The 144,179-nt window shown below is 39.4% G+C and overlaps 1 protein-coding gene across 1 annotated transcript; it reads right to left on the reverse strand.

Annotated features, from left to right (window-relative positions):
• Positions 1-4,050: 4,050 nt before the first annotated feature.
• Positions 4,051-83,796, reverse strand: ATG10 (autophagy related 10). The gene is made up of 7 exons (XM_050913329.1): positions 83,671-83,796; positions 78,593-78,712; positions 33,619-33,745; positions 25,643-25,740; positions 5,618-5,715; positions 5,221-5,340; positions 4,051-4,833 (listed from the first exon to the last, which is right to left on the reverse strand). The coding sequence occupies exons 1-7, from the start codon at positions 83,794-83,796 to the stop codon at positions 4,821-4,823; spliced, it is 702 nt and encodes a 233-aa protein (XP_050769286.1). The 3' UTR covers positions 4,051-4,820.
• Positions 83,797-144,179: the final 60,383 nt, after the last annotated feature.

Consider the following 144,179-nt stretch of genomic DNA (forward strand, 5'->3'; position numbering starts at 1 on the left):
GCAGCACTTGCTCAGCAGAAGCAAAAATCATTAAGACCGGCCTCTGCATTTTAAGGTGATGTATTCCAAAAGAGACAGACCCAACATCAGGGATTGTTTCTGGTGATGCAGATGACTGCTGGTGAAAATCTGCTTACTGGGATTCTTCTCTATCTATAGCCTAATCCTGGGCAGCCACAAAGGTGGGGAAGGGAAGCACCTGAATAGTATCTCCCTCCATCTGGCCTCTGCTGATGAGGCTAATAGTACACGGCTGCTGAACCCAGCAGGGCACAGAGCAGCAGGCAGCCTAATCTCTTTACACAGGGCTACCTCTTCCAGCGTGCTGTACTAACAACATTACTGAAAAATAATACTATAGGAAAACATGTTGTTTTATAACAGGCTTGAGGAAAAAGAAGGTGTTCAAGGCAAGGCTCTGTACATCCATTGTGTTTTCAAATACAGCAGTAAACTCCTCTCTTGCCTTAAGTTGAAATTCATCTTCAGGAGGTGACAGTTACAACAAGCTCTCAAGTGGTGAAGTGAAAGCTTCCTTGTGGTGCAGGGTTTTTTAAGACTCTAATGAAATCTAGGACATAAAGATAACAAGTGTGACACCTTCCTAATTCTTCCTGAGCAGTCAATACACGGTTAGTATTGCAGCTATGAACTTCAGGTATACATTTTTTTTATTCTAGATGGTAAGAACTTATTGCTAAGAAATGCTCTAAACTCTTTGAAACACTTTTAAAAGCCTACATGTTACTAAAAATATGCACAGATAATCATACATACACTGTTCTCTAGAAGAGAGTATTTTGGAGGAAATAATTCTGACTTCACAGTTCAGAGGAAAGAGCAATCGTTTTTCCTTTGTGCTGGAACTGAAACGCTATGCAATATAAATATAGATGTCCAAACAAACTCATTAAACCATTGTCATAGCAAATGGGGAAAAAAAAAAAAGTTATTGAAAAGTTTTGCTGAAATTCATGGAGTTGCAACAAGAATTGATATTGATTACTTCACTATATTCAGCTCTAATTAACTAGCTCAACATTTACTGTTGTGAAAACAAGCATGCAATTTGACCGAAGGAATGTTTCTTGTAGTAACCAAACCCAACCAACTACAAACCTTCTGGCAGACCAGATGGGCGTTAAACTCTAACCTGATCATGCTGACACAAATGAGGGATTATGTAGGTAGCAATTGCATTCCAAAGAAAAGCATATTTTGGGCTTATCTGAACACATAAAATTCATTTTTCTTGCTGATTCTTGTAACCAAGGGCAAGTATGAGTCAGTTCTCTTAAAAAGAAGTCCCCAGAAGCAATGGCCCTCAATATGTCTTCCCGGATTAGCAAGGATGAACGACTGAGCAAATTTACAAAGCTGTTTGGAACTGGAAATTTTGGTTTTGGTAAGCTGTAAGATTTCAGATAATGTATGTAGCCAAAACCTAAGTTCAGATCTAAGAATCTTCAATAGATTCGCTAAATAAAATTACGAAATAGTGCTGCAATTAATTTGATTTTGAAATAAAATAGGGTTTTTGTACATAAACATTCTGTATAAAATATCCTATAAGTCATTAAGGCACAGATGTAAATGGGAAATTAGATGCCTACCTCCCACTTAAGCCATTAGAAAGTAGATATCTAAACAGGATTATATCCCTCCTTGATCCCAAATATTTATGTTACCCTGTATTTGTTTCTCAACCTAAGCTTAGTGTATTTGTACTAACTGAGCTGAATTTTTGGTATTCTGGATGAATTTCAGGGAAACTTTGATACTTACGATGACGCTGCTCTGTTACTTCATTGTTTATGGTGTTAAATGGTTAAGAATTGTAGCAGGGCAAGGGAACTGTCAGTTTGCTTATCCATTTCATGCTCCTCATTATCATCATCATGTCTCAGTAACTGTGGGAACAGGGTCAAGGCACTGAAGAGGAATTTGGAGGGGCGTTATCAGCAGGAAGGAGGCAAGACAGAGACAGCTTCAGAAACTAGGAACGACTTGTGTGCCCAGCCAAGTGAACGTATGGTTATAAGATATCCAGGAGGTAGAGTGATCACTGGGAGAGGATGTCTAGGAGTTGAGTGTGACTGTCAGGACACTGACAAAGCAGTGTACCACTGCGTGCAGCCATCCATTAGACAAGTGCCTAGGATTGCCTCTGACAGAGGAAATCTTAAGTCTAGTACAATGTGCAATGCCCTGTCCAAATAATACTTGATTTTGTTTAAAAATGATAAATTAAGGTAGAAAGTAATGGGTGTTGAGACTTCCTCCATGTAAAAGAAAAATATTTATTTCTGTCTACATAGAAATTCCACTTTTCTTCTAATTCTTGAAAAAAAGAAGAGAAGATTAAGGTGCAATGGAAGGCTGATGGAGTGGAGAAAGTGACTAGAGTATATTCTCCCAGACTTATTTCATGTTTGTTTTCTCTTGTCTGTAATTACAATCTGTAAGTTACACTGTCCAATGTACAGTGTCACATGGATGAGTTGCTGCCATTCAGAGTAGAGCAATGACACTTCACAGACTTGCAATAAGAAGTCTTGCCTATACTGAAGAAACCCAACTGGCCAAATCCCATTATGAATAATACTGTTGTACCGCAGTTTTTGCTTCCAAGACAGAAACAGGAAGAGCTGGTCTCCAAGAAATGCCTATGAAACTATGCTTATAAATTTTGCACAGTAGCAGCTTAGCAGTTGAATCTTCTCAAGGTCTAACAACTAGCACTGACAATAATACTCAAAGTTGTTCCAGGCTCTTTTCTTCTCCTTTATCAAGGAACAGCTCTTGTCCAGTATATGAGAACACTAAAACTAGCATTTCAGCTGTAAGTTATTCCAAAGCCACTCTGTATTCAGGATTGCATTCTATTATTTATATTGTTTAAAAGTGGAATTTCTTCTGTATATTTGATCCTCAGTGCAGTACCAAGTAACATCTGTGATGCTTTGGGAAAATGAGCGTAACTGATCCTCAGATACGCTGATGCAGCATTCAGTGCTGATGGTTTATAGCAAACAACTCCATCAATCCTTTCCACTTCCCTGATCCTAACGTCAGGAGGAGCTAATTCAGACCTTGCTTTAAATAAAGCTACCTGAGGCCAGTGCTAAGTTATACCAGGAATAAAAGTCCCAAGGGCTAGCCAGCACAGTGTGAGTGTGCCAGTGTGCTGGAGTGAGGCAGGAGAAGCTGACAGAGAGCTGCTTAGCAATGCTGGGCAGCTGAGAAGGGCTGATTGCTTTTACCCTCCTGTTCCAGTGTATCACAAGTGAAGATCACAGAGCAGGGATGAACATTTAACAGCTCTTAAAACTGCTGTTATCTGTTTTTTCGTTTTTCCTCCTGTGTAAGTCTCCCTTAAATTTGAAAATGGGCTATGGATGCAATTATCAAGCATATGTTACCGAAAGTGTTAAAAAAGGCAATGTAGCTGCTGGCATGGTACATGAACGGAAGGTTGTATTTTATAAATCTTACATGGAAAAATGGCTTTTCAGGTTGTTATGATCCAGACTGAGATAAATGATGTGCTTTCATTATTAATTCCAAATGGCTAGCCGAAGAATTCTGCACCAATGGAATTTTAAAGACTGCACTGTATTTCAATCCACCAATAACATATGATGTAAGTTAAAAATACGCAACCAATCAAAATATCTGAAAACCCAGAATCTGAAACCCGATGCATTTCACATTTCCAGCTCTGATGTGGCATACATTGGACTCCGTATGCAAGTGACATATTGCTGAACATATAAAGTAAAATCTGTAGTTCCATCTCAACTGCTCAGGACTTGTGGTCTGTTTTATACTACAAATAAAATGTGATTGGGAAAGAATCCAAGATGACTTGTATGGAAGTTACTTCTAATCTGGTTTTCACTGATTACACTACCATACAATTCCTACTTGCCCAAAAATCAACAGCTGTCAGGGGAGGCTTGCATAAAGACTGCAGGATAGGGACTAAACCTGTGAACAACTACTAGTACAATGAGAAATACTAATTGACTACAACAGTAACTCCCACAGGGTACGGCAAAGCTTCCTTTGGAGGCAGTGAAGCACAGAAAAGCCAAATGTTCTCATACGATAGCATTAGGCACCTTGAACTCTAGAACTGTACATGCTTAGTCAGATGTAGCCTGTAAGCACTCTGTTTGTCTACAATCCTGATCCTGTTTGTTCCCTGAAGCATGACGTACACAAAATATTCTCAGAGAAGTATTATTCAGTCCTGGGATTAGGATATTCTGTGTGTGGTGTGGAACACGAGGGTGGTCCATGCATCAGGCTGTGGTGGAGAAGGTGGTCCCTAGGCGAAGTAGTCTCAGCCCATGCACTGATTGCCACAAGCTTAAACCACATCCTACAAGTATTTTGCTGTACTTATCCTCACAGATGGTGCAGATTTTCTGGAGACGTGATTTTTAGTAGATAAGTTTAGTAGATCCAAACGCAGCATCTCAAGTCTGTATCAAGGAACCACAGGCTTGTGCATTTGTGTGCAGTCTTACTAAGGCCATAACCACAGCAAAACAGAGGTAGGAGATAAGTGACTTCAAGGGGTCAATGCAATCGCAAGGGAGTTCAGGTCTTGGTGGTGCTTGAGAGCTGTTGTCACAACTGCAGCCAGCTCTTAGCTCTTCCACTGTAACCAGGCAAGTTCTTGCCAGAGAAAGAGCCATGAACAGTCATCTTCCCACATTGCATTGCTCTATCGGTCGGGAAGGATTCCTTTGTTTGATTTCATCCCTAGGAAATCTGCAGTAGCTTTACTACAGCTAACCATCACCTGTCCTTCAGCTCAGAGGCCTGAAGTGGCGACATCAAACAGAACAAAAAGAGACAAAATTAAAATCATTGTAGCAGAGTTATACTAGATCACACCACCAACCATGTGCTGGAGGGACCATCACAAAATGCTTTTACACACCTGAGAAAGACCCCAGGACATCAGGGACCTTCTGACTGTCATGAAGGGTGTCAGCAATGTGCCAAGCACATCTCTGTCAGTGCAAATTTTCATTGCAAAGCAAGGCAATAAGGCAGCCATGTAAGCAAAATATCGAAAGGTGAGTCCTAAACGAACTGAACCAAGAGCTCCAAAGGAGAAGATAATGGCTTTGCCAGGTATCCAACTGATCCTTTTAATTTCATGGGAGGATGGGAGAGAAAAAAGGTGATTTCATTTTCTCTTACCTTTCAACTGAATCAGCATTTGTATTCTGCTCAGGTGCTAGTTTTGCATAACTCAGGGGCAGATTTAGACCCACAGCTGGGCCTACAGTACTGAGCCACAATATAATGTAATTTGTGTGTCTAGGGAAAAAAAAAAAAACACAAAAAAGCACCATAAACATATTACCTCAACCTTTTCTGAATTGCAGACAGGTGACAGTCATGAAATAACTTCAGATGGGGCTATTCCTTCACTTTTTATCTATAGCAAATATATTTTAACTTTCAGCCCTTAGGTGGCAATACAGAATCTTACTCTATTTGGACCAAGGAAGTTGTTTTGACCATTTCCACTTCCCAGCTGATTTACTTTATCCGCATTGCATAAAGCCTTGCAAGGCACAGTAGTGTTTCTCACCTGTTGTGTTTCCGTGAACCAGTCAGTATAGAAGACATGAATTCATTAGTCCGGCAGGGATGCAGAACAAAAAATGGCTGCCCAAGTAAGGGGTGCTCCTAAAAGGGAATATCAGTTGTTTTATTACGCAAGAAGAAAACAGAAAAGACACCATGTGCATTTGGAAAAGACAAAGTAGTGTCCAATTAATCCTTGATGCAACTTTTCTCATTTCAGAATCTAACGTACATTGCTCTTCTACTGATAGTCATTGACAAATTAATATTTGAGACCATATTCTCCTATCTTAAAAGGGAAATAAGATCACCAACCAGGCTATGCCACCATTTTAGTTAAAATGTAATGGTTTGCAAAAGTAACTCAAGTGACTGTATCAGCATTACCTGAATGCCAGTAGGCAAAGCTACTGTGTAAACAAGTATCTGATCAAATTTAATACATAAAACAAAGCTGCTCCATGGCAAAGCTCTTTAACAACCTTGACCCCTTATCCTTGCATTTTCTCAAACTGGTGCTGGGAAGTAAACATGGTTTAATTTGGAGCCTGTGAGGGGGGCAAGAAGGAAGAAGGAAGAGCCCTCCAGGTGGCTTTAACTTCCACTAGGTGGCATAACCTCATTTTAGGCTATTGTACAGAAAAATGTCCTAAAACAGTTGCTCTTCAAGAAGCCCAGTCAAAACCGTCCTGAGGAAAAAAAGAAAAATCATTTGGTGACAGTTAAGTCTGCAGTCAGACACACTCCCTACAACATGATAAGACGCTGTCTGTTCCTCTCCACCTTCACACTGCACACGGTGCTGCCGAAAACTCAATCCAAAGCTCCATAAAGCTTTCACTTTCACCTCCAGCCGGCACTTGAACAGAGTACATGCTCTGACTTAATCAAGCTTGCACTCAATGCAAAGCCCTAACAGTGATCTCATCAGCTCTTACATGGGTGATACCATGAGATCAGCATATCTGACTGTCTCACGCACCATGCCCTAGGGAAGTGATTTTCCTTTAATGCTGCTGAGGTCACTGCTAGTACTTCTGCACCAAAATAAACGAATCCTACCTCATCCCCACATGCAATAGGAGGCATAACAGCACAGCAGGCAATGGCTAGAAAGGGATTCCAGACAAGAAAGACGTCAAATATGAAATGCCATGATAGCCTGTTTACAGCCGAGCACAGACTGTGCTTAGATGTCGCTAAGCCCAGGACTCTGCTGGAGCCGAGAAGCACACAACACAAGGCAGCGGGGTGGGGAGAAGCAGGCATAGACCATGACGGAGAAAAAAGCAGGATCACCACCTCTGCATGGCAGTCCCTGCTCAGCTGTGTGAGCCTGGTCCATTGTGCTATGCTGCTCACCAGACCCATGGCAGAGACTGACTATAAGGATTAACGTGATGAGTGTTTTATCCTGGGTAAAGACCCTTTTTCTTAGATGTGCTTCTTGTGGTGGCTCTGTTTCTCGATGGTAAAGAGAAAGAAATACTAAATTTGTGCTCCGACACAGATTTCCCTTGTCCAAGCTGGTACAGTTGTAGCCAGACTCCCCTAGTTCTTTGATGGCATTTTATCTTAGCAGGCAGTAAACTGCCTGTACTGAAGAGAAGATGCTCACAGAGTAAGTCTTCCTGCTACACAGTAAAACTCCCCCCCTTGCCAAGAAACAAAAAACAAATCCTAGCCTGTCATGTTCCGCAAATAGGACATGTTCTATATTATTAAATATTAAACAGGGTCTCTTACAGCTGAAGGACACTTGGTTCTTATGCTGAAAATGGACGCATGAGGATCAATCATTTTGTGTCTAAGACAACTTTAAAAAACTTCCAGAAGCTTCAGAACATTAAAAAAAAATGTTCAGAAAGCTTTGTTTTACATTGCAGTGCAAACAGATAACTTGTGCAAGAATGCTACCATCTGCTGTTGGTAAAAGTGAACTGATGCTGTTTTCCACTGAGAAAAAGTGGTAGTTTGAATTAAAAAATTCTTTCTAATTATCTGCTAGCTTAAATCAGCTTAGGTCTCCAAATAATTCTAAAAAATACATAGATTGTGCCAATGGTATTCCTCAAAGATAGCAAAAAAAGATAGCTAACAATATTTACAAAACTATTAAGCAAATTTTAAAAAAGTAGATTAAGCAGCACTTTCAGTCAATTCCCTTACACAAAGAAAGAGAGTAAAGAGGTAACACACACTCCCAAAAAGAACAGAGAAGATAATCTGGGCTTTAAGTGACTTAGCACTCTGAACAAGGCATAGAGATAATTCCCAAAGCTGAATATTCAGCCTGAAGTCATTCCCAACCATCCTGTCACCTGCTATTTGATTCTATCCTGCACTTCTTGCTTCAGCAAACCACCAGTGAGTGACAAATGGAGGCCAGACTTGATTTTTTAAAACAGCTTATTAACTTTACATTCTACATCTTTCTTCTTTTAGTCCTTCCTCTTCTTACAACATGACAGAGTGACACCGAAAAAATTCCTAAACTCTAACAATTAGATGTCTGTATGAAAAAGCAGAGTGCACTGCTACTCAGTTTTTCAAAAGGGTAACATCCTTGGTCCCACCATCTTTTGCATCAATCTGTGACTTACAAGCATGTGATAGAGGTGAAATCTGTTCACACTCCAAACTCCCTGCAGTCTCTCTTCCATTCTTCTTGAACGAGGGGAAAGGCTCTTTCTTCCCCTCCGAATCCAGCAGATGTAAATGGAGAGGTTTTTGCTACAGGACCCAGCCATCAGCTTCTGGGTTGATATGAAGGCCCTGAGGACACTTGGTCTTGGTTAGTCAAACCCTCTTTCTCGCTTGTCTCTTTGTTCTTCGAAGTATCAAGGGTTGCTTCATACACATCCTGAAGTAACAGCTGTGCCAGGGTGGTGTAAATCTCGCTATAATCCACGGGATTCTGAATGGCAACAATGAAATGACCCAGGGGTTTAGTCAAACTCATGCTGTTCCTTGGCCAGGCTCTGAGAATGACGTGCACTAAAGCTGCATGTCTGCACATTTAGGAAGAGTTGCTTTGGTTTCCATTTAGCAGGGTATTTTTGAAAACTGAGCACTGTCACTTATTTGTTTACCTCTAATCCAGGAAATGGAAGTTCATTATGACACAGATCCTTCAGCACCAAAAGTCCACAGGCATGATGTCATGCAAAACAGCTGTGTCCGAAGTCAGAATTTTTCAATAAACTTGCTGCATGTATCTGTCTTACCCTAAACAAAAGGCATGACACTGCAAGAATGCCATGCTGTTTATTCAAAACCTGAAAGATAGGAATATGTCACACACTGACAGGAAAAACACAAAAGCACAGGAGATTAAAAGAAATCCTGAGCCAAGACCCATTAAGCAGGAGCCTCTAAAAAGGGAAAAGGCTGAGGCAGGGAAGAAGAGCTGTTGAGCATCAGGGAAAACACTCTGAGACCATCAGATCTGATTCAGTCAAATCCTAAATTCCAAATCCTGTACATAATGGCATCCCCACGAGGCTTTAATGTATACTCAAGGTTAAATCACTGACACAGCAGCTCTGAGGAGGAAGTACCAGACAGCTGCCAATAAAAATGCAAGAGTTATCAAAGCCCTGAATGGTTTCAGAATTGGTAATGGGCTACAGAGCCTTTTCATTGCCAGGTCACCAGTTCACATTTGGCCCGGGCTGGCGGTAGCTGGAACTCATTACTGTACAATGGCTGCATATACAATTGTCAGGTTTTGCACAGTCAAAGTGCCATTAATTGGTACCCTTGCGGGTAGTCGCTGCAGACAAGTCCAGAACTGAAGATGGTGGTTTATCTTGTCGCCGTAGGGGGCAGTCCCTGTCGGTCAGCTCAGAAGTCAGGAAAAGCAGGAAACTCGCACTTCGGCTGCTTATAGCACGCCCTGAGAGAAGGCTGTGCGTCTGCAGTACGACAAATCCCAAGTCCTTCTCAAACACTATCAATCAGAAGTGTGAGAATGAATGAAAGTTTGTGCTGCATCAGCTTCATGAGCATATTTACTACCTGCTGCAGTCATCTGGTGGAATGATGATATTCCACATGCAGTGAAATGTATCCTGAGCAAAATACTAGGGCAGCAATACTAGCCTTCAGCTAGCCTGATCCATGAGCCAGTTACATGAAAAATATAAAGTCCTACTGGGACTTCATGCAAAGAAACCCCCCACTTTAAATAGTATAAAAAAGTCTTCCCACTTTTGGTTTACAATTAATCTTTTTCCGACCAGTCATGTAGCAATGCATTTTAGAGAGCAATGTGTGACAGTCTGAAGTAAATTCTCACAATTACTCGCTGGCATTGTACAGCAAGAACCCATTTGTGGGTTGCCCACAACTCTTCTGGACAGTAATACACTGACACACAGTTTATTTGAAATCAACGGCATTATTTTCTTGTATCTATCTATGATCTTGTATCTATCTATCTATGAGGCTGATTCATAACACTGTTCAGCACCGTACACTGGAGTCCATCATACATCTGCATAGCCCTCTGAGTCTGACCCAACTTTCACAGGAAATAAAATTTTTACAGGCAGCAACTAGCTCCATTGAATTTGAAAGCTCAAAATGTTGCTTCATTTATTTTCTGTAGAAAGACCTCTTTACTAGGTGACTTCAAGAAAGATTTGTAAGGATGTTCTGTACCCATTTCTGTAGCTGTTACCTCAACTCCTCCCATACAAAACCATGCAAGAGATAGATGGATGAAAGATGTGAAACGTTTCATTGGGTAGTTTGAAAATGAATGTAGTTTCGTTTAGGAATGCTACACAAGACTGAATGTGACTGAGCGCTGGTAGTGTAACAGCTTACTATTCGTTAGCTGCGCAGCTATAACCATCTGTGCACAGGGGCTGAGCTGCCTCGGTTGTGAGGTTAAGCCTCTTTCATTGAAGTTTATGTTAGATAGTGTGCCTGAGCCCTCGGCAACAACAACAACAAATGAATGCTACAGGCTCCCAGAGGACTGAAAAACATTTCAGTTGAGCAGCAGCTTTTTCTGTGTGGTGTAAGAAGGCCTCTTCCCATAAAGTCCATCAGGGATGTGAAGGCTTCATCAACCATCCTTCACCTGTCCTGTCATCATTTACTAATGAAACCGGACTGTGCCTCACAGGGTTATCAAGAGGTAAGATGTAAAAAACTAACTTCATCCCCTCTCCTGTGCAGTGCCTATAGCACAGTGAAATGTTAAGACATGAATCTGAACAGTGGCAAAGATTGGGTAGTTCCTAAGTACAAGGATAATTAAATCTAAAATTTCCGTCAGATTGGATTGTGTCATTTTATCAAGCAGTGCGTATAGGAAATACTATCCATGTCAGATTTAAACGAAAAATAAACATTACTTCAGGTAACGGGTAATTGCCTGTAGGTATCTGTACCATGCTCTGCTCTTCTCTTCCCCAGCCAGCAAGTATTTTGTTGTCAGTACATCTCTTGTAACAGCACCATTTATTTTCTCTGTCATAACTGGAGCTCTTCCAGTAGTAATGGCTTCAGTGCTACATTAAACTGCCTTCGAGCATCCATCATAACATTTATGGTCTCTCCATTTATGATAGTGCAAGGGATTTGTGCCCGAAACTGCCTCTTCCCTGATCCAGTTTGCATGATGTTGCTTTGCAAAAATAAATTCATGGAGGGGTGTCAAAACTTTCATGCAGGATACTACCACCAAACACCACAGCCAGGACCAATTCTTTTCAGACTTTTTCCCAGCCGTGTTCACAATCCCAGTCATCAGGTCAGAAAAAGAAGGCAGGATTAATAAAACACGTCCCCCATAATCTCTTCCATTTAGGGAAATGGAAACAGTGATGCAATGAATAAAGAAGTTGAATGCTCTTCTCTTTTCACCAATTTTTGACCACATTACTGAAACAAATGCCTGTTTTTAAGTAAAAATCCTTCACTCAAGATTATGATACTATAAATATTTTATGTTCTTGAATTCACAGTCTATCTTCTTTTTCATCCCTTATTTTCATATAGATCAATAATAACTTACTTGTTAATAAAATCTAACTCTATTCATTCAGAAAGAAGGTAATAAAATTTTGCTTTTCAGATTGACTGCGTGTCCCACAACCAGAACGGTAACTGTGCACATGTGGAACTTAAACCGTGTTGAACTTGAGGTCAAAGGGATTACTTTATGCTTAAATTACACATGTGCTCACATTTGGGTGTAAAAATTGAGTAGCATTTTTATGAATGAGGGCTAGGGAGACTTTAAGCCTAAGCACTGAAGCCAGATGAGTATATGCACGTTGTGTTTACAAGGACCAGTAACAGTGCTTGCAAAGGCAACAGGACAGCAACAGCTGCCACAACAAAAATGTTCCAAACTTCCCTCTCCCCTTCTCCTCACAGAAGATTTTCCTCTAATAATGGAGTTACTACACCAGAACCTCTATTACTATGGAATCACTATGTTGCAGACGCAACATTAAGGAACTGTAATTACACAGCGAACTTTTATCATCCTGGTAGAAGGTATAGATCATAGTAATAAAGCTGTTGTTAGGATACTAATTGTATAGGGCTTCTCCATCCTACTGACATAGGTCGCAACATTTCTATCAATGCAGCCATTTCATAAAAATAATGTTTTAGTAATAGGATTGGTATTGGTTACAGAGAAATTAAAATTAAAAAAATTTCCAGAGAGGGCAAAATGGCTGTTGAAAAAAATGTGCTTGCTGCAATAGCCATCAACTCCAAAAAAGCCTAAAAAAAGTCATCAACTGCAAAAAAGCCATTTATCCTAGTGGGCATGGGATACAGTTTATTATCTGGGACAGATGACATATTTATAGTCACCTTGATTTCAATTTACAAGCAGAAGCCAAGTCCTCCTACTGACATAACTGAGGAAAGTTTCTATAACTTTGCCATAAAACCCAAAGAAGCACTCCCACTGCTAAGCCCGTTGAAGATGAAACAACCTACTTCTGTCTGTGACGGGTGCTGAAGAATGACTATGAAAGTGCAACTACCGCTGTCCTCCTGCATTTTCTTAGGCAATCAAAATAAATCTGCAATGGTACTGAGCAAGGGAAAACTTGAAGGGACCCTGATGAGACAAAGAAGTGTGAACTAGACCAAAAAAGCAAATTTCTGTCATTACTGAACCTCTTTTTGGAGGAGAAGGCTGCAGAGGGATTTTGATTTATGCTCAAGTTCTTTGCAGAAAAGCAGTTGCAATTGCCCTTATGATTTAATGTATCTGCTCCCTGTGTATTTCGAAAGACACACCAACTAACTTTAGTGAGAAGTTTTTATTAATACTTTTACTACTACTAACCCCACACAGCCAACTAAGCTGGATCTCATCCTTCTTTCATCAAAGTCCAGGCTGAAGAGGCAACTAATCAAATGGCTAAGTTTTTCTGAGGAAAATGGAGTTGCTTTAGCAGATCCTACAACACAAACATATGAGGACACTTAATGCAGCCAAAAGTTCTTTAAGATGAACCACACCTACCACTTTGTACCTGCTGTTTGAAATCCATCATGGCCACAAAGGTGGAAATGTAGGTCCTGAAGAAACAAACAGTTCATGGCACAAACTGCTCTTTTCATAACGGATGTCTTAAAACCCTGATAATGTCATTAAGCCTGGCTGGTCACAGCCTGAATGCTGCCTCTTGACTACAGCTTGCAATAAAACCGTCTTTTCCTTCGGACAGAGCTCTGGCCCCCATGCTCCATACACACATCACTTCTATATCGCTAATTTATTGCTACTTATGTTGACAGCTGCAACTTCTGCTGAATGTGACAGCTGAATATGTCTACAGTTTGATGCCACAAAAACATCAATCTTGCTTTTCCACTTTTAAAGCTATCAGAACTATCAGGGTGCATCCAAAACAGGAACAATACCTCTATCCACAATCTCTGAAGACAGCTTTACTTCTCTTGCATAATGCACAATGCAAGTTAGAAAGTCACAGACAAAACTGGTTTGCCAGAGTACCATGTTTTCAAGGGTGGCAGATGGAAATGGGTTTAAATCAGAAGTTTTACTTTAGTTTACATCTTTAGGCCCTTCCTATTTCAGGTGTATTCAAAAGATAAATATATTCTCCACATAGTGGTTTCTATAACTAGGAGAATGATAACAACAGAGAAGACTGCCATAAGACCTGATGTGCATATGCGCTTTTTGTGCAGAGCTAACTTATTATTGTAATACTTGATACTACAGAATACAAAATATAGTAACTAGATGAACAAGACCTATTTCATATTTCATCCCCCAAATCTGCCTGATTCTAGAATATTTACAGTTTTGAGGGGGTGGTGATCCTTTTTTACAATTTATAATTTTATTATTTTTTGACAAGCTATTGAATAGCTAACACAGGATCCTTGAAAGGCATCTTTCAAGGTGCCTCTACCTAAGAGGCAATGCAGGACAAGCACAACATTAATCAAGAATAGCCAACACTGCTGATACATACTTATATATTTACATATTTATACATTTTTATATTTTTATATTTTTATATATATAGGATAAGGTTTGAATGATTAATTTTAAGAACAAGAGGAATCAAAGCACTAGGTGACGCTCAGACAAAACTATGGTTTTAGAGCTTAAACTTCTCACAAGCATGTAACTTGCATTTAGGATTCTTTAAGACAACTTCATAGTTAAAAATTGGCAGGTCCATAGTTATATTGTCAAGAAATGGCATCTCAGCCATTTTCCTAAGAAAATAAACAGATGATTCTTCTTCCATGCTTGCCAAAGTAAGATTAATTCAGTTGTCACCACTTTAGTTATGTAGCATATAGTCTTAATTAATTACTATTTGAAATCTGTTCTTAAGTTAAGAGATTCATCTAAGGTGCAAAACTGAACGATCCAACAAGCTGTGGAAGTATGGAAAAGATACTGGAGACAGATTTCCTACCCTGATTAAAAAATGGTAAGTTAAGAAAAATAATCCATGCTGGCATTTGACAAATGTGCCCTGAAAGGGCTCATTTTATAATCCCAGGAATTCCTGGACAAAAAGATATTGGGAAAAGAGATTTCATAAGACTTCTGAGTTTGAAATACTGCAATCAGCAAATGGGATGGCATATATTCCTACCTCCTCTTTACAGTGTATCAAGAAGGTAGTATAACTGATAGCTATACAGTTGGAAGACAATTACCACAAGGTAATGAATGGAAAGCAAATTTCTACTGCAGCAGAGCACGAGAACACTAATTTAACTATATCAAATATAAGGAGGCAATGATGTGTCCATAGAACTGTGACTCAATCCTCATTTTGAGTTCAGGCCAAGGGAAGACTTTCTTTGTTCCTCATCTCCCCCTATAGTGGCAGATGTCTCTCCTCCTCCAGTCAAAGCATCTTACATTACTTACCATTTGAAATAACATTTGTTGGACCAAGTACTCTGAATCACTATTGAAACTGAATATCCAGTGTTCTTGCACAGACACAGTAGGACTGTCAATATTCATGGTAATTCTCCTAATGATAGACTCAATACAATGCTACAAACTTTGTACTACCTAAAAGTCAGTTCTGTCACAAGTTTGCCCAAGGTACTTAGGGATCTCTATACACAGCATGGTAGAGTCAGAGGTTTGAACAGGGATTAGCAACCACCAGAACACCAAATGCTGGCATGACGAAGGTGGGCGACAGAAAATGCCAAAAGGACACTGAAACTGTCTCCTGCAAGGCTAAAGTGCCCGCCTCAGGACTGCTGCTAAATGCTTTGATGAAACTGGTATTCAGAGTTTAGAAAAGATTTTGATCATATCAGTGTCTCGGTCGACACAGGACTGAAGTGCCAAGCTCTCTTCTGAGAGCACAGAAGACCTACAGCTTATAGAAGCTTGAAGCTACCATTTCTATAGGAGCCATAGCTCCCACTCCGCAGGGAGATTTTGGGTGCTCTCTCTCCTTATTCTTGAATCAGGCTGCTATACAGTCAGAAATACAATACACAAAAAGAGGAGCCAAAAAGGGGCTCCGGCTGACTTTCAACTTCAAGGGCTCTCAACTGTTTGTGTGAGCCTTGGAGATTGTATACAGCTTCATATAGAAGTCTGACTATATGGAGTAAATGCATCTCTTTGGATGAGTTCACTTTCTTTTTTGAACCTCAGACTGCCTTAAAAATTTAAGAAGTGCCTGACTGGATTGGACCAATGGTCCATCTAGCAATGCATCCTGTCTCCAACAGCGGCAGTTCCAAAGGCTATTTTGGGAGAACACGAGTCTGGCCTCTTTCTGTGGTTCACTCCCCTTGTACTGCTCCAGCATGTCTGCTGTATTAAGGATGATGGAGGACACATTCCTGCCTGGTAATTTTGCATCCATTTATGGACAAGTGGTCTCATGAATTTGTCTAAATGCTTTTGAATTGCTGACACCATCTGCTTCCACAACTTGAGAGCACAGGTGCTTAGGTATAAATTGCTTTCTGTTAACATGGATACCTAACTTCCATTTAAATGGCACTTATAATGTTTTTTTTATTTAAAAAAAAAAAAATCTGCCAAAGGTCTTGACCAAAAGCCCTCGCTTCAGAAAACAAAAAGGGAAAATGTTATGAAGTTTTCAACGCCTTGTGACCATACCAGTTGCCTTTCAAATGGAGCTGAATGTGTCATATATGATATCCACTTCTTTCATATTGTGCAATCAATGTTGTTGTGTATTTTAGAATTTTTCACAAAAACATTCAACAAGGAGGAATATTCACTGACCAGCTTCATTCCAGTAGTGAATTGTCAGAGGTCATGGCAAGGGGAAGACAAAAGAGCAACCCACCTCAGCCTACAAGGAGAAATGCCAGACCAGGGAGGGAACATGCTATGACAACTTCTTCCACAAAATCTCTGCTTGGGAAGCTCTGTGGAAGCAAAGCCACTGCTAGATAAATTATCTGTAAATGCAATGTGTAGCACTGAAACAGTTTTTCTACAGAAGTAGAAAAGAGTCAAGAGAATCAATACTATTACATTGTAATTCATTCAATTAATTACATGTCTATGTGGAAAATATTATTGACACTTCATTTCAGAATAACTGATCAACTCAAGTAACAATAGTACCAGAATTTGAAAGTCTATCCTGAATTGTGCCCCAGGAATTGACAAGGATCCTCCTACTGCTTTTCATCTCTACACGTAAATTACCTATTAAGTCTCTGTATTTATTCTACATCATTTAGTATTAGTCCACTATTTAGTCTTTTCCTCCTATTATGTTAGTCGGACTAGGTTTATGTCCATAAAGTCTTCCTGGGAAAAGCAAGATTAAGTTGTAGGGCAGCCATACATTATTAATTAGTGCTTAGTTAAATAAAACGTACTTGCTAGCTTGTACAATACTCCCGCTTGGTTTAAACCACAGAAGTTCAATACATCACAGAAAATTTTAGTTGGACATAAATATCCACCCAGCTTTCCCATTCCTAGATTTTTCCCTGTGAAACAGCTTTCCAATCTACACTGGTAAGACTCCCTTTCCCCAGGAAGTTGTACTAATAATTTCCCAAAAATATTAGCAGGGGATCCATAGCAACTGTTAATATGACTCAAAATGATTTAAGAGCGATCTTAGCAACCTTCTGTTAAGGTATACTGTATACAGCCTCCCCCACGTAGCAAAATCCCACAATATGGCAAGAAAGATTTGTATGTCTAAGAATAGCTCCCCACACACATTTTTCAAGATGACTGAGCCATAATGATTTAAATCCTCCCTACCACAGTTTCAGCAAGATGTGCCTCTACAACACTATATCAATGTGTTCTGTTCAGAGTTTTGAATCTTTCTCCTTTTTTAAATCACACCATTAACATCCTTGACATTTTAGAAATAATGTTTATTGATTTTTCTGTTAACACTGCTATAAATTAAGTGATGTAATGGACAGGATTATTGAAGTACTATAAAGAATACATCTTCCAGATTCTTAACTACATATTGAAAAAGAGCAGACTCTGGATTAATATAGAAATAGTGCAGTTTTGTGCTGTTATTTGGGTAGTTCAGGTTTGGTTGACTACTTTTTGTATGACAGAGTGGACATAAAACAGAGATGATATTACAACTACCTGCTAAGTATCAAATGACAGAAGCAAAACACCTAATTCAGATGAAATTGAGAAATAAATGTTGACAAAAAACCAGACACAGAATTCCTTATCACTTACTATTCTGAAACTTAAGGACAGTACTTTGTGGGACAGAGTTGCTAACTCACCCCTTTTTGTAATAGAAGTGCTATTAGTAAATGGGAACAGCTTTACTCATTGTAGATGAGGACTCAAAAAAGGGTTGAATAGTCTGTACCTGAAGATGCACAAACAATGCAGAAGGAAACCAGCAGAATCACCTTCAGTCCTAACTTGACTAGCATTCGTATCAACAGTCCACAGCTTTTTATTTTAAGGGTTATACAAGATGAGCCTTTAAGCTAAGACTTGAAGCACTGTGGAGGATCTTTTAATAGACCACCACATAGACAACCATGATGTCCCATATTTAAGAATTTATTCAACATTATAGAACAGCAGGAACACACCGAAGGAGAAATAAACTTTGAAGAAAGGTGTATTTGCAGAGATCGCTATTCGTAAGTTAGACCATTAGGTTTATCTTTTCTGCAGTGCCATGAAGAAAAGGCTCATGAAAAAGAAGTTTTATGAGAAGACAGAGTGACAGAATAACACAATCAATGTGACCACAGGAAACTTCCCATTCTTAAGAACCGTGAAGGGTTTTGCACCCTTCTGGAAGCAGAATTTCAGACTGGCACAATAGCTGAGTTAATATAATCCTGAGGCTTAGATTTGCACTGTCCTCACAAACTGCCACATTTACAGTTGGTATGAGAATGCTCTGAATGTCTTTCTTCTGGAGAGACAGCAAAGCACTGAACAAGCAGAATGCTGATTTATTGTTGGCAAATCCAGAACCACGGTATCACACATGAAACGTGTCCACTCCCGTGGCTGGGGCGAGTGCCCTGCACACACACCTCTAAGTCACATTTTGGTAACAGAAATAACTGCGTCTGAACAGTTTTGGTTAAAAAGGACAGGAGGGGGAGGGATGTATGGACACACGTGCTCTGTAACTTCCATAATCCTTCAGAGTCCTGACTCACAGATTAGGTTTTTTGACGATTTCTGCAGGACCTTCAAGTCACCAAGCTTTCATTCTTGCTTCATTGGGCAGTTTTTCAACTGTTGAGCCTCCTGTAATAATGCAATTCGATTTCTATCCTTGGATGTTTGATTTTACATTCCAACCTCACTAAGCATTGATTAAGCCTCAGCACATATACTTGATTGTGTTTATGACTTTGTTTTCTCAGGGGAAGGTCAGGCTTTATGACAACCTCACACTGTTAAAAACAAAATTTTTGGTGATACTTGGTACTGACTGTGACCAGGTTCATTCATCAGCTTTTAAAATTCTCTTGCTGGTTTACTTCCACACAGGAAAAAAATAACTAAGACATGGACTTGCACAAGTGACAAGAATCAAAAATGGACTGGGGCACATATGTTCAAGGGCTTGTATCTAAAATTTGTAAAATTATTATTCAGCTTCATTGTAGCCTTAGAAATGCATGTTTCTCAGAGTGTCGTCGCTCCCCACAGGAAAAAAAAACACATTTCTGTCGCTGGGCATGTGCATAAACAACTACATCTTGAAAAGGTGATCAGTTTATGGCCTATGCCCCAATATGAGTCCCTGAGTATGTCTGTGACAGCAATGCAGGTAGCCCATAGGCATTCACGCAGCATGCCTACCAAAGCAGGTCTTGCACAAAACACATCAAAAAGAAAGATGAGTAGGCAGTTATACCTCCCTTTACTCTACAAGCAAGTAGAGAACTCACCTGAGACACAAGAGACCTAGATTCAAATTTCTTTTCTGCTTGATTTAGAGTAAATCTCTTAACTTCCTAGGAGAGCAGTTCACCATTGACCTACATGGTATTCTGAGGTGGGAATGCTCTACTTTCACCTGTTGAAGTTGTTCTACTTTGTATACATTTTTACAAATACCCATCAGGGCAAAGAAAGGATGAAAAACGACTAGTGCCTTCATCCATTTTCCAATCTAGTAAATATTCTACTATTTTTAAACAGCTTTCAGAAGGTGCCTGGGAAATAACTGGGTCTCAGTTTATCTTCTGATAGGTGACTGTATACATCACCAATCCCATACCAGTTCACGCTCTCTGGAGAAACCAATGACTCAATTGGATGTGGAGACTACACTATTATCTTGGTCCTTGATGCAGGTACTTCAAAATAGGTTTGGAGCACCTAGCCACACCAGGATGAAAATTCATGCACTGCCAATGCCTATCCCATACCCATTCTAACAAAAAAGGGCTTCAGGCTTGTAGACTGGCATCTCAGCAACTTTTCACAGACAACCAGTTATCTTACAGCTGGGAAAAAAGTAAACATGGATCACTAAGACAGCTGAGCATCTCTGTTCAGGTTTTTTATTTATATTTTTAAGTAGTTCAATTATTATTTGAAATTTTGGCCACTAGATATACATTAAAATTTTCAAAGCAGCTTTACTGCTGTATGCAATAATGCATATAGCTTATGTGGAAGTGTGTACATAGTATTTGGTGAAGTTATTATGCTCTTAAACCTTCATGATGACCAGGCCATAATTTTGAAAAGCAGGTTTCTAAAAACTAGAGGGCAAAATCTGATATTCTCAGGCACTTATGGCCTCTGTATTTCCAACTTCTACAGCAAGGACCTAATACCACATAGTCTGAAGACAGAAGTTCTGGCTATAACCATGTAGTTACCTTCTGCTGCTTCACATCTCCCATTCATGTTGGGAGAGATTTCCAAAATGATAAGAGGTAAAATGTAGCCTTTACAGATCAACTAAACTTTAGTTATCCTTGTTTTTTAAATTCCTGGTTGTCAAATCACACACTCCCACGTGATAAAATATGTTCACCTTTACAATCAGGAAGATTTCTCCCCCTTTGTTTCATTTCTATCCTCTACTCTCTGTTCTTTGTTTTTGAACCTTTTTCTTATTCTTGTGGTTTTTTCTTTTCAAACTGCCTAATTATTTAGCATTTGACCATGGCACTTGTGGACTGCTGCCAACTTAACTATGCCTCTGGTATATTATACCTGGATATTAATGTGGTGGATCTGCTGTTCAATTACACAAAGAAGGACCATTATGTTTGAGCTGTTCTACACAATGCCACTAAAAAAACTAAAACTGTACTGGACTTCTCTGCTGAATATCAGAGTACATGTGAGAGAAATATGTGTCTCTGTTGCTGCCATCCATTACCACGATGACTTACTTCATCATTCTTTTGCCTAGACTTTTCTTCCCATTTACTGTAACTTTCTTTTAGCTGGATACATTTGCCTGAGTTTTTGGAGAACGTGTCTTGGTTTTGTTTTCCACTATTAATTGAAATCTCCCCAGGACCCGTAGTATTATTTTTACATTCATCCTATTTACAACTTCTCTCAGTCTGACATACCTGTCTTTTTCTCCTCCCGCTCTTTTCCAAACATCTAGATCCCTTATTTGCTCTTAAGGCTGATATATAACTGGCTTAGTAAGTACTTTTAAAAAGCAATGCAGTCAGGAAAAACACCAGGGCTGGCAGCCTGAGGAGCCCAGAAGGTTGCCCAGCATGGTGGTGTGGGGGATGCAGGGCTGGGATTCATCCTAAGTCAAGCTGAATGGGAAAATCCAACTGAGGACAACCGAGGAAAGCTCTGTTTGTCTGCAGTTCAGGAAAGGCTACAAAGACTTGGCAGGGAGCTTCTTGTAAAGAGTACATTTCTAGCATCCATTAATTCGAAAAGGTAAAGAGACATTCTTTTGTGTAGAATGTGTAGAGAGAAATAACTAATACAGGATATCCTCAAAAGCACTCACCAAGTTACAAGTAAACTATTCAGGAGACGGGCATGCAACGTCTGCAATTCCATTTCTGACTCTTTGTAAAAAGAAGCTAAAATCACAGTTGGCAATAGTTCTGAAATGCAACAGTAATCCATAAATACTCCTTAATTTTCCTGTCATTGCAGAATTAAGCTACTTCCAGCTCACACAGATCTTACCAGGTGTGCTAAATTGATGTCATTATAAGCCATCAGGAAATACCCACAGAGACCTGTAGCAACATTTAGAAGTTTTGTTAAACAGCTGTGTGTTATAATTGATTTGTATTATTTAAAACAGCTAAAGCAAGTTATCGCCGGATGTAGAAAAGGGATGACTGAAGACTCCAGGGAGATTTAACTCAGAAGAAAGCCAATCATAGGAACTTCATTTGAGCATTTTAAGATTATTACTAGAGGAAGTGCAATTAAATAATCACCATTTATCAATTATCATTATAAAATACTATGCAACCTTATCATGTTAATTTATTTATGAGAAGGTAACTAGTTGACTTCTGCTTTTTGCAATAAAAAATAATCTAGTCAGTAAAAATATTTGAAGATGCTTTCTCTGAAAATGAGCATGACTTTCCACAACAATCAAAAGTAACTAAAAAAGCTCAAATTTTACCTAAAATTACATTTGGCAATGTAATTGCCAAAACGCTAAATTCTTTGGAGCTTAGGCAATGTCTCAGTTCCTCATCTCAGATATATTTTACCACAGAGAGTATAAGCCAGAATGTAGTTGTATCAAAAACGTGCACAGGTATGGCACCCACATTTCATAAAATATATGGAATATAAGTCCCCAATGACTAGCGTCAGATCCTGGATCTGGGAGAAAAAAAGGCAGTATGACTTTCTTTTCCTAATCTGCCAACTATTGAATCAAAGTGCAAAATCAGCCGTAGTTAAAAGTTAAGTAACATTAGACACGGATAGTGGTAAGCTCAATTTTTCTTCCCAATAGTGGATTGCTTGTAGAATTTAAAATTTGTGTCTGTTTTGGAGCAAAATCCTAAACCTTTTCTCTCTGCTGTTCATGTGTACTTAAGAGGAGTTCAAGCCTGATTCGGTGAGTTTGCCCAGTGACTTGCATTATACGATCTGTGTCCCTGCAGGCAAAGCCTAACCCACATAACAAAATGGGTCAACAGAAAAGCAGAAAGGGAAGAGAAAACTCTGTATTTCATTTCAGAACTCTGATTCGTTTGAGGGGGAAAAATACTCTTTTTCTTGTAGACCTAACTCTTGCTTTGATCTGAGGCTTGCAGGCTAGTGCTCACAGTATGTTTTTATTATCTTTCATAATTCCTTTGAGAATACTCTGATTTTTACTGCTGTTTTATATTTGGACTGGCATATGCACTCTAAGTTTACAAGGGGTCAGTGTCTGTTGCACCAGTGGTTACAGGCACTGAAAACATGATAGTGTTGACACTGCTAATTGTACTGGTGCTTTCCTCCGCTCTGACTCAGCTCCAGAGATGTACAGGTCCACAAACCATGCATTCCTTTGTCTTCTTATCACTTGACTGAATGACCATAAGCAAATGCACCCTCACTGCCTGGTGCCTTTCTGCTTTCATCTAAAATTAAAACTGTAGACCTTTTAAAGCTGCTTTCCCGGAGGCTCTCTCTTGCAGCCATGTGGGAAAGTACATTTCCAATCCAGGAATGCAGCTGGGGCCTTTGGACCACATTCAATACTGATGTAAAGCAGGCTAACCTCATTGAAGTCAGTGGCATTCAATGGCCTTGAGCCACAGGTACACGGTCTTCAGGGAGAAGGCGTACTGAAAAATGGCATAGAAAAAAAAAGTAAAGTAATTCCAAATTATGTAGTGGGATTGCTGGAGGATCTTAACTTCTCTGGCTTCTGCTACCTGCCAGCAGTTCCAGTATTGTGCTGTCAGCCCGAGCTATAGTCTGTATTACTCTAGGATAAACAGTTTAACTTAGTTTGTAATCTCCTTATTTAACGGAAAGTCACCTTGATGTTATGTTCAATAGTATTTTGCTGCTATAACTTTGCTAATTTCTCCAAAATGTTTTTCCTTACACCTTAGTTTGAGTTTGTCACTGGACTCAAATTGGCTGAACCACCTCTGGAGAGGTGTCACAGACACAACAGGTTCAGCACTCCACACATTTTACCACCCATAAAACCTGTTTCTGCAAGCCTTTGTGTGTATGTATCATCTCACACACCTCTACTTATGAAATGCAGGACAGTTTTACTTTACTGTTCCTTAAGAGGCAAAAATAATCTCTGGGTGGGAGTGACCTGGTTTTCCTTTTGGCTTCCACCACTCTGATTTTACACATTCCAAACATATTGTTTATGCTTTATTCTCAGAAGTATTACATTATGATTTATTACCTATACAGAGCTGTAGGTTCCTGCAGTGCTTTGCAGACGAATAGAAAGAGACTGTGCTTTCCACAGAGGAGCTTGAACGTGGCTTCAGGCCACAGTATAATGGGAGCTTACAGACAGCACTCCACCTCTGGAGTGCACATAGCAGGTTCTCCTGTACATTTTTGCAGGTGGGAATATAAACTATCCAACAAGCCAGAACAGCTCAGCTGGGAAATACCAGAGATGTCAGCCCTAAAGGATACCTAGCATCTGACCGCAGGGTTACTGGTCTCTGTCTACTAAGAATGCAAGGTGGATGCAGTGAAGGCAAAGTTAATTGAATCCTCTGCCTCTCTATGCAGAATCAGTCATGATTTCGCTACAAATCTGAAACTTCAGCTATAAACCATAAAGCTTTACTGAAAAATCTCAACTGCAATACTTTCTTGTGCAAAAAATCAGTTATCTGCTACCATATTACATTATTTTATTAAAACCTAAATTTCTCATCTGCATTCTGCAGTAGACAAGTCAGGTAATTAATATGTTATGTAAAAGTGTGTATTACGAGGATCTGCAAACTCACAACTGGAATTCGGATACGCACAGCAAACATCAGAAAACCAATGCTTGTTATGTTCTCAGGGAGCTATTATAATATAAATAATAGTCCATGGCTGCAAAAACATGAATGCTGCTTGTGTTCCCATGATTGAGTACCATCTACAAATAGGCATCCTGTAATTAAATTGTATTAGTTGAATTAAGGAAACACCTGTAGAACTCAGTTGAGATTACATTCTTCTTGTGCCAGCTGCTGTGGTAAGAGACCTGTGTACCTGGAAACAGCTAAAATCAAAAAGTCAAGGAAGGAAAGGGGAGGAAGAAAGGACACATTAGTATCTTTGTCTGGTGACAAAAAAAATCACATCTGGAGAGTTTCCATTCTTTGTCCAAACTTGCACTGGAGGCCTGGGGCTGAGGGAAGAAACCAGAGCTACCAACTCAGCGCTGAACCACATCTTGCTCTTCCTTGAACAACTGTGACTGTTTTCAAGAGAGCCATCATCACAAGTCTGGGAATGGTTGCTGAAATGATCTGGTGACTTTAAAACCACTTTAAATAAAAGTGATTTGAATAGCTCCAAAAGAAGGCAGTGATATCACAGTTTACTAATCTGCTTCCTCTTGTAAAACACGGCATGCATTAACTACTGATTCTTAAGGACATTATTCAGCAATAACTTATTACTTGATTGAGACCAATTTTCTATCCTTCAATCCTAAGGATTGCAAGTCTATTTAAAATTGAAAATTACACAGTCTTTTTTGGTAATTTGATTAATAGACAATCCGTGAAATGTTACACTAATATATTTTACTTACATAAGTAAGTCTACTTTTGTATTTACCCAAATCCATGATGACTGAGAAATTGCCTGAAGTTTTCAGGATTGGCTTTGGAAAAGTATTTTAAATGAGAGATATTGTCACATTAAGTCATGGTGAACACCTATATATCCTTCAAAATCCAGGACTAAAACTATTGTTGGTAACTGGCTCAGCACAACCTCAGTTAGACTTTTATATATTTTACGTGTGTCCAGGAGGGGAACAAGGCCATTGAGGATTCAGGCATATATTGCATTCATCAATTCTGTAAAGGACCAGTGGTTTCTCACCTGCTGTGTAATAGTGTCCCAGGGCCCCTCCAGCAGACGAGCCTGGTAGCATGCATGAACACTTTTCCATATTTCATCCAGAGTTAAAGGTCTTCCATCTGTGAGGGAGGGGGGAACAATCACCCACAGTCAAAGCTCTTAAGTATGCTATATCTTTAACACAGAATAGCAAAAGTAAATGTGAAAATACTGGTTATCTGGAAGCAGATGGAAAAAATAACAGCAAAACATGACTGAGCCCCTTCTGGCCCCATAACTCCAAAAGAGCGTTGCTCAATCCTGACTGAGGGTACATATAAAACTACCCTTAATTCCCGTTCAGCTTTCTTCTCTGTCACCTGAGAGTAACAACTTCCTGTTCTGGTTGTAAGGTGTGAAGTTAAACTAATTTTGTAAAACACTGCTCAGATAAGATAAATTTAAAACCACAAAATAGTATCATGAACAGTTATCTCAGGTAAATACATGCAATTCATAGTGAGAGAGTGGAAAACATAGAAGGAACAAAATGTTGCAGACAAAAGTTTACTGCATTTTCGCAACCTACATGCCCATAATTTTTTCTTGAGCTGCACTTATATAGCATTGTTGCATCAGGTTTTCAGTTGTGATGTTAGAATTATGCCAAGATATTAGCGTCAACCACTTAGAAAATAAGCATGTCAATTTTTCCTGAGTATTTGTTTTTGGCAAACAGCAATAGAATATTTTGATATACTTTCAATAAGTAGCTTCATCTTGGCATTTATTAGCTGTCAGAAACCATTATCCTGTGATAAATAGTTTTATTCTACTGACATTTTCATGTCTGTAAAATGAACAAGATTTATTCACCCAATTAACATTTGAATGCCATGTTTAGATATAAGTTAAAACCAGCTGCCTACAGCCTCTGTTTTATCTTATTTTCTGCGCATATTTATAAAAAAGCACCAAGTTCTGAACTTACATAAGCACCATATAGCGGAAGCATGCGGCAAATAAAGTATCTGAGGGGGGTAACAGCATATTAACTAGCTATACTATGCCATCCGTATGAACGTGAGACTTGTCAGACTGTCATGCCCTCTGTCTTATGATGGCAGATACCAGAGCTGTGCTGGAGATGGTCTAACATTTACTAAGAAATCTGTTACAAGAGCATAAGTTAACTTTAGAAGGATGTATTTATGCTCAGATCATCCGTATGCAGGTAATACAAGATGCCATGCGTACTTGCAATTTTCTGCTTTCTATTCAACCTGAAAAGAGAATCCAGATAAAGTCCAAATGTAAAATCTAGAACAACACACATTCTAATGTAAAATTTGATTTGCCACTCTAGATTTTGTTCTGTACACCTTTCTTTGTATCTGTGAATTTTTATAGTAACACTTGAGCAAATTCAGATTGTACACATGGAATGGATTACTCTGACTCTAACCGTTAATCTCATTTACAGAAATGATCGATTATTATTGAAGCATTAATCATATTATAGTTAAAATTGAGCTTTGTCTTTACCTCATGGATTTTATTACTTCATGTATGAGAAGCAGTGTATCTTCCATCATATTTCAGTATAGAATTATTTTCATTTCAGAGAAAAAAATACATCCAAACTGAAAGTTTCACTTCACATTGGAGTGAAGTCACAGACAGTAAAATACTTCAATAGTTAATATACAGTAATTGCAATGTTTCACATAGGAACAAAAAATAGATCTGGGCATTCTGATTATGCACTTATATATCGACATATGCTTGGACTTAAATTGCCCTACATTATTAATTTTCTGCACTATTTTAATGCATTTCAGTAAGCTTTAAATGAGTTTGAATTAAGTGTGTTTTTTAAATTGAGTAAGCTTTCACACATGCTCACAAGTATTGTGTTCCTGTAAATTCTTATTTAACTTACTAGCTCAGTTTTCTAGAAGATGGGAGGCCAGATGCAGCAGGAAAGACTAAGTTATCAATACTTAAAATGGATGTGAGGTTCAGCTACATAGCTGGGAACTGCAAGACCCTTGCAAAAGGAGATGGAGTGGATGGGCAGTTTCCCCATCCTCTTTTGTGTGATGAAGACCTGAAAGTCTGGCATTTTCTCTCTCAATTAAAAAAACAAAAAAACAAACAAAAAAACTCCTCGAACTACACTAAGATCTTAAAATGACTGATAGAAGGACTGGTTGTTAGAAAGCATCTGGGGAAGAAGAAGAAGAGTTTGCAGTTTTTGCAGTCTGTTTTGGTTCTGTTCCTGTTTCAGTGTCAGAAGACAAGTGTGGACGATAAAACCCATTTCAGGCAATCTGTCTGGAGGTGTGTTTTATATTTTAAAACTCCTCAGTTTGTGTGACTTTGGTCATCTGCTTAGGATAATGTAAGTGAATCAATTTTATTTGCAAGCTCCCAGATTTGCACAAAACACACATCTGTATTCTTCGGGCACTTTTAGACCCCTTTTTCCAGCGCTGCCACCATTCACATGTTTAGCAGCCCTGTTACACATTCTTGCAACCCACTGAGACCTCAAATATCCAGCTGGGCTGACAGAGCAGTTGCTGCTAGCAACAAGGGGCCACTGTGGCACCTGCTGAGCCAAGCAGCCTCTCTGCTTCTTGTCTCATTCTTTCCTGTGATGGACCTGAACTCAAAAAGTTCAGCCAGAAAAAGAAGCCAACAGCACCATCACGCCAAGAGAAGTGGCAGGAGAGGAAGGCATAGGCTTCAGATTCGCCCAGCAATACATTTACTCATCATCCACCCATGATGACACAGCTGCTGAGGTGCTTGCAGCTTGTCCAGAGTCTCATCCCAAGTCTAGCTGGGAGCATGTGCAGACAGAAGTGAAAGTTTGTGGTTATATGTACCTTTCGTATAAGTCAGCTCATTAAACAATTACAGAGTGAAAGGAAAGGTACACCACACAGCAACAGCTGCTTGTGGGTCGTGCCAGATTTACTGTACCTTTGTCTGAAGCTCCATGCCCGTAATGCCACAAATCTGGCACACAACACATCATCAGCTCGTCAGTACCAACCCAGGCTCTGCAAAATGCAGACTCTGATACAATAAACTTGACATCTACCCAGCAAGAAAGGCCAAAAGAGCCTGGGAAGTAACCAACTAAGATTTTTGTTAAGAGAAAGGAGATAAAGGATAGGAGTCAAGAACCCTTTAGTATGGGTTTTGTCTCTGACATTAATTACTATGGGCTCGAATCAACCAGTTCATCTGCCTTAACAGTCAGGCAAGAACAACTACAGCCTTTCTACCACAAACTCAGATTTTTATTATTTAAACTGTCTAGACTATAACAAACTTTTCTGAGAAAAGCTTCTTGATGGTCCACTTGGGGTTAACTTGTTTATGTCACCACAAATAAGAATAAGCAGATGGCTGAGTGCCCCTTAACAGCAGCAAGGTGTGGCATTAAGACTACATACGAGTTGCAGCTCCCAGCTGACTTGGCACCTTAATTTCTGCAAAGAGCAGAAATTCTTTAGGCATACAAATTTCATATACATTTTCAGAGAAAATTTTCAGGCTTCCCAGGTTGCTGTATTCTGTTTTCTTGATGTTTACTGAAGGCTTTTAATAATTACTTAGATTTCCAATTAAAGGTTATTTGACACTTTTGGTGAAATGGTGCACAAATTGTTTTGAGGCTTCATTCTGGCATACTTTCCAAAGAAACACTCTTAAGAAACCATTGCCACAAAAGAAAAAACACCCTTACAGCTTAGGACAATATCTGATTATACACATTATTCAATTTTATTTATGCCCAAAGCCACAATAAAACCAGTTCATATGGGACATGTTCTTAAGAGGAGCTATCTTTCTGAGAAAGGACATAGTGGTTACACGCTTTTGAGTTCAGGGGGTAAGTCTGTATTCTGGAAAGTGCATCAGTCAGGCCCAGTATGGTTACAAATACAGAAAGTCATGCCTTCAGGGTTGGAGGAAGTCACATTATCTTACAAGCTCTCTCTCTCTAACCACTGATTAGCATGTTTTTTATTGGCAAGGATCTATTTATATGTCAGAGAGCTAGACGTATTTTGAGCAGGTCAACTTGAAAATCCCATTCCTTCCCTCTTTTCTAGAGGAATTAGGCTGCAGTCCTTATTGACTCCCATTAGTTCTGCTCTTTCTTTTCAGCGCTTAGCCAGCATTCATGATTCTTCCTCTACCTTTGTATGAAAAGTAAGGCGAGAAGTGTGAGACAAGCCATTATTTTCTTAACATTCAGGGTGATTCCTGAATGATGCCTGTGTCCACCTGTGATTGTGTTGCTGCTACCTCACTGTCAGTACAAGAGGTTTTTGAATGTATGGCTTCAGATGATGACAGTTCAGGAAAAGACAAAGTTCCTTGACATCTTAAAGACTAGGAAAAGGGGAAAATACTCTGCTGATTAAAGAAAGCCTACTGGACCTAGCCCAGCTCATCTGGCTGATGCCAGCATTGAAGGGGAAGGCTAATTGCCTATACCATCTGTCTCTAAGAGGGCTAATTGCTGACATCAGATATCAGCAGGGGTTCATGCATTTCTTCAACTACCTATTTGGTAATCTCAGAAGCCAGAGAAGGAAAGAAGGGCTCTCATTTCTGAAGGGTATGGCATGCATAAGACTGATTTTGGAGAAATGACACCTAGTTCTCTGAGACTCTGAGGTATTCACTGCCTTGAGCTCCTGACACAGACTGGGACTTCAGCAGGTCTGAATTTAGGAATATATGCCACATGGGAAGTATCATGAGGTAGTGAAAAATGCTTCTTACGTATAGATATGTAGCCTAAAAATATCTTCTGGTATCCTATAATGTTCCCAAACATCTTTCCAGACAGAGTCATCACACTTCATCATTACTTCCAGCTGAAGTATTTGTCCTTGCACAGAACAAGATCTTCCCTGTAAATCTATCCCCAGAGACTACCAAAAGTTTAGCTGTCTCTCAAAATGTTTTAGTTCTGTTGCAATTAAAATTTCAAACCCTTACCTTGCACTACCTTACATATCAAACTTCATCGCACCAAAAAAAGAGGTCTAAAGATGTATTCCAGAAAATAAGTTATTTCATCCAATTTAGACAGCAGGAAGGATAAGGATACAACGCAACTTTTGCCTTTCTGCAGGAAGAACTGATCTGTAATGTTTGAGCACAATTGCTAGCAGAGAGGAGTGAAACCTGGATGTCCTCACTGACACAAGCTCCTGAAAATGCCAACCACACTGAAGATGACAGGAAAATCTCCCCAGCAACTCTACTGGAAGCCTTTTTCCTAGGAGGGACTGCAAGAGACCAAGTCAATGAAAACTGGACTCACATACGGTGGGAGAAAGGCAGGATTTAATTGTTCTAGAGAAGTTTTTAAAGTGTCTATTTGGAAGAGTGAAGATTTGGACAGGCTGGCACCAGTTGCTATTATAACATACAAAGTGAGGAAGTGAATATTGCAAAACAAGCAAAACTACTTAGTCAGGTTGAACAGAAGAATTATTATTTCCTAGGTAGGCCTCGAGGTGTAATGGCCACTTAACATACTGCCAGAGAGGAAGCAGTTTTGAATTCAAACTCTGTGCCCTGCTGCTGGGGAAGGCAAGATGGGGCAGAGCTGTGGAAACACTGTAAGGATTATAGCTCACCTTCACCTCCTGCAACAAGCTCTAATTAACATGAGGATCAGTATGGACAGGATTCAAGGGAAACCATGAACAGCTCACAAGAGACTTGTGAGGAACCGATTCTGTTATTTAATCTACAAATAATGGTAGGAATTTAGACTGGGAAATTGATGTAGGTCTCAGAAGATTCTTCCCTGATTATTTCAGATGAGGAATGCAGTGAATATTACTAGTTGTCTGAGAAACAAGGTGAGGAGCCTATCACATGAAGACTATTACCTCAAAGGAAAAAAATCTCAGGGCATTGCCTATAGTTTTCCTCATATCAGGTTCAGGACAAGACAAAAGATACTTTGCTCACATATCTCAAGTGATTGTGACTGACTGTCATCTGTACCTTCCTGAAAACCTTCAGGTCCCTGTTGGGACCTTCAGACAGCACATCACAGGCAGGCAAATAACTTGCAGGGATGACAGAATTTTTCATTTTCAAAAGTAAGCTATCCATAAGTAAAATCAGAGAATACTAGCTGAAAACACCATAGGAAAAGTACTTATTGCCAGCATTTTGTATCCTTCTCTCCTCAAGAGTCAGAGAATGTTAAATGTTAAAAGAGAATGTTAAATGCTGAAGAAAACCCAGGTGACTTTAGGAATTATCTAAAAAAAGTCCTTGTTTTCCATTGTGAAAGGTCCCCAAGAAGTGTTTTAAAACATAATTGTACTTGTAGGAACAATTACAGTTTTGTACTGCAAGGGGAGCTGTTGGCACATAATACTATGATTGTGCATTAGATCATCCACTAGCTTCTGTAATACCCACTTCCAGCTATAAGGAGTCATGTTTCAACACCTCCGATTCCCTGATGCTGACAAGCTAAACAACTTGTTTTGTCTCTGGGAGCTCTTCTCTGGTGATTAACTGCTTATGGTGAATACTAATTATATGAAAGTACAGTACAGCAGAAATAGCGTCCTATTTCCTCTACCTGCAGCGTCTCCATCCCCTTCTGTAGAGACAGTGCACTATTAATTCAGCTAAAACCAAGAAGATGACATTTTTCAGAACCACAAATAGGTTAATCTGTCTCTTACAGCAAAACTTTCTTTATCTTCCTGTCTGCACAATAAGTCTAAATGCAAAACATTGCACATTTGTAAATGCCTGTAATAATTCTAGAAATAAATTTGCAGCAGGATGTGTGCAAATGAGTTCTGTTGGTGGTAAAGGCAATGTCCCAAATTCCCCACATCCCAGTTTGAAAATTTACCCCAAATTATCCATTCCTGAAACTGCACCTCAGACTAAAATCTTTCCACCAGGGAGTCTATGAGAATTTGTTCTTCAATTTTAAATCTAAAATGCCTTTTAAAACGCTAACACTGCAAAATTAGAAACCATTAAACAATATAAGGCAGAGAGTGATTAAATCTACCAAACACATTCAAAGTAGCTTAAGCTACTTTTTAATTAAAAAGGAAAAGATATCACTGGCAACATTCAGACATCTTTATCTAGATAAAGTTAGGAGATTATTCAAAACACAAAAGATGCTGATGCTACCATGCAGGAGACTGAATGAAATGACTTCAAGATTTCAATCCCTCCACCCTAGGTACACAGTCTTCGGGCAGAGAGGAACAGAGCACAGCCAGTGTTGCAGTGTGATCACTCTATGGTTGCTGATTAAATAATACTAACAGTGGCCTTGGAGGGAGGCTGTGTGTTCCTCCTTCCTTCCTGACAGGATGGTGAGTGAAATCACAGTGGCTATAGCAATTGAGTAACGGGTAAGAAGATGTACATATCAGAGAGGAAAGAAGATCAGTTAGTGTTTCAAGAGCCAGTTCTAATAGACAGAAAAAGGCAATACCTTACCGGTATTATTTCATCTTTTTAAGCAGCAAATTTAAATAGAAAACTGCATACACTTTTAAAGGTACATTTAGATCCCAGCCTTGTGGCTCAAATTCAGGTTCCAAAGAAAGAGACACAGTTCTGCTGAAGCACTGCAATTACGTCCACTTGTTTTGTAGCCAAATTCAAACCTGCAGCTTTAAGTTTTTGTATTCATTTAAAGAAAAGAACAAGAAAAATGACCAGCAGTTTTAGTCAACCACAGGCAAGATGCCAGGAGCCAAAGATCAGCCTCCTTCAGGCTGAGATGATATCATCCACTCCAAGGTCCTGAAGCTCTGTGTTGGGAGTATTACAAAATTTACTGGTGAACAGCCTCATCTCTTACTTTCTTATTACATGTGATCATTACTCTGATCCTCATTTTAATACACAATCTGTGCTTTTAACATCTATTGCATCTAACGTATTTTTATTCTTCTCTAATAGAAGACTGGTCTTACCTAAAAAGCATGCTCTAAAATAAAGCACAGGTACTTGGTAGCTGCTGGAGTACAAGACATGATATTCATAGCGAATCACTTCTTCTGTTGCACAAACTCCAGCTACTTGAGAATCATCCAAAGACTCCTAAAACAACAAACATGAACACAGTAATACATCAACTTTTGTATTTGTATCAAGGGAAAAGTAATTACTGCTATTGTAATAAATTCAGTAAATATACAGAACAGAAATAATGGCAATTACCCCTTTCACAGCACTACTCATTTAAATTCCCGAAGGAATTTTTCAATACTAGCAAGAAAATCACAAAAGTCCAAAACCTACAAAGACATCTTACAGACTTACTTCCACAAACTGAACTATGGGTAAGCATTTGCAGAACTGAGGTCTAAGCGCAGGCTGCTTTTGTAAGCAAAAGACAAAAGCTCTCTCAAATCTTTGTGGTACAGTAACTGGTACAAGGTGACTACAGCTGCATCTCTCCTCATTACCTTTAGTATAGACCATTTTAAAAGTGTATCCTTAAATAATCTGGTTTTGCTTGCCAAAAGACAAATCAAATGTATCCACCAAAAATTCTCTGTTCTACTTTCTTTAAAGGCTTTTTGCCAGAGGTTGTTTTTGCTAATAATACTTCTAAAACTGAGACAATTTTTTCCTGTTAATGTATATTTCAGGTGTAAAGTAAATAAAGTTTATTGCAGATTTGAAATAAATCAGACGAGATGAAACTTACTGCATTGAGATATACCTGAGTTGCAGCATAAATTTCCTAACATTTCAAATTAATATGCAAACAGTGCTAAGCACCCAGTTGTTTTGACTTTTCTAAAAATCGTCAATACTTAACATCTCTGAAAATGGAACCATTAAATTAATAATGCCATTTAGATTAAATGTTAGAACAAACTTTCCAAGAAGACACTATGGGTGTGGCCTTGTTCGATTTTCAAACCCCCAAATTCACATGCATGACTAAGCAACCATAATGCCCCACAGGTTGGGTGTGCATTTCACAACTTGACTATTGCCAAGCAACTGTGAATATTGGCTTACCGTCTCTGTCCAAGCAAAATAAAAAAGATTGAACAGAAAGGAAGAACCACCATCCTCTGAACACTATGCTGGTTTAACACACAAGAAATTTAAAGCTATGTTGCATTTTTATCTCACATCCTTAACTCAGCGATGAATCGATCTATGAAGAGATATAAGAACTGATAAACTATAACAGTACTGACACACAAAATACTTTCTATTTTTTTTTATAGCCCACATAAAAGTGATTTTCCCCAAATTTAGTGTATTAGACAACCAGATGCTGCTGAGGCACATGGATAGAAGATCACAAATGGAAAGCCTGGACCTTGGGAAGCTACAGACCAAGGTACTGTAAATACATTTTTGGACATTAAATGAGAAAATCATAGATTCTCACAGAACAGAAGGTTTCTGGGAAATTCTGGACGGCTGCAGGAATGGTTGATTTTAGCATATCAGGAAACAGATATCCAAAGCACTGAAAGGGAATGTTAAAGAAAGTGCTCTCTGTGTCAACCTAGTTTTAAAAACTGTATGTGAAGGGATACTAAAGACAACATGCCAGAAGGGACAATGATGATCACTGTACCCGACTTCATGGGCCAGGTACAGTTAGGTATGCTATGCCCAGTTCCCATGTAAATGTGTAACAGACTAAGAAGGCAAGTTATGTTCCTCCTCGCACATGTCATACCCTCCGATTAGACGTGAAATACAAATTTAAAAAAAACTCTCAAGGAAAATAGAAATTTCTTCTCTATGGTATACTGAACTTTCTTTAAAATTGATCCATTTTCAATGCTTTAGTGAGAATAGTAAAAGAAAGAACAGCAGCAGTCTGTGGTAAAAGAAAGCAAAAACAACTACAGAATGCCTTTCAAGTTTGTAGGGGTGGGAAAGAGTCCATATTCAGAACTGAACCTACATTAAAATTTACAAAACCCTTTCGGATCAACCTCCTGGAATCAAAATCATACTGCTTTACAGACATTAATGTTTCATCAGATATTATGGCCTTGCCTATTGCTTAGTCACTAGCTTACCCTGCCCTAAAAAAATACTTCTGGAAATGGTAAGACTACCTGTTCATGGCAAGACTACCTGTTAGTGTATTACATACTATTGTTAAAAAGCTGTATGTATACACATACTTCTCTCTCCTGCTTTCTGTATATAAGGGTAAAATTACTGTACACCCTCACATAAATACTGCTACCTAATTTGTGACTATATTAGACTGAATGATAAAGAAAGCCATATTCTTTATTACCTCCAAATACTTAGGAAAAGAAGTTAATACTCAAAAATGAAATACTCAAACCTGTATACCCTTAGGGAAAACATGCTTTATAAAAACCCTACTTACTATCTCATAAAGTCATAAATTAAGGAACAACTAGGAACAACTTCATCATTAAGAATTCAACTTACTGGGTTAGCAGAGATTTCAGCTGGTAAGCAACTCCTATCTTCATTTGCCGGATTAGGAAAAGGAAAGCAAAAGAGACTTTCTAATTTCATTGTTCCTTGAGACAGCCACTGGGAAACCTTAAGAATTCCTGCCATTACCAGACACACATTAGAGAGTGAGGTACTTCCCAAAATATCCTATTACTTCTAGAGAAAGGTGATTTTATCCAGAAGCGGCCTTCCCAGAAGATGTACATAGTCTGATGGCAGGAGAGGCAGCAGAGAAGGGAAGAAAGCAGCTTTACTGTTTTACTCTTTTGGAGAGCAGAATTATGTTTGGACACATTTATTTTGCATTATCCTGGATTTTTTTGACTGATAGTTTGGGCAGTTTCTGAAATCAAGCATTCAGCTGAATGCAAAGCTCAAAGAAGCTTTGAAACTGACATTCTGCTCTGTAACAAGATGGACTTCGGTCTACTACAAAGTTTCTACACTTATCAAAATAAGTTTCTGATACTCAGATCTCTTTTTCTGCTGTTTCTAGCGACAAGTGGGCACATTGTATTTGTGATCTGCATACAAAGGTAGATAGCTGAATCCTTCTTAGGGCCACCTCTAATCCCCCTTCCTTTCAGTAAACAGCAGTTTCAAGATTTCTTACATAAAAAGATACAGCATTGATGTGTAATCCTGTACTTTACAGTCTCTGTAAGTACGACACACAGTATTTATGCAGGGAAAGTACATTTTGGAGCCTAAAAGTTTTGATGGTATCTCTCTAGCTGATGAGATGAACTTTGCTGATGAGATGAATAAAATGAGTACAGTCATTTTAGGCGATCTTTGGAACATCTAAAAATCTATGCATGGCTGAATAAAACCGTGGAGCCTCAGAGAGTTTTGTATCAGCCCAAAAGAAGAGATTTATTTTTCACTCTTTAACCAACTACTGATAAAGCCATAAATATAAAACGCAGGTGTAACTTACAAAAAAAAATCCACAGAATTTTATTTTTATAGATGTCATATGATAGCCCAATTAAGTCTTTTCTTCAAGTAATTGTTCTAGTTCTCTTTTTTATGTATACTGTTGTTCTATCTCTTTTTGAGCTAATCCTGAATTTTAATTACTGTAATAGACAATATCGAAATCAATTTTAACTTCGGAAGATTCCATAACTGCTGCAAAACATTCATGCATGTACACACATGACAAAACAAATTCATAATTTTGCTTAGGTCTTGTAAAGACAAAAGAAACACACCTGCATTAAAAAAAAATAAAATTAAACCGTTAACAAAAAAGGGGGTTTGACCAAATTGCAATCATTAAAAATGCTATGAAGTAATTTGATTTCTCAATTTCTTGTTTCTGCTTTGCAAATTTGCTTGCATGCTTACCATGCTTCAAGTTAAAACTGTGAATCCAGGACTCACTGACTGTTTCCTAAACAAATTGGAAAGTTGTCATCAGGAAGCATCTGCTCCTCTATTGCTCTCACGTAAAATCATTCTCATGCTGTCATAATGGACTATTGAGCAGATGTTTAAAAGCAATGTATGTATTAGAAAAAAGATAAGCAGCAACTACCTAATTAATTATATTAGTTCCATCATAAATGAATTATCACTAATTCTAATTGATATAAAATTGTTCTCAACCTTTAAGTATCCCCGAAACAAATTAAGTCGATTTGTTCCTTTTAAAATGCTAAATTATTTAAATCAATAGATAAGAAATGATGCTGCATGTCATTCTGAAGGCAAAATAAAATATTTGTACTATTCTTATTTCTTCTGATGAAGAAGGTAAGTTTAAAACCCCTGGTAACAAGCTAATTTAACAGCAGGAGAGAGTTAATAGCATGTTTTTATACTCTTTAGTAGTAACTGTGCTCTGCAGACTGAAGAGCAGCAGGAAGGTATCGGTTAAGGCAGGTCACCTTTGGAGGGAGGGCTCCAAAGGAAAGGGAAGGGCCAGGGAAGTGACAGACAGGGTAAACTGGGAAGGCGACAGAATTACCTAATAAAAAAGGGATTTTTCTCTGCTGACACCAAGCATTTCCCTCTCCACCTCACCCACAGAGGCTGGCTGAGCCAGCCTTCCTTGCTCAGCCCAAATTCCCTTTGAAATGCAGAAGCAGGCCCTAATGCCCTTTTTTGGGGAAAAGCTAAGTGGTTTAAAGACGAGCAGGCACATTTCTCCTGGATCTCAAGCCACTGTTGCCTTTCTCCCAATTCCCATGTTCCTCATCTCTTTTCTTGCTGTCTTGACCTCCATTTCCTCCTGCTGCAGGCCAGCCTCCTGGGAAATTCTCCTGCAGGAGCATGGCAGGATTGGACTGCAAGCAGGAAAGGGAGGAAGAGGTGACGCAGGCACAGTTACTGGTACTGCTAGTTTCGTTGTGAGGGGGGAAAAAGGAGATGTAATCCAGATTAGTAAGCAAATCCGATTTCATTGCTTGGAATACATTTACATTTAATTTCATTTCAGCCTCTAAAGTTGAAAACAAATGCATCACTGTTTCTCCAGCACGGCTCTTCTCTTTCTTCAGAGATGACTGTGAGCTACCATGTGAAACACAAGAGCTTTCAGGGAGCAGCTCCCCTCCCTGTTCAACACTTTCCTTTTGGCAAATAGGGAGAGCTGAACATGAAAACTCAATGGTAGGACAGTGTTCATCAGATAGAATTAAAACAGAGCTTAATGTGGAGGGTGCGGCAGCATGGTGAGATTGTATCTGCGCTCTTTATTCTTCCTCCTGGGTGTTCTCCACATTTATTTGGACTGTGTCTCACTTTTTTGCCTGCAGCCCCCACGGGTCTAGTCTCTGCAGGCCATTTTGCTGCCGGTTTTTGTCCCTCCTGTGCAGAGTCTCAAGTCATTCCCCACCCTTACACAGACCTCGAATCTCTGGATCTGATCCTCCCTTTTCCCTTCCATGCTGAAAACACAGCATGGAGTCACAGTGGTCAGTGAGCCCTGGTCGGAGAGGAGGAGAGTCAGACCTCTGGGCAGCAGCCCACCTCACGCCCTCATGACAGCTCAGATAGTCCTTGTAAGCTGGAGGATAGCAGGAGATGGAAGCTTGGCTGACTGAGTGAAGGCTGAACTGCCAATATGCCTGGTACCTGGATTCAAGTCTCAAAATGAAGTATTACTTGAAAATTGCAAGGAGGCCTAGAAAATTAAAAAAAAAAAATCTCCTTGCAAAACTAAACATGCCGAGGAAAAAAAAACCCAACAAACCAAGACTCGCAAGAACCTCAAAACCATCCTAGCACATGGGGGGGTTTATTTTAATGTAGTAGAAGAATTTCAGTTTGCATTAAGTGATTGTCAGTATTTTCTGTTCACTATTAAATATTCATACTATGCTAAAATTTATAGGCTCTAATCAAACTTACCCCACTGTATCATGGCCTGCAAAAATGCATAAAAATGTGGACACCTTCCTGAATAATTTAAGTGTAAGATGAATGGTGTACAAATGTCTTTGCCACCAGTTGCAGCATTTTTATGTACATTAATAAATTGCTCTTTTATGTGAAGTATATATGGGGAAACCAACAACCTGCATGTGTTTTCCGGTGCCGCCATCATTAGTGACAGATGAGGCAATATGAGGATAACAAAAGAGCGCTGAAGAATAACAAAGTTATCTTACATATTTATTTTCTGTATGCAGCTACAAAATCCTCCCCACTATCTTGGATTTCTTCAAATTCAGTTAGCCAAGCGAAGAACCTGGTTAAATACTGCCCCTCAATAACAAAGAAAGTGGCCCTTAAATTAGTTGGTGATGTTATTAAATGCCGTGTCCAAAGAGCCTTCTTTTGGAAGACGCAGCTACCTTGAAAAGCCACCATGCCACCAATGGAAAAACTCAGAGGTGAGTTAATGTAAACAGGCAATGGATTCCTATGGGTACACAGATCCCTGAAATACTTCATTTCCCAAAGGAAAACCTTCTGACTGCAAGTCAGCACTGTGACCGTGACACTGTTAAAGCATCCAGTCATTATTAGAATTACTATTTTCCCCCCCAAAATACAGGTTACTAACAAAAAAACCCTACAGCCTTTTGTCATTCAAGGCATACCAAAAGACCAAACCCAAGACTTCCACCCCAAAAAGATGCAGCACATAAAATTGCAGTATTCCTTCATGCATTAACAATTGCTTCTAATGGTTGGAAATTAGATTTGTCCTTTGATTGCTTTAAAACTGCTATCACAAGTGAAAGCAAAATTTAAGCAAAAGAAGCAATGGACCATGAAAACAGTTGTAAATTTTTTCTTCGCATAAAGGTGGGGAATTCTTTCAAAATCACTCTTCACTCTTCCTGGGTCATCACATATAAAATGCAGAATTTGGTGGCTTCCCTCCTCCCCCAGAAGAAATGTTTTATCCTTTTTTATGTAGGAAGTATAAGACTCCATTCTGAACAGGGCTGAAGCACTGAGACACAGTATGTTAGGAAACTTCTTCTGGTGGAAACTACAGTTAACACCCACTGAAGCTAGGAAACAAGGCGAGGTAATCAAAGGAGCAGGAGAGACATGGCCCACCTCCTGAGGGACAATGGACTAACCTAGATTATTTGAAATTCTTAAAAGAAGGGTGCATGCAAAGCTACAGACACACACCTTGCAGAAGAACAGAGCAACCTCATCTGTAAGCTGTAGGGATGCATTTACTTCCACTACCTCCAACCAATATCCTTTGTCAATATTATTCCTTGGAATTAGGCATTTACAGCAGTCCTCCTTTCTAAGCATGGTGAGATATGAAGCAATTAGAGATGGCGGTACCCGTACCTCCTCTTTTTTGCCTCTAGCCTTTCTGTAAGAAAAGTCATAAGATAAGGTACAGAGACCACTCTGCATGTGCCCCTCTGCAGGGACAGAAACTCCAGCCTCTTCTTCTGAGTACTGTAAACATCAGCCCAAAATCCTTTCCTCTGTCTCATCCCACGTACACTCAATTATTCCATATGAAGCAGAACAGCTTCCACAATACCTTAACACCCAATGAGTCAGATGCTTTCAAAGCAGCTTCCAGCCCCTCCGCCAAAGGAGAGAACCAAAATCAGGATCGCCCGTAACTTCTCTCGTACCACAGGGCAATACAGGACAACCAGCATCTCCTCTGGCCCTCTTTTGCAGGGCACTCATGTTCTCAAAAGCCTTGCTAGATCCGGTCCTGAGGGCAAGAGGGGCCGTGGAAGTTCATGGCACGACCAACCTGGGACTGGACCCCCACGGCCCCCAGGCACATCCCAGGTTAAGGGGCAGGTGAGAAGGGATTCTGTCAGACCAAATTTTGGCCAGAGCTGCCAAGTGCATCCACGTCCTTTGGTGGATATGAACTCCAGTGATATAGAGCTGTGAATTTTCCTACTGTAGGATTACAACAAAAAACCTATGTTTAATAGAAAGTTTTGGAATTTCATTCACAAACCTTCATAAAAAATACTTGCAAAACACACCAGCCCTCAACAGTGCTACTGTATGTGAACAAGCTATGCATATACACAGGGGTGCACAGTGTTTTCAAGGCTCATTAAAAACAGATCAAGTATGTATAACTACACATTGTTGCAGTTAGTTTGCAATAATTATTAGAGTAAAAAAATTAAAATTCACACACAAGCAAAGTTTTATATCACTGAATTTCATCCAAACACAAACCATATTGCAGGATTTTCCCATTATTTTTGTCATTATCTTGCATTTGTACAAATTGGAATAAGTTACTACTTTGAGGTTAAGCACTAGTTCACAAGATTATTGCTTTTTTGAACTGAAGTGCTTCCAGGACTGGGCTCTATGCTTTGTAATAGGCAAAAAGAAAAAAAATTGCTACACTAGAAGACGATGGTAGCAGTTCAGCTGTATTTTAGGTCAGTTTTATTTTTTTAGAACAAGGATTATTATTTCTGCTTTGAGAATCTCAGCAGCAACCCAGTTTTGACCATGCTTAATTCAATGGGGAGACTGACAGCAAATGCCTACAAACCTTTACTTTATAGAATACAAACTCAAATCCTCATTAATTTCTCAGATGGGAAACTGTATGAAAATGGTGCCAAGACTGACAGACAGTGTTTAGCAGTAATTCAAGTGAAAAAGTTACAGACAGAAATGCTCAAATTGTCACAGAATCTGGCATTATCAAAACAAGAAATTTGAAGTTAAAGGTTACAATTAAAAGCAGCTGAAGGGGAAGCAGGGAAGGTGCTGTTCTGGAGTCGTTTGCGGTGCTACGGGCTTGGCCACCACGGTGGGGCCAGGCAAGCACTTCAGGGAGGCTTGCCTGCACTGGTGCCCACCCCAGACACCATAAGAGAAAGGCAGTGTCACTGGGACAGTGACTTACTGCAATAAGTATAATAGCTGCATGCTGCCTAGTTGAAAAAGGAAATAGTATCCAATTAAGTTAGCGTCTGTCAAAATGATACAACTTAAAAGTTACCTGCGATGCTAATTTAAGCTTGGCCATAGCCTATATTATATAAGCACATCAATTAGAAACAATAATCATAAACAATGTAGCTTAATTACAACTAGTTTATTTGAATATGAGAGATCCAATTAAATTAACTATACGTTAAGGCTAAAGCATATATATTATTCTTATTAAGATAACAGGAAAAGAAAATTAAAATATATTGATCTATTTCAAATTCAAAATCATCTTAATTCAAAAATTTTAACTATCACTCAAAATAATTACGAATTTCCTTGTAAATTCTCAAAAAAAAAATCTGAATTTGTTGCTACACTTATATAAAACTAGTAGCATATTAGGATCCAGTGACGTTTTCTTTTTGGAAACGTATAGCTATAATAAATATATTTTTTATGGAACAGGGCCAGACTCTACCAAGTCAAATACGTTCTGCTTTTGCTTGCTCTGAAAAACTGTTTATTTTATTAATATATGATGTAATACAGATGTACTTACTTTCTAGTCTCTAACCACTGTTACATAGGAAATGTAAAGCTCTGAATTCAGATTTGGGCAGGTCAAAAGCCCTTCAGTTAATTTTCAAAAATATACTCTGTAAGAATATTCTAAGTATTAATAAATATAATGTTATCAAATGTCATTGATCACAACCAGCCCAAATGTATATTGCAGACATTCATAGTGGCTGGAAAGAAAGTACTGAATTACTTCTTTTATTAGTGTGATCTCAAATGAAAACTGCCATGCTGTACTACATGATACTATTAATTTCCAGGAATGTGGTACATAATAGATCTCAATGCAAATTTAACTGCTAGCAAGCTTTACAAAGAAGTAATTGTAGTTTGACAAAATGCAGCTAAAATTCACAAAATTCTAATGAGAAGACACAATGCAATACATTCTTGCAATTAAAAATTGCCTGTTAAGGCATTATCTAACAATAAAGATAGCTATACTGTATTCCTATGGCTGAATAATATGGCTAGGAGACTTCCATGGAAAAATAAAGAAAATACAGAAGTAGAAAAGGATCTCATCTGTAGTAATACACCACCAAGAGTTTTGTACAACTCAATACAACTGCACCTTGAAGGCAGCTATACTCCAAAACTAAGAATTTGGAATTTGCTTTACAATTCTTTAAAGCCAAGTAGAAAATTTGTATGAATTATTTACAATGTTTCTGTCTGGACTGAATCTTCTAACAGTCTCCATCTTCTCGCAAACTCTGTTTTATTTGACAAGAAAGCCCAGTACAGAATTCACAATACCCAAATATTTCCACCGCAGTATGTGGTGGAAAACACCTGTAATGGTCAACAATACTACATAAATACAATGACCAGACAACACCACTGTAGCAGAAGGTTTACAAAAATCAAGACATGGTACACACTGTACATAGCTACACTTGGCCAAGCTCATGTATAGTGTTACTATAGAAATTTTACACAGATGCAAAATCCATATAATGGGTGAGCTGTTAAATACATTAATTTATCTCAATTTAGGGAATTCTTCTTGCAGTTGAATTGTTCAGTACTAGGTGGAAGGACCTGAAGAGATTGTTCTGTATACAACTGTTCAACAATAATAAATAATAAATAATAAATTTTCCTTCAAACTTTATAAATAAGCTATGTAAAATACTTAGAGCAATTAGCAAATTGTTCCAAAAAAACATTCAAAGTTTTCTTTCCTGGGAGCAGCAGAAAACTTGAGAAGGAAAAGGAGAGCTGGTATGTTTGCCTCCTCCCTCTCAATGCTGTATTCATCTGTTTTGCACAGTTCCTCCTTCTGGGTGGGGAAACTCGAAGGCACATTTCTCCTCCCTCAGAAGAGCACTTCAGACACCGAGCCACAAAGCACTTGAGGTGACGTCTCTCCTGTTCCACTTTGTATGAATCACCGAACGTTCGCTGGAGCAGGGAACAGCCCAGGTTCTCCAGGGCCCCGGTGAACGACACCATGCCGTACTAGCCTCCGCAGGTGATTTTTGTGTTCAGAGGACACAAAGCATGAGAGGCTCCACAGCCCCAACTTCCTTGACCGTATCAGAAAGTTATTCGCTCAGTATCCCACAGGATTGGAAACACAGGATACAAGTAAGGAAAGAGCTAGTAATTGTATACATGTGCAGAGAAAGTGCCAGAACACCGCTTTGACTGTTGCTACATTTTATCTGCTCTCATTTCCCTCAAAAGCTACTCTACAGCTACTGGAGTTAATTATTCCTTCAACTTGATTAAGGTATCTCAGGGACTATTTCATATATTCGTCCCTATTTACAACTAACTGAAATCATAGCTAAGACGATGCAGTATTTAATTGGTTAAATTGCTCTTGCCTTTCAAAACTGAGACATTCCAAGTGTCCCGAAGGCATTTAATTCCAAAACAGGAAGCTGAAGAGGAGAGCACTCAGTAATTCTAATCGTGTGCAGATCTCTTGGAAAGTATTTTCCTAAACATTTGCTGAAAGAACCTTTTATTGTACTGCGTGCTGCTGCATGCACTCCAAATAGGGTCCCACAGAAACAGCAAGATATTTACTACTTAAATTATTCCTGGTTATGTAAAGGACTCAATCTAGAATCAACTACGAGCACACTTTCCTAAATATTAAACTTCAGTCATGTGCAAAACAAAGGAAGTAGGAGAAGAAAAAGCAACTAAACATAGATTAAATATATTTTTAACATCCTATACAATAACTTTATTCATAAGGCAGAGGCTATGAATGGTAGTGCTGCACCAAAATCAAAGACACAACTTAATTGATTTTTTTCTTAACTTCTCTTTATAGGTTTCTGCAACTCAACTGCAATCCCTGAAGGAATAATTTTAGAATAAAGGCCTGGTGTCCATATGATATTTCAAACAGTACTGCTGAGGTCCCTACTCCGTAATGTTTCAGGTAAAACAAGACCTCTGCATTTCTGATTTTGCTGAGTCTGGAAGTAATATGTGAGCAGATCAACAATTTATGGCTGTAGGAATCAGTTCCCAAGTACCAGAATCTTTCATATGTTGAATTCTACAGGATTGTATGCAGTTTATAAAAAAAAGGCAAATGCTGGCTTTTTGTATCAATGCGTATGATTTTACAAACGTTTGCATACCTATGCACAGCATGAGTGTAGATACCTGGAATTTTTTTTTATAGCAGACGGTAATTTTTTCCCAAAGGACTCTTCACCTCATTCAGCACACGGGACAGACCGTCAGCAGCAGTACCATACTTTTTATTCTTGTTACTCAATATGTGACTTCCAAGCCGCGGATGGAGACGAAGCGTGGGAAACTCCACTGCGTGTCCCTCATACCGAGACAAACCATAAATCCACATTTCTACAGAAATGACTCACAGACAACTACATCAGGCAGACGAAAACGCTCAAAGAAACAAAGGTTTCCTGGAACTTTCGGTGGAAATTTTGTGATTCTTTGGGATTCGCCTTTTTAAGGGAAGGAAGGTGGAGGCATAACATCATAGTTTTGATCAGCAGACAACTTACCGATTAACTCTGGAAGGTGTGGCGTTGTTTCATTGTTGGTAGGCATTCACACAAAACTGACTTCTCTCAACAAAAGACATCATTTGAGCACGGGTCACTCATGCTTACAGTCACATCTAGTACAGTCAGTAAGTGTTTTAAAATGGGAAGTTGGCAGAAAAGTGCTGTGAAAGACTTGTCTGTTATCCAAACAGAGAATAAAACCGTAAGTGAATAGTAAAATAAAAATAAATTTTTTTTTTTAAAAAGGAAAAGTGCTGGAAACATCATTAGCGGAAAGCAAGTATGATCCTTGAAACTAGTGTATTTAAGTTATACAGGAGATGGGGAGAGGCCAAAGGGAAGCACTCACAGTGTCGGTATACTGGTTCAAGAACTCTGGCAACATGGGAAGAACCAGAGACTTCTGGTGGATGGCTGGTGCAAGACTTGGAGGAAGATACTACAGTAGGTTCTCCCTCTGAGAGAAAATGCTTTCAGTGCCTATATTCCAGCTGTGAACGCTGCAGAGAAATACAAGTAACGCAGATGAAGGTACCTCAGCTTGGGTCAAAAATCATCTGGGAGAATTATAAAAATAGGGTCTATAAGAGTACAAATAGGACTGATAGGATTTTATTTGGATAGAAATCTCTCAAATACTGTTAGAGAGATTAGTGCTGCCAGGAACTGCAGGAGACGATGTTTCTAATATTGGCAAGACCCACTTTTTCTTAGATGCAATACTGGAATTATTTCTTCACCAAAAAGTTACTGAATTAACAAAAACATTCTTTTATGTGGATTAACAAAGTTTCAAGATGATTACGGGATAGCTGCTTATGTAAAATAAACCTGACTCAAAGATTTTAATTACGTATAAGTACAAACAAATACAGAAAGATAGGTGCATACACGATACTAAGCTTATTTGACTGTTGCGTCTTGCTCAGACTCTCAAAAACAACCAACTGCAAGTCTGCAAATCAGGTGGGAATCTCTCCACCATCTGACTGGCAGAGATCACTGAAATTTTAATGCCTTGGACAGAAGATCAGAGTGTGCTCTGCTTTCTAGGATCAGCTAGGAATTTTACAAATTAAAGAAGTGGCTGTTTGTATTTTACAACAGATCTTCACTCTGTATGATGAACTGAGAAATGTGTTTTGGCCTGCAATATGCAGATGATCACAGAACAGGTATTTTATGGATCCTCCGGTACTGAGTATCTGTTGAGAGAAACTGTCCATGATAAGCCTTTCTAAATCTATTAACATTTTTAAAAATATTTGAGAAATTAAGGGAGATAATAAGTTAAAGCAGCCAAATTAAAAAGGTGAAGGACTGGAATTTGGAAAAGACTTAAATTTATTTAAATCAGAGATACAAAAACTGCCTAAAATTTACACCCTGAACCACTGAAAAAACCTCACCGTAGGATAAAGCTGCAGATTTAAGTGAGTGAATAATCACCTCAGAAAGGATACCAAGAGTATGCAAAAAAACCCTACAGAGAATAGAAAAGAAGAATGGCAAGCAAAAAAATCTACATCTTAAAGTCTAAGTTAGAAGGAGAAAGTAAGAACTGACAAAATTCAAGCTGGATTTACACTTACAAATGGTAAAAGGCTCACCAGACATAAGTAGAAGAAAAACATGGAAAAAAGTGGTGCAAAAACGTAGTAAGACTGAAGTTGAAATTAAAAATAACAAAGGAACAGCCCCAAGCCTAATTTCAGATTTTGTCTCAGCGCCCAGAATGCGCATTCAAAGCACTACGGTAGAAGACGGCAGCACGATATAATGGTTAATGAGGATGAGGGTACATTCATCCCGTGACAGATGACGATGATGTATCTTGGTCACTGGTCGGAGAGCCAAGGAGGGGGACGGGAACAAGCTCCAGTCTAAACGTCTAAAAGTATGGACACATGAAGGTACAGATTCAGCAGCAAGGTTTTTTCCTAACTGAATCATGCTGGAGTGGTAATACCTGAATGAAAAATAACAAATGAAGTATCTGCATTTAAGAAAGGGGAAAAAAAGTTACTTAGGTAATGGTTGTCTGACCTCAGTGTATAGAGGGGTTAGGACCATTTTTTAAGGAAGAATAATTAAACATACAGAGCTATATAGAAACTGGGATAAAACATAACATTGGTTTATCAAAGAAAGAGCATGCCAAACTAAACTGATATTTTCCTCTGATAAGATAACTAAATTAGTGGACAAGGAAATGCAGAAGATTCAATCTGTCTGGACTCAGTAAAACACTTGATACTGTGCCAAATGGGAAATTATTATTTAAACTGGAGAAGATGGGGATTATGTTAAAAATGTAATACCTAAGAAATTGGAAAAGGGGGATAATAATGGAATATGCTAAAAGGAAAATTATTGACCAGGAGACAGTTGACTAACTAAGCACCTCTAAAACTGGTCTGCAACATAATCTTAGTTAAAATATTCCTTAATAACCTGAGCACAAAAGCAAGAGATTGTTGACAAATTTTGCTGACAATACACAGCTGGGAAGCACGGTCAATAGAGCAGGAGATAGAAACTATGACTGGAAATAGAGTTTATAACACTAGTTTTGCCACATCAAGATTACCCACAAGCTGATCTCAGCTCTACTCTCCCTCTTTGTCACAAAAGTATTGACAGTATCAACAAATCAAAAGACGAATGCCCCTCATTCTCCTATTGCAACTAGGGATTCCCCACACATTTCACAGATCTCATTTGCTCAACCATGTTTTGCACAAAGAAAAGAGAACTCAAAATGCTGAGATCTGACCAAATACTTCAATTTCTATTCCACGAGAAATTCTAGTATTTTAACATTTGTCTTTTTCTTTAATCACTATAAAAGTTAAATACGAACATTTTTCACATGACAAAAACATTCTGGTTAGAGACGGTAAATATTAAAAAGGAAAATGTCAGTACTTCCAAATTAAAGCGTGCCATATAAATCTGCTGAACAGATTCACTTAGAATCAGCTGGACATTCGGTTTGATAATCCTAGTAGTGTGCATAACCTAATGCACATCTGATTCTCACCCATAAAACAGGGTTTCTAACCAGCCTATCTCCACCTTGAGGCATTCAGAGACACTTCACTACTCTAATGGCCATATAGTCAAAGGAAATACTATACCACCAAAAGTATAATGCCGTTTTCCCCAAGAGAGCATTGGTGGGGAAAGATCTAAAAAATACAGCTCTGCTGGGCAATGCAGCATATTGTTGAACTGTTGCGAAAAAAACTTTCAGAAAAGTTTAATACGTTGTCACACTTTCAGTAGGAATAAACCGATCCTAGGTAAACTACTTCGTTTTCATTTGTCTAATTAGAAAAATAAATTCCTGAAGAAAATCTGAGCTTGTAGAAAATGAATTTTCCATTAAAAAATTCTCTAACACCTTCACCTCTGCCACAGTATCCATACAGCACTAAGCAAAAGAGAACTGCATGTTTATAAACCTGACTCCAATTATAACTCTGAAAAAAGAAAAATAAAGCCACTTACTAGTCAACGAAAATCCATTTATTTCATATTGATACCAGGGACATTTCAAATCCTTTTATAAGGCTTTTACTATGTAGACATACTGAGCGTACTGAAAAAGTACTTCAAGAGCCAAAGTATGTGTTTACATGACAGAATGCGAAACCAAAATAATTTTATTGCAGCTCACCACGTAGAAAGCTACAGTTATATCAGTTTTGTTCTTTGCCTCTGAAAAAAACTGACAATACACAAATCTGAATTAAAATAAAATCAAAGGTCTAACTTCGAAACAGCCCAGTCCCCAAGGTCTAGAGTTAAAGCATCTACCACCTCTACAGATCTGCCTCATATATCACCTAAAACATCTAAGCTGCTCAATAATGTGAAGAAGTGAGATAGCAGCAGCCTCTATATACTTCCAAATAGTTTCTTACATTTTTCTGAAAGAGCTTTTTAAAATGTCTGTATTTCAATGGAATTAGAAACAATATTCCTGTTTTTCCCTCGAGTATAAACGTTCACACAAACCCGTTCCACTGTTCCCAGCACTTAGAACATATCCAGTAAGAAAAAAAAATTGTATTTTCCTCCCACTCCTGCTAGAGACGCAGACCTCCAACAGGAAGTTGTATTTCAAACTAAATCTGAGAGTAGAGGGGGTTGAGCTAGCCCTCTAGTCCTCCTCTAATGCTGCTTCTTTTTCTTCATTTTGAATTGTCCTCCAATTGCTCAGTGATATGGGTCACCAGAGAAATGCATAACTACTTACAATACAGTATGTTAGTACTCAAATAGAAAACACGGTTGCTACTCAAGCCGAATAAACAACCTGCAGCAGGGGAATCCGTAATGATAAACATGCTCTCATTACCACAGAACATGCAGCAGGAATTCCTCACATCATACGCTGTGTTTCATTTGGGCAGCGTAATGTTTCCCCCTCTCCTCTCCTCAGGGAAAACTGTAAAATTAAAATTGGATGACAATAAAAACAAGAAAAATGGGGTCAAATTTATCCCTTGCTTAATTCTACATGTTTTAATGTGTCACATGGAAGAAAAATGTAGACCACTGCACTAACACTGGTTATATACAGTTCTATTGTGAAATACAGTTTGTTCTAACTTTAAAGTATAGGTTGATCATCTGTAACATAAATACCAAACAGCTCAGTCCTGAGATTTTTATCCTCACAAACAGTCTTCACTTATATCTTTTTTTTTAAGTTGTACCATGTTTGCTTATTCTACAGTTCCAGCTTTAAAAAAAATTAGGCAAAATTTTCAGTAGTAAGCCCAGGAGAACCAAGACACAACAGGGAAAGGCAAGGTCCTAAATACATCTATTGCTTGTTTAAGATGGGAATAGTTGAAAGGAAAGTAAACATTACAATGCAATGATGGATTAATTCAAGGTAAAGTTCTTGCCTTAGTAGTTTTATTGAATATTATAAGGAGGTTTTTCAATACAAAGTGGCATTACAAAGTTCACCGCATATTCTGTATCAAGATTACTCTTTTACAAAGTTACTCTGTTTTGTTAACTTCTACCCCCTACAAACACAAGCTACTCTGTGAAAACTGAGACAGAGAGGTGAAGTGTTTTGCTCGAGCTTATGTGGTTAACTCACAACAGACCTGAGAGTATAATTTAATTTTTCTGATTCCTAGTGCCAAAATGCTGTGTATTTCCAAACACTCAAAACAATAATTAGCTACCCTACAACTCACTATTTTAGCAAAATTAATTTAACACCAGTTCTGAAGCTTTGGTAGGTAAACTGTTTATGAACATTAGCAACCTTTAAAACAAGGGATGGCAGTAAAATACACAAGACATATTAAAGATGTTTTTGTTTTCAAAACCAAACATTCCAAAATGGCGATCAAATATTATCAAGCTGTAATCATTCAGTGGTAAAATACCAACGTGTTTATAAAGTACTTTTCGCAATTGTTTAATTTTAAAACTGAAATCGGTACAAACCATGCTTAATGATTTATCAAAGGTCTGCGCCACCTTTAATCACAGGACAACATTAACATAACCATGTCTCAGGCAACCTTATAATACACCCTGGGACCTTCACAGCTTCAGCCACTGTCAAAATTGTATTTTGAAACAATCTAACAAATAACTTAAAGAAGAATAACAAATCTCTGTACTAAATACCTAAGTTTAAGCATAAAAATAATGCCACATTGTTCTGTGAACCATTAGACAATGTGCTTTTGAAAGCTGGATGCCCCTACATCAGCAAAAATAAAATTTAGTTTTCAGTAACCTTGAAGAACAAAATGCAGTAATACCTGAACCTGGTAACACCATGATTTGTGAATTTCTTGAGCTGGTGCACGACTATTACTAGATATAACCAAGGAAAACCACGACTGTGCCTGTAAAACTACTATTATCATGCTAGTAACTTCCAGTGTAAACCCAGGCACAGAACTTGATGCCAGAGAAGCAACAGTAGATGCAAGGTGTGTTTGTATTTTTAACTTAGAAGTATAATTTAAACACTGAGACAGTTAACTCTTTCACAAATTTGTCTTCCATTCAAACAAGGATTAATCACAGAAGTAGGTGCTGAAAGCATACTTAAAACATAGTTTAACATATTCTGATTTTTTTCCCACGTTTTCCTCTGTTAGCATTCCTGTTAGCTCTTCAATCATACAGTTTTTCCTCATGGTAAAGAATCTTAATTTTTTTATATAAAACAGTAGTAGAAAATCTCAATTTTTAACATAATCTTTGGAGGAAAGATGAAAATGGGAAAGAAAAGAGAAACATTAATTTTATAACAACATATATTTCCATAAAATTTTGAAGGACAACGTGTGTGTAAAATAGGGCTGGTATCAGTTTTCCAAAACAGACTGACCAGATACAGTGTACTTGCTTTGTTTCATTTTGCCATGGTTCATGGTGGTTGTACATGAGCAACCTTCTTGATACATGACACAGTTTTACACGATTCCATTTGATTTGGAAGAAAAAGGAAAAAACGTACAAATAAATGCAGAATACCTGACTCATGTTAGTCTGGCAGATCGCATGTTAGGCTTTACTGAGGTCCAGGTTTTCCAAAATGCATAAATGTTAGATAAAACTCCTGCCCACACATTAACTGAAATGTGAGTTAGATGATCATGAACAAGGAATAGGACGCAGCATCAAGCCTAGTACCGGTCTTGCACAGCAATCATACACTACGTATTCTCTTAGAGGTGCTAGCTCCATCTCGAAACCGTTAAGTCTCCTTGCCCCACTCTTCCTCCTGTCAGTCTTGAAATTTCATAGTGAGAAACAATCTAACTTTCAACAGGATTTCCATAGCTTTCATCCCTTTGATATCAGGTGCTCTCAAATAACTTTTTCTGGCTTCTCTGTTAATCACACTGCTATTGAAGGAACTGTTGACATTGCAGATATTAAGTAACACACAAATAACTGAGCCAAAAGATACATACCATTTGGAACGCACAAAAAAAAAAATCTGATGTTAGACAGAAATATGTAACTTTGCTAACTAAACATAGAAAAGAAGTAGTGATATTTAACTCTTTGTTACAGAGACAAGACTCAAGCAAACAGGAAAAATCATATGTCATGTTGGGAAGTTAAAAAAAATTATTAGAGATTTTATTTTGTGTTTAAGGTTTCAGGTTAAACACTGTTGAGAAATAACAGTTACATAAGTTATATTACTTGCATAAACTCTAAAATCTTTCTTTGCCTAAAAGACCGTGTATGTATGTACCTAACACTGTTCCACTTTCATGTTAACAAGCCTCTCTGAGTTGCCATGTAGAAGCTCCACTCTGTTTCAAATTTCTAAAGGGTATTTATAAAATACCTGTCATTAGCTACTGCTGCAAATGTTTAGCATGACTTTTTAAATGCCCATTCTGTTTTATATTTACGCTTCCCTGTTCTTACATAAGTCTCTGTCTCTGGTACTTTACACATTAATTTCTTCAGCCCCCATGAATTCATTCTTTAGAAAAAAGCGGAGCAATCATGTCTCTATCGGTGCAGAAAAGCAAACAATTATACTGTCTGCTCTAAGGCTTGTCATTTTGATGAAGAAACATGACTTAGTGCTCATATTATTGCTATTGATTGCCAATCACAATTGGGAACTGTCTGAGTCACTCAGACAAAATTAACCTAAAAAGAGCACATTAATATTAGATTTTCTCATATAAAACTATAATTCCATAATCAAGGTTAGCATATTTTTTTTTGCAGTACAAACCTCTACTAAGACACTGACTATACAGATTGTCTATCCTCTTCCCCACTTGTGACTGCGTGGACACACTTTAACAAGCACGCCCGACCAAACGACAGGCTTCCACAAGCCTGTATGGAACATATACAAACCTTATATGCACTACAGCTTTGTCTCCTGGGGATTCTCCTGAGGCTTCGAGGCACATTAGGGGAAGAACACCAATACGGGCCAAGAGATCAGTGCCTACACAAACACAGAACTACTGGCCTTAGTCCTAATATGGAGATAAAGGCTGCTGAGCCGTTGCATATAAAAAATGAAACAGAAGTGAAGATAATATTTCTGAAAAAGAGCAGAATGGTCTTCTGGTTTAGGAAAAAAGAAATGAAAATTCAACACATTTGTAAATGACTTCTACACAGTCTTCATTTTATCATTATCAAAAAAGTATTCACCTCAAACTCTTTACTGTGTATTGGCTCATTTTTCTAACATAAAAGTAAAATAATAAGCTTGAACCAAGTTCATGAAGATGCATGGGGTTGAGAACAAGGGCAAGGGAAGTTAAGAACAACGTTAATATTCAGAACTCATCTCTTTCACTAGGGCAAGCTATCAACACAGATATGTAAAATGGCACTTTCAAAAACATTTGTTCTTTTTCCAAATGACTGCACTTTCAGCCACCATAAGGTAAGTAATACAGACCATTTAATAGCACATATGCTTCACCTCATAGCATGGTTCCCGAATACCAGTCATTTGTAAAAATTGGGTAAAAAGTGCTTTTCTGAAGCTGGAAGTGTGCAGGAGCATGTAACGATCTGGGGGATTGCCCAGGGCTCTGCTTTACTCCACCTGTACCTTGCCTGCCAGGTTGTTTTCCCACCAGTCAGCAGCTGATACCAGGTGCACAAGGACCCCTCCAGTTGGCAGGACTCATGCACAACTCCAGAAAACCCCAACCTTCTTTCAGGTTGTAGATCCTTGGTGCTTGGCAGCTTTACATGCTGCCTTCCTAGGATACATCTTCTCTGGAGAAGCCTGTCTGTCAGTTCTGTTCATTTTTAACACCAGATGACTTAGAAATTAAAACAAATTTCACCTACGAAAGCAAAAGATTATGTTCTTGGTAACAAAGCTGGAAACAAGATTACCAAGAAAAAGGTAAAAATCTAAAGCTGTGGATAATCCAAAATTGTGTTTCATTAAAAACAGCGTTTTTAACCACCAGAGTGTTCTGCTTCAAGGCAAAGCTTGGCTACAAAGGTGAAATAAACGACTAACCTTGCAGCATCCTCCCTCTTTAATCCCTCAGAGCTCAGCTCTAAAGCTAAGTTGCAAGAGCAGGGACCAAGTTTTCACCCTCTGAGGCTGCTCAGAGCAGTGCTCTCTCCACTCACTTTCTCTGCTTTGTGTTCAGGCTAGGACCTCTCATCCCCTCTGTTCCTCGGCTTAATAATGACTTCCTCGTTCTTTTTATCAGATAAGAATGTAGTTTTTAGACTAATATACTATAAATGGTTATGACAACTCACATTTCCAATCCCAGGGGAAAAAAAAAAACAAAAGCAACTGAGGGGATTTAATCATTTGTTGGTCTCATCCCATCACAATTCCTAAATGTCTAATGTTCATTACAAAGCAGACACAGGCTACCCGAAGCCCACGGGCCCTGCCTAGCTTTACTAATAATAATAATTCTGAGTAGCGGCATCAGGTCTGAACCACGGAAGCACAAAAGTTCCCTGTTCAGCCTCTGGGGAAAAAAAATGCGATGTGTACCACCATTAAGCAAGTTTTAGCAGGGAAAAATTTTAGTCCATACCAAAGACCGTCTGCTTATCCCAGACCTTCTCTACATGTTCCTCTTCACAGTCCAATCGTAGCAAACACTCCTGCCCCCTTTCTCACACATACGAAGGGTGACCACGCATGCCATTTCACCCGCAAATTCTCAGTCCACTTCGTCTAACTAAACCAAATTATTTCCTCATTTTCTTTAGAAAGCTTATCCTAAGACAGGCATTCCCCATGGTACACTGGAGTTTCAGTGATGAAGCAGGACTCCAAACAATAAGGGGAAAATGCTATCTAGCACTGTGAATTTTTAGCCTAATTCTTGATAAACTTCCTGTATTTTCTTCCCTCTGTTTCCTCTGCTGGGAAGGTAAAGTATCTCTTCGATTTGTTTTGGGAAGGACATAAAAGAAATTCCCAGCTAAACTTCACATGAAAACAGAACTTGGGAGCCAGGTTTTGAAAGAATAAAATCAGGGATTTTGACAATCGCATTTTCTCAAAATCAGATCCCAGGCTTTTAGGATCCTTTATCTAGGGCAAAAGTGAAAAACTCTCTCACATAGATAATATAAAGATGAGGGTCCTGTTTTACAAGGCAAAATATGCATTCTTGTGCAATCTCTGCTCTAATTTCCTGACCCTCCAAGCAGCCTTGCAAAATCTGATAGATAGATAGATCGATCGATCGACAAAGGCATTAACTCTAAATACTCATCTTTCATCACAGTCATGGATAACAAAATGAATAATAATGATGTATGAAATAAGAAGGCAAGGGACCTTCTGGGTCATTAAGTTCAGTATCTCATTATCACAGGTATCAAACATCATAGAGTGTCTTTTACTAAATTATATAGTTTTATCTGAAAACTAACTGGCTTCAGGATACTATTGTTCCTTTTGGAAAGTCATTTCAGCATCTCACTTCTCCTCTGGTTCTAGTGCCAGTTTATCCAAGTTCAGTTTATAACTTTTAATTCCAGTGCCAATATTTTAGTTTAGTTTAAATAGCTTTTTCATTCCCTGGCATTTCAAACCTTTTTTCCCCAATGTATTAACAGAGATAAATCATATTTCCTTTCAGGCCTTGGTTTTTTTTCTAGGCTAAACAAGATTAATTCTTCTGGTCTTTTCTCGTAAGACAGACTTTTCCCAATCTGATTTTCCCAATTTTTTTTAATCCCCTTTTTTTTTTGAGTGGGAGTAACTGAAATTAAACATACAGCACGACAGATGAGTCCTCAACATCCTTGTTGTATAATACCAATTTCAGCTGAGAGCAACACCCAGACAGAACCTAAACCTGTCTTTATTTCATTCATGCCCATTAGCAGTTCACAGTAATCCTATGATCAACTAAAACACCCATTTATTTCTCCTCCTCAGTCATTTCCAACTAATGAGCCACGAGCTCCTGAAACAGAATTATCTTATCCTTACTCCCCAAGTACATGACCTTATACTTTGCACCACTAAATTTCATCCTGTTCCTGTTTTGCCAGTCCTCAAGGTTCTCTGGTTCTCTCCAGAGGAATTTCTTATCTTCTGCTGTATTGGCAATGCCTCCAGATATTTTGCCATCAGCAAATTTAATTAACCCTCTCCTACTTCCTGTACAATTACTAGTTAAAACGTAAGATTTGTCCAAGGGCAAATTTTTGTGGTATTATTACTCAGCTTTGTCTTCCTCTGTGCTATTAATATAAAAAGTTTTACTAAACTCTAAATGGATTAGAAGCACTGAATTTTCTTTCTCCAACAAATCAGTTATTTTGCCAAATAATAGGTAATGGTTCAATATATCCACTATCTTCTGTAACCCCATCTTGCATTCCATCCTATTTCCATTTTCAACCTTTACTTATTTGTTCTTTAAGAATTTATTCAAACACCTTGAATACCACTGATGTTAGGCTAATACACCTACAGCTTTTTGCCTTTTTAAATAGAAAAAAACAGATTTCTTTTTTTGCATTCCAACACTATCACCCAACAAGACAGATACCTGACAGGAATTCTAGGGTCGAAGTTCTCTCTTCCCTTCTACTTCACGATCTCCTCTCAAATTTTTCTTCCCCCTTGATCGAAGTAATTTCTGTCTACATACACCCCTATTCTCATTAGCCATCCTGCCTTCTCTGAAATCGTCTTTACTGAAAACGGGAATTTATTTCCATTTACGTGGTGGAGAGAGTAAAATATAATTTTGTCTGCAATCTTTTCCCTGGGCTTGCTTCTCTTCCTTTAATCTTCCTATATGCAGGGTTGAAGAACTTTTTGACATTTGCCTTAGCATCTTTTCAGACCTATTTTCAAGATATAATGCAGGTTCTCTTTTTGGCAATTCTTATTTTATATCTAAAACGTCTAAGCTATACCTTTGCTCCATCCCTTAAGGTTGCTTTATTTTGCTAATGATCTTGCTACAATGGTTAGGTTTCAGACTATTCTGCATTTTCGATTGAAAGGAAGTCAAAGCATGCTTCAGCCAAAATCATTCAGTATCTTTAAGAAATTACAATTTGTCCTTTTGAAATTAAGAAATCTAAATACTTAAGTTGGTCATCTGTTTATTTTAAACAGAATCAATTCATGATACATCCATTCAAGCCTGTTTTCTAAGGCCAGCTATTCTGTAATTCTTACTACATGCTAAAACCAAATCTGAAAGTTTCAGGCTTTGCTCATTAAGAAACCCAACTGCTGAAAAAAATCCATCAGCTGTTACATACAGAAGACTCTTACCATTTTTAGAAATATTACCAGAATAATAATTAAATGTAATACTACCATAGTTATCAACAAACCACTTGAAACAGACTAGTGGGGAAAAATAATTCTACAAGTTTGCCTTCAAATGCTGTTATTGACGCAGTAAGAACTTCTTGTTACAACTGTTCTTTTAACCTAAAAAGTTGTAAATCCTCCAGAACTGATTTCTAGTTCCATAACAAAAATTCTTCCTAACCTATTTTTGGAGAGATGTGTTGAGGAAGCTTTCTGTATTCTTCCAAATACTACAGATATGATCGCTATTTATCTACCATTACTAAAAATACTCAAGAAAAACACTACAAAGTGCAGCAAAAGGAAAGATGGAAAATAAGGAGAGAGAAATAATTACATGTATTCCTGTTTATTTTACAGTAAGATTCCGGGACTAACACTAGTTAACTGTGTAACTGTAACTAGTTAACTGAACACAAATACGGAAGGTATGGACAGATGGAAACTATTCAGTGCATCCAGTCATTTTATTATATTGTTTGGTTTCCTGACATTATCAGAATGAATCATCTGTTTCAGCAAAGGCATGTTCACAGCTTCTAGAGAGACGGCTCAGGTATCAGAAAGAATGTAACCATATGAGTATGATACGCTGCTTGGGTTAACATAATATCCTACTTCTCTATGAGGTTAATTATGTCTAACAAAGCAATGCATGAATAATAGCTACTCTGCCTCCAGAAGTAAGCACTTATAACTCCTTCAAAAAGAGAAGAGAAGGTCCCTGAAAAACAGCTTACAACCTAAGTTATTTCCTTGTTATAGGCACGTTTGAAACATCTGAAAAATGTTTTCTCTTTTTATCTCTTCTCTGTTATTTGCAACATACAATACATAACTGCAAACCGTGTGAGTGTAGGGGGACAATCCTTTTGCAAGGGTTCTCCCCACTCTAAGTGGCATCTGCTATTGGCTAATTCAATACACTTCATAAAATTTAATCAATGTTTTGAATTTCTAGCATTTTACTAAATTATTATTTAAGAACAAACATTTTACTTCAGAACCAGCTGAATACAACTGCATTTACCCTACAGTCAGAGATAAGATATTTTTAAATACCTGTTCTTTGATACTGGTAAGGGAAAACTTAAGAGATCAAAAGACGGAAATGAAAAAAAAAAAAAAGGGAGTGAAAACCCACCATTCTGCTCTCCTGATCCTGAAAATGAAACTATTTGTAATCTAACTTCTGGCATTCTGAAACTGCTCTAAAAGTAGTCTCTAACTAGAGACTAGAGACTAGAATCGGCTCATCCCCTTCCTTACCAAAGTATTGCATCAGCTCACTTCCCTCCTACTCTTAACATTTGTTTCTATTCATCCATTCACTCCTTGCAGGTCTACATATTATTAGTAAGTTCAGTTCGAAGTGTTAAGTGTTCAGTTCTTAATAACTATTATTTAAAAATTTTCGAGGCGCTTGATTTTGATTTGATTTGCTTAAGCACTTTGTTGTATTACTCATGTATGATTATTAAATGTTCTTCAATCACTAAAGAAAACCGATTATGCTTTTTAATTACATATTATTTACACCTTTGAAGAGTGCTGTCCTTTATGAAGGACTTCACATGTGTAAGGGAACAATTCATCACAGCAAGATTTCTAGACCTGACTGAAAAGAGATACCACTCACTGGAACACCTACAACATAACCAGCTGTCAGTACAGTAGACTCTTACAAAAATGATGTTTACACATAGTTAGGAGATCTATGATAAAGGGCTGCCTTTGAAAAACAACACGTAGAAGTGAATTCTCAGATATAGTTTAAAATACCAATGGGCAAAATCTGAAAGTACCAGCTAAATAAAATACTGCGAGGACACCTTCCAGAAAAATACGTGTATCAGATTACAACAGGGATTTCAACTGAAGATAACGAAGTGCATTAACTGAAAGACATCAATAACAACCCCACTCATGTTATTTTTCTATTTCTTCCTTTTTACCAATATTTCCGTCACAGTAGTATCTGGGCAGTTTTCAGAAAGACGACTTAAAAAAAAGGACACTAAAGTCTAGCTATTTTGAGAGGTACTTCTAGAGATGGGTTTGAAATAAAATTCTATAATGAGACACTACTGTGGCAGCAGAACGCTCTTTTCATGCAGATAGATACAAAGAAAATACATAACGTTAGTAGAGGAGGTGAAAAACCTAGAGAACTACATGGAGCAGTAAATAAGGTCTAATACAAAAAATCTGATTAGCAGTGGCAAAAAACACCTTGTCTAGATTACTGATGGCCAGATTATTCTGGGTGCCCAAGAAGCTCTATATAAAAAAGTTCAGACTAGCTCCAGTGTTTGAAAACATGACTTAGAAATACCTTTAATTCATCAGTAAGGTATGATTCACTTTGATTCAAAAACTTGGATATTAAACAGCTTTGCATGTCTGGCTACTAAGACTGTTACCTGTAAAGCAGAATCAGATACAGTTCACAGTACAGTGAGTCCTCACATTAACTTCTGTGAAAGCTGGATAGAATTTTAATATATCCTTGCTCTGAAATCTGCTACAGCAACCAATGCCCATGCAATACTATAGTTATAAAATTATGAAATCAACCAGAAAAAAAAAAATCTTTGAATATGCCAAAAGACAGGGAAAGTAAGTATTCCTCATACTGAATTAAAAAAGAGTATTTCCATTACATCTTGCTTTCAAAGATGGCCATCTGCCATAAACACGAGAGATGCCTAGCACTATACAGTGCCTGCACAGTAAGTCCAATGTTTTTCCTGGAACTGTTAAGTATTTTTGCAAACATGAAGAACTGGGTAATAAAGCTTGATGGAATCACTGGGCTTGCTGTATAGATTATGGATTTACTTTAGTACCACACACACATACAGCAGCTTTGGATAGGATAGTGTATGTCCAGAAATTTAGGACAGACTTAGCAAGTCCTGAATATCTATAAAATGTCAGATCAAAAATGCTACCAGAAAGGTTCAGCACAGTTTTACTATTCACAGACATTCAAATCTTCCATTCACAGGGATAGACATTATATCAACTAAAGGTATGCTGGCCTTCACCAAAGACTGCAATGTTTTAATATCCATATACCCAGCGTATTCTGACAGGGCTACAAGGCTGCCCATTGGGAGACTCTACTCACAGTTAGTCAAACACACTGTCTTCCCAAAGCATAGGTACTTGAGGAAAGAGGGGGAAAAAAATCAATAGTAAAAACCCAATCTTTTATTTATGTAAGCATAGTTCTTTAATCAACTCATGTTTGTTTTTTCATGTTGCATCAAATCCACATGACAAAACATTTTGAAATTGCTCATCAAGTTGCTTGTTAAATATTATACACTCAGAATTACCTTGAATTATTTTGAAATGTTTTGTCTGATTGATTTTTCTTTCCTTCAGATTTGCATCTTGTGGTCAACTGAGTTTTAGGTCCAAGGAAGGACAGGGCTTTTCCTTCAGCTGGGAGATTTATAAGGTCTTTCTCATGTGGATTCTCTGGCACATAGTAAGTTATCAGCACATGCTGCAAGTTTTCCCTCAGGCAGAGAACTCTTATGGTCTCTGTCCTCCAGTCAGCAATTTAATTCCATAACACTTACAGGAGCTTAATTATCTTTAAAAACCTCTACCTTGCTCAAATGTGGTTAACATCATTCCACTGATGGAAGAATTTCTGAGTAGAGGTAAGGGCAGAGACAGAAACACACATCACAGAAAATCAGACCAAAAGAGTTTTTCTAATACAATCCAAAGGAGAGTATTATACCTTACTAACTCTTGGTATAGCAGACCTTATGAATTCTCATCTTTCCAATGTTTAACATTTTTCTTAGAATTCAAATTTGTGCAGTTATGGTTTACACAAAAACTATGTCTTTGATGTTAAATGGCAAGTATGTTTCTACACTTTCAAAATGTGGGAAAAAAACCTGGGGAACATGAAAATAAGCATCTAACAACAGAGAGCAAATAAAAATATTTTTAAAATTAGAAACTCATGAGAGTTTCTACCATTACATTTGTATTTAAATGGCTGCAGTTGTAATATTTATTTTCGAAAGTTAAATAATTCTAGCTAATGCCAGACTGTGGGATCAAAATTTTTATTGCATACTCTCTTCAATAGTTCTTTAACTGCATTTCTACATCCTAATCACTGGACTAGTTAAACATACATTAAACATACATTAAAACACATGCTGTGACACTGCTGAGGCATAAGGATCCTACAAATGAGATATTTAAATGTATTCCATGCATCCTACCTGGGATTTAGGGTTTCATACATGTAGCTTTTTCCTGCTCTTGTGTTCATTCTTGCAAACCCGCGTAACTACTCAAGGCAATTAACCTTGCCTTAGCTTCTCAATCTTGGACAAAACCCTCAAAATCAGAAACTTCCATTTAGATGAGCAGGTTTCTATTTAAGTGCCTATGTGGCCTGATTTTCCAAGGCATCATGTACTCAGAAGCTTCCACTAAAGACAGCGAAAGGACTCACCACTGCTAAGTATCAGGTCAGTTCAGAAACCTACACTTAGCTTCTAGAGATTGCTGAAAATCATATGGCCCAGATGCCAAAAATGGGATGATCTTTAGTCATGTTTAACTAATTCTTCTGACACACCTTGCTTCTAACATGATCAGTATTATCTGCTAACATCCCAAAAGTGTGCATTTGACTGAGCAGTGCATAAAGGAGGGAAAACAAAGATTTCACAAGCCGAAGGACTAACAAAGCTGGAAGATGGAATTCAGTTTGCTTAAGCTAGACATTTAACTCAGATTCATTAATTCAGACTCAGGGCTGAAGTTTCAACTTAGTTGGTGAAGAAATAACTGGCTTTGAAAGTCTCCAAAAGCAGACTATGTCTGCATAACTGCTGCCTAAACTCAAGCAGACAAGATCTTTATTTAGAGATACTCAAAAGCACATGCTGCTCTCCACTGACTACACAGGAGCTTAGGTCCTTATTTTAGGAGGATTACTTTACTAGGCACAAGGGACGGTACACTAAGGTACTTAGGGCTACGCCTGCCATCAGCAAGTAATACAGCACTACAGGAACAGATCAAGGGCATCAATAGTTGGTGCAGAGACCCCAAAACCTACAGTGTATGCAGCTCCAAGTTTTTACTGCAGACTGGACTTAGTCTGATTCTCTGAACTGAAAGACCAACTACACGTGGTTCAAAGCTGTACATAAAAATCAGTCATTGGTTTGGACCCTTATACTTCCATTATGAGTTAGTGCCCATGTAGTACATACCTGGAACAGATCTCCTAGTTTAGTTTCCTGCAAAAGTAATCTAGTTCACATGCACCAAACCAACCAACTCATGGGAAGCAGGGACAGCTGGGGGCTTTGCTCCAAAACTACACTATTGCTCTGAACCACAGTACTAATGTAGACACAAGCTAAATAAATCTCAGGATCTCACTATGGCTTCCATCTCTTCCTCCCCTCTTCTTCATCCCTGGGAGGAAATCAGTCATTTGAGTTATTACCAGCGCCTTTCTTCTCCATCTCACTGACTGGTATTGCAAACCTTGTTAGGAACTTAGCATCTTCAGAATATGAATAACCTCTGCCAGATATGACTGATCTTGGCAAACAACTTCAAAAGTACATTGTGGTGGAGTGACAGACAGACAGTATGACCTCTTAAGATCATTTCCGAAGGAAATCAGTCAAAAAACGGTTACTCACAACCACTGGCTTTCCCATATTACTGCCTATAAGAGCTATGCTTTCATCTTAAATGTCCTTGATACTGAAACCCGTAAGAGAAGACCTTAGCATAAACCGCACTTTATACAAAGTTTCACATTTATTTATTTTGAAATCTTGTAACACAGTAGTCGATTGTTTGAACTAGAAATGTGCATGTTACCAGCCTATTACAATAACAAATTGTAAAAAGTGGCCAGTATGTGAACATTTTAAAACTGTGCAGGGAGAACACACAGTGCCATTTTAAAGAAACTTTTATAAGCATATTTACTGTACAGATTGCAATGCTATATATCTGTACATTGTTTATACCTTCCCAAATTTTTTCTGCAGTACTGCCATCCTACCAATTACAGCTCATATCTTCAAACTTCTCTCATTAGCTACAATATCAAAAGGGTTGCACTTAATTGAGCCTTTTCTTTTCCATGAAATACTGATTTTTTTCTCCCACAAGTAACATATCAATAGTAGATGAACATCAGTGATGTTCTAGCTGCTATAAACTGCTCCTTCTTCACAAGGGTTCTCCAGTCCAGTAACTGGCGGTTAGTGTTTCAGTCACTGCACTGGTAGCACATAGGTACACAACACACAGTGACAAATTCCACAAACAACTATAACAGTTACATCAATACAGAGAACACCAAATCCTTCAAGAAAAAGGTGGAAAAGACAAGGTTACATAGTAAAGCACTTAAAAGTTTCCATACGCCAAAACAAACATTTCCAATGTAGTCTCAATTCACCCCCTTGTTGCTCACACTTTCTGAAAGCAAGACAAGATTTACATAAATGCATATTACTCTATGACATTTAACTAAAATGGGAAGAATGCTAGGAATTCCTAGAATACTTTCAGGAAAACTATTAATAAGTTCATTTACCTGCTCACTACTGCGGGACTGAAGAGATTAATTCATATTCTGGGAGAACAGAATGTAAGATAGGTGATGGCTAACCCGGCAAGCCTGTCTTGCTATGAACACATCATCAAAGACTCTTGCCATATGAACATGGTTATTTCAGATATTCAGGGAGGACCAAGAGTAGGACATTTTTAACTGGTTTGTGCTCAGAAATTACATATCCACTCCTTTATCTCCTGGTCTGGTAAGAAGAAATAAGTGTCCTGTCTCTGTCTTCACTTGCTTTCCTCCTAGCAGAACTCTGAAGCTTTTCCTATGAAAGCTGTAAATACTAACCCTACCAGCAAGGTGAGGCCTATGTTTCCTCCAAATATTCCTCATGAGGACCGAAGATGGTCCTTTTTCTGCAGAAAAGTGACAAAACTGGCAACCCTGGTATAGCCCCAACTGGCAATCAATATAAGGAAATGAGGAGGCTCGATCCAAAATAAAGTTGCCTCCTTTTGCTACTGGGAGTGAAAAGTGCCAGCTCCAGCTCTTCCCCATCCTTTAGTTCACAAAACCATTCCTCCCTCTCAGAGTGACACCTTCCAGCCCATAGCTATCTCACAGTCCTGAAAATTAACCAGTCCAGATGTAACAAAGAAAATAACTACAGAGATTCTAAGAAAAGGAGGAAATTTAAGGCTGGGATGTTAGCTAACATAAGCCAGGAAATTTAAAACAGAAATTGAAATTTCAGTCTGAGACAGACATTTTGGCACTGATACTGCATGATTTTCCTTTGAGTATTGTCAGTCAAGATCCTCACTCCTGGGACTATACCTTCACAGTACATTCCAAATATATACAGCATGCGGAGATGCTTTGAAATTTGACGATATTTGCATTTGGACTGACATCTTCTTGTAATATGTTTGACACTGAACACTTCTGTAACAAAGAACTGAGTCGATTTCAACCCAAGTCTTTTCCAAAGAATAATGGGCAACTACACACGAATCAGTAAGTGAATAGTTTGCTACAGCAATGAATGCCTCTGAAAACAGCAAGTTTGCAGGCACCAGATGGAAGAAGAACATTATTGCAATTCCTGCATCCCATTGTGTAACAGCCAACAGAGCCGTTAACGCTTTCTGGTGATTTCTAAGCTTTTTAATGTGCTTTCCTTTGAAGGTGGTTTTTTGTGCCCTGTCAGTCTGCAAGCTAGGTTCAGCTGTCTGGGAAAGAAATTTTATTGGCAAGCTATCAAATAGGGAAAAATACAATATACAGATGGAAATAAATACTAATAATCGTATTACAAAAATCACTAGATGGACACAAAGCTTACGTTATAAAGTATGACCTATTACCTACAGCACAAGTCTTCCACCTCTTACAAGCCACAGCTTTCTCTCTTCTATACTAAAGCCGTCTGCCTTTCTGTATCTTAGTTTATCACTTATCCCACAGAAATGTCTATCTCATGATCCCAAGGAGTTTTTACACTTTATTGTTTTCTTTTTCAGAAAGCAAACTTAAATCTTGTTTAGCATGTGACATTACGTCTTCCTCCAGAATTCAAAGCAAAATGGTAAAAGATGTTTGAGTCAATTCAAATTACTTATGTTCATTGCTACCACCACAGATCACCATGAGAAAGCTACCCACTGCGCAAAATACTCCCGGTCACAGACATCCGTTTATGCTAAGTGGTGTATTTTCCTGTTCCCAAACATATATGAACATTTAAACAATGTTCCCTTTGCTTAGAATGTGCGTTCAGTATCTTGTATACAGTAGAAGCGGTAGTGTCTCATTTAAATTGTCGATAAGCATGTCTAAGCGATGTCTGAACTAGTCCCGGCAACCCAGGGCAGAAAGATCACACAACATTAACAAGCTGAATTCAGGTGAAAAATACCTGCTATGTATTAAAGATATATTGTCTTGCCCATTCAGGAAAACACCTGTATCTCATACAAATTCACAGAACCAAACTCATTTCTGCTGTGAACTAGAATAATAATCTTGAAATTGGGGCGTTCGTAATCACATTAGTACCAAATCTTAACACTCTGCTTTGGTAGTATCATGTTGAGTACCAGTCCAGTGAAAAAAAGTCTTATTTTCATAGCTACATTTTTAAAGGGCATATACTAAGACTTGACTCCTAAAGGGTAAGAAAGCAGTGTCTCCTCACTGTGTGTTTGTCTGTATGAGGAAAGATAAGTTATTATTATTGACAACAAAATATTTCATAACTCTAGAACATATTTTCCTGCAGCAGAAGTTCCTAAATCTCAACTTCAATGCTATTTAGTTATATCTAGGAAGGACTAGACCTCAAAATCACACACTGATTACACAGTATAACTCTATAATGTCCTCGAGGAACACTGCATTCTGACCTCAGGAAGAAAGCCAAATCGTTATCTTTACAATATTACTATAAAACCAGCAGTGGCTGCTTTTTAATTAATAAGGCTAACAAATAAGATTTGCGGTATAGAAAGATTTAGCATGCAGAAAAAAGATATGAGACTACATCTTCTTCCAGAGTAGGAAATAATAACTGTTCTTTGTAATGGAGGGGAGAAAAGAATTGTTTCATGTATCTTAAGAATGACACACACAAACAGTTCAGAGACAATGATGCTGAGATGGTGTTGGGGAGGAAACAAAACGCACAGTTAGACCTCACAGCTAAAAGGACAATAACAACGAATTTTCTACACCACAGCAACATGTGCAGGTTTGGCCATTTTGCCTGGTTCTCAGGAAGCCACTGCTCACCCTAAGGCCCTACATCTTCAGTATTCACTCCAAGTGAACACAACCTGTGTGTTGCAGGCTGAATAATCCAAACACACTGAAAGATGAATCATATAACACTGCTACAAAATATAGGCACTTGGTCAAAATAGAAGTATTGCTCCAATACAGATGTGCATTGTCCCTAGAAAACAGAGCATAATACTGTACCAGTACAATTTAATTTAAAAGAAACAAAGGAAGGCATATATGCGAGACTGGCAACATGAAGTATTTTGAGGTTCACCATAAAAAGTAAAATGTTAACAATTGACTAGACTGTGATTTTGTTTCCTTTGTGGTAAAACAGTATTGACAAATACTATAGTGTCATGTTTCTTGTTTGTGAGCTAAAGTCATAAACATTTGAGAAACACAGTCTGGACAAAAAGACAATGCTCTGCCTGGAGTTAGGGCAGCGCATCATCAGACTGCCCCTGGAGCAGCTAAACACTGAAATTATCATTCGGGTGTTGCAATCTCCCTCGGGACTCCCTCGTCACTCTGGGAGGGAGCAAACTAATCTACACCTGGCACAGCATATACCGCCCAACGTGCTGGTGCAGCAATGCCACCCAGAGTGCTGGGAGCAAGGCTCACGCTTCTTCACTCCATCCACCCCCATTTGCTACCATCACTAACTTACGATATACGTATGGGCATAAAACAGAAGCACGCTTTAAAACCCAGCTTTCCAAAACACTACTCATGATTTGGGTGGCTCTCTTACATCTCCATACCCTACACTGGCCAAACCAAAATATTATTCTGTATCAGTTAATTTCAGAAGTATTTCTATTGCTCCACAATCTCTTCCCTCTATCTTCTTAAGGCCAGATTATTCCAAACACACATGAAGAACTGTTTTTAGGAATGCAAGAATTTTAAATATAATAGAAAGAAGATTAATGTTAATATCACTGTCAGTTTCAATGTACATGCTTGGAGCATAATCCTTTCGCATTTTGCATATCTCAGTGATTAATCTATTGTGAACAACTACCACCAATATGTATCATGTGTTCTACGGAATCCTGAAGTGTAGTCTTAATATAAAAATGCACGCAATTTAGAGATAAAGCAAACTGTGAGAGTAAAATTCAGAGTAACACATGTGGGTCTTCTATGCATTCTAGTGAGCTTTTAACCACATGCCTGTCCCCATTTATGAGTTGTACCGAGTAAAAACACTGTAATGTACAGCCTCTTTCAACTTCTCAACAATCTAGTTTTGGAGGTTTAACTGAGGAAGTGTTTGGTATCTACTTGCTCATAGGTGATGAAGAATTGTTGTATCCTACTGATGTGCTCCCCTCAAACTCTTCATTCTCGTTATCCCCAAGTACAGCGCTGCTTAGGAAATGCCGCAATGGTACTATGTTACAAGACACATTAGTTTTAATATATTAAATAATATAATAGGATGCCACAGTGTGGCCGTACGTGCCACCATAAGCGCTACTGATGTGCCCATCACTTCAGTATCTCTTCCACTCATGGTAGCTCAATTTGAACTTTTTTTGGAGGGAAAAAAAAGGGGGGGGGGGGGAACAACACTTTGTAACAACAAGCTACTGTATTGTGAACTTATTTTTTTTTAAATAGTAACACAACAAACAAGAAATGTCTGATTTTTAACAGTTTTTCTTAAGACTACTACAGCAATATTTTTAAATTGAAAACAGAAAAACAGATTTTAACTTCTCACAAGTCCTTCCACTAATAAAACTGCAGAAGTTGGAATCTCTGAATGTTTTGCCCAGGTATCAAGGCATGTCAAGCATATGGCTATCAAAACACTTGATGCAAAAGTCACCAAGTCTTGTAAAAAAAGACATTACCCTAGCAAATTGAGAGGGGAAACACACAGCCCAGGTAGGTAACTATCTGAATGTGTGGCCCACTTATCTCTGACACTTCTGCTGTATATGCAATTATACACAGTTTTAAGGTAAATCAGTCAGCACAATTTACAGGGCAAAGACAACTGCTGCTTGAGTCCACTCTGGCACCATTTTTAAAAATTATTTTTTACAGTCTCATAATAATGACTTCACTTATTAAAAAGGCACACATAAAAAAAGACAGACTGTACATACATGAAATTAAATCACACTTTAAAATTATTTAATTAAATTTTAACTTGGAGAATTAAAAAAGTTTAAAGACTTCAGTCTGGATTGTTTTTTTGTCTAGATGCGCTAAAACCACCCATATACATTTTTCAAAACAACTTTCTAGATGTCATGAAAAAATGCACTAAATGGAAACAAAACAACAATACTTCCTTTTAATATCTATCATACAGGATCACCAGGCCAAATGAGGGAGCTTATAAATAATTTTGTCAGTGGTATTACTAGTATCTCAAAGTTCAGATTCTGGGAAAACCATCTTCACTTACCACAGTCTCAATGTGTGCTCCATAGGAAATGGAGGTTTATTTATTGCAGAAGGAAGACATTCTGCTGGGATTATGCCACGCCTTCAACCATGGTAACTCTAACTTAACTGTCACATTCAGTTACCAAATCTGAATTAGAGCATCTTTTTCTGTGTTCAATGTAGCATTTATTTGCTAATATTAAGCAACAACTCTGAATACTAAGATAGCGGATGAAAAGTTAAAATCACTCTACACTAACATCTGAACTAAAAAGAAACCACTTTTGGAGGTCATACATTTGCTTCTTCAGTTCTCCCAAAAGTTTCATAATTAGTTTATATATTTGCTTTGATATAGTTTCTAAGGTTTGTGAAAACTTATTAGGCATAACCTACTGAGTAAAACAGAACAGCAATCAAAGACTGTATAAGATAGAGAATTAAGATCAGTCCCACCACCCACAATGATAGTCAAGCCAACAGCATGTCATCAAAGCTGTTGAAAACTAAATGTAACTACTGTTAACAAGATTTGCCAGGATACCAAAGTGACACACAGAAAATGGTCTGTGCGTGGGAGACAAAACTTCCCATGTCTCCAGAACCTTACAGGACCAGAAGCATTTAGCTTCTTCCATGAAGACTGAGACACGCCATCAATGAAGGAGCCCAGAAGCAGGACATATCTGGGATTCAAACGACTTCTGTCACCACAGCACTCTTCCCTTATTGAGGCTTCTCCAGTTCAAGGAAGGGGTGTAATGTCTACACTGAAGTTTCTTCCAGCCTTGATATTTCTAAACAATGTCATTCCTTTGCCAAGCCTTTTCATGTAGAAAACAGTCAATAAAATCCACACCAGAATATTTTCTTGTGGTTTAATAAAGGCTAATTCCATTTTCAGATTAATACATTTTTAAGCAAAATCACAAGCATCTTCACTGCATTTTGCAACACACTTTAGATCTCCTTAGAATAAGTGGTTTCTTGATTTATTTTTTACAGGTTTCCATCAACGATTTGGGTTTCCTTTCTGTGACGTGGCATTTGAAAAGGTTGCTGGTACATATGCTAGACAACAAAGCATTAAGGAATTTGGAAGATGGGGCCAAACACTGGCCTGGCTAACACAGAATTATGGGGCACAAACATGTACTGTGGCCCAGTTAAGGCCGACTAGCAACATTTTGGGCAGCAGCACCAAAGGAAGAGCTCACTCCCGGGAGACCTAATGGAATTGGAATAGGAAGTCAAGTGTGATGAAAAGGGTCTGACTAGATCTGAGACAAACTGAAATTAGAATACTTCCTTCCTATCAAAGCTACTAAAGCTTCCCATATCAGTTTTTCAAGGGAACATATTTTGGTTTGAATATAGATGCAGCATGATTTACTTCCCTTCTCAGAGCAAAAGGGAAACTATTGAAAAGACTAGGGGTAAACTCATCTGTTTCTGAGTAACCGCAGTGCTCTTAAGCTCGGATCATTCATTACAAACTGATGGTTTAGGTGAGTATGTAATACTTGATTTTCTCCCTCTTTACTAAGGTCATTTCATTATTTTCTGCAGAGAGTGCTGGATTCCATTAAATGTATTTACATTTTTCTCCTTAAGTACTGTCTGCTGGGTTTTCACTTCACATGTTTTAACCATCCAACAAATACTGTGGTTATGCAAATGTTTACACTGAGTTCATCTTATTTACTTTTGCACAAAAAAAGGAGTTGTTCTTAATTCTAAAAATACTGGATTTGTTTAGAGAAAAAATGATTAATAATTACTAAGAACTGTAATTTTCTAGTTGTTATAAACTGAACAGCACAGCCGAACAGCAAATCACATGGTATTATGAAGTTTAAGAAAGATGTCAGACTCATTCCCACATCCTCCATCAGGCAGATCTTCACTAACGCTAATGAACATCTGCCAGCAAAGGTGGAGTCCACGTAAAAGTAAATACATAACTTAATCAACACGTTTGTGAAACTCAGCGCTCATTTTCCAAAGGCAACAGCGGGTACAAACAGACCCTCAACATTCCCTACCTGCCCACTCCTTCATAAAGCAGCAATGGCTCTAGCTTCAGAAATGGTTCCACGCTGACTCACCACTTCTGCAATACCCAGAAGAGCTGAGACAAACCACACACAGAGAATTATTCCTCCAAGTTATTGCTTCCCTTGAGCTATTTGAATAACAAACAAAAAGAACACATAAAGTGAATCCAGATTTTCCTATTTCACTCTTTTAGAATCTAAGCTCTTTGAGGCAGGAGGACTATCTTCATTTTGAATTTTGTACAGTATTTTTCACCTTATCGACAATTCATATAATAATATATGTAATTGTTCTGTCCTTGCTTAAAATGTGTCTACATAGCACTTAACAAAAGCTGGATGTGGATGATGGTAAATACTGAAGTCTAGAATGAAAGGCATCGTTTCAGTGCAGTTGGCTACCTGGGCTTATAATAAACTAAGTGAAATATGACTTTGTAGCATTTGAATAGTTTCAATCACAGGGAGGAAAAACCATTCTGTTCACCGTGATTTACTTAGACTGGAAAAAAGAAGGATGATTGAAAAGGGAAAAAAACCCCACAAATATAGAAGGGTAAGATTCCAGTTTCAGTGGAAGCAGAAGCTACTGCCTCACACAGTCAAGATACCAGTGCCACAGTATCCCTCAAAACCAAGCTCAGGTTAAGTTCATCAAACTTATTACCTCCCACAGCTGGTCATCACTGCATCTAGTCCCAGTCAAGAGCTTGTGACGAACAACTTAGATGAATCTCTTTTATAAATTTGGGTAATATAAGATTGTCAATATAGAAATATTTGAAACATGTTTCCACATATAAAATAAGTTATATAAAAGAAGACACAATTCCATGTTCATTGCTACAGACCCTGACAGATCTCTTGGCAGGACAGATTTGATTTGGATCAAGAAAGAACATACACTGAAGATTGTTGTTGAATTAGCCAGAACACAGTATGGTGGTTACACAAGATTTATGCTGTCTGCAGAAAAGTATAGATGACACTCAGCTGGCATAAAGTCAGGATAGCACAGAAAGACAACAACTGATTTAATAAAAATTTAACCAGAACAAAATTGCAACTTAAAATTTTCAAATGGCACCGTGTGTTTGTATCAGTTCCTTGTTTTACATCTCATGCTATTTTTATTCTATTGGAAGATACTCTAAAAGATTTATGAACTCTTCAGCTTATACCCTAGGGACTGAATCCAATCTCACTGGTTAGAAGGGTGTCCTCCATAAACTTGGTCAAAAGTTTGTTTATGGTTAGTCACAATGTCATTAGTAGTTTCTGTTTACCAATCTGGACGTTAAAACAAACATCTTGATTAAACTAAATCCACAGAAATCAGAGAATGGCATTCCAGAGGAACATTCTCAATCCTTTCCTACTAAGATGGCAAATGGAAAGATAGAGTCTGCATAAAACAGGATCCCCAGGCACCTCGTTAGATAAACGGCTTGACAACTCAGTTACTGCCAAGTATAAAGAGAGAAACTTTTTAAACTGCTTTAAGCAGATATTAGCATTTAAGCATACCTGTCTCCAGATACCTTGCTTTATAGTGTCAGTGCCTCTACGTGGAGATATTTTTCACATTTACCTTCATCTAAGCTTGTGTTAATGGTCATTTCAATATAAAGACTAAAATCCAACTCATGACACTCATATTGTACTCACTTAAAGCTGTGAGCCTTCTCACGGCTCCCAACACCCTATACAGTCCTCATACAAGTTCATCAGGTAATTCCTCTACTGCCTAGGACAGCTCAGGAATTAGCAAGAGTGTGTCTGGAAAATAGCAGGTATCCAAGGTTCACTGACATGTGAACGGATAAGAAGGAAACAGTCAGAATTCTGCAGGCTTGCCAATGAGCTGAAGAAATCATCAATTAACTATTACGTGCAAGGTAGAAGTCTTCAAGTTCCAGAAAATGGAAAACCTGCTTCATACTAGATAACATGCCAACTTGCTGCAGTACAGCCCAGTGGTTCCAAAACCTGTTCTTAGCTTCTGCTGTATTCCTGCCGGTCCGACAGAGCAGGGTGCCTCCCATTACAGCAACTTATTGCCAATCAGCTGATCCTTAGTATCTCACAATACCTGCAATACAGGAACCTCTGTGCAAGTAAGAAGGTCCAACAGGAGCTGGAATACAGCAACTCACACCACCACCGCCCCCAAAAAAGGGTGGTACTTTGCCATACTAGCATGTGCAGACCCATTACATGCACTGACTATGACTGCCCGCTCTGACCCCCAGTATCACAAAGGCCACCATGTTCCACTGCACAAGCATGCCAGTCTCAATCTAAGGATTTCAATCAAAGCTTAAGCCAACGTCAGTTGCTCCAACGGTTTATCCTTAAATCCTTTCTTTTTTTGAGTCGCTACTTTACAAAATCAGTCCTCAACTAAGTATAAGCTTTACTGTCAAAGCGAAATCTCGGCCTCAGTGAAGTTACCAGCAAAAATCACTACTGCTTTTAATGAGCTCAGATCCATATTTTGTTGTATGAGATTCACATGACAAAAAGCAGACATCTACCTCCAGGTTAACCATCCAGCTTCCCTTGATCATCAGTGAAGAAAAACAGACACTTTTAGACTCATCTTCTCCTAGAGAAGACACCTAAAATAGGTTGACTGATTTATACCCAAAAATGCTTTTTTACCTCCCTAGGCTGAAACAAAGATTTAAGTGACAAGCTCTACGTTGCAGATATCTAAAATAAGCTGAAAGAAACCCACACAGAATTTTATTCTTGGTTTTCAGATGAAAACACAACTTGTATAAATGGAACCAAGCATACCACATAATACAGACTGCTCTGTAGAAAAGACCAGAATACATAGTTATTCATCACTCCTTCACCAGGAAGGGTCCAAATATTTAGATACCAGACAGTGAGATGGAAAGCTGGAAACATTAACTGTCCATATGACCAATGAACTGAAATAAACTTTTCAAGTAATTTGATCAGGTTCCCTGGAGATCCCATAAGATTAGCACATTTTTGATACTGTGATAACTGAGAATTGATTTTCTATTTGAATAAAGTTACTTCAGCTACTCTGTGTATTTTCTGTATTGTATCATTATACTTTAGTATCTCTTCACAGATTAAAACTGAACAGAACAGTAATAATTTTGCTTCTCTGCAGTTTCAACATCCTAATTGTACTCTTTGCTATAACAGGATATACTCACTGATTTATTCAACATCACCTCTTTCCTGATGTGTCTTTGGTTAAATTACTTAAATAGGAGTTATATCCTCACTATGGATAACTTTCCCATTTTTACACCCAGCTTCAAAAATCTGTCTTCTGATTTTCACCTTGCCTGCCAAAACTAACATTCTATTTGTAATCTCTGAACTGGATTCCCAGGAACAGGAGAAGAAAACCTTGTGGCCTCTTATGCCCTGTCATATACCACAGTATATTTTTTTCCTTGTCTTTTTGTCAACACTGGTTGTTCCTAACAATGGATATTGATTACTTGGACCTTAATTTCCTTATTTTTCCTTTCTTAATGTTCCTAGTTAATTATCTTACATAAAACTATGCATCATATCTCCTACCACACCTTGAAGGAGAAGATCAGACTACTGACAGATGGAAATATCTCAATAAGACACAAATAGTAGAGATACAATATAGAAAAATCTAGATCCTAACACTAATTCTGAAACTGAAAATTGTGAAATACACAACTATCAGACAAGGGCCATGTTTTTTCCAAAATAAATTAAAATCCTTATCTAGACCTCCTTTAGACTTCAAATATATAAAAATAAAATTTATAAGTTTTCTAAGGAAAAAAATGCTAAATATTGAATGCATATAACCAGCAGAAACCTTTCCAAGTTCTACCAAGACCACAACTTTTGCTGAACTCTATTCATCAGAATGTATTTCAACAACTTATTGAAAGAGGGTGCAGTAACTCCATAACACCATGTGATTTATGGGTGCAACATGTATTTTTACAGAAACAAAACCTATTTAAATAACAGACTGTTAGAACAGTGCAACAGGACTCCCACATTCAACATCTGTGGAAAAGAATATGCATCTTATACACGCACTGCTGTGCTTGAGCAAATTTATCCCCTCTACAGTCACCATTTCCATCTTTCTTCTTAGTGTTAAATATATAGTTTTACTTTATGTATCCATAGCAAATTTCATTTTCCAACTTATTGATGTGCTTCTCCCATTTTCTACATTAAATAACTTTAACAGCCTGGTTACCCTTCAGTTCAATGAAGAATATAAATTTGACATAATCTCTATTAGTGAATATTTTGGAGAGGAAACTCAATTTTTTTCTTATGCATATCCTCATGTCTTATAACCTACATAATTTTCTAAGACCTTTCCTTCCTTCACTCTTCATCTTTACTGCTACTACGCACCATGAACAAAGGCTCCTTCTGAAAGAGGACCAGCTAATGTTCAAGGTCCCTTCCAACCTAGACATTTCTATGAGTCAAAACATAGAAATCTTTCACAATATTTCAAGAGGTAATTATTAATATTAGTATCTTGATAAACCATAGAGTTTGGCCAGGAATCATATTTCAGTATATTAAAGACTGTTTATTATTACATTTCAGTATATTAAAGACTCTGTTTCAGTATGTTACAGACTCTGAAGCCTTTTTTGTGTTGTGACAGTTTTTCTGTAGCTGATACTTCTTTCCAGAAGGACTCGATAGCTTTTTACAAGATGTTCTTTTAAAATACACTCTGTAATGAAGACTCGAGTCATTATAAAAAAAAAGTCACAATTGTCAAAAGCAATTCTGAATATAAACAGTAATCTGTTCTTACAAGTCCGGACTGAAGTATACAAACACTGTCATAGTGACAACTGAGTAACAACCTCTGAAGCATTGATATTAGCCTTCATTTTAAGAAACACTAGAATTTTAATTAAAGGAAAACTTAAAATGCTTCAGCTACCCTTCAGATGACTTACATACTATGCTTATAATTGGTACTTATCAAACAAATGCAAGGTAATGATTCTAAAGATTATATGGATTCCAATTTGTATCAAAGCTGGTGTATCAGCAATGGGGTCGTAAAATTTTCTTTTTTTCTTTTAGTGGATTGAATGAGTTGTCTTATTGGTAACAGAACCAAGTCTTGTTTCCAGCTTACTTGTGTCATGTGAACCCTAGCTGTTCCTCATGGTACCGTGAGGGACCAAGGTGCTGCTTTAGCCCAGTCCTGTACTTACACTGACTAGCCAAACAGAACATAAAGATCAGACTTCTACCTGCCAGTAAAAGTCATTTTCATCTAGTCAGCCATCTGCTTTCACAAAATTTTTAAGAACTAAATACTTTTTGATATCTACCCCTCTTTAAAATACAGCTGAAACCTGTGAGTGAACTAAAAAATCAGTATAAATGACTATATCACAGACTAACAGACAGCATTATTATTTTAAGTGCCATTTCCTTCAGAAACCAGGCCAAAAGAATACTCATTTCAGACCCTGTACCAGAGTCGGGGGGGGGGGGGGGGGGGGGGGATCAGTGTGGTGATGAAAAAAGAAAAGGAATTGTTGCAGAAAAAGGTAACTGGAAAATATACCATGTCCATCTATTCAACAGTTTATAATATATAGAATACATTATTTTCAGTCAATTATAATCCAAGATTCCTTTTCCTATTTATGGTAACAACAAGGGAGTGAATTTCTACAGTTTCTATCTTGATTAGTCACTAATCTGGAGGTCTAATGCAGAATCAAACAAGCAAATAGTTATTCAGATCAGTTCACTGTGAGTTTAATGAACAGTTTTGATTTTCTGGAAGAAAAAAGTTTACTCTCCTTCAAGAACACCAAATCTATTTTATTTCTCACCACCAGTTTCAAAAAATTGCTCAGTATTTTAAGTTAGCTCCACAGTAGGAAAGTATACACTGCATATAAAATTCTTATACACAACTTATTTATTTAGTAAATATATTAACCTCAAAGTTTTCTTTATTTTTTTAATTAATATTAACCTCTAAGATAACTAAATCTTGATGCTTAATCTTCTTCCACCAAAAAAAAAAGTTTCCTTAATGTTAGTGAATCAATGTGCAAAAAAATACTATCCTTCCATGAGGAAAATATATACATAAAAGATGCTGGAGCTTTTCCATTTCCTCCCCATTTTCATCACCAATACAGCTGTACACCTGAATGAGAACAACTGTAGGAAGAATAATTAAAAGCCACTGGTAACTTAAGATCTGAAATCTTTCTGAAGCAACTTAATTTATTAGTACAGTATTTTAAAAAATCCTGTTCATGATTTATTTTATAAACACAAAAGTCTAAAATCTGTACTTACTTCAACATGTGTAAATAATGCTTGTTCAATGTTATCATTGTTTTTCTCCTTGAGATCTGGTGGGATGTTTCTATTTCTTACTTGGAAGTGTATTTTACTAAGATAACCATCACCAAGGTCCTGCATTCAGAAAACAAGAAAGGAAAAAATTTTCTGTAGCCAAAATGCTAAATGCCATCAACTGTTCTAGAAAATAAACAGAGCATGGTATTTAGGCATAAGCTCCAAGTCTTTTTATAGGCACCAATGACTGCGTTGCTTTTCAGCATCTTCTCACAGGTAGTTTACACTAGTTCTTGGTGTTAAAGGAATTCAAAGAACTGAACAGTAAAAACAAAATTTAATATAGCTGTTAACTGAATAAGACAACTGCTACCTGGGGATCAGGATGAGTGCCAAAGAACTGGAAGAAAGTGCACTAAGGTCATGAAGAGATGCGCAGCTATTAACGATTTTGACCTATCTATTTCAAGCAATGCATTCGTGCCAGTATAAGCTTCCCAATTCTTGGTTTATTTTTGCTCTGTTCCCCCTCTAACTTTCTTAAAGTCCTGAAAAAAAAAAAAACACCAACACTTCAGAACTTATGTGTGCAGAGTCACAACTTGTTCCCTTCTCTTGATCACCTCCGAGGGTCAAATGTAAGAGAAAACAGACAAAGCTGTACCTTCTCCCAGTTCCCTTTTTATCATTCTGCTTCCCAGGCCACATGGTCTACTGTTGTAAAAGGCCCTTGTGCAATTTCAGAGTGGTAGGAGAAGGTTTTAGGAGGTTCCCCCCCTTGCTGACCTGACTATCTGCACACACATATAAACTTTTTTTTTTTAATTAGAAGTAAGAGGAGAGAAGAAGTTTAATAACAGATCACTGGAAAAACGTACACTCTGAAAGGGCGAAAGAGTATACAGAAGACAAAGAACAGCAGTTGCATGTTAAGAGCTTATTTCTCAAAGGAAACAAATAAATTGGGGTTTTATTAGCTGTTTCATTACATTTTATTTTAGACAAACACAGAAAGCGTATGCGCAACATCTGATGAAAAAGGATTCTATTCAAAACAGTCTCTACAAAATTCATTAATGTAGCATCAAATTGCTTGACAAGGCTGCAAATTTAACTATAATTTAACTCTTTGGCTAATCTGTCATTGCTGACACAGATTATTTCAGGTATTCTGACCTTTAAATCAACATGGGTTTTATTCTGACACACTAGTTCTCGCTTTTCAAGGACTCTGTAGAATATATGTACCTCCAAAATCCGCTATGGGCTACGTGTTTACTTTGTTCTTATCAAGTTTCACACATGAAAAATGATAATGCTCTCTGCATGTATTTTTGTCCATGAATTTTTAAGCATGAATCATACTACGAGCAATTACTTCCTTGTAACTTCTCCTACTGCATGCCTTACTTTCTCACTAAATCTCATCAAGAGCATGAATCTGTCAAACTTTGCTGGATGTCCTGGCTGCAGAACCAACTGCATCCTGTGCAATGAAGAATCAAGCATGCAGAGGACAACAGTGACAGAAAAATTACATCTAACTTGGTGATACAAAAGCGACTTCTCTTACTCTCAACACTCTCTCTAGTCTTTCCCTCTGGAGCTTCATGTGAGTGTCAGCAAGAGTAAAGCTACCCGCATTGGTATTTATCCTGCTAAGAGCAGCAAAGAAAGTACTAGAGCCACCCACAGAGGTAAAATGCCCCAAGGCACAATGAGCTTTGCCAGAGAAGGGTTGGATATAGCGTTCACCTCCCTGAACCAGTTCTTCCTGTCAGCAGAAAGGAGCCAAGCTCCATAGCCTTTGCATTCTGTAGTATTTGAGTGCCATGAAAAAATATCTATGGATAGCTGGAAACGTGGAGTTAGCAGTCTCTGTATTTGATAGGTGTATGTCAGAGGCTAGAGGAGAGGTGGCGGGAAAGAGAAGCATCCCTCCTATTGCACCCTCTGTAGTATTATGTATTTTGTACATTTCTGCCCCTATAAATAAATCAGTACTTTAGCAAGGACTTTGATCCCATTAATGTGGAAAGGCAGTCCATTTCTACTCCAGCTGTCTTGTATCATAAGCAAAAGTGAACTGATATAACCTTTGATATGATTATCTGGATTAACCTAACTAAATATGAAACAAACATAAAGCAGAAAGCAAATGGGGCAGCCTTCACAACCAAGATTTAACTATCCATCCCTAATAACAGCACCCAACTTTAGCTCTATCGGGTCCTACAGTAGAGGTGCTCTCAGCTTTTTAACACCTTTTTTCTGGGGTGGGGGAAAGACTATAAAAAAATATAGTTTAGAACATTTCACTTACAGCTATAAACACAGGGTTCTGCTTGGACCGTGTGAGCTTATGCCACAAAAGCCAGCTCCACAAAAACAATGAATATTTCATCATCTAAATTTAATCTCTACATAAAACACAGGAACACAAGAACACAGTTCTACAAGCCTGGTTTACTTGTGTGGTCTTATTGCTATCAATGGGTCTATTCACGTGAGTATGGAATGAGGAATGGGATCCAAGTGCATTACATCAGCAAAATTAAGAGTGCCCCAAACTACCCACAACACATATATTGGTAAAAAATGCAAAAAGACAACGAGACATCTTGTTAACGAAAAGCTTCCTTCCCAGACTACATACTATAAATGGACGGTCTCAACGGCCAGGTTTTTATCACACACTGAAATCACAGAGTCGCCAACTTGGCCCATTAAAAAAAAACTCTTACAATTTTTTTATATGTGAGAACAAAAATCTATCTCATTCTGCTATTTCCAGCAAAGCTTCTTATTTCACAGAAAGTTCAAACTTTGACCCATGTATTACATTCCCAGTAGAGGCTCAGAGCATCTTTCTTTGTTGAATAAATCCTCACAAATATAGCCTTGGACTGAAATCTAAAGTTTCAAATGGTTGCCTGTAAGAAAGGGTGCATTGTAACACTTGGCTAATATTTGCACTCTTTTAAAAACTTCTAAACAGAATGCATCTAAGGCCAAGATCCTGCTTCTTACTGAAATTCTGTTTCATCTGTGATGAAAGAGTTACAAATGCTAATGTACAATTACTTATGTAGAAATGAGGCATAGATTTACTCCAGGACTCCTTGCATTTCAAAATGGTACAAGCATGATTTTTCTCCCCAAAATTCATGAAAGCCTGGGAAACCACTAAAGCCATTAAAGTGGGGAGAAGAAAAGAAAAGAAAAGAAAAAAACTAGAGCAGTAGATTTTCTACAGCAGAAAGAAGAAATACACAGATAATAATGAGTATCCTAAACCATCCATTATCGAAAACTAGTCAGAGAAGCAAGAGAACACATGAAAACTTACACTGCCCACCCATCAAAGAAAGTGTGGCAAAAAGAAATCCTAGAACAGTATGGATTTATTATTAGATGGAAAATAACAGAAGCATTCCAAGTAGAAAAAGCAAGTATTCAAAATATTTCTGTTATTATTATAGAACAAATACAAATTATGTAGCCATATGCCATAACTATTACAAAGTTTTCATTTCAGCAGTGGTTAAGCAGGACATCAGCATGAAGTGGCTATCATTAGGTATTTTTAAATCAGTACATAAGAACTGCTGATTTTCTTTAAGTCTTTGAGCACTGTGGAAGTTTCAGAGAACTTTGGAGGAAGCCAGCATGTATCAATATATCTTTATATATTGGCTAATTTGTGTAACTATACACATATTAGCTTGACATCATCCCAAGCAAAATAATAGAAGACGTCATATAGAATTCAGTAAATAAAGAAATATATACAGTAAATGTAGGTTTTTTTAAGAAAAATAGATTTTGTCAGGGTAACTTTAAAAGACATGTTTGGTTGATAAGCACGAAATTCATAACAATATATGCTTAGACTTCCATAAGATAACTGTTGATTCCACAAGCAGAAATTAAAAAATTAAAATAATCCCACACTAATCTGACACAACTAAAGGATGAAAAAATGATTAATTCACAGATCTCAAATGTGACTTAAAAAATGAGGAATCATCATAAAAGAAGTGATTCTAATGGGGTCCTGTGGGACTAGTCTTGGCCCCGCACGATTTAAAATTTTGATTAATGACCTAGAAAAAATATGTAATTATTATTGGTGAGGTTTGAAAGTTATGGGGAAGCAGCAAATAATGAGGACTGATCATTAATACAGACAGATTCTTCTGGTTGCTGTATGCAACTAACATGTATTTTAATACAAAATATTAAGTCACTCATCTAGAACAAAGACCATGTGCTATTTCAGCTTAAAGGGTTAAAGAGATCCTTGGATATATAACCACAAGCACTTGCCCGGAGTAGGAAGGTTTGAATTTCACAGTGATACAACATTCATTGTCTAGTTCTGCCCATAGTTGAAAAAGGATTTTTATATACTGGCAAGGATTCAGAGGAGATCCACAAGACTGATTAAAATATTGGAAAACATGTCAAACAGTCAGGGAGCTCAACATGTTTTGCTTTTACACTGACAAGGTTAAGGGATGAATTGATCTGAATCTAAAGTACCAAAACAGAGAGAGTTCTGATAAAAGAAGGGTCCTCAGCTTAGCAGACAAGGTACAGCTACCAATGGCTGGAGGATGAAGCTAGGCAGTTAAGATTAAAAGGAACACCTTTTTTTTTTTTTTAATTCAATTTTAAGCATAGCCAACCATTTGAAAGGCTTGTTGAGAGCTGTGATTGTTTCCCCATCATTGGGAATTCTGAAAATGAAGACTGCATAATGTCTTAAAAGACATTTCCTGATCAAAACAGAAATCATCTCAGGTAATCCTACCCCTTTGTTACACAACAAGTTGCACTAGGCCATCCCAGCAGTTGCTTCTGGATTCATGAACCCTATTCAATACGTGTACTGGCCCAAATCCTCATGTAAACCACCTATGCACTATTTTGTTCTTGGGCCAGCTGCGTAAAATGCCATTTATTTCACATGTTGTAAACCCCCCTTAAAGAATGTTCCAGCTTGTGGTGGTTGTCAACAGCTCAAAAAGGCCAGCATGAGTATCTAAAAATTAGCACTACGATTATTTTACCTTGCTAGTTCTCCACTCCCAACCATCTCCTATCTGCTGTGAATGTTTAATAAATTCTTCACAGTACTGCTTGAATCTTTTTTCTTCCAAAAAGAAGTCCTCTTCACCTGCCATGCTACTGGACATCTGCAGAGCAAACTAAATGTTAGTACTGACAGATGAAATGAACACTAAAAACTTTCACTGATTTATAGCAATTGAATAGTAAAATAAAAAAGCACTGAGGAAAAAAAACTGTTTCTTTAAGTAAAACAAAGACACGTTTCTTCAAATACATTAGAGAATCACAGATACACAGAATGGCTGAGGTTTGAAAGGACCTCTGGAGATTGTCTAGTCCAATCCCCCTGTTCACAGTAGGGTCAACTACAGCAGGTTGCTCAGGATCATTTCCAGCTGCGTTTTGATTATCTGCAAGGATGGAGATGTCATAACGTCTCTAGGGAACCTGTTCCAGTGTTCAATTACCATAGCAGTAAATAATTTTTCTTCTGCTTAAACAAAAAAATTTATGTATCAGTTTGTGCTCATTGCCTCTTGTGCTTTCACTGCATAGCACTGAAAAAAGTCCAGCTCCATCTTCTTTATTCCCTCCCATCAGGTATTTATACACATTTATAAGATCCCACTGACCTTTCTCTTCTCCAGGCTGAAGAGTCTCAGCTCTCTCAGCCTTGCCTCGTATGTCAGACACCCTTAATCATCTTTGTGGCCCTTCACTGGACTTGCTCCAGTATGGCATTGTCTTTCTTGTACTGGGGAGCCCAGAGCTGGACACAGCACTGCACTATGACATACATTTCCTTAGCAGTACGGTCCAACTGGCGACCAGAAACCTGAATCCACTTGTGGGCTACTTCCATGGGCCTACCACCTTTTCCTTGGGGAACTGAACGGCTCCACAAAAGCTTAACAACTCTAGTGTTTGTGGACCCAGAGCCTACATGACGGCCATCAGAGTGCAACTGCAGCAACTGTTCCCACTCATGCCAGCAGTACATGGCCCAACAATGTGGCTTCAGGGGGTTACAGCGTGCCTCAGGTGAGCACCTTCCCTACCCCTCGAATGCTTCCCTCCTGCGGTCTTAAAGATAACAGAAAAACTCTCTGAGAACCTGACCAGTTTTACTTGTTTCCCCCTTTCAAAGAGGATGTACTGTAAACACAGCTGTTTCAATGTGTTTATAGACATCAGGTATCACTACAGCACCACATACAAATACTCAGTAACTATTACAACTAGATCACACCTTTTCTTAACAAGAAATACAAAGGACAGAGCACCCCATGCAATGTTCATTATTTTTCATGATTTGGCCCTAAATCACACCACCACCCTGTCTGCCCGTGACATAAATTATTTATCTAGCACTTGAAAATATATTATTTTCAGTGGCAGTTAACCCAAGCCCCTGCTAATCTGTTCGTGCCACCTGGATGTCAAGAAAGAGAAAATGTGGAAAACAGACACGGTAGATGTTTCTGCGGTTCCCAAATTTCCCAGTCCAGATGACGGACTGCAAAACTGCGGTAAGTGCACACAATGAGAGCGTAGTTCTCACATACGCTTTAAGCAGAGCTATGTGCTTTAGGACATTAGCAGCTGTAAAGAGATACCAGGCTGCTGGCACCTGTGCAGCACGCCTCTCTTTCTTTCTTAAACTACCCCGAAACGAGCGACGAGCAGATCCGAACTAATCCGTCCCGCTCGGCCAAGGGCCTCGCAGGCAGCAGGAAGGCCAGGCAAGCCCCCGGCCAGGCCGATTCCTTCTCCTCCTTGCCCGCCCCGCGCTGCGGAGCCCCTCCCGCCCCGCCGGGACGGCTCCCCCGGCGCGGCCCTCTCCCCCTCAGGCCCCCCGCCGGCCGGGATAGCCAGGCGACGTCCACCGGGGCAGGCGGGAGCCGTGTGCTGGGGCAAGGCAGCGGCGGGGCCCGGGGAGAGGCGCGGGCGCCCCGTCCCGCCTGAGGTGAGGTGAGGAGAGGCCCGGCGCAGGCCGCGGACGGAGGAAACGGGGACGCACCCCCGAGGACGGCCCCAGAGAGGGGCGCAGGACGGGGACAGCGGGAGGGAGCAGTCCCGCCACACTGCCCGCCACATACCGTGCCCTCCTCCTCCTCCTCCTCCCGCCGGCTCCGGGTCGCGCACCCACCCCACCCACCGCGCATGCGCGGCCCGCCGCCGGAGGCAGCCGGCTGCGCATGCGCGGCGGGAGGCGCGCTCTCCAGGCGCGGGGGGCCGGGTGGGTGCTGCGGCGTAGCGGGCGGGAAGCCGGGGCTGAGGGGGCTGCCTGTCGGGCGGCGGTGGCGGCCGTCCTCCGGCCCTTCATGTTCGCTGTATGAGGCGACGTATGAGGCGATCAGACGTGAGCGTTTTCGGCAAGCCTCCGGAGAGGCCCTCCTCTCGCCCAGCTCCTCTGTCAGCCCCCTCCTCCCGCCCTCGAACAGGGTTAGCCCCAGATAAATTTGGTTCAGGCTGGCCTTCTTCCAGAAGCTCAGCAACGCCAGTTTTATCTGAATTGTTTCTAATCGGTTTCGCGGGCTTAATCGCCCTTCTCTCCCTACAATATAAATGCATAATGTTACTACTTTTCCCTAATGAAGATGAGGAGAGGGGAACGTGAAATTAAAACGGCCAGGTCACCTGAGCACTGTCTTGTAACATAACATGGGGGTAAGTAGAAGAGTAATCCAAAATGGTTATACAGTTGTCTGGATGAAAATAAGAAGAAATGGAGGGTCTCACCAAAACCGTAATCCTGAGCTATTTCCAGGAGATGCCCAACGTGTATTTCAGTGTTCATTTTGTTACCCAGCTGTGTTGTCTTTGTAATTGCTTTTAGATCTGAGGATTTCGTAGGTGCACAGAAGCTGTTCTGCTACACAAAGGTTAGAAGAATTATTTTTAAATTTATGAGTCTATTAAACCATACATTTTTCAGTGGTAAGGTCTTGTCTGGCATGACTAAGCTATCCAAACTGTAGTATGTGCAGAATGCACAATATTTGGATTGACTTAAGTGGAACGTAAAATGTTGGCTTTGCCTATTTAGCTGTAAACTGCCATTTTAAAGAGTTTTATGACTGTTGCATTAAGAGTAAATAAGAGCTGTCCCATCAGCTTTGGAGACCATACTGCCCAGCGGAGAGCCTCCATATGCAAATGGTGCTTTGCTCTAGCTGGTGATAATGCGATGTTCTCTGACTGTGCAGTTCCTAATTTGCTTGTAATTTGCTGGGTGTGGAGAGCTTACAAGGGCCAAAGCTTTTTGCTGGAATATTCTTCCTGAGGTAAACCATTTCTCTTTGTTCTTAAAATTCCATTTTCTAGATTTGGGCTGTTAGCAGCCGAGTTCTTCAAATATGTACCATGATTTATATTTAAAGATTATTTTCACTACTGTTTGTGAACAATTAAATGTTCCATCTAAGTCTGTAGTTTTCAACATTAGGTATATATAAGCAAAGTTTTGTTTCATGAAGGTATTCTGGAGAATGATTAATTGTGTGATGTGCTTTGAACAGATTATGGTACCTCCATAGATTACTATTTTGACTGCATATATTATTTTTGAAAGCAGCTGCATAGCTTGGGTGATGCCATTATAACTACAAGTTGTGATGCTATAGTCATTATTTAGTCATCAGAATTAATTATTTATATTGTTCTTCCCTGTTTCTTTTAAATGTTGGGGGTTTGAAATTTGGTAGGTAAACACCATGTTGGCATCCAACCCTGAGTTTTGAAGGAAGATTTTTACATTGTGGAAGATATTCTGTAAGCCATTTTTGCTAACAGAAAATGCCTGTGGTATTGAAAAAATGTCATGTAATGTGCATTGCCTTGGAAGCTACAGCTCCTGATTTCTAATTTTAGCTTTGTTACTGTCTCTCTGGATTTTCTTGGGGAAGAATCATCGGGTTTAAGACATAGTGCATTTAAAAAGTGGCTGATAAGGCCCTGATTTTGCATTGAAGTTAGCAAAGGAGTCGCCATGACTGGCAGTTTCCAGAAAACTAAGCCGTAGTTTCCATATATTCAGATCCATTTACTTTATTTAAAACTGTGAGTACACAGCCCCTGTAAAAATCAGGGACATCCAGTAACTAGGATATCAACACTAGTGGTCATTTTTAAAGAGTATAGGCTTTAGCCATACTGTTGGAGTGTCACAAACAGGCAATATTATCTATGGACCTTAAACTGCACATAAACAATGGTAAGCAATTATGTATTGTTAAAAATAATAAATGGTTGAACTGAATATCCCCTTTCAGGACTGGCTTCCTCAGGACGAGCGTAACTAACTCTTCGTGTTACAGAAGTTAAGGTCTAAAACGCTTAACTTCTTTGAAAAACTGTTAGTATCCATACATTATTGCTAACAGAAACACTATATATCTCTATGTAGAAAGGATACTGTACCTGATAGAGGTGGATTCTAATCCTGGCTCTGCTGCTGACGAATTTGGGCTAATAGTTTCAGTTTTCTATGTCTGTTTCCCTTTTTGTCTGTCTGCAGGTCAGATCAGATTCATGGTATATTCTTACAGCATCTGGTATCAGCTTGGTCATCTCCAGTATTGTTGCCAGGGCGTTTCAGTAAGTTGCAGTGAGTGCCTCTTTATCAAGGGAAATGCATTTGCTGTAGTTCTAAAATTACTTGACAAGAAGTCCCAATATGGGGGTTTCTCTCCTTTCTCTTCCTTCTTTTGCCTGTACTCTGAATAAATGCCTCAGGCTTCCATCTTGTCTCTGCCCTACAAAAGCAATAATAGTGCTGTTCCTTGTGTCACTCCTTAGATGTTTATATACTTAAAACAAGTGCATAATAGGTCATCAGACCTGTTTGTTTTATTCTAAATATATTAATATATTATATATAAATATTAATATATTCTCACATATTGATAATTTTTGAGAGTAAACTACAGTTGTTGTAGGAACTTCATTGGTTGGGAATTTTAGAACTAAACTAAGTGAAGATCATGGAGAATAATCCTTCATCAGCCAGGCAGTGAACTGAATGATCTCTAAAAGGTCTTTTTCGTCTCTTCATGCTGTTGTTTGGTCCCAAGAAACACACCTTCATTCAAAACCCATTGATCAGTTGCAGTTCAGGCAACACTCTACTCTCCAAAGAAAAGAGGTAAGCTGTCGGACTGATAGAATTAACACGATGTACATTCAGTTTCACAAATCCTTCTTAGTATGGTTCGGATCCTGAGTAATTCACAGTAATTCTAATGCTTTTTCTTCCACTTTGGTTTTTGATTATTCTTAATTTCTGATGCTGAGCAATGTTGCTAAACAAAAAGAGATAATAATCTATTATTGCCAGTGCCTGCCAGTGCCTGGGTTGCGAAGTTTTATTATAAAAGAATATTGCCAGGTGAGCCAAATAAGAAATAATGGTATAGCCAAAGCAAAATGCTCGTGAAAATGTCTCGTGAGGCTATCAGACAGCATGTTCAAACCAGCATATCATTTGTACTATAATAAATAGTTAGATATTCCGCATTCTTCTGCTTCGTTTGTTTAGGAAAATTAATAGCTGAAATTCACCTGATAGAACTTGGTAGGTGGAGAGTTACTATTTCAAAATTGTTAACAAACCTTATTTTCCAATAATCACTGTAATATTACAGTGCTCTTACGAAGTAGACAAATCGTGTTATTTTCCTTTTGCTGGCAGAAAAAGAGGAATTAAGTAACTTCTTGAAGGCTGTGGTGACTGTGTTAGGCTGGTGAACGGAGCTGAATTTTGTAGATGCATGGTTGGTGCCTTCAACATATTTGCTCTTGGGCCCTGTGATTGTTCTGAGAGAAAATTCAAAAGGAAACAGACTGAGAGGTATACAAACATCATACATTTTTCATTAGTATTTTTAGTCCACTCCAGCAGCTACCAACCAGCACTGAAGAAAGTACAATTATGCAGCAATTGTTGCCACCTTCTGTTTTTGGCAATTTTTCCTACTTCTTTTTACTTATTTTATTTTATCTAAAAGTTTAATCATTCTTTCAGGCTTCAGGGTTGGTTTTTTTTCTTTCATTTGTTTTGTGTTCTCTTTTATGTTACTGTTACTCATGTTCCATTCTTTTTTTATTTAATTTTTTTCCTGTTAGACCAATACATATTGAAATCAGCTTGAGACAGGCTACATATAAAATACTCAGGTCATTAATATAAAAGACAACAGCAGTTGAAGGCCTCAAAAATGTTGCTCCTAAGCAGGGAAATTGGATTTGAGGCATGTTGAGAATAAGGAGGACTAACTGATACAGAAAGATAAATTTTCAAATCGGCTTACAAGTTCATGGTCAAAACAGCATTAAAATATCTGCAGACGGTGGAGACGGTCATTATAACACAGGATTATATGAAAGTACAATAAAAGAATACTGTTAGAACCTATAGTAAATATATATAATAGTAATAAATAAGCAAGTTACTGTTTGTCTCTCTTGTTTTATTAAACCAGCAAACCTATGCTACCACTGTCCGATTCGCTAAAATCAGCAAATCAGAAACCAGTTCAAAGTACAATATGTGAAATATTTTTGTTCAGGATGCTAGCTAGATCAGAACTAGGATTCATTTTACACATAGAGGGTAAATAAAGCCTAGTGCTAAGCTCCAGAGTAAATTACTCCAATTATTCATCTGGTATAGGTCTGCAGTTCGCATGTAAAATTAGCAGCTCATAATTAACACTGAGTCAAGACAGACAGATATTGATGCTAGGAAAACAGGATTTTATTCTTGATTCCTACAAAATATTATGAACCCAAAATGATATAATGTAACATGCAAAGCTGTCTTTTGAGAATATTTTCCTCAGATGATAGATAGAAAGGTCAAGAGGGAAGCTGCCTGGATGGGAAGTGACAGGCAAGAGCAGACCAATTATCATCTGACTTATGTGGAGGAAAGACTCAGAGATTAACTTGAAGGTTTACTGTAAAAGTTAAGAACTCTGTTATTTAAGGAGAGTGACCGAATTGAAGAATGAGAGGGAATTTCGTCATGAATGAAGAATGACAGATTGTACATTTTTTTGTAAAGTAATTCAACAACAGAAACTATCCAAAACTGGAAAAAAAAAAAAAGCTTGCACCCTCCACTATCATTTTTGCAGAGAACAATATATGAAGAAATTGTTGAATTGTTGAATAAAATGAAATAACATTTTAAAAACAGAGTTGAGCCCATCGGAAGGGCAGAGCTCTGAGCCCGCTGCTAAAGGTGCTCGGAGATATCTGATGGGGCCGGGCTTGGATGAGTTCAACCGGAAAAAAAACCCCAAGCAAACCCCATTTATAAGCCAAGCAAAAAGTAATACAAGTAATAGTGGACATCACATAGCATTACTGATCATTGGTCAAAAGTTGCAGATGAATTCCTATCATTACAAGGCAGATACTTTTGAACAAATGAATAGTGACAATAATTCAAATTCCACCAAAAGGCATAAAACATTACTTTAAACAAGTGCTGTTTTTTAATTAATCTAGTAGAAGTCACCCGGTAACAGTAACACCCAGTCATATTTCCTAAGATACTCTGTTTGGGCACCTCTTTCTGACCAATCTGACCAACGTGCAGCTACTAAAGAACTGTCGTATGGGAAAGGGCATCAAGAGGTGATCTTGTCTGCCGCGGCAAATTCCTGACTGCAGTTGTGCACCCTCATCCAGGGAGCTGCATACCAGTAACTCTTTTGCGCTTCATTCTTAACAAGTTCTGTTGAGGTGCAAGCCAAAACATAGGCCGAACCCTGCCTGTGACACAAATGGCACGAAGAATCAGGACATTAGCCTTACCTGTACTGACGCTGCAGCTAAGTGAAAGAAAGCCGAGGAGGCACGAAGCCACCTTCCCTCATTTCAGGCTCTCTAGGAGACAAACTTTCACTTATGGTCGCTCTAATTTACGCTGGCTGAAATAATCCCTTCAAGGCTCTTTTCCAGTCTGTACCAAACCCTTTTCCTGCCTTGGAACCCCCTCTAAGCATTTAACATACAGCCAACAACATCACAAGAGGTATGCCTGTTAAAAAGAATTTAGGTATATACCATATACAACATTCAGTGCATGTTGTATCCCAGCAAGTTTGACTTAACATATGTTATTCATGTCACAGCATTATATGTACACAACATCCTGCACACTAGGGATGTATATGATCTGCATGTTTGATTTCAGGATTGCTGGGGATCATCATAGGTGTCTTTACAGGAATTAGATTGTTTCTTGGGTTTCATTTTGCTTTGCAAAACCCTGTTTTTCCCCTTATGGTCCCAAAAGGGGGAAATAAATGGCTTTCAGAGACTAATGCTTCTGTAGCTGAGTGAGGTCCCAGATAGCTCTGGATATACTAAGGGACTGCACATGCCCCCAGTTTGTCCTTAAAGAGTTACGCCAGCCAAAAGAGCAATGCACTGTAGCTCAGTAAAGGCTTGATGGATGATAAGGACAGTGTTTTGAACAGCAATGCGGGAGATACGGCAAGGCCAGTGACATCAAAATAATGAAGCCTAGTGCTTCAGCTCACAGACAAAATGAGGTCCTTCCCAGTAATGTTGTTAACCATGGAGTATTACTGCTCGCTGTTATTTTAATAACAAATAATTTTTCTTATTAAAGATCGTGAAATCCTTCTCTAACTGCATAGGTCCCAAGAGAAAAATCAGTTACATACCTAGCAGTGGAACAGTAGAACTGGAGAGTGCATTTGGCTGACTGAAGACACACTGGTGCTGTGAAAATAACTTCTGGTGTCAGCTAGGTAAAAGCTGGGGATATGACTCTGGACTTCTGTACTCTGAAAAACATTAGTTGGGCTATGAACACGGACCTACAATGCTGAAATTAAACTGATTTGTGCTGTCAGAAAGTATGCCTGTTAACACTAGTGCAAGTTTATGAATAGCAGATTGGAGATGCTTCTGTACAAAATTTACAAATTTACTTGGAAAAAATGTTATTAAATACCTCTCAAGTGCCGGTGCATAGCCTGGTGGTGATACTTCTGTTACCAGTTCAAAGCCACTTTTTAAAATGTAAGCTAAATGGGTGCAGAAACAAAGTAACCTAAAACATGGAGCTTGACGTTAATATGCAACAGAAAAAGCAATACATAAAACTGCAACCAAGTGGAGTGAGAATTGTGTTTGCTGTCTGGTGTGCCCCTTGTCTGTCTTTCCTGATACCTCATCTCACCTGTGTTGCACTGGTTCAAGCAGAGGGTCAAGTGTATTGGCCTCCGTCCGTGCCGAGGCTGAAGGTGTCCGGTTCACGGGATTTCCAAACCCGCTACAGTTGTGTACAGCAAGGAACGGGAGGGGTTTGCACTGGCGCAGCCCTTGCACGAACAACCAGAGGTCTGGTACTCGGTGAGATCCACTGCGGATATACTCGACGACTACACAGTTCTCCTTCAGGCCTCTCCTCCCTGAAGTTAAGGCTTTTTAACATTCTATTACTCTCTAGCGTTCCTGATACAACAATTGTAGCTGCCAGGGAGCGGACCAAAGACGGGGCTAGGCTCGCTTGTTTTCCTGAAACGGCCTCTCCTGCTGCTGTCATCGGTGGCAGACTAGTCGGCTACGTGTGGCCTTGGTCTCGCCAACCAGGCTGTCTCTCAGGTTTTTACTTTCTCTTGCCAATTCCCTTTCGTAGCTGCTGAATCCACCTCCTGTATTCCTCACTCGGTATTGCTTCTTAAACACATTGTCTATCGTTCCTTCTTATTTTCTGAACAGCTGGACTGTTCACTTGTTGAGCCTTCCGAATGGCATAGCTACCTATTCTTATTTGGAAATGCCTGTCACAGAAATGCAAAAGGGAGTATTTATCCAATTTGATAGAAAGCACTGGAGAAAAGCCCCGTACCTTGTTGTCTTCATCAACGTAAGAATGCAGCCTCTAACTTAACATTTTTAGTATACCTCTTTCTCCCATTTGTGAGAAATCTAGCAAGTGAACAGCCTCAGCACGATAAGAACGTTATAATCCTTTTTAAAATTACATTTCTTTTAACATACAGCACACATTACAAATTGAGAATAAGGTTGACTCCTAACACATCATCTTTTATTGTCATGAGTCCTGTGTTCCAAACTTACTACTGAAATTATAAATGTACTGAATGCTTCAGAATGCAAGACAAAAATGTCATTGCAGCCAGTGATGGGGTTTTCATCAGGATACACAAATGAGCTTTTTAGAAGCCCGGTGGAACAACATCATATCAATTAATGGAGAGTTTAGGAGTCAGTCTTCTGAGTTTGTTTCTTCATCAGTTTGGACTGACAAAGAAAATTCTTGTTGCCTGAAAGTTATATGTAAGTGTCACCTGCCAGGACTGGAAAAAATCAGAAGCCATCCTGATAAAATGATGAAGTGAGCAGCGAGCAACGGACCATTCAATTGACATTGAACTATTAATGAAAAGATTTTTCTTTACACCACAGAAAGGCCCTGCTGTTTAAAATGGACAGGTTAGCACGTGCTAAAATACCATCTCTATACTAGACTTCACATAATTCTCTGTTAACTAACATGAGTCAATATATGACACTCATGCTTTTGTTTATCCTTATTTGGACAAGGCCAAAGGCTTTTTTTCATTCCCTTGAATTATACAGTCCAGAAATTTACCAGACCTTCAAAATTCCAATCAGCTGTTAAATTACTGAGATATCAAATCCAGTTTGTAATTTTTTTTTTTCCCCAGAAAAACTGCACATTTATTCAGACAGAGTTTAACTTGCAGCATGGCTGCGTAAGATCATTTCATATATCAATTAAGATGATCCTTTGAACGATGCCGGAATACTTTCCTGACCCTGAAACTGCTGATGATTGCCACCGCAGAAATGAGTGCAAAACCAGGATTTGTAGGGGTCCAGTCCTCCAAACCGCTGTCAGCAGCATTTCAAAATAAGTTATCTTGCAGTCTCAGTACTCTTTTTTTTCCCCCCTAATACTCAGCTTGTAATTTCTTCTTGTCTACAATTCCCAAATGCGCTGACCCAGTTGACCGAATTTACCCTGGCATAAGAAGCTGTAACTCCACTGCGTTCACTGAAGTTATATTTACCTGTAACACAGTTACACTGCGCTGGAATATTTCACGCAGGGAAGGTGTAGAGGTTACCCAAACCACTTCCAGTCCTGAGCCTCAGTCATTGTACTTTAGCCACATGCAGCATTTTCACAAGGTAAATAATACAGTAAGAGTCAAAGAAAGTCAGGAAGACAAGAGGATGAAGAGCAGACTGTTGCTGAAATTGGAATGATTTATTTAATAACACTGTGAAATAGCACACTTCAGCTTCACCGGCTCATCAGTGTCGGCTCCCCTAATCTGTACCCGGCACTGACAGCTTCTTAACATAACAATGAAATCCACGGGCCAAGTTCACCTCCGGTGTAACTCTGCTGAAGTCGAAGAAGGTACGTCAGGATTCATTTAGTCCAGCAATTACTCTCCATTATCTGGAGCAACGGTGGGGCTGCAACACCTGACGAATGACAAACCCAGATAATACAGGTACTGTGGCGCACAGCTGAGAGCATCAGCGTGACCGTGCTTGGAAATAGCGGAGATCCAGTGTAGCCAGCACAGGCCCAGAACTGGAGGTGAAATGACTTCTGCTGAACTTCTTGCGTGTCTTTGTACGGTGCTCCACAATGCCGTGGGCCAAGGACACGTTGCAGAGCTAGCGCGTCCTCCCCGAGCGCAGAGAAGCACAGTGCAAAGGTGGGGGGAATGGGGTTCCCTCTGGCCGGATTTACTAGCTCCGTTTCAGCATCAGCCAGACGGGTCCATGCAGAATCAGAAAAGCAACTGCACCCCCGTGCTCCGTGGAGCTGGAGGACAATGCTGAGACATTGTGGCTGGATCTGCACAGAGCTGACATGGATTTACAGAGGGGTTTAGCTGATATATAGCTAAAATATAGCTTACAAGCGTTTAGCTTACATATAGCTCTATAGCAAAATGGGCCACATCTGGCACATATTGTCCACAGATAATTGAGAGTTAACTAGATATGATTCAAACTAATCATGTTTAAGAGACAGATTTCTTTTCCTAGGAATTTTCATGAAAACAGCCAAATTCAAGAAGCAAAGCCAAAATAAGATGTAAATTTAAATTGTGGATCCCTAACGTACAATGTATACATATTGTATGTGACTTGTAATTTAGAGGCCAGAGAGGTAGTAATTCCGTATGTAACAACAGTGGAATGTACCCCCAAGCACCAATTCAAATGAGACCCACCCAGCAGAAGTGAACTGGAGCGCTGTGTTTTCCCAGCCCTGTTTCTTTTGTCTGCCATCTGGAAGGCTTACACAAATCCAGGTCACTTTCTGTTTAATGCCCTTTATCCCAACACTTCGTAACTTTTCCTGTCCCCTTACCTGCTCGCAGTCAAACAACAAGGCTTTACGGATGGACGTATTTTGTGTATGTAAAAACCATTGTCATGTATGTTTTCAACAGCACTTACGAATGTAGTTTGTCTGCTAACTGTCTTCCCTTTTTTAGGAAAATGTTTAGACACAGAAGGGGCTAAAAGCGGTGGTTAGCACCTCGGGAGGTGACAGCTCTTTGCAGGTATCCAGAAGTGGAGAAACAGCTGCTGTATCCTGTTTCATCAGCTGGAGGATTACTGGGGGCTGGTGATGAGCGTGGTGTCATCCATTTTCAGCTCACATCTGCTTCCACCTCTGCCACTACCTCTCCCTATTACCTTTGGCAGGTTACTTGCTTCTGGCTGTTAGTTTCGTCTAACTGCAGAATGAGGATGAGGATGATAATGTAATAGGTGTTTTGAAGATTAACTCAATAGTACTTAAGGCCCTTTCAGACACTCAAGTGAAAACATGGGTGTATAGAAAATCAAAGTATAATTATTATGAAAATGTACATTATTGTTTAGAGTAAAAGGGAATCGAAGGCAGGATGATGAGATAATCAGACCACAGGAACTGAAGGATTTTTGAGACATGATATTAAATAAGTGAAAAGCAGAACACTTAATTGAGCTTAGGGAGGGTTTTCCTAGCAAGCAATGTTCATTTCCTTCAGGATTTTTTTTTCGTATTGGTATCTGAAACAAGATGTAAGATGTCACAGTATAATTGGAAATAGAAAATTGTAAAATAGTATTTTAAGGGCCCGATCCTGTAACCATACCCACAGTCCCAGTGAACACAACATTAGCAAGCTAAGTCCAGATTTAGGTCCCTACTGTTTTATTATTATTGGTGATATCATCAGATAAAGGTCTACCGGAGACAATACAAGTTTATTACAGTTGCGAGACTTTTTAAGAATTATGTAATCAAAAAGCAAGAACTGGTATGAATTGGAATACGGTAAATGAAGATTTACCATATTTGGATTTATTAGAGATGGAAGGTCCAAAGTAACCCACATTGCCCTCAAGTCCCCTGGCTGCTCCTAAGAAACCAATGTTACTTCTGTAACTAATGTTCTTTTTCAGAGACCGTTTAGTACTTCATGAAATGGAGTATCTACAACTCAATCCAGAAAAGGCTAAAGGGATGACATTTATAAAGCTCAGGTTGCCACAAATCAGATTTAACTATAACTGTACTGCGCATGATGTAAAGTCAGACATAAATGAGATATAACACTAAAAGAGTGGAAGTTATATTACCCTACATTTCATTTATTGAACTTTAACTTATCTGCTTGTTTGGATTACACAGCATCATGAACATTCCAGTAGCAGCCCTCTAGTTGGGATTTCTATTTATAGCATACTCTCTCTTCATTGGATGCCCCTCCGCATTAGTTTCAATGAGGCAGTAATCAGGCCCTTAAAGCAGAATTAAGATATCTTTAATAATTGAATTTAAATACAAAATTTACCCACTATTCTTTCAAAAGACAATCATTTTTTATAATTCTTTGGGACTGTGAAAGGGGACACATTTCTAAATATTCCTCTTTTACATTTTCTCCTGTTTTTCTTTCATGTATTTTGGGGCTAAACAGCCACCGTCTCCACAAATTTCAGATTTCACACATGCACATATTTAGCCATAAGGCAATTCTGAACTTTCAAAATTAAGCATACAGCTGTTCCCTGTAGGATAGAAGATTTCTTTTGCATCCTAAGTAATTTCTGTCTTGATAGCCAGGGGAACTACTTAGCTCTACATGATGCCTAACTAAACTCAGACTTCGCTGCTAAATTGGAGAGAGAGGGGTTTGGTGGATGGACTGTTAGAGCGATAAGGAACTGGCTGGATGGCTGTGTCCAAAGAGTTACAGTCAATGGCTCAATGTCCGAGTGGAAACCAGTAACGAGTGATGTCCCCCAAGGGTCCATACTAGGACCAATACTATTTAATATCTTCATTAATGACATAGACAGTGGGATTGAGCGCACCCTCAGCAAGTTTGCAGCTGACACCCAGTGGAGTGGTGCAGTTGGTTCGCTTGAGGGAAGGGATGCCGTCCAGAGGGACCCTGACAGGCTGGAGAAGCGGCCCTGTGCAAACCCCCTGAAATTCAACAAGGCCAAGTGCAAGGTTCTGCACCTGGGTTGGGGCAATCTCTGAAATCAGTACAGACTGGGGGATGAGTGGATTGAGAGCAGCCCTGCAGAGAAGGGCTTTGGCATACTGGTGGACACAAAATGGGACATGAGCCGGCAACATGTGCTCGCAGCCCAGAAAGCCAACCGTACCCTGGGCTGCATCACAAGAAGCGTGGCCAGCAGGTCGAGGGAGGTGATTCTCCCCCTCTCCTCCGCTCTGGTGAGACCCCACCTGGAGTGCTGCGTCCAGCCCTGCAGCCCCCAGCACAAGAAGGACACGGACCTGTTGGAGCGGGTCCAGAGGAGGGCCACAAAGCCGATCAGAGGGCTGGAGCACCTCTCCTATGAGGACAGGCTGAGAGAGCTGGGGTTGTTCAGCCTGGAGAACAGAAGGCTTTGGGAAGACCTTATTGCAGCCTTTCAATACATAAAGGGGGCTTATAAGAAAGATGGAGGGAGACTGTTTGCCAGGGCCTGTAGTGACAGGACAAGGGGCAATGGTTTTAAACTAAGAGAGGGTAGATTTAGACTGGACATAAGGAAGAAATTTTTTACAATGAGAGTGGTGAGACATGGGAACAGGTTGCCCAGAGGAGCTGTGGATGCCCCATCACTGGCAGTGTTCAAGCCAGGTTGCACGGGGCGCTGAGCAACCTGGTCTAGTGGAAGGTGTCCCTGCCCATGGCAGGGGGCTGGGACTAGATGGCCTTTAAAGGTCCCTTCCAACCCAAACCATGCTGTGATTCTATGATTCTACAATTTTAAAGGAAAAAAACAAAACCAAGACATATTCAACAACCTTAATCCTGAGTACACTTGCCAGTGCAGCCCTTAGTGCAGCTCTCAGTATTGTAGCTGATGCTATTGGAAATATCAAGGGTGGCACTAGAGATAAGTATTTCTTCATCGCCATCTCTTGTCTGACATTAACTCAAACACCAGTTAAGAAAACTATGCGCAGTAGTTTTCACTATGTAATGTATGCAATCTACACTAACTGTGCTTATCATCAACACCTAACTGTACGTGCTGTGGTGTGCCTGCTCAAGGTAGGGGCGTTGAGTACGTCAGCTGCAGATGGTGGGGACGACATGGCAGAAGTTTAGAAAGGAAACCTGCGAGTGTGTAGGGGGTTGAATGACATAGCTGCGTATTTCTTTCCTCTGAGAGTTTGGGTTGTTTTTTCAGCATGAAAACTTTACTCCAACATCACCTTTTTAGTGTGTGGGAATCAGACAGATAGCAATTTTGAGAATGTCTTGAGGGAGCAAGGTGATTTGAGTGATGAGACTCATAAGCCTTGTAATTACAGTAATTATGAGACCATACCTCTACAGGTAAGAACTCATAAGTAAAAACATTAGCATGACCATTTAAGAAGCTCAATAATTCATTCCAGGGCATGTGGTTACAGTGCAATGCTTAACATAAACTTCATGACTCTGTTGGCACTTGGTCTTACCTCTGAAGCATGTATCCGTCCTGTAAGTATAGATCCCTTTGTCCTGTACTATTTGTATGTAGTCTTTTTAAGACAAGTCTATAGCACCTATAGCAGCTGGTTATAGGTGGTCAAATCTTACTACGTGTTTTAGACATCATTTGCCCTGCAGCTTTATAAGGAAATAGCCTGAAACACTGGAATGTTCTGACTCAGACAGATTTCACTCAGAGAAAAGCATGTTGGAAAAAGCATATACTCCACAAAGGGAACTTTTCTCTCCTACATGTCCTACACGTGCTTTACTCTAGCCCTGACCTGCTGCCTAATGGGACGGATGAGTAAGGGAACTTTGGTAGTATGAGGGAATGCCTCCTTCCTAGTCATTCTGGGCTCTTTTTTTGATTTATTTACTCAGCACTTCAGTGCCAGGTATGTCTTCTGTCACTGTGAACTAATAACGTCACAAACCTTTTGAATGGTACTGAGAGAACCTTGTTAGAAAGAAGAAAGCCTCTCACTGAGTAGACATGCCGAGACAGAGAATATAAAAAACACAGGGTCATTAGATGGGATATTGTTAATATTCTTCAAAGTTTGTATCCATGAGCTATAACACTAAGTGCCAGTCATAAAATGATGGTATCATATGGAAACTGCAGATGATCCTTTTGATCGCAGCAGTATATAATATTTCTTGAAGGTGTGTGCAGGACAAGTTTGTACAAATCTGAGCTTGTTCGGTTTTTTATTTAGATTCATTTTGCTGAGTTTTACTCTCATTGGGGAATACGTACATTGTTCATCATCTACATTTATGATGCTGACAAACATATTTTATCATCTAGTGATTTTTCTATTTATTTGTGTTACAATTTTGTTTGGAATTTGGAGCGTTCTAATCATACAAAATTACTACTGCATACTAAAATCACTTTTAATATCAATCAGTTTCAGTTACAGCTGAAATTATATATTTATTTAAAACGTTATCAATGAGGAGTCAGGTATAACATCCGCAATCCAATTAAAACGTGCTTTTTAAAAATACAGTAGGCATAGGCTGAAACAAGAGAAGTTCTGGCTTAGATACCAGGAGAAAACTTTGCATTATGAGGACAGTCAAGGTTGTCTGGAGAGGTTTTCCAGTCTCCAGCCTTGCAGGTTTTCAAGACCCAACTGAGAAGAGCCCTGAGCAACCTGGTCTGATCTCATAACTCAGCCTGCTTTGGGCAGAAGCTAGGACTAGAGACCTCCAGAGGCCCCTTCCAGCATGGATTATCCTACAAGCCTATGAGTTATTCTGGCTATCTGAAACGGTTGTTGGCAGTGTGTATGCCAGCACTCAGAGGAATAGGTATGCATTACACTCCCGAACAACTACCAGTATATTCGGACATCTTAAGACTTTTGTCACAGAGCTCAGTTTTACTGTACAGTTGTTTATTATGCAACTAAAACATAATTCCTCATAAAAGCGGCAGTTTCCAATCAAATACGAAATCACTGCATTTGTCCTTCCAAAACCTGCCATATGAAGCAAAACCAGCCTCATAACCTTTGCATTATCTCTGTCTTTGTATTTGTGCTGATCTTGCATTAAAAGGTTGCAATAGCTACTTTCCAGATAAGGTAAGAATTTGCTTTTTGATATAAGCATGTTTTTAAGCATTTTCTCCCCTCTGGCCTTTTTAGCTTCTGTGTAATAAAACAACTCCCCCTAAAATTTTGCATCCTTTCTCACTTCCAGATATGTTTTTAAAGGGGATTTTGGTAAAATATATAAAATAAGATCCTGAATTGCACTGTTTTGAAAACAAGCTGAAAATTCTTTTTGGTTTTATTTTGGCTGAACTTTTCTCTGGAATCTTTGCTTCGATTTTGGTTGTGTTGGCCTCATTAAGGAGAAGTGCCCTTTAGTATTTTAGGAAGACTGCTGAGGGATTAAAATATATATACAGGCTTATTTCTTTGGGTACTTTTATGTTTATTATTTCTTTGGTTTTATAAAATGGGGACTTATCCAGGACTTTAAGTGACCTTCCACCTAGTAAAGTGGCCCTCTGAAGAGCAACATTTGTATTAGCAATACTATCAGTATTGATACATATTGTACACAAAAGAGTATGTTAAAAGAATATTGTTACATTTGCAAAGTCAAGCACTCAAAAGTCACAAAATACAGAATTAAGCTTTAATTTGTCTGCCTTACACATCAGCATTCTGGTATAGTAATTAGTGACTGAATTGTATAGTACTTGCCCACCTTTTTGGGGCACAGAATAGATGTTTTTTAATGAGCAGCTATACATTTTTTATGCTTTTCCTCATTCTCTAATATATTGTTGCAGGTCTTATTTACTGTACTGAATTTAAACCCTGTTTGGAAGACTGAATAATTAATTGCTTTTTGGGGTGTCTCATAAAGAAAGCATTCCACTTCATCAGAGGAATCTTCACAGTTCCTGTGTGAGATGGGGCAGTAGTCCCTATGACCATACGCTGTTTTATAGGAGAGAACTGCGGTGCACAGAAGAAAACCAGAGATATCTGTTAATTTGGTACGCCTAGGACTTCATTTTTTTTCAGAGAACTTATGTATGCCAAGGACAGTCCCCTCTGATTTTGTTTGCAACCGTGAGCACTCACAACTTCTACAAATTAGGTCACAGAGTCTCCAGTCAGGAAGCTAGAGAAAGAGGAGGGCACAGACAATGACCACCTGTGATAAATTTGGTTAAATGAATTGCTTCATGTCACACATGTACCCCATGACAGGGACAGAGTCCTGTCATGGGATTTACCAGAGTAGCATTCAACAGTTTTAATCATTAAAGCATCCTTTCTGTGTTAGCAATATCCCGACTCACCAACCAAATACCTTCTAGCTTCCAGACCTAATGAGTTAGAGGTCCTACAGGAAACGTCCTCCCTTCTTACAAGCCATGGTTCATCGACAAGCAGGTCCACCCTGGGCACTGACGAGGGGAGAGCGCCTGTGAAAAACACTATGTGAGAACCTCACTTCAATATATAAGTGTATTTATGTGTCTAAGTTGGATGTGGACAACTGGCCTGGAAAACTTCAGCCAGAAGACTGGCAAAGTTATTACCAACTGAACACACTCACATCAGCAGGAAATGTGAGTCTCAGTCACAGGAAGTTACTATCCATAGCATACCACTTACAGTAAACTTTTCGTAACATAAATACTGATGAAATAGGTGGTCTAACGCTCAGGCTTCCCAGAACACATGAACTGAGCGTATCAGGCCTGGATTAGGGGGAAATACAGAAGGGACAGGATACATCAGAACACAAAGCGCAGAGAGCAGCGGCTCGAAGACATGCATACAGGCAAGGACCAGGGATGGGAGGCCAGGGGCACACAGCAGGCAGTTCTCACAGATGGGGGTTTTGGTAATCACAGGAAGGGCTTGGCTTGAAACCCTTGTCATGGAAACAAAGATGAAGATGTTGGTAAATTAGAAAAAGAACCATCCTGTGACTGAATTGCAGCAGCTTCTTTGCGGTTGAAGCACCAGAGCTTTGCGATGAGACCAGGAGAAGGGTGGTGCTACGACCTGAGCTGGTGGGTAACCTGAACCCCAGAGATGGAGGGAGCAATCCCATTGTCACTTCGGGAGCTGTTTTGTCATCCCCAGCCTCGCTGAATCGCTCATTGATTATCCCCTTGTGACTCCTGTAACCCACAAACGCATGAAGACTTCAGTAGTGGGATCTAAACTCAGGAACTGCTTTTCTGGTACTGTCATCGCTCTTGCACAAACCCACAAGAAAAGTCTGGGCTAGTTGGGCGGGGGGGGGGGGGTCCTGGGTCCCTCGGGAATGCCTCTCTTATTGCTGTCCTCCTCAATGTGCAAGAAAAAACCTCCTAACATATCAAGAGGACTTTTCCTTCTAGGAAAAGGAGCAGAAGTTCTAACTATTCCCTTTTCAAAAAATCTTAAAGGAACTGATTTACTCTTTTTTCCTCCTCCCTCTTTCTTCAGGCAAAAAAAAGTTGCCCAAACATTCTCTTTCTCCAAATTCCTCACACACCCTGTTTTAAAAAACAGCAGCACCAGCTCTGCTTTGGTTTCACTTCTTCCTCCTCAATTCCAAGAAACAAGTCTGTGATTATTACACCCTGCTCAGCTAATATTTTTTAGAGGGAATACAACTTACACCATACAACAGAGTAATCTGCTTCTTTAACACTGGCTACAGTCTTCCATGCTCATATTATTCCCTCTCAGTTTACAAAATGTACATTTTTAGAATACTTGCATAGATCTATGCAAGTCTGATGATGTTACAGCCATTTATTCTCCTCAGCCAAAAAGACTAGTATCTAGACTTAACAGTGCAACAATAACAGTAACCATTTCCCCCCCCAAAAGAGAAAACGTGAAGGACACACAAAACAGTCCGCACAAATTATAGTGGTGACACAGAATAGTTAAAAATACAAGCATGCTAGTCTGCAATAGCTACATAATTATATAATCAACACATTTCCCTAGTACCAATCAGATCAATCAGTTTAATTCTGTTAATAAAAAAATTCCTTTACTATGCTAGCTAATCCCAGGAGGAGTGCACCTACAAACCAGGCTGATGTGCATTAATACACTTTGGAGAGATACTTCTTTTTACATCTTTGCTACACCTAACTACTATATAAAACAGACAGGATACATCTTTTTACTACCACAGAACAGTAAATTAAAGTTCAGGCAGAGCAGGATGGCAGCCAATGACGAATGCTTGCAAGGCTATGGGGAACAGGTTAGCTCTCACCGGACTTTTTGTAAACAGTATCCGGACGTTGTAAACTGTTGGTACATTTTTGTAACAAAAACATAATATTAAATTTGCTTGTTAGCTGAGCTCCCTATCCTTGTATTATCAAACTCAGCTCTTAGATGACAGATTTAATCTTTCTCACGACCAGTCAAAACGCTTTTAATTTTGGGACACATTTAATACGCAATCTGAGAGCACCACAGCACTCCTTCAAAAAATGTACAGGCAAAAGACTGAGAGTGCTTTTCAAGTGGCATGCCGCTTATCTCTGGTGTATTACAGTGTAACTCCAGCTAAAGTTCGTGGGAGCTGCATTAGCACACAGAGGTATATGAAAACAGCCATTTTGCACTACTCTAAAATAACCTTTTCCAGACTGCTCCAAGGGAGAGCCACAGTCACTCCTCCTTAACCGAAGAATGGTTCCTGCTATGCTACCTTGCTCTCAATTAGCATGGGCTGGTACTACCGCAGGAGACTGACACTCTTGGCAATACAGTCCTTGTTCGTATTGCATCGCACCGATCCCTTCCCCCCGCAAAGAGCAACTCTGCAGCCCCTGAACTCACCGCAGAGGTCATCCACATCGGATCTTCGACTAACACATTATCCTTCTCCTGATCAGCTATGTGTAGACCATGACCCTTTTTTTCAGCAGGGAAGAAATGCTCTCAAGACCTTCTGACCAATCTGACGGTTCTCAGTCATGCCGTATATCCGAGCAACAGAGGTGCACGAAGGCTTTGCAATTGCTCAACACTTGGATCAAGATTTGGCCCTAATGACTGATCAGAGGAACCAAGTACTCCCAAAGTGTCACACTAACTCACCGGTAGTCAAGCCAGGATTCAGAATAAAATTTTCTGACATATGTTACATATTGAAATGTTTTAAATAGTCAGAAAACTTACTTGACAGGAGCTGCATCTTGATAGTTTCAGTATTTACCTCTTCTCTGTCTTCTGTTAGATTTATTGCAAACAGAAATTAAGATTAATACGACTGTTAACTTGTGCAGGTGAAAGAAATGCAAGCAGATAAAGGGCATAAAGAAAGAACAGGACAAGCTGGATGTTTGTTAGTTTTATGCATCATCATGACTACCGTAGTAAGCCTCTGCCGAGACAACAGTAATTCACGAGGTAGTGAGCAAAAAGGTTTACCTTACATAAAGACTGTCAGATACAGGATTGTGCGGTCACTATTAGCCTCCTTTACTCTGTAGTTCAGACCTGTATCATTAGTGGGGTATAAATACAGATTTCAGTTTTCCACTGAGTTCATTTGCTGACCATATTCACCTTTTAGAGAGCCACCAAAATGTTAAATCCACACTTCAGATGTTTGTTTTCTTATTGTATATATTAATGAATCAAGCCACATGCTAAATGGGCATTTGGTGCATTATTTAAGTAATTTCCTAATACACAGTAAGCAAAAACATGTTGTAAGTTCTGCCACAAGAAGGATTTAAGATTTTGTCCACAAGAATAACTTAAATACTCTGCCATGCTTCATGACTAAAAGATTGGTAGCCACTGTACCAATAAATAAACTGCTGCCCAAATCTAAAATAATTCAAGAGATAATAACTGTAAATTATCAAATTATTTTTTTCAGCATTTGTTCCTTCTAGGCTAAGAAATTTTTCCAACAGTTAGACAACACAATGCAATTTCTTTCAGAAAAAAAGTATACATTGAGTATTTATTATAATTTAATCCATTAGCAACTGTTTATCCAGACCTCATTAATCTAGTTTTTACCACCTTCATTTTCAAACCTAAGCATTATACATGTTTTAGCTAAACATAAAATTAGCACACCCTCTACGTATCATACCTTCATTAGTACTGCTGCTAAACATGTGAAAACATGATAGACATTATAAAACAGCCACAGATTCCAACTTCAGGCAAGGTATTCTTGAGTGAAAACTGGCATCAACACTAACATAAAATTACTCTTGCACAAAACATCATAGAGATGGTTATCAACTGCAGTGAAGAACAAAAAGTTAGCATGAAAACTTTAGAAAAACATTAATTTCATCTGCATGGGCCATGGAACAGTTTGTTTTTCCAATTGTTTACTCTTCTCCTATTATTTCTCTTTATTTGTATTAATTACCATAATATTTTTAGAAAACTGATCCTGTACCCATGAGATCTCTGGGATTTTTGTCACCAACTTCTGTGGAAGCAGTTGTACGGTCCTGCAAAGATGCCTTATGTTTATGGACTTTGATTATTACTATTCTGCCTAGATATCATACTACCCTCTTCATCAATGGTAAATATTGCATTTGGATTAAAAATATGCATAAGATGCACTTCCAGTTACAAGGCAGTTAAAATAAAAGTAATTTTTGTGTGAAATATGGAACAGATTATAGCTCAGATTAGATTTAGAAAAACCCTTTACCTAATTTCAGAAGTTTGGACGCTACCTACTTACCACCAGGTAACCTGCAAGGAAAATAAGTTGTGTCTACTATTTTGAGGACTCTTCTAAAACATTAGTCAATTATTTACAATGCAGTCAATTCTGATGTTTTTCCTCAGCTACAACTGAGTTAGGATTTTAGGATTTAGCCTTCACTGAACATACAGTGGCTGCACTGTAAAGAGATTAAACCATTTTCTTCCAGTTACTTTCATTTCATCTGTGTATTAAATCGTTATACCAGCTAACTGTGGGCTGTGACTGTAGTGCACAAACTCTTTCTGTTTATCGTAGCTGTAGCTGCTGCCCCACCATATTTTTTTTTTGTGCAGAACAATGCTGCACCAGATTTATCTTTACTCTTATGCAATACATTCTCTACACCTGCCTTATTACTAAATATGCATAAAACAAAACCTGCAGGACATGGTAATATATATATAACTGGGTGTTTGTTGTAAGAAGAGTTAAAAAGTTACTGCATGAGAATACTAAACGCTGAATTGAATATCAAAATATTCCAATCATTCCAGATATTATTTCAACATTTAAACAGTGTTTTTAATGGAAATACTAAATAAATGATAAAAGAAAAGGTGTGCACTTAAATGCTAACTATTGACAAGAACAAGAAAATCATGATTACTGTGTTCTGGTCAACCTTGTGTGAATTCACTCTCAACTGGAGCTGATGACCAGCTTCTGCTAACACTGTGATAAACAGAGATATTTTATAAACACAGTTCGTTAGAGTGACGTTAGACTCCAATGGGAGTACACAAACTAAGAGTACAGAAGACAAACTATCACACTGAGGTTACCTTTTATTCCCCACACTTCTATTTTTCCTGTTTACCTCAAGTTAGACTAAATTTATCAAAATTTGTCATGGGATCTGGGTGACTAATGACAAGAAAATTTGAATGTTGGCTAGTTCAGTGTCCTCTGTGCAGGCACAAGTTATGCCGCCTTGTGTGTATGCAGAGCAAATTTTGCTCTTCTATTTATGTGCCCTGCAAACAAAATGGTGGCGAGTGGGTGGAGTTAGAGTACAGGCATTCATTTGCCATTTTCAGAGAAATTTGCGTGGGCAGCCTCTAATATGCCTCAGCAAATTCAGATGAATGAATGGGTCATCTTAGCAATCGCTGACATTATATACTATATAAGCATGCCTGAAACCACAAAATTGTTTAGTCATTCATTTTCAGTTACCAAAACGCCTCTATAGGTACAGATTAGAGAAGGAACCCCTTAAAAGTCTCAGAAGGGAATTTCTCACAATGGTGGATGTGTGTCTTGAGACCTCATTCAGAAACAGCTCTGATAAACAGCTTGATCAAATAATGTGTGCCTCTCCAAGAAGATTTAAAAAGTCAGACACACAAAAGTCACTGTTTATCTGCAATGCTAAAGCATTATATTATCGACAGATTCCTTAATAACAGACCCACTGCAGTCAACTGCGGCAACACTCAGGAGAGCCCAGGGCCCAATCCATCAAGGTGCCAATCACCTCGTGCGCGAAGAGCACCACTGGTTCCAGCAGAAGTCAAAAGGACTGAAAATATCAGCTTTGCCAGAGGCTTGAACAGCTCACGGGGTTAGGTATTTGAATTGACCAGCAGTCCCATCAGAGTAACATAAAATCAAATACATCTGAAGGATCATAGGGAACGATCCCTTAGCTGCGGTTCATGTGGGTATGTAGTTCCAATGGGAAGGTACATATTAAGATCCCAAAGCCAAATGAATTCCTTATCAGTTCTGTGACTCAAGGGTTGTTATCCACATGTTATTTTAAAACAGGCTTTAAACTAAAACTTCTTTGAAATAAAACTTTTGGAATAAAAATCATATAATTACAACCTGTAATTAACATGTGACTTTAAAATGCAATAAAAAGTTCCGAGAAAATATTCAATTAACAATACCTCTTCAATATCCCCAGCACCCAGCCCCACATACCTTCTGTACTTGGATGTACTACTTTGGCCCTACACTAAGACATCTGATACCAACATTTGCAAATTAATTTATTATTTAACTTACAAGTAATTGAATCCAAATGAGTACAGTGCCCAGAGTTTTCACATAGGCTAATACCTTTCACTTAAAGACTGGGCAATTAATGTTGGCGAAAAATGCAATTAACAAGGTAAAAGTATCACAAAAATACAAAACTCTGCATATTTCATATGTGGACAGCCATACACTCATTCATTATTTTCCTGAGTCAGTCAGCAATTTTTGAAGCTTTTAAAAACTACGCAGAGTTTTCATTGCTCGTATAGTTTATTATGGTTAGAAATAAGGACTGGTGAAAATGACTTGGCTGTGTATCTGGAAACTCATCCTGAAACACTGTTGCTTATGTCTCACCTGCATCCCACCGCTGCCAGAATCAGAAGCATACAGCGGGCAAATTATTATAGGAGCTCCAACTCCTTTCCCCAGAACACAACTGTACTAACTAGAAAGACCTAAAAAGAAAAATAGGTCAGCATGATCATCTTAGGCACTAACAGTATTTTCCAGAAACTTTGTAAGAGGATGGTAAGATTTTTCTTAAAGAGCAGTGAGAGCATCTCTGCTATTTGTTCAGGCAGCTCCAGACATTCCAAAACACATCAGCAATCTTTCATTTGTATAATCATAATTTTTATTAGAAAACCCAAAACACAGCTATTCACCAGTTATAATCAAATTAAGTTTAGAGGAACTTAAAATGTATCTCTTTGATCACCCCAAAAGGAGGCGGCTTTGTATACATCTGAGGAGTCAAAGACAAGTATTCCCTCTCTACCGAATGGGAAAAATATTCTTTGCTAGTTTAAGAGAAATATTGCTCAATTAATCTATAACATGTGTTCAAGGTTTTTTCACGGTTAATTTAGAATATATAACTACTATTTCATTCAAAAAGTTGATCAGGATGAATTGCCTGTTGTCTATAGCACAGCAGGTAAAGCCGATCATCTTCCTCGGTCCCTCGTGAACTGGTTGCCCTCAGCCAGCCCTCACAATACTCCTCCTCACACCTTCTTCCCCAACGCACAAACACCCACAGCCGTGCTCATGTCAACATTCATCTTCTCCTCCTAGTTCCTTTTCCCATATTAGGGATGCTGGGGAGGACTGAACCACTGCTGCATCCTGACTAGACACCACAAGATCGCTGTGGACAGATGCTCAGTTTAGGCTGAAAATACGCAGCATGTTTGGGGCACTGCGAGCAGCAGGGTTACTACAGAGTACTGCGATTCTTCCCTTTCAGGACCATATCCTTCCAAAGCAAGTGGGACTGTTCACCTGGTGAAAGGTAAACGTGTCCTTTGCGCACTTCCTTAGCATAAGCCGCACTGATGGTTGGCACTTTGCGGGCCAAAGCTTTCCAGCTTTTAGGCTTTCTCGATACAGATGAGGGCACTGGTGCAGGTATGCTTGCATGCTTTCTGCTTACTGACAATCTGATGCTGTAAAACATAAAGTAAATGAGAAGGGGGGAAAAAAAGCCATCGCCAGTAGTTTCAAGCGTTACCGCTTCGCCTGCTCTCCTTCCTCTCTTCAGTCATGACCTTTAGGTATGCCAGGTTATGGCTTTGCTAGAGAGGCCCGCTATTTTTAAGAGGTCAGCGCTGCACAGGGCTGCGTGTGTGGAACGTGCATTTTGAGCCCTGCAAAGAGTTAATCCTGCTTTCCCGAAGCCTTCAGAGGACTCAGAGGGCACGAAGCCAATAGAAAGCCACCCCCCCAGAAACCTCAAAACCCTTAGGATTATGTAGAAGCAACTTCAAGCAACCTTGTTCCAATGTGAGCGGAAGGCGTCGACTGAAGTCTTCAGCCTGCCTGACAATAAAGGTGTGGGCATACCTGCTCGTACACCACGTGTGCATGTGCATGTTCATACATTCAGCATTCCTTGGTTCTGCTCAGTTTCGAGAGGCGAGGACGGACATTTTCGGCGCCTCTCTTTGTTCGAAGGATGGCCACCGCAGCAGCAGATGCCTCCATGTGAACCCCACCCCTGACTTTGCCAGGCTGCCCTCGCCAAGTCACACAGCGGGAAGCCCAGCGAGCACTGTCACTTTCCCCACATATTAAAGAAAAAAAACTAAAAAAAAAAAACCAACAAAAACCAACCAAACAAAAAACCCCACAAACAAAAAATAAAATTAAAAAAAACACCAAAAAAACAAACTAATGGGCAAAACCGGACTGCCTGCCCGGCCCCCCTGCCGGGCCGCTGTCCTGCCAGCAGGCACACGCCTCGCCTCAGAGGACACCGCGCCCCACCCCACCGCACACCGCCTCACACCGGACACCCCACCCCACAGGACACCCCACACCCACGCTGCCGGGGGGGGCACCCCCAGCTGAGGGGCGTCGCGTCGTGTCGTTCCCCCCCCCTTCCCCATTCCCCCCCCTCCCCCCCCCCCCCCCCGCGAGATGGCTGTCGCCCCGTTCCCGCCGGCGGGAGGAGCGCGCGGCGCGCGGGGCGCGCGGCTGTTGACAAACTTGGTGCGGCAGCCAGCCTGTGTCAGCACAACTTCCAGGAGGAGGAGAGGCAGCGCCGCGCGGGGCCGGCGGGAGGCGGCCGCGGGGACGGAACAGCAAATGCTATTCAGCCCGAGCAGTTTCAAGCCGCCCATGCTGGGGAATTACTGTAGTCTAGCTACGGCTCTTAGCGCTGGCTCCGTGTGTGTGTGTGTGCGTGTGCGTGTGTCTCTCTCTCTCTATGTGTGTGCGTGCGTGCGCGTGTGTGTGAGTGTGTGCGTACGCGTGTGCCCGCGCGCGCGCGCCGGGCGGGCGGGGCGGGGGTGGGGGAGCCGGGCGGGAGCTCGGAGTTGCCGCGCCGCAGCCCCGCGCCCGGTTGACGAGAGAGGCGGCGAGGAAGGGGGGGGCACCCAAGTTTCCCCCAAAAACTCCCTCCCTGTCCCCCCGGTAGGACTCTCCGAATTTAAAATAATAATAATAAAAAAAAAAACAACCACCCAAACGTGTTCTCGGGCAGACTGACAGCCGGGGTCAAGAAACAGCTGCTGGAGTTAATGTTTCTTCCTCCCACTCCGTCTGATGGCGGTGCCCTGCCAAGACGAAGTGGGAGCGGGAGCGCGGCTCCTGCCTGCCCGGGCTTGGGGGGCGGGCGGGCGGCGGCGGCGGCAGACCGGCACATGCCGTCCGTGCCGGTGGGCAGCGGCCGCCCGCACCGGGCCGGGGCCGGGGTCTAGCCGGTGAAGGCAGAAGGGGGCGGGGGGGGGGAGAAATCTCTCGCCTGTGGGTTTTTTGTTTTTCCCCTTCTCCCTCCAGGAACCTGGCAGGCGCAGCGAAAGCACTGCGTCTGCTGGCAAGGGCTGATTCACGCTGCAGATCGCTGCCCGGAGCGGGCTGCCGGGCACCCAGCCCGCCCTCCGCCGCTGGGCCCCAGCCGCCGAGTTGCGGACGGACCCCGCTCCGCCGCCAAGTTTGGGGCGGCCGCGCCGGGCTTCGGGGGACGGTCGGTGGCCCCGCCGTCCCCCCGCCGTCCCCCCCGGCCCTCGGCGGGGCAGGTGCCGGCCGAGCGCCCTCCCCGCCGGGCGGTGGGTTCCCCTCAGGCTCTGTCCTGCCCCACAGGCCCGCCGAGGGCGCGGGGCCCCCGAGGCGCCTCAGCGTAGGCCCCGCACGGCCTAGAGGCCCCACGGCGGCACCGCCCGGCCCTGGCGTGAGCCCTGTCCGCCGTCCTGCCCGGGGATCCGAAGCCAGCCACCGGGCTCCTGCCCCCAGGCAGTGGGTGAGGTCTGTCTGATCCTGGTGGTCCTGGAGGTGGTTGGCGGTAGATGGGCTACTGTGCTGGGCCTCCTTGAAAGCACAGCGTGTTGGGTTCCAAAAGTAATTTTCTGGATACGTGCTCAGAGGCCTGTTTTGAATGTAAAAAATGTCCAGTACCTCACAATTCCCACTGACTGAGCTGCTCAGCACCTTTTGAGGTCCAGGCTCCTAAGCAGGGACGTAAGGACCTACGTTTGAGCACCCCATTTTTAAGGAAGGTGGGCAGTATTTCATGTTGGGGGACAGTAATGCTGCGTCGCTCTTGTTTTTCCCACTAAAGACAAGTCTGCCCCTCTGCTCCCATTTTATGCATGTCAGATCAGCCCCGCTATCAGCAGAGTTACGGTTGCCGTTAACTGCACTATCCTGATACTTCACCACATCGGCCGCCGCCTAATGTCATGACAGGTTTTACCGTGTTGTGACACAGCTGCATCATGTGAAGGTGTTGCGTCGACTGTTATGGTTTTGTATCTTTGGAATATTTATGCATTCACCATTGCCACAGACCTGTCTATTCATAAATAAAATAAATGCAGCATGAGTACTATTGACATCCTGCAAACATAGCTTGCAAGAGACTCATTAAAATCAGAGCTGTCCAGTAAGCCCTGCTGCCTCCTGGCAAGCTGGCCTATTTCATGTCTTCCTTAATTCCCTGTCCAGGATGGTTCACTATTCCAGCCTATCGCTTTATATCATTCTGTGAACTCCGCTCCGTCTGCTGCTTTTTCCAGACTGGTCCACTTGCTCTTTCAGCTGTATTCTCCACACAGCTCTATGCCCAACTCCACTACTTGCTGCTAATTAATGCCTGATTTTTTTTTTTCTATCTAAAAAAGATAGCACTTTGATTAGACACACACACTCACACATACAGCAACGTTAACTCTTCTCTTTCTGAAGAATAAGTGACATGAAATCCAGATGCTGAAATGTCAGCTCAAAATTCCCATGGAGTTCAGTGAGATCGGGGTTTCACATGTGGTACCCGGAGCTGTGTACCTTTAACATTCACTCATCACACAGATGGGTGCCCATTACCCTAATTCAGCCTTCCTATGTCAGATTCAGACTCGCCCACTGCCCTAATTCAGCCTTCCTGTTTAATTCTGTAATTCTGATGAAACACCTATACATATTTTGCTTGTACTAACCAAGGGCTTTTCCGAGCCAAATCCTTGCTACTGCAACCTATACAAAACTGAATTGTATTTCTTTCTTTTTTCAAGTTTTTTCTACAGCCTCAGAAGAATTAACATGTTTGGTCTTGCTATTTAGAGACTTACTTCAAGCACTGAAGTTGCAGTTCATGAGAATTTGCTTCTCCGCTTTTTCAGCCATCTTCTTTTTTCATGCAGGTAGCTTCCAAGTGTTAGCTGCTCTATGTCCAAATTTTGCTCATGCACAAAGAACATGGAACTTGCAACAATATCTGGATTCAGTCAAGGAAGAGTTTGGTCCAGAAGCTCCAAGAAGCTCGCCAAAGATCCTGGAGATCATGAGAAGAAATCATCCACTTCTAAGGCTTAGTGCCACAGCACGGTGATCTAGCACATCAAAAACCTGACTTTGGGAATTGGAAGTTGGAAAGAAAGCGTGTTTTCAGTCTCAGGCTGGGGAGACACAAGCTATGACATGTACTGTTTCAGTCATACATTTGGAGGAGCTCTTTGCAGTGGCTTTTTGATAATGCTGGAAGAAGCCATATGTCCTACAGGAGCCTGCAGATCAGCCTGTCAACAGGCATCTCCATTTGCAGAGTAAGAAGGGTATATTTATGAAGAATTGGTGGACTCCATGTAGGCAGTCCTATGCCTGAAAACAAACAATTCTTCATGTTATGCCTTTAGAAATTAGCATAGCGCAACTGAAAAGTTACGGGGGAGCATAGGACCCCTTTTGAGTCTTTATTTTAGTGTTTTTCTGAGCCTCTGAGGGTTATTCATAACTAAAAATCAATCATTTTAAGATACTGTTTCCAAAAGATATATGATCTTGTTGATGCACTGGCAGGGGCCAGGCAGCATTTTGGACAGTTATGTCTGCATAAGGATCACTCTGTCCTTGCTTGCTATGCCAATGCTGATTTCATGGTTTGTTGCAGAAGAAAGATTGAGAGCTTCTGTTCCCACTGTTTGATACATAAGGACAGTGGAACAGTCCCTGAAAATGAAAGTTTACAAATTCACTACCAAACATTTTATCAAACCACATGATTTTAGATGAGGGAACGCATTGCCACAAAAGATAACTGAGGTCAAGTAGTTTCCAAGCTACAAAAGAAACCAATGTTTTTTCTGAGTAGCAAGAACATTCAAAACCATAATAGATAAACTAAAACAAACATGTACAGAAAGAGATATAAAACCTCAGGTTCCAGCTCATCACTCAATCTGAGAATAAACAAGTGAGATATGGACAGATACTAGGCAGATTACGAAACATCTTTACTGACGGTTCCTTGAACTATTATTTGAAACGTCTGATTCTAGCGACTGCTGAAACAGAGTAAAGAACGGAGGAGAACAGGAGATCTAATCCCTAAATGGTACACCTATGTTTGTTTTGAACTAAGAAGAAATTGCAAATTAATGAGTTATTTCAAACTGCGTGGTCACTTTCATCTGCTGGAAAATACCTACTGTGGAGACATACTCTTTCAATTACATTTGTTGGTGCACATGACTTGGGTTTCTCAAGCAGAGAAACTAGTATTAACCCACTTTACATCCACCAAAACATTTATTCATATAGCAGATTCTTATTTGACAAACTTGGCTCTTACTTTGATGGCGAGGAAGTCATTCATTTCTGTTTCGGGACAGTAACAGTCTTGCTTCCACTATGACACTCTCAGGCCAGATTGTCCTGGGATATGAACACATGGACGAGTCACTGCAGAGTGAGTTAGGGTGTGAATTTGCAACAGTCAGCTCCTGTGGTGGAGCTGACGGTGCGCATGCATAAAATGAGGGTTAAGCTACCTTGAATTACCTCACTTTTATCCCTGAGTAGAAATGTGCACACAAGCTGTTATTGTGGAGTGGGTTGCACACTTTGAATTCACCGTTTCACTTTTGCCTGTGACCAGGGCCAGCATGAGGTTTTTCCACCCCCCTGAAGTGACTGCCTACCACACCTCAGCTAAGGCTACTGGCAGAGGCTATGAACAACCTGCTTTCATTCCTCCTGCTGCAGGACAGAGCAAATAGCCCGGGACGTCAACCTGTTGAACTGGACAAGCAAAGCCATGGTAGCCTGAGATAACACTGTACCCAACCACCTCCCTGTCCCTGTGCAGGGGACTACAGCACAGCTCTACCGTCAGCTATCCTGGTCCGCAGCCTGCACTCCGCAGCCTGTCGTTGGTGGGATTGTCAACAGTTGGCTAAAGGCCAGGTGTATTTCTGTCCCCGTACAGCCCGCTGCCTCCCCCATCCCGCGGTTGTTTGGCCGTCCATCAGTCCAGCTGGTCCTGCCCGCTATGGCTTGTCTTGGGTCTGCAGCCTTGTGTCGGACAGATGTACCACAGTGTTGTTAGGGAGCAGCCAAGAGTATCTTTCTCATTTCACCCGTCTTTACACCAAGTGAAAAACAACAACAGAGAGGTGAAAATAACTAGTCCTGACAGGGTGTTTTTCAGTATATCTGACTGTGCTACTCATATTTACCCCAATGTAGACAACAGAAATGTGCACTGTAGCACTCTTAAAAAAGTAGCCTGTGAAGATCACTGTTACAGGGCACAAAGTCGTTGCTTATCAAATCTGGTTAGTCATTACTGAGATTTTCACTGTGATCATGAAAGGTGACAGGGCTACTCACCTTTTATCACTCCACTAAACTAATGCTGTGTGGTCCATGCTCTGGTACATTTCCACCAACTCAGAGCTTGCTCTAGTGTCCGTAGGAGTTTTGTCTCCTACTGGCCTTGGTTCTGTAGTTTCATCCAGTGGTTGAAGTTTCGTCAGTGCACTTGGACACTAATTAATCCTCAGCATGGACTGATACAGCGAAGAAGCCACGGCTGGCCATAGGGTGTTTTATCCTCCCGTTCTCCTGAGCCTGTCCCCAAGAAGAGATGGGCAAAAGTGGCAGAGTAATTGTGCTGAGTGAACGAATGGAGGTGGTTTTAAAACCACCTAAGGAACTTAAGCGCTGTACAACACCACCGCATGTATTTCTTCAGCGTTTTAAGCAGCCCTCCTCATTCCCAGCCCTTGTTCCCGTACCGCCCGCTGCATTGTGCTGGCACAGCTGTTTCTTTGGCTGTGGGCGGCCCAGGGGTGGGAAGAAGCAGCTGGAGGGGTGGGAGAGCTGCTTACGCCGGCTTCAGCAGCTCTGCCGCTGAAGATCCGCGGAAGGTGCTCAGGAGGCAAGACCCTGCGGTTTTCAGGTCGCAACCGAGTCGCCCCTGTATTTTTTTCTGAACGTTCGGTAGGCGATAGCTGTAGTATTCCAGATGCCATTGTATGGTCATTGTTGGTAAACGTTGGCTTATTCATGGCGACTGCTATGTATCGGTTTTCATTAGAAACGTAACATAAACTGGAAGCATTGAAAAACAGCAACAGCAGCAATTATGCATGTGATCATCACAGAGAGTTTGAAAATCACGCTTCAATAAAGCCTGAGTAGAGAGAAAGCAAATTCTTCCACATGAATATGATTTGCTTTTGCTTCTACTAAGTGATGGCAATTATCAGTGGCATTAAAATATATTATTTTTACATTTTTCACATGATTTTGTGACAGGGAGGGTTCTGCATTATAAACATCTGCTAATCTTAAAAACGCCACCATACTCAAGCTAGTAATGTTCTGGAAAAATCCCAGAAAATAGGAACCTGTCTCCCAAATTGTTCAGAAATTTCCTGAGAAGCTTCCAAACCCAGTCTCTGTCATCTACAGAAAAAGACTATATTAATTAACAAAAGTTCCTCTTAGTATTTGATCCAGAGAAAGTGCTTAAGGGGCTTTCAGAAGACAAAGATTCTCATGCAGCTGATGGTTCAATGGAATCAAAATATGCTTTTTTTTTTCTTTCTTTACAAACATCTGGGAAAAAATGTGCTTTCACAAGATGCTGAAAGGCTCTCCTAAATCCCCCCAAATTTTTCCTAATAGCTTCTCTAAGTATCTGTGGAGCTTCAGTAACCCAGGGAATTTTAATATTATTAAATAGCAGAAAATGTCACATTTTTCATTATTTCCTCAAAACTGGGCCTTATTTTAACAAGCATTTCAAAAACCACCTTTCAATTTAGCCCCTAGTTCAGCCTAGTATTTTATATATTTTTCAGTAGAGTCCTTGATGACTTCTGGTAACATTACATTATTTTAAAGGAGTCTTTGTGATTATCTCCCTTTGCAAGTATCAGAAAAATGAAAGAAAAAAAGCATCATCCATCTTCAAAAAAGTAGTGAAAAGGCAATGTCAGAATTTTATGATCTTTCACATGCCTGATAATAGTTGTGGCCAGGTCAGAATACTGCCATTGATGTGCCATTTTGAGTTGATGATGTCTGCTGCCTTCAGAGGTCTAAACGAGCTACTCAGGAGCTCCCCAGGTTTCAGCTGTGCTACAGCTCAGTGCATTTCTATCTTTTTACTGGTTTCAGTCTACATCTGTATTATTTTCCAGATTTGGTCTAGGTCTATATTAGTCTGGGGCTTAAGCATACACTTAAGTCCCAGTCCTTTGTAAAGCTTATATGTCAGCTCACTGCTGTGCTGCTAGTCTTGAAAAAGCCAGATGGCTTCTGTGTGCAAAGGAGCTGAGGTGTAGGTGCAAAACGTCTCACGCTTGAGATCTGACTCTGCACTGAGTACTGATGCATGGCATGAACTGCGTGGCTGTGAGTCTGACGCCCAAAGCCAGGCATGACTATGGAGGGCAGCGCAGTAACCAGCCAGTCCAACCCCAGATGCCAGGATTAATGCCCATCCTGGGGGAAATCCCATTTATCCCTCTTTCAGTCGTGGCCAAGGTACTCGTACCTCAAGGAAGCGTGTGCTTAAAATTTTCCCCTTTGCCACGGTAATATGCAGAAACTGGGCAAGAACTGCTTACTTAGCAGAGGAATAAAGTATTTGGGGAAGAAAGGCCTCCAAAAAGTAGTTTACAAACCTATTTATCTTATCTAGACCTCTGTCCTTCCTGATTGTAACCCAGACGTTCCTCCATGTCTCAGTCTGGTTCCCTTGAACAAGTAACTTCCTCCGTCCGAAGGCTCCTTTTTAAGCCTGCCAAGTTTACTTGATCTCCTGTTTTAGCCAGCCCTTTCCTTTCTTGCTTCCAGCCACCTGCAAGTTAGCTAGAGAGGAGGAAGTGTCTTTAAAATTAATTGTTCTGATTTGTCTTTGTTAATTGGGATGGCATAGGCTTGCAACCCTAGTTATGAGGACATTAAATTAGAAATAATGAGAATTTGTTACAAGAATCCATGTGTTTGTTAGAAAAGACGTTCAGCTCAAAGGCCTACAAGTAGAATAGCTAGGGATATTCATAATAGGGTTATAGGAGGGACAAGGAGGAGGATGAAGCCATCTACTCAATATCTTACGATTCTGTATAGCAAAAAGTAGGGGGATTAACAGGAAGAGCTGAAAGTCTCAGTGCATGATCAGAACTGCAAGTTAATTGGCATAGCAGGCACTTGTTCAAGTAATTTACATGACTAGAATATTAATATGGAAGGGTATAACTTGCTCTGGAAGGGTGGGGAGGGCAAAAGAGAGGTAGTGTTTTCTTGCATATCAAGATTATACAAGAATTGTTCTAAGGTCCAGGGTGGGAAAGAAGATAGATGGGTTGTAAGTTTGTGGGTGAAAGTAACAGGAAAAAATGAGGGCACTGTCACAGCATAGGCTTTTGTACGCCACTGAAGCGGGAAGATTAAGTGAATGATGCTTTTGTAAACTGATAGAATTGTGTGAAAGCACTGGACTTGGTGAAATGCAGAAATTTAACTGCTCTGGACATCTGGTAGGAAACCAGAAAAATAGGAGACAGACCAGCAAGTTCTAGAAATGTGTCAAAAACAATTTTATAGAATTGTGGAAAAAAAAAAAGGAAGCTGTTCTAGATTTTATTCAAGCCAGCCATTGGGGACTGGTTGAGAATGTGAAGGTGTAAAGCAGCTTGGGGGAGACTGACCATAAAATGTCAGAGTTCCCAGTCCTTAAGCTGGGAAGGCAAAACAAAACCAATGGACATCAAGAAGTCATTATTCAATAAATACACAGAATTGGAAAGATTTTCTGGGAAATAAGTCTGAGATATCCAATACATTTGATGGTTCCTTTAAAAATTTATATTTAAGGCAGAAGCATAAGCTCTTCCAATGCAGAAGCACATTAAGAAATGAATGTAGCTAAATCAGGAGTGTTTCAATGACTTAAAACACAAGAAGAGAGTATAGGAAGTTGGAAACTAGGTCAAATTGCAAAAAAAAGAGTATAAAAACATGGGGATAAATTAAAAGGGCCAAGACAAAAGGTGAAATACAACTAATGAGAAACATAAAGCATAGCAGGAGGATATTCTAAAGCCATTGTAGTAGGAAGAAGAAAATCAAGGGAGAAAGTTGGTTTACTTCTCAAAAGGAAGAAAAAGATACTGATACTAAAAAAGCCATTTTTTTTTTATTTCCATCTTAACAGCAACAAAACCCATGATCAGAAAACAAAAGTATTTAACACCAAAGATAAAGGGGTGAGAACTGAGACTACAGTTGGGAGGGAAAAAAAATCTTGGATACCTGAACAACATGAGATGTATTAAAATGGGTTGCCTCTGGTGAAATTCAGCCTGGGTATTATTTGGAGATCTAGCCATGGCAGTTGCAGCATTATTATTAGTTATTTCTGAAAGCACATGAAGGATGGTTGAGGTTCCCAGTTGCTGAAAAGGGGCAAATGAGAGAGGAGAAACTCGCAAAAGATCAGTCATCTTAATTTCAGTCGTGGACCAATTAATTAAACTATTTATGGGCTTCTGAAAGACAACAAAGAGATAAGTAGCAGCCACCATGAATTTGTCAAGAGCACATCATGTCAAACCAATCTGATTTTTTTCCATGACAGAGTAATGGGCATCAAGAATAGGAAGAAGCAGTAGACATGATACATCTTTGACTTCGGTGGGTTTTTGTCACTATGCTATATAATTCTTATATGCAAGGTAGAGAAACAAGGCTACACGAAAGTACTAAACAGCTTACTGAAAATGTATTTTGAGAGCATAGGCATCAGAGGTTCATTATTAAAGTAGAAACACATATCAAATGGGGTTCCACATTGGGGCTCTTTTCTGGTGCCGTACTAAATAGCAGGTTTAGTAATGACTTAGATAATACAATAGAAAATGTTTCTATCATCTGAAGATAACAGCAAGTGAAGGGCAGCCACAGTCATGTTCAACAACAGGGCGATAATTCAAAATTTTCTTGAAAAATTCAAAAAATTCTGAAAAACAGGTAGAAATTCAGTTAGAATAACTGCAAAATTTCACTCCCAGGAAGTAGTAATCAGCTACACAGGGTAAGGACAGACTTTGTAGTGCAGAAAGAAATACTAGAGTTCTAGTAAACCAAAGTTTAACAAGACTCAAAAACATCAAAGAAGTGGACATTATTCAGGGATATATATTTGGGAGTGTCATCCTCAAAACTTGCAGAGTAATCCTTCTGCTTTACCTGGGGCTGATGAGGCCCCTTGTGGTACACCCTACATAGGCTTGTGCTCCACAATTTGATAACAATCTAGAGAGAGTAAAGAGATGAGCAGGAAAAATGAGGACTAGAAAACTTCATCTGTGAGGGAAGAGTGAAGGAAACGCGGTTGCATAGCCTACATAGAAGTAGATAGAGAGAAGCATGGTACGAGACTTCAAATGCCTAAAAAGTAGCTGCGAAAGAAAGGCAATACATTCTTTTCCATGTTCGCTGGTGGATTAAATTGCAGTTAGGGAGATACAGGTTAGGTATTAAGAAAAACTTTCTAACAGTAAGGACAGAGAAACACTGGAATAGATAGCCTAGGATGAAATCTTCATCACTGGAGTTTTCTAGGATGAAGTTAGACGGACCACATATACGGAACGATGTGTCTGGAACTGAATCTGCACTGAGGCAGCGGCACTGACTAGAAGATATTCCAGATATTTCCTATGACTTGTCTGATGGAACAACTTTAAATTATTATGGGCGAGGTGGGGCCAGTCAATTCAGTTTGTCTTCAGCTGCCTATTTTTTTTTCAGTCATCTTGCTTTGGATTAAACTAATATAATCATGAAGTACTATAGTAACCAGATCAACATACTGGAGCTACTGCAAGCCCTCTCCAAATCTGTCACAGCCCACTGAGTGCTGCAAGTCAAAATTTTAGAAGTTGTATACTCGTTTTTCCCCATATATAGATTCTGAGGGTTTAATAAATTTTCCTGAAAAAATGCGGCAATTTTATTTAATCTGGTTATATTAGTCTCATATGAGTGCCGCAGATCTCTACAGGTCCTTCTCATTGACTGTGGTATATGTATTAATGAATAAAAAATTGATGAGTTTTAGGCCTTCCTCTTTGCTTTCCTTCCCCTCTCCCATCAACGACTCAACCAATGAGCTAATAGAAACTTTACTGAGAAACAGAAACTTTCATGCAAGTAACTGCCAGTCTGTTGCCGAAGATAGAAACATATGGATAGGCTAGAGAGCCATATGAGGTGCTGAAAAAAATACCCAGGTGCAGGGAATTCACTAAAGGACAAAAGCATGTTTGCTGTTAAGAAATTTAATTTTTACTATTTGGTATTTGTGACACTTTACTGAGGTTCAGTGGGAGCAAGTATTAAAATGCCTTTAATCACTGGTGTCTACAAAACAACATATGACTTAAATTATACGTGCAAAGGCATAAGCCACAAATATTTAGTCTGTTGCCTTTCTTGAATCAGGTAGTAGCTAAAGTTTATAATCCTGTGAGTTTTGTCTGTGAGGAGAGAAACAGATGCAGGAGCTGGCAACTCCGACATGATCCAGTTTATTTACCAAGAGTATACACAAGATGAATGAAAAAAAAAGATTGTTTCTTCACTTTTCCTTCGCACTGCTCTGCAAATGTCTGATACTGTGCCTGGTGCTTCCTTGCTCGTAGCTTCCCTGCTTTTTTGCCCATTGCATTCATAGGCATGAAAAGAAAAATCAGAGATTTCTAATTCAGATAATGCCCAGCCTCCATACCCCGCTGTAAGTACATGAGCTCCAGTCGGCAACACAGTGTAGCCTTTCTACATACCTGTGTTCTTCATAGTGGCCTCTATTGTTTAAATTACCTGATTGCACAACAGCAATCAGGTAATTTTAACAGCTTCTTTACATTTGCACCACATAGAAGATGCCTCTTACACCGATCAGTTTTAGCTATGCTTAAATGAACTGGTAACGCCATGTGTTGCCTGTATTTAGATGCATCTAACAACTATTCACAACAATTATGAAAAAAGCGTTCGGAATTGTGCGGGTTCAGGCAAATATACCTGCACTGTTTGCCCTGGGCCTGATCCAAACCTCACTGAAGTCTACGGAAATATTCCCACTGATGTCAGTGGGCTTTGGATTAGGACCAAGGCTACTCCAGCCTTTCTTCAGATCTTACTCTGGCAGTTCTCCCATTGAAGTCAATGAGATTATTCCCTGGTATAAGAGAGCTCACTGTCAGGAAGATTTTAATGATATTCAACCTACATTTTCCATGTCTTCATATCACCCCATTATTCCTTTTTATGTCTCATTATCTTCTTTTTTTCAGGGACCCAATCCTAACCTCCTTACTTAGGCAAAACTCCCACTGACTTCGATTAAGAAAGCAGGATCTCACTGTCATCTTTACTATTTGAAGGCTGCTGTAATATCCCCCCACCACCACCATGATGTCATCATTTAGGCAAACCATGCATGGTATTTTTGCTTGTAAAGACCGCAGTACCAAGCCTATGGCAATACTGAAGAGGAGAGAAAAATGAAAAGATTTGCCAGTACAATTTCAAGACATACAGCAATATGAATTTTTAAATAACATTTGATCTTATAAAAACATTTTATCATCTTTCCATCGGCATCCTCACAGCTATATAAAAATCTGTAGTAAAATTATTGTAAGTAGTTTCCTTGATTAAGAACTCAACATTTGTGGTTTAGAATAGTTTTATAATTTGCTGTGGACAAGACAGATAACGTGATACCTATTTCTCAACAATCATTTATTATGTATAACTTGGCCTTTCTGGATAGTTGGATTGGAATGTATCCTAAATTACCAGAAGTTAAATACTTCTTATACATACCAAAAATGGTAATTTCCTACAAAATTGTATTAAAAGCTTGGATTTTATTTAGAATTAAGACATCACATATCTCACATGGTCTTCATGCAAATAAATTCTTTCACACTTACAGTTCTGTTGGCTTAAAAGGTTAAACTCTGGTAGTGGAATCTCATTATTTTCTCCTCTCGGTCTGTGACGTGCCAGACTATGCAGAGTCCCTTCCCCTCCATCTGGTCACTGGTCAAAAGAGTACCAAGACAGGGGACACTACCAAAGCAGTCTGGTTAAGATGGTACCTGTGGCTGATGGGCTAAAACACTATCGCACATCAGCATAGAGCAACACCGAGCCCAAAATCCCCTGGTCAGGTGTCATGGGTAGTTGTGCCTTTGCTCGTTTTTAAAGTTCTTGGAAGAAGAGCCCTCTTTTTGTCTGTGTTAGCACAGCAATGGGCACTGAATGATGGGGATTTTAGGGTAGTACAGTAATACTAATGATGATGTTTATAGTAAATAAAATAATACCAACTAAAAGAGTGTATGGACATTACACAGTACATAACAAATACTCCAAAATACGTTCCCATCCCTGATATTGTGTGTTTCCCTACTCTGTTCTGAAGAAATGATATTAATTCCTCCAGCATAGATACATGGGACTCCCCAGTGAGGACATGATTTTTCCAGTTAGGGATATCAGCTATACCCAAACAGCTATGGTAAACCGCTTTTTCTCTACATGCTAGATTTCCCCAGTTTTTTATCATATCTTAGTAATTAATCATTGTAGATTTACATGTGTATTCCCTTTGCTATTAGTTATATTCATTTTTCAGTAACTGCCCAGACATCACATACATTAAGATTAAAAATGTAAAACATTATTGCATGCTCTGTGTTCATCGCCGTTGTCCTTATTTGCCCTACCCACTCTAATGTTATGCCGGTTTACGGCAAATGGAGGTCCAGCTCTCAGGTGACTGTTCAGATCTATTTCTTTAATAAGATAAAACAAAACACTCTAATGTTTGTGCAGTTATGAATTGTTCAGGAACGCTGCTCTGAAAATCAGCATATTCAAGAGGCATTTACTCACTGACTGAAGAAGTTTGCTTCTTTATTCCAGCCCATCTCTCCTTTTCAGATATGAGGAAGCACAGATAACTAAGATGCAGAAATGTATGCTGAAGAATGACCTGCAGAGCCCATCTGCATTATCACTTCTAGTTCAGACGAGTTTGCTTTTCAAGTGGATCTCCCAATTATCCCAACTTACCATTCTTTTGTTTGCATCATGCAGTGTGCAAATTAGTTTCCTTTCAGATAAAGCTGAATCAAAAGACGCACCCTAAAAGCCCATCCACTTTGTTTCAATACAGCATTCTGTCCATGGGACCAGACTTGAGTTAGTCTTAAGTGAAACCCCCCAAAATACAGTGTGGACATCAGGTGCACAGCACCATCTCTGTTGCTCTGTAGATCTTCATTGCACTTCACTAATGGGGACATACCCGTAGTTGCCTATTTCAAAGAGATCAGTCCTGTAGTGTCTCGTCTACTATATCTTTTCCACACCATCTCCTGGTATTTAACCTGATCCTTCTTTGACCACATGCTGATGGTGCAGCTTTTTCAATAAAACAAATTAGACAAAAAATCAGCAGATAAGGAGGAATGCTTGTCACCAGAGTCCAGGCACTGTCTTAGCTTGTTTACAGACCAACCAAGAAAGAGAATGGGGATGAAAGTCACCCCTCAAGCTTGGATATCCTGTATGAGAAGGGCAATAGTAGCTTCTTCAGAAACAGTGTCAGCTTGGATGTTGAGCCATCTCTAATGTTTAATTGTAACTAGTGAAATTAGACAGTCACATAAATGCATTTTGTGTATATCTATTATTTATTGTACCTACACTCTTTTGTGTCATATACTAAAAAAATGTCCAGTTAAATTCCGACGTGTTTGAAAAGCATCTGATTTTGTAATCAGCATGATATGAGTACTGTTTTTATCTGATATTGCATGGGTTTCACAGAAAGGTAAATGTTGGACTCTCTGCATCTCCTATTTCCATTAACCTTCTTTTCCTCATTAATAACTGACCTAGAGCAATAAGAGCCACCCATGAATTCAAGCAGATAAAACAATCCACTTCTCTAGGCCCAGTGTTTTTGCTGCATTGAGCCTTATAAGAGTAAGCAGCGAGATGTCTGCTGGAAACTATTTACAACTCCACAGACAACAGCTTTTTACTGCATTTCTTTGGTTTCACCCATTTAGCCATTCTATCCCTAATATAATAACCTAATCCATGCATACTAAAAACCCTGTTACTATTCTGGACCTGGAAAATTAGCCAAAAATCCATACAAAGATAAGCATAATAGAACACAGATGATTATCATGTATATTTAGCATAAGGGATCCCAATATCAGTATCTCCTGTATATTCTTTCCAATTCAGACTAGTTTTGTAAATCTCAACTGTGAGGTTATATCTGATGAAACAGTAAAGCTACAGTGAAGAAACTATGCACAAAAAATGTTTGTAATGTAATATGAAAATGGTGTTCGGGATTTTAATACACTGTAATTGACCACACAGATTTTTTTCTGTGAAGAGATAATTTAGTATTAAAATTGTGCAGTACTTAAATAATGTAATTTTGATAATTACAGTAAAATACAATTTCTGTAATGCAAGTGAATCATAAACTTTTTCTCATTCAAATGAAGTATGTAATATGTCTGAATGCTGTCACTATTATACATTTTAAAAGGAACTCTGCCATGAACTATTATTGAATACTATTAAATTTCAAATATATAACAAAAACTGGTGAAGTCACAATATAAACATATTGAAATGCCGTGCTGCGTTTATTTGGGAAATAATGAATCCTGTCATTCATTATTTGAATGGGAGCAAGTCAAACTTTTTGTTCTAGACAGCTTATTACAGGTTTTTTAAAGAGCTGAACCTTAGGAACTCTTTCCCTATGTTTAGTTGAAAACTGAAACTGTGATAGGTTTTGACCTTCCAAAGATAAACATTAATTCCCATGGATACTCAGGGTTCCCATCGTTTCTTGCATTGTATCGGGCTTCGGAGACGAAGGGGTTTAATCTATTAAGGATCTGACCAGAGTGAAATTTCACTAATGGTAAAAATGCTACTTTATTTGTGGCATTCATCCTAAGACTTTTTCGCTGCTGTTTGTGCAAGAAGTAGCATTGCACCACTTCTAAGAGATCTTAAAGGCATTTTGATACACAGAGCAGTCAGAATGAAAGAAGCTACCTGAGTAATTTCTGCAAGTTAGTTCAGTTAGTTTTTCAATATATAACATTCCTGCCGTTTTTTTCTTCAGGGCTCCTTCCTCCTCTCCTGCACGGGAGAGTTGCATGCTCCTTCTCCATGCGCGGAACAGGCTCCATTACGAGGCTTGTGCGGTTTCCACAGTAGGCTATGTAATCTGGGGCACCGCAAAAGCATACTTTGATGTTTTTAACTTATGGTCCTTTTCTCTTTACAGCTGGCAAGTGGAGTGGTGCGGATAAGTCTGCACCACATCATGGGGATCTTTGTGTAAACTGAGGTGAGTGTTGGATAGATTATGACTTGCATTTTGCCCCCTTTGATCTGTGCATATATTCGCATTTGATCCCTGCACAACACATTCAGCCATGTACGAAGCAATTCTGTTTCCTTTGTCTAAGGCTGCTAGATACTACATTGGGCATTCTCTTCTGTTTTCTCGAATGTATGTTTAAAGTGGAATATATATAATGTTCCCTTATGCTGCTATATTTCATTTGCAAAGATATGTTTTATATACTGTAAATTTTACTTCTTACCAAAAATACATTATCCTGGAAGCAAACTGAGTCAAGTGTTCTCAATGTGCCTGTAATTCCTTTGCAATTGTGTGAGGTGTGAAATTCACTTGACTGTTCTTACTGAAAGATCTGAAGGGTGGGAGATAAAAAATTGTTTTACTTCTGCCAAGCAAGCACGGAGAAGTATAGATTATGTATATCATTTCTGGAAAGAAGATGGAGGAGTTGTGGTTCCAAAAGACATCCTCAAAAGAAAAAGAGAAGGACCTAGGACAAATATTTTCTTTTGTTTTCACCATATGTATGCTATATGTAAAGAGACAGTAACGGTTTATTACACCAAAAGATAAAATAAACGGTTGATTGAGCTAAATTAAAGTTTGAAGTAGAAAAAAATATGCAGAATGTCCCTGGTACAAACTTCTTGAAACAAGGTGCTTCTCTAACTCATGACAGAAACCAGAAACACCCTTTTTGGGGGTAGACGAAATGGTCTTTTTTTTTTTTTTTTTAAAGTGGATTTAAGATCACTTTTATTCTTTATTTGGAAATGATGATCCATTCATAAAAGCAGGCATTAAATTTCGTAATAAGAAATTTACTCATGAATTAAATGCGGGACTCACAAGAAAATACCTGCGTTGGTATTGGTGGTTTGGTATTTTGCCTTCTCAGTCATTACCTTAGCGTGGCACTAGGAGGCAATCTGCTATTAGAGGTGCCATCCCTCAGACATCAAAGTCTTTGAATATTGTGATATTTCAGCATCAAATGGCACTGTTCATGAGAAGTTTTTTGCGGGTCAAATCCCAGCCTGCATTACTACAGTCTCCTTAGCGTCTTCCGTATACTTTCAGAAAATGGCAGATTGGTGATTAAGAATACCTTCCTGAAACTCTGACCACGGGTTTAGCCAGTCATTCCAATTTCTAGTATACCAAATATATAAGTGAGGTTAAGTGAAGGCATATTTACACTGCAGGTCTTGACAGGGCTGTGATAGCCAAACTGCCTGTGTTGACAAGACGTATGTGTTCCCAGGTATGCCCAGAAGCAGACCAGCTTAGATAACCTTAACAGAGAAAATTTATGCATCTCTCTCTACTGTGGACATCTCTAGGGTAGAAAGCAGCCAAAAAGGGGTTGGGGTTGAAAATGCATAGTTTGGATTCAGGTACCGGTGGGGCAGCTAGGTAGAGTTTAAGCTCCTAATGGAAATGAACATACAGAATAATAAAAATGCTAACTTATCAGAAGAAAGAACATGGACATTCTCAAATTGGGCAGCAAAATGTGTTCATTTTTAATTTCTCTTTACCTCCGTTTGCATCCTTGTTATTTTCATAGTTGTTCTGAATTGATTAATACTTTTGTGCCTCTAGATGTTATAAACATATGAAAATCATAGGCAAACCTAGGAGAAAGTTAATAGTTCTGTTTTCACAATAGGGTCAAAAAAGTGTACTATATTATGCATAAGGCTGTGGTCATATATTGAAAAATGAGGTTGCATAACTATTCATTAGCTTGTAAATCTATTCCGTGTGCTAAATTAGCAGGTGGTCTTTCAAAAAAAGTAGCCTAAGTACATGTCCAGCAAGATTGCATCAGCATGCGTACGGTTAGTAACTAAGGTTTCGCAGGCAAGAGTCATGCCAGCTCTTTCTGGTTGTTGAGTGCTTGACTTTGCCGCCTTACATTGTTTTATTTTTATAAAAGTTCTTTTGTTGTTGTTTGGGAGCAAATTTATATTTACATATTTTGTAATTCTGTAAAGAACAGTATTTAGAAGATTTGAAAGATTCGATGCCTATCACAGAGGGACTCAGATAGAGCTGGAAACATGCTTTTAAAAATGCTTTTGCAAGTGTTTACTAAGACAGAAAGTTGAATTTGATTTGGCTGTGTTCGTGCTCCTTTTGTTTACTTTTTGTGAATATTTTAGGTAATAGGTTTACTGTGAGGATTGTTTATAGAAACAGCACATTTTAAGCAACTATTTCAAAAATTTCATGGATAATATATTTTAGACTGGCAAATGTAAATGTTTTCACTGGAAATCTAATTATAAGCTTTACTGTTTTTAATGTATGTTTTACTATGTAATCATTAAATCAGGAAGTATGTCTATGCACACAGGGTTTTACATTTAGTTAGGAACTACTAACTCCCGGGTTAAACAGCAACTACAAAGAGGGCACTGCAGATCACCTACTTGACTCTCAAGAATTCTAGATATTAAGCACTTTCAACAACGTAGTATAAATCCTCAGACCTTTTCATTCCCTTAGATGCTGCCCTTTGCATAAGCCAGCCTTAAAGTCTGTATTTCAAGTGTTGGGATGTGTTGTGATAATGTTAGGTAGATCAAAGGATGCAAAAAAATAGATACTGCACAGTTTTCAAAGAAAACAGAATTTTGAACTGGGATCATGACATATGTAACAGAGGAAAAAATTTCTAATAATTTCAGTTTTCAAGTCTGTTTAAATGTAATTCTTTATCTACAATTCTCTTGCAGGTTTGAAATCTGATATAGAATTTTGTCTTGTTTTTTAAAACCTCTCCCGTCACATTTTAGAAAAAAATAATAATCACATTTGTGTCTCTCTAATATAAACATAATTAACATCGGTGGTATATGGAATTAATGCTGCCTGTAAGGAAAGAGCTTCACAATTAAATCATAGATTTGCTGCTGTGCAGTTTGAAGACGTGAGCTTCGCTCATAAGACAATGGATTTATATGCCATATTCCATAGATTCTCATTACATGTCTTGTGTCAGCAAAATTGTGTTAGGCAATCTCACCACTTGCATCAGCTCATATTAATATTATTTGTAAGACAAAATGGTCCTTGATATTCTGCTTCTACTCATTATCAGAAATCATTTTGCTCTAGAATATTAATATTAAAGTTTATAGATGATAACATTGCTATTTGTTTTAATAATTTCCAATAAAAACAACTACTGTTTTAGTGACTCATTTTATTTTCTTGTATTTCCTGGCAAGTACGGCATGTCTTTTTAAGGAATACAAAACCAAGTTGGCTGCAGCTCAGCTGAGAGACTGATTCCATAGGCTGTGCTTGGTGGAGGCTTCCATTTAAACCAGTGGTCTGGACAGGGCATACAGGATGGGCTACCTTTTTCAGCTTCTAAATTATGCTCTTTTGTACTGAAACACTATAAACCAACATGAATTAAGACTTCAATTGTAGTGGAAAACTGCTAATCACAAAATAAAAGCAAGCCAGGGAAAGAGAGAAAGAATGAAAAAAAGAGGTGGAATACTGTCAGCCCCGTCTGGGACATGCCATATCAACATCAGCTCATGAAACGGCAGCTGCTTGGGTGCACAACACCATCCTAGACATGCATTACCTACAAAACTATTAAGCAATAACTACATATGTTGAATATGCTACCAACTGCAGTTCTAGGTTTGGTTTGGTTTTTTTTTCTCAAGGAATAATACAGATTACAAAGCAAGTTCAGATTGCATTTTGGCATAATTAAGCATACTTTAATTTCAAATGCAAGAACAAATTCACTATCCGTGCATAACCAAAGCTGAATATAATGCGTAAGTATTGCCAGATCATTCCACATTATATAATATTTGAAATATTGAAACCTACTTACAGAAAGGAAATAATGGAAAGTGTAATTGTGTTCGTATATTTTGGGAAATACATTAAGTTTTGCTAATAGTTTAAACAAAATTGTAAACCCTGAAGTATACAAACGTAGTTCTAATTACTACCCTATCAAGGATATTTCCGCAAAAAATTGAATTTCAAACCTTTGTAAATTATTTTTTGGCCAGTTTAACATATTTGTTATTGGTCATTGTGATGTAGGACAGTAAACATTTTCACTGTTCTCTCTTTTCAGAAGCAGCAAACCTTTCAGACCCAAAACTGAGGGCTGCTCTTACTCTGTTCAGATCGTAATAAGAATATGAAATCTTTTTCTTTCAGCATTTATATTTGTTTCAGTGCTCTACTTTGGCTAGTCTGGTTTATATTTCCACCTAAAATGGACAAATTCTACAGTCATTTAAATCCATCCAACCCTATCGACCTCAACCATATTCTTATCCTGATTTACAGCCTCATTAGGATTTTAATGATGTAAATGAAAGCAGAATTTGCTCCTAAATCTTAACTCTTAAATTAAAGAGTGTATTCACCTCTCAGTGCAGGATGTGGGAGTATGTGCCTCAAACAGAGAACACACAGCTAAAATTTGGCAGGCAAGGTCTCAGCTAGAGGGTGGATTTTTTTTTAATGTTGAGCTCACTTCTTTCCTTAGATAAGCAGGCACACATTCCCATGTATCTTGTAAAATCTTTAACAGTTCTACACATGCATGTACAAGTGTAGTGCTGTTTTTACAAGATAGACAACAATTCTTACTCACATATCTTTCTGATGAGAGAATCAAGTCATCAGTCTAAATATATTTGGTTTTACTGTAGTTGCAAGACCATGGAAAGAACAGCCGCTTGCCAGCTCTTGGTACTTTGCTGGAGTACCTGTGGTACAAAAATAGGTCCTCCTGCACCAGAGGCCCAGTCCTAAAAATCTCTAAATGGGTGGTGAATGAGAAAATGGGGGGGTGGGGTGGTATTTATTTATTTTTTATTTTTTTATTTAGAAAGCCTTAAAACCCGATCCAAAGCTCACAGAAGAAAAATTCTCATTAACTTCAAGTGGCTTGAATCAGTTCCTGAAAAAGAAAATATCATGTATCATTTTCAGTATCTTCTATAAATTCAAGCCAGAAAACCTTTATTGCTTCTAATACGCCATATATTAAACAGCAGTTATGAAGGACTTAATATTTATATTACACAAATCCCATTGTGTTTAAATGCGTTTAACAGCACAAACTGGGAAGTGCCGTAAGCAGCACATTTACTCTGCCCTTACACTCTTTGTAGCTCGGATGTATGTGTAACTCCTAGCAGAGACCCACGTTACCTGAAATGATTCTTGTCTCACCCTCAAAACTGCACCTATCACCAAAGAAGATATTTGCCAGAACTTGCTCCAGAAGAGTCACTTCCATACAGTCTTCTCTTAAAAAAAATTAGAAAAGCAGACTGATGGGAGATCAGAATGACCCAGGGCAGCTGATCTGATGTGCTGAGCCTGGGGTTCGTTCAGCCATTGCCATCCGAATGCCAATAAATTGGAAACAGTGTCACATGTATTACGTATCGTTAATGGAGAATGATGGTTTGGCCGGTAACGCTGGTACCACGGTTGCGGGGTGCTTGACCAGGGACACAGATTCACCGCTGCAGCAAGAGCATTAGTGCAAGACCAGGCTGCACGTCATATGGACAGGTTTGAATAATTATGCACAGGAGGAAGAAGTTAAGAATTTCTTGCCTATATTAAATTAGGGCTGTTTGGTTTTGAGTTTATTTTAAAGCATACTGAAGCTTGATTACTTTTAGTAATAGGTGAAGTGCTGCAGAGTCAAGAAGCAGAAGAATTTTTAAAGACCTTACATAACTCTAGTGATATTTTTAAGCATATTAATTGGCAGGTGCTTGTCACAAATAAGGAGGTGACTTTCTGAAAATATATCTGCCCCTTGAGTACAGCATGGCTTATTTTGTAGCTTTTATCAACAACAGAATTCATCACCTGTAAAAATGAAGAAGGTGGCACTCATTTTCAGAAAGAAGTAATCAGGAGGAAGCTTTCCTCCCCAAAACAAAATGAAGCCGTGAAGTAGACCAGATCAGGAAGGGAACACGATCAAAACTAGGCGATTTTCAAATCCTGCACGAGTGTTCAGGCTGCCCATACCTTCCCCACCCCCACCCCCACCCCGCCCCCCATCTGTCAGCGATTGCAAGTGCTTGGGACCCCATTACCTCTTCAAAGTGATCGCTGCATCAGTTGAGATTATTTGCACAAGTCAAGTTGGCAGGATCTGGTCAGCATATATACAGCGTGAGGGCTGCCCCAGCAAGCCCATGGGTGGGCAGTGGCAAGCCCCATCACTCAGCTGCCTGTGGTCCTCGTGGCTTAAAAAGGCAGTTCGTGGAAAGACGGGGAAAAAATCAAAGTGTTTAATAACAGTGCTATCAGTAACTGGTTTATATTCATTTTCTCTCTTTTGCTTGATACAGCTACCCTTAACACCCAGCAGAGAGAAACACTTGGATCACGCTGCATACACGCAGCTGAGCAGGAGGAAGAATTGGATGCTGTGTACCTCACCTTGAGGGTGACAGACAGGGCATTTTACTATAAATGTTTATGTATTAATACACGGAAACCTGTCTTAGTCGGGTTTTTTCTGGATATCTTAATTCTGCTGATGCAAAGTGAGAGTGAAATTACAGGTGCCAGTTTGCAATGTAGAACGCTGATAAACAACTTGCCATTTTGCAGTGGCTGGTCACATCTGGAGCCTTTTGGGATGCAAAAGTACTGGAGGATTATTGCAAAACTTAGAGACACTTATGTTACCGTAACTTTTGTTTTTAACCTGAATTCGTAGATTTTTTTTTTTCTTTTGGAGGATTTTACAGGTTATATTATACTGATTTAGCTAACCAGCTAAGTCAGCAGCAAAGCAAAAGGAGAGCCAGACCTATAGCTCTTGTCAGAGAACTTTTCTAGTTTGACCTTAGATGGAGACAGGCTGGTATAAAACCATGGAGCAGTGGATTGTGTTTCATTAATTTCAGCGTATTTTAAAATCCCATAATCTACAGTCCCCAACTCTGACCTAGCAGTCTGACTAAGTTAGTGTGCAGCGTTCAACACCATTGTACCGTGTTGAAAAAAACCTGCATGATGAATTTGAATTTTTCTTTTTCCACCTTTAAGTTATCATAATACTCCCATAACATAGAAAATCAACAGACACACATATAGAGACAGATAGATGGATCCACAACACAGACTGTGAAGGCTATGGCAGTAAGAGTCCCTCGCTCTTGCATTTCGTTATTTTTATAGTTATTCCTGTATGGACTACATTGATATAACATCCAATTTGATTTTGTGTATCACTGCAGTCTTCTACCATTTTCAAAGCACTCAGTTACTCTCTCTTGAAAATCCCTGCTGAAATTTGAGAGGCTGCTATGAATTAATATCTCTTTATAATATTATTTGTCATTTCTATTTGTTAGCATGTGTATGGAAACACAAAAGGTCCTGAGAAAGGTTTCACTCTTCATGTTTCTAGTACACAGTAGCATTTTGAAATCCTTGCAAAATTTCCATCAGGTCACTGTAGTCATAATTATGCATGTATGCAGTTAATGTTCCCTGACTGCTTCTGATCTGCTATGTCTGTTCCCTTTCTGTGCTCTCCTGTTGAGATCATACAGTCTGAGTATAACACACAGCAGACTGGTCAGAACTCCACACCCTAGCAAACTGATAAACCCTGTTCGTGGAAGAAATATTCCAACCCGTACAAAATAAAAACCGAAATGCTAATATGCACATTTTCCCCCTAACATTTAGTATGTACTTGTTGTGTTAGAAATATCTGAAATGGCTTTGATGTATTTTCTGTGATTATCCACAATTTCCTGTTATGTAAGGTATCTCTCAGGAGACTTTATACTCAAGAATAGGTTGCATTGGGAATTATAACTAAGATCTGGCCCAGTCTGGTTTTTTAGCTCACTGAGCATTACTGTTGTGGAGAGCACTGTATTTTTCCTATACTGTTTAGTGTGTTTATATAAAATATTCACTCTGAAACTGAGAATGCTCCAAATTTATCCTCTTGTGGCACACATGAACTTTCATGAGAATCCAGTTAAATATAGGGTTTTTTTGCTTCAGAGAAAATATTATCAAGTTGGGTCTGGCTTTCTTCCCCCTTCTGTTTGAAGGTCAGTGATCATTTAGGACAGTTTTCTATCATGCATTTCAAATGCTAAGGCGGTGTTTGTAGCAGGATATGGGCCACAATTTATCAGTGAATCTCAATTTGTTCTTCAACCCCTTTCTGGTAACGTGGTGCAGAGAAGCACAGTTTCATTGAAGTTCCTGCCTGGTGATGGTAAACATCTATAAGCGTGTGACTTCAGTCTTTAGTCCTGTGACAGTGCCACACACACTGCTTCTATCCCATCGAGAAGTATTTGGTAGCACATTAATAGTTGTGGGAAGAGAAATCCGATAGTTCTTCCCCTTGGCCATGTGCTGGCTGCTGGTGTCACCAACCGTAATACTAAAGTTGGACACATACCTTAGAGCTCAGCAGCCTTGCCGCCTCCCCCGTCCAAGCATGTGATCATCCTTCTTCCACTTTTGTGCGTTTATTGTAGCATCTCCTATCTCAACTTCATACCTGACAGTGTCCTTGACTTTCAGTGTTTTCCTCTTACTGTCCTCTTACAGCTGCTGCATTCAAAGTCTGTTCTGCTCCTGGTTCCATCTTATTCTACTCCTCCAGCACAGAACAGCTTTGCACAAAGAGTGTATGTGTATGTTTGCAAATGTAAGTGCACGTATAAAGAACTATCAGCATATGCAGGATTTTTTTCCATTGTTTCCTGGACCTAAAGCTGCCCTCTTTGCCTTTCATGACGTTTTCTATGTGCAAAACATGAGACAACTCCTTCACAGTTCCATGGCTCAGTGCAGAAGTATCTATGACTTTAAAATTTTGCCAGTAAAACATTTTAAGAGATATTTAAACCGTAAAATGTGTCAAATATATTCAGTTTTTATTAACCGGGCCAGCTAATAACATACAGATTGCCTTCATGATTTTTGCCCTACCTATCTGCAGACAACAGGGCCCCAGTTACCGCCCTGCATTTAGTGCTTTCCTTGTCTCCATCCCTGCATTCCAGCACCCAAAAGGGAACAGAGAAACTTTCACATTCAGTTAAAATATACTAAAAAGCCTGTACTTTTGACTGAGACATACATGGTATCTTCATGCAAACAAAACAAAATAAGAAGTGGCCACCTTGCTGTACTTTCAGGGGAATCAGGCATTCGTTTCGTTATGCTGTTAGCTAGTGTAACACACCTACACACGCTATGCAGAGTCCTCAACTGCACCATGTAACGTTACGTTAGATTTTACTTCACCGAGGAATACTTCTTGACCCTGGCTCTGATGGCAGCAATCCAGACGTCTTTCAACAAAGCACTGGCTCAACAGTGTCCACAGAACCGTCCCTTCAGAGCGCGGCACGGACGCTCGGCACGCCATCCTGCATTGTCAGCAGGCAGAGAGCAAGAACTACAAGGATTTACAGCTCTCCGAATACTGCTGATTCATTGGCAAAACTGGAATTAAACTGTATGATATTAGTACTATTCATAGCCCTTCCACCCCTGTTGCAGGCTGTAATATTTCTAAAGACATCGCCATTGGTGACAGAAACTCAAGATCATCTGCGAAACTCTCTGACCAGCACTGGATCAGAAATCACTAGCAGTTTCTTACCCACAACTTTACTCTTGTTTGTAGGTTGGGATTTTGTAAACTACCTAGAAATATGGTACCTTGGTAACTTGATAGGGAGTATGACATCCAGATTTATGAATGCATTTAAGAAAAAAACCCCCAAAACTTAAAGGTTGCTGTTTAACTGAGCAGCATTATGGATTAGTGTGGTGCAGGAACAACTGCATCCCAGTGGATGATTTCCCTGTTACTATTCACCTGAGCTGCTCTGGAACTGGATGCCTGGATGCTACACTTGACCCTCAAGTCTTTCCTGACAGTCGGCTGCAGTACTTCTACTGCATTGGCAAATGATATAATGAATATGGTTAAAAGGAGGGGGATACAAGGGTTAATGAGCTGTTGGCATTTCTCCTTTGCTTTGTGGTCTGCTAAGTGCACAAAATAACTTCATGCCAAATTCAGCACATTTGGGAGTCCTTATCAGAAAGAATCTAAACTTGGGCACAGAAGATTTATGGTGAAATGGGGATCCCTCTAAAAAGATGTGGCTGCAAAGAATTCACTGATACTGAGACTGTTTGTGCCAAGGAAAAAAAAAGGCTATGTGGCTTTTAAGCTCCGTCCCCAGGAGGGGAGCCTAGGACCGGTTGTAAGCCCAGGGGCTGTTGAGCGAAGCATGGAGCCCCAGATGGCAGCCACGTTGCTGACTGGTGAGATGATACTTTGAGATTGCAGTCAACAAATCTGGGGAACTCTTGAGTTTTGAACTATGCCCACAAAGCTGTTCTTCCTTCTCGTCCGATGATGGTCTAAGACAGCAAGCTGCAGAAAGTGTCCTGGGAGTAAGGTAAATGCCCTGATCACTAGTCTGCAGGATGATATTCACCTTTTCTACATAATCCTCCTGGAATCTGCCATGTGTTTCTGGGGCTGCGGGGAGGTGGGTCTGTCTTCCAGCTAGCCAAGTCTCTTCTGTCCCTGCGGTACATTGAAAAAATGTGGCTAGAACTGTATTATTGGAAGGGTCTGATCCTACGTAATATATCCTGAGAATATTTACCAGCGGCGGTGGAGGGAACCTGAACAGAAAGACATGTAGTTTCCATACTGCAGTGGAAGTTAAGGCAGGAGATGTCAAACTGGGCTGTGTGGTGCCTGACAAAATGTTGAGTCAAAAAGGATCAGGCCTATGAGCCCACAGCTGCCAGCAGCTGGAAGGGGATATTTTAGACCACAGTATTCTGCTTGGTGCTTCAGTTCCAACCAAGCCCTTTTTCAGGTACACGCATACATCCTTTACTGAACCTAGCCCATCTAGTTTACATAACATTTTGAAGAATTAAATGCTGTGCAATCAGTATTGATATTGTGATAGCTCAGGCAGGATCAGGGCTGCATTGTGCTAAGCTCTTCCAGACGGCTAGATAAAAGTCTCTGATCCATAAAGTAGACAAGGCATTAGTAGAAATACAACAGCTGAAAGCTGAAAAAACAAAGAAAGCTGCAACAACAGCTCACGCATTTGTCCACGCGGAAGGGCTGACAGTCAATCTCGTATGGCATGGAGAAGGGGACAAGGAAAGGTGGCTCTGCTTGGCCTCACAGAGCACTAACTGTTATTACAATCACTATCAAAGTTAGAGGAAATTGCATCCATTTTACTGTTGAAACGTCCAAAATGTACAAAGCTTTCCTAGCATCCATAAACAGTTAAATATATTAGAAAATAGAGGACATGAGCTTACTGTTGTTCTTCAGTCTCAACTTGTATTGCTTTCAGTGGCCATTTAACCTCGATAAAGACAGAAGGATCCAGGCGCAATGTTTTTAATTACAAGTGGCATTTCTAAGCCTTCTGTGGTCGGCGCCTAATCCAAAAAAGTGACTTCATTTTGGACTCCGGCAGTATGGATACTCTGTGTAAAAGGCAGACTGCAAACTAGTTTCCATCCTGCTTTAATAATAGGTTCACAATCCAAAAAGGAACTTTAAACACTCTACTTTGAATATTAGACTTAAAGCTTTCCTTCTGTAAAGGGGTTTATAACCCAGCAATAAAAGACTTCCTTTGAAAGTTGACTTAGAAAGTCTTGGGAAAGCAGTGGATTTTTAGATTTACGCTTCCAGTATTTAAAAAAAGATCAACCGTTGAACAGAGGTAAACAAATTGGTAGCTTGCATGACCAAATCTGCCCCGACTAGGTGAGTTAACCTCCTTTGCACAGTCAAAATGTGCAGGATGCTCCAATGCAGAAACACTTTCAGTAGTGCTTCCTGCAAAGTGAAACTGATGGGGATTGATGCTGCTGGGAAGAGGTTCTGCAGAGCACGGCACGAACCAAGCTCTCCTGCAACTGCAGACCTGGCCCTTACCAATGAGGGCGAGGGCAAGTGCACGCAGAACGCGTCGGAAAGGAGAGACGGTATGCAAGAAATGCAAAGAAAGAACTGAAATGAACGCTAAGATCTGGTTTCTACATGGCAGATAGCCAGAAGAAATATTTTTCTACTGGGTGAATAAGGGCTTGTCTTCTGCTGAGGTGTAACCAAACCCCACTGAGACTCCTGTGAGCTTTCAAGGAATTGGCAGGGGCCAGGGGAATCCACGTGGAAAAAACCAGTTTTTATCCAAATTAGATGTAAATGTTCTGATGGATGAGCTATTTACCGTTTCCTTTGAGAACGTCATAGGAGGTTCACTGTTAGGAGTTTTCCCTTTATTTCAACTACTTATTTCTTTTATTGATTTCAACCCAGTTTGCCTAGTTATACCACTTTCTCCACTGTCAGCTATTCTGTATAAACCCCAATGATCCATCTTTCCCTCAGGAAGCTCCTACTGGAGTCAGCTGCAGTATCCCTGAATTGACTGGTAAAGGCCATTTGTATTTGTATTCTTAAGGCCTCTAAATGCTGGTACCTTGCCAAACCCCCATGGCTGCCTTTTAGCCAAGCTATTTATACTACATATATATATATGTATAAAAACATAAATTCTATCACATCAGCATCTGCACATTTTGCTTTGCTCCTTCTCTAAAATTACCTCTGTCAATACTTTTTCTTTGGATGATGCCTTCAGAACAAAATGTGAAGTCACAGCAGAATATTTTATATAACAGTGTAGCGTCTCTTTTCCGTGACACAGAGGAACAGATCAGTCTTAGGATAGTTTGTGTTCTTTAAAGATCTTTGTCTCCTTTACTTTACCTGGTACATAATCATCCTTCTAGGGGCTCTCAACCGTTTCCCAACAGGGCAGGTGGATTTTGCTTTCATTACCCCCTGTCCCCCAGCACTCTTTGAACAGGAGAACCACAATCTCCTCTCTCAGATGCCAGCATCGCTGACTTCCAGGAAGGCGGCACGTGACTCCTGCCGTGACACCAAGCCCCCGTCCCACCTGGCAGTCGGGTCGCACGTTCCCTGATCGCATCAGCAGGCAAAGTTCCAGTCCTCTGCCCTAATCAGGCACGACCACGGCAGCGCAGCCAGACTCGGCAGGAGCCCACGGAGAGCCTTGCGGCTGTACCTCCTCGTGGAGGACCAAAGGTGATGTCCTCAGAGCGCTGAGGTCAGGGGCACAGGCAAGTCTCTGCTGCCTCTTGTCGTCGTCCTTTTTCATGAGGTTTGAGCTCCTCATCCCACACGTCAGTGTTCTACTCGCAGCTGATCTGAATTAATTTTTCAAGTAAGATTTCATGAGGCAGTACCAAATGCTTTCCTGAAATCCAAATATATTACATCTACTGCTTTCCCATCATCTGCTAATTTTGTAATTCCATCAAAAATGCAATCAAGTTTGTCTGGCGAGGTTTATTCTTTATAAATCCCATGATTCAATTTACCTACCAGTGGAGGATGAAGGACTGAGTCAACCTTTGCAAGCTTAATCAAACTCATCCAAATCTCCGTGTTCAATAGATTGAACTGGAAGTTTTGCAAGAAGAGGCTTGCTCTCAGCATTTGCCTCACTTTGTGGTTTCTAATGGGATGGAAATACTGGAAGAAAAGGCTTTGGCACTGCATTTCAGTACTTCTCCACTGTTTAGAAACAGGAAAAAGCACAAAAAAATGTTTCTTTTAAAGCAGACTGTTTAAGACTGTAAAAAAGGGTTCTGGAAGATGAAAAAGAAATTGTTAGCTAACAAACATTTTAGGTCCAACTTTACTCTTAAATAGTTGTTTCCATTACCCTTGCTGAACTTGCCAGAAAAAAATAAAAATCAAGACATAAAAATTCTAGACAGTTTGGATAGGTTTTTGGCTCCTGAGATTCCACTGGCACATCTGGGATCTTCTAGAGCCCCAACCTAACAGACAGTTGACAGACATACAATTGCATGACAGACAGACAATGTCTGCTATTTAAGACTCTTAAATTAGCACAGCATCTGATGAACGTTGAGACCTTGCTCAGTATACTTCTCCCCATTTCAGAAAAAAACACCTCAAATCTTCCGTTCTAAAGATGTATAGTTTTTATTTTCCTAGACAATTGCTTTCCCCTATCAAAACCCTTATCCTTTCATTTGCTTTCCACTGTGTTGTGGAAAGCATTTGTGTTTGCATTTTTGTGTTTGCATTTTGTGTTTTTATATTCCCATTTGCTTTTATGTATTTGAATTTGAAAGGGCTCTCTTCAGTGTCTTTAATGCATGTACTGCTCAGAGAATGGAATTCTTAGGACTTGTAGGGAACTTGGGCACTGAACCCAAGACTCATAAAAGATTATTTCTATAGACAAAACACTGAGGAATATAATAGTGGGGCAGAAATTAAAATTGAACTTGAAAGAGGTTTAAAGAGAGTGAATATATTGTCTACTATTGAGTGAAACAGGAATTACCTTAAAGATTAGTTTGGTGTGTTGCTGCATGCAGTTCAATCAAGTGATCAAAACAAAAAGGAAGGAAAACAGAAAACCAGCCTGGTTGATTAACGTGTAAAATATCTGTTCTTTGAACATTGGCTAAACCATGCACAAGCGCTCGGCACCTCAACTTAACATTGAAGCTGCCAAAAGGGGTGAAGTTCATATGAGTGTGAGGGATCCACATACCCTTTTTGTACTGGGTAAGCGCCCTGAGATGCCATTGCACAAGCAAGTGCAGTGAGAACATCTGCCTACAGGTCCTCCGCTGCAGCTGAAACAGCAGCATCGCTCGCGTTACGTTGCATCTATATGGCTTGTGCTATAATTGGGGGATAGCTTACTTTTTGACTAAAAGGGCTTAGGCAGCACATGCTGAAGCAGCTTGCCTGGCAGACCTGGAAGCACAGCCCTGGGAGGGGTAACAGCAACAGGGCACCATGCTACGGCACCAGTTTCTCCAGCTGGTAAAGCTGCAGCTGGAAGAGGACATGCCCACAGCCTGCCTTGCCTGCTGCTTTCAAAATGTGTTTGGTCAGCCTCGTTGGCGGCTGCTCCTTTCCTGCTAGGTCCTGAGTAGTGAAGAGATGGTCTCTTATTTGCAGTCAAGTAATTCTTCAATGCCTTGGAGAGCCACTGTATCCGTACCCAGATACACAGGCAGTCCTTCTTTGGAAAAACTGGTAAGTAATTGTATAATCATTTCTATGGTGACAAAGAGTGAGAACATAACTCCAAGACATTTAGAATAATAATGTGCCTAAGCAAGTGCATATTTTTAAATGCGTTGCTTGTGCATGAAAAGGTCCTAGGCAACTTCTGGCAGTCAGGAGAGACAGTCTACCATAAACCTCCTCACAGCAGGCAGCTACTCAGTCTGAAAATTAATTTCAAGAAACACAACTGACCACTGAGCAATTTCAGCAGTAGTTTTTGCTGAACCTTTTGTGGTAAAAACAATGTTGTTAGCTGAGCACAGAGTGACTGGACTTCAAAATTAAGAGTCAGGCCTACAGGCAAGTGCAGAAATACTGTGCTGCCCGTGGTATGCTAGAGCATTCTTCGTTACGAGGCACACTCAGCCCTGAATTCTCACACCAAGCGCAGCACCTGGAGAAGCGAAACGGGCAACTTTTATATGCGATACCCACTTAGGTTTATCTGCTTGCCTGAACTGTTTCTGAAAAAATAACTCCTAAAATATTTCCAGTAAGTCAGTTAAAAAATGGGCTTAAAGACCTCTGTGAAAAGATGTTAATAGTTGGTAGGCAGTAAACAAATGCTTTTGCTAACTTGTGTCTGAATGTAAGACTTCCTTGGGAAATGCAGTTGACTGAATTCAAATTCAAATTGCAAGACAAGAGCAAAGAGATATATATATTCAGGGAAAGATGCATCAGGTTATTCTTAAAAGAATAGGAAAGAATGGAGTGAATCTTGCCTTCTCTGAGTATTGTACATGATCCTATACGAACTGACTTTTCTCAAGAATCTTGAGAGAAAAGATAATATCATCAAGAAATGTTTTAATAGCTTCAGAAGATTTAGATAGCGAATTGTAGGAAACATGTTGACTATTTCTATGCCTTTTGCTTTGGCTTGGTCATTTTTAGCTCAAGTCTTGACATAGTTGGCTTCTAATGTACACTTAATGAATATAGAACATATTTTAAACTCTAATATGCTTTTCATTATGTAAGACATTTTCTATGTTTCAGATAGCTTGGACAATGTCACTAAAATTGTCAGATTCCCCTTCTGCTTCTCATAAACTAACACAATACTGTTGAGTTAGGCTTCATACTCATGCAGAGAAATATCCAAATCCATCCAAAAGATTGTTTATATTGACATCAGAGGGGATGGAAAACAAATTACGACATTTGTATTTGCGTTAGGAGCCAGATACTGCCAGAACCATGGAAATGAGTGGCAACACTCCGATTGGA

The sequence above is a fragment of the Gymnogyps californianus genome, chromosome Z (assembly GCF_018139145.2).
Source record: "Gymnogyps californianus isolate 813 chromosome Z, ASM1813914v2, whole genome shotgun sequence".
Lineage (NCBI taxonomy): Eukaryota > Metazoa > Chordata > Aves > Accipitriformes > Cathartidae > Gymnogyps > Gymnogyps californianus.

What these genes read in the sequence shown, in the direction of transcription:
- ATG10 (XM_050913329.1), bottom strand. Translation starts at nt 83,796, where the DNA reads ATGTCCAGTAGCATGGCAGGTGAAGAGGACTTCTTTTTGGAAGAAAAA. An exon ending in GGGAGTGGAGAACTAGCAAG is followed by an intron (nt 78,713 to 83,670) that starts GTAAAATAATCG and finishes TTCTGAATGCAG; the next exon opens with GACCTTGGTGATGGTTATCT. An exon ending in TTTTAGAGCATGCTTTTTAG is followed by an intron (nt 25,741 to 33,618) that starts GTAAGACCAGTC and finishes CCTCCCTCACAG; the next exon opens with ATGGAAGACCTTTAACTCTG.